Source organism: Rhinolophus sinicus, linkage group LG10 (genome assembly GCF_036562045.2).
Source record: "Rhinolophus sinicus isolate RSC01 linkage group LG10, ASM3656204v1, whole genome shotgun sequence".
Classification (NCBI taxonomy): domain Eukaryota; kingdom Metazoa; phylum Chordata; class Mammalia; order Chiroptera; family Rhinolophidae; genus Rhinolophus; species Rhinolophus sinicus.
Window position 1 is genome coordinate 69,886,751 of NC_133759.1, and position 144,179 is coordinate 70,030,929.

The 144,179-nt window shown below is 45.6% G+C and overlaps 2 protein-coding genes across 6 annotated transcripts; both read right to left on the bottom strand.

The window, feature by feature from the left end:
• Nucleotides 1-4,501: 4,501 nt before the first annotated feature.
• MAPK9 (mitogen-activated protein kinase 9) lies at nucleotides 4,502-54,098 on the bottom strand. 5 transcript variants are annotated; one of them, XM_074313350.1, is made up of 12 exons: nucleotides 53,871-54,098; nucleotides 39,686-39,854; nucleotides 29,705-29,834; nucleotides 27,083-27,141; nucleotides 24,873-25,011; nucleotides 18,759-18,924; nucleotides 17,213-17,284; nucleotides 13,142-13,324; nucleotides 11,434-11,558; nucleotides 10,368-10,431; nucleotides 9,040-9,111; nucleotides 4,502-7,661 (listed from the first exon to the last, which is right to left on the bottom strand). In XM_074313350.1, the coding sequence occupies exons 2-12, from the start codon at nucleotides 39,805-39,807 to the stop codon at nucleotides 7,519-7,521; spliced, it is 1,275 nt and encodes a 424-aa protein (XP_074169451.1). In that variant the 5' UTR covers nucleotides 39,808-39,854; nucleotides 53,871-54,098; the 3' UTR covers nucleotides 4,502-7,518. The 5 variants fall into 5 exon arrangements, with proteins under 5 accessions (XP_074169451.1, XP_074169454.1, XP_074169452.1 ...); XM_074313353.1 differs by having other exon boundaries at nucleotides 4,502-7,666; nucleotides 53,871-54,094; XM_074313351.1 differs by lacking the exon at nucleotides 17,213-17,284 and adding an exon at nucleotides 17,623-17,694 and having other exon boundaries at nucleotides 53,871-54,094.
• Nucleotides 54,099-62,377: 8,279 nt separating this feature from the next.
• On the bottom strand, nucleotides 62,378-90,066 carry GFPT2 (glutamine-fructose-6-phosphate transaminase 2). The gene is made up of 18 exons (XM_074313354.1): nucleotides 89,935-90,066; nucleotides 89,023-89,121; nucleotides 88,450-88,575; nucleotides 85,188-85,246; nucleotides 84,434-84,568; nucleotides 82,083-82,144; nucleotides 80,014-80,093; nucleotides 79,423-79,540; nucleotides 75,612-75,775; nucleotides 74,275-74,370; nucleotides 74,096-74,193; nucleotides 73,686-73,806; nucleotides 71,533-71,690; nucleotides 71,298-71,412; nucleotides 68,540-68,667; nucleotides 66,550-66,717; nucleotides 64,596-64,757; nucleotides 62,378-63,218 (listed from the first exon to the last, which is right to left on the bottom strand). Exons 1-18 carry the CDS (start codon nucleotides 90,026-90,028, stop codon nucleotides 63,174-63,176), a joined length of 2,028 nt encoding a protein of 675 aa, XP_074169455.1. The 5' UTR covers nucleotides 90,029-90,066; the 3' UTR covers nucleotides 62,378-63,173.
• Between the last annotated feature and the right edge of the window lie 54,113 nt (nucleotides 90,067-144,179).

Here is a 144,179-nt window from a genome sequence, read left to right on the forward strand (position 1 = left end):
AGCTGGATTAAGTACTTGATTGCAGCCTTAGAGGGAGGTCTCCAGAGGTAGGCATGTGTGTCTTAGTTATGGCACAGGGGCGGTTTGGCAGGCAGTTGTCGAAAATGAAAGGATGGCATGTGGTTGGGTGAGGGAACAAGGGGACAGGAGGGGCCCTACAAGTGGGGAGCCTGGGGAAGCATCACAGCCCAGCTGAGGGGTACTGACGTGCTACCTGGTATGGAAGGATGCATTTTGATTTGTGCAGAGGCGACCAGGTTTCCCCAGGCTGCTCGCCATTTCTAGAGCGGAAGGGGGCGGGGGGGGGGGCGGTTCGCAGGCCCAAGGGACATGCACCAGCTCCCATCCGTGCTGGCCGGCTGCACTCAGCAGGCTCAGACTTGGTCCACAGCCACTGTGTCCTCTCATTGCACGCAGCCCCACAGCCCTAGCTACCCCGGCTCTGCTGGGTACCAGGCGGTACCACACTGGTGTTATACCACGAATTTCTGTTGTACACACATTCACCTGCACACACACACACACACACACACACACACACATTCACCTGCACACACACACACATTCACCTGCACACACACACACACACACACACATGCACGCGTGCACATGGACAGTGCCCTTACCCTCCCCTCGGTTTCCATCAGGAGGTGGTTTTAGGACATTTGACATCTGTGGCCTTCTCTTGCTCTTCCCCGAATAAGTCCTGCCACTCCCCAAAGGCCAAAGAAAACTTTTTTTTTTTTTTTTTAAATGCTCAGAGTTTTCTGAGCATAAAAACCAAAAATAGGTTATTTATTGAAACAGTAGAGTCACCCTTGCATTTTGGAATAAACCATAAGATGATGGATTCAGTTAGCATCTGTGAAGAGACCATGGGATCTTGACCTGTCCTTATCCAATTTATCAAGATGATAGCAGCCTCCTAAACTGAGTTGGGTGGCTTGACAATCTTGGGTAAGACAGGGTTTGTCTGTGTCTTTAAAGTTGAGTAAAAACTGACCCGTAAGATTGATGTGTTCTGGAGAGTATTTCGGGGTGGGGGTTGACTTTGATGACCACTTCCCTTTCTCTGATAGTCACCGGTCCTTCCAGGTTTTCTGGACTCCCCCAGAACACTTAGCAGCCAAGAGCATGGGCCTAGTGCCATCCTCCGGCCTCAGGCCCCGCCTCTGCATACATGGCTGTGGGGACTCACCTCCTCTTCTGGCGTTTGGCTCCCCAACTTTACAATGGAGATAATAATACCGACCTCATAGGAACTGTGGAGAGGACTAAGTCCATACGGACGACGTGCTTTCTAGTCCCGGCCCTCTTCTTTATCCTTCCTCACTTCCGTCTTTGGGCTTGCTCTGTTGCTCTTTTGTTAAGCTCCCGAGTTGAACACTGAACTCACTTTCAAAACTCTGTCTTGCTTTTTGCTAAATATATTTAAGATGCCTTAGCATCTTTAGTATGATAATTTACTACTTACGAAAACCTAAGAAATCAACTTTGAAATGGAGAGCTGCCCAAACTTAATTAGTGAAAGTCTGAATAAAGCTTTAGCCCAGATTAAAATCAAATGAAAACCAAGAGCATAGCTGCTATTAGTTGAAAAGAAAAACAAAGACTCAACAAAGGCATGGTGACCAAGCACTGAGGTCAGACCCAGTGTGGGCCAGCCCTGCCCCACGGACGGGGCTGCTGGTGTCAGGCCGCAAGGCCCTTTGTGGGATCAGGCTACACAGACTTCAGGACATCACTTCCTTATTCACACCGAGACAAAATAAGGCCACCACATGCTTCTGTCCTGTCCCCTTCCCCACTCAGCAACCTGCACACACTGGGACAACTGGCCACAGGATAGCAAACGTGTGGCTATGGAAGGGAAAGCTGACACTCCCCACTGGCTCCCCCCAAGAGAAAATAAAGAAGGAACTCTGAGAACCAGTGCCTGGTGCCAAATTCATTTCTTTGCTTGAAATGTGACCGCGAGTAGATCAGAGAATGCTGCCGGAGCGCGTTCACCATGTCTGCGCGACATCCGGCCAGATCCTTCCTGCAGAGCTCACGGCAAAAGAGCACTGCACACGGCTGAACATGACGCTGTTCAGCTGAGGGGCCGCCTGAGGAGGTGACAAAGTGCTGGCCACCTGGGTCCTGGCACTGCGACTGCTGGGGTCTGCCTTAAGGCTGTCCTGCCACTCAAGACTGTCAGTTGTCACTTGGATGAATTTTCAGAAGGGATGTTCATGCTCATAAAGCTGACGGATATCACAAGCTGCCAAGAGAATGCGTATGAAGGATGACAGAGTCAGGATTAACTGCAACATCACAAAATCCAGTACTTCTGATGGGCTCCAGGCTCCCAGTGTGACATGGCTGTTAAAGTGAAGACCACCCGAGACTGCGTTAACTAGCGGGGGCCCTTGATTGGACGACGCACTGCTCAGGCTGTATCTGGAATATTATGTTGACTTCTGGGCCCATACTTTTAGGATGCACCGAGGAGGTGAGGCTCTGGGGCTTTTTCATATGAAAGGGCTGAAAGAACTTTGAGTTTCATGTAGAGAAGGGAAGACTTGGAGCTTACCTTTCCAACTAACGTATTAAAGCCTGTCTCATAAGATGGGTCCGACTCACTCTGTTTTACCCATGGTTGGAAGTTGTGGGAGCCAGGTTTCCGTTCAGTTTACAAAAGAACTTTCAAACAGTCAAAACTACTAAAAATTTAGTAGCAAAGGCATTTCCTTATTAAAACCATCTGAGCAGAGGCCAGGTGACCTCTTCAGGTCAATTCCTGCCCTGAATGGGGGTGTGAACCAGAGAATGGATGGTCTCCATCCATTCTCACTCTGTATGACATCTAAGCGTGTAAATAAAAGCATGCTTGTGAAAATTCAAAGCAAGTCTCAGGGAAGTCATGAGAGAAGTGGAGACAATATTATTGGAAAATCAACAATTTAAAATAGGGTTTTAGGTAAAGTCAAGGGTTTATTTCAAAGCTCCACACAGAATGACTTCTTTAAAAGGAAGAGATGCACTTAATTCTGTTTCCAGGAAGTCTATATTACAAGCCTCCAGCTCTTACATTTCAGCCATGCACCGTAGAAGGAAGGAATGATGGAAACAATCCATTTCATTGCAACTAAGCCCCTCTGTTCTCTTTTGGGCACCTACTAAGAATAGGGGCTAGTGCTGGGGTTCAGAGTAAAGATGTCCTGAGAACTGTGTGCAAAAATGTCAGAGCTAGAAAAGGCCCCCAGAACCCTTCCTGCAGGATCCACTTCCTGCTAAGAACACGAAGCATGTAGCAGCTGCTTCTAGAAAGGAGCTCTTACTGTGGCGTCCACCAGGGTCCAGGATTCTTTGGAAACTTTGGCAAAATTCTGTGCTCATGACATTTATCTAGGGAGAGGATCCGTTTTCACTAGCATCTCAACGGTGTTTATGACTAAAAGAAGAGTGAAATCAACACTCAGAGGGCAAATCTATGGCCCCCTTCCTGATTGGGCCAGGGGCTGCAGTCTCCTGGTTATCATGTGGGGTTGGGGGTAGGGGGTAGAGAAGTGATTCTGACTTTCCCCCAACTCTAAAGCACCAAGGCAGAGAAAGAATGGTGTCCAACATCCTTGCTCATAAGGACCCTGGGCCCCAAAACCTTCATTTAAAACTGTGGAGTGTGTGGCCCTGTGCCTTGAGGGCACAGAGAATGACAAGTTCCCAATGGCCATAACAGGTGCATCCTTCTTAAATCATGGTCATGTGACGGGGAGACGTCACTGGCCACTCTGTCACTATTATTACTGATTCAGTTACCAAGTTACCTGATTAAAAACAAAAAATATTAAAGAACTGCCTTATTGTAAAAGGTAACCTTATGCTCAAATTCACACAAGTAGCCACAGAATGAATCTTCAGGACGGTATCCAGCTATTTTGAAATATTACCCCTTCCCCCACCCACGCACATGTATCATTTCAGTCAATAAATAAGAAATATTTCAGGACGGTCTACAATGAAAATGGGAAGGGGGTGAGATAGACAAATGGAACCCAGATGAATATCAAGAGACATGTTTTCCCTCTTCAGAAACCTTTAAGAATAAGATTGATACTCATTGGTCAGGAATGACTCTCGCCCCTTTAGGTGGAGAAAAGAGAGTGAGCCACTAAGGGCCCTTCTACTCCTGAGGTTTAAGTAGTGAATGTCCCAAAGTGCCTCGAAACCCGAAGTGAAATCCAAGTGCCACCCCGTGCACAAACCACAAGCACCTGGGCACCCCGAGGGCCGTCGGCTGAGATCAGAGCACACCCCCAGTGGGGTCTCCTGGCTACACCTTGTGTGCAAACAATTACCCCAAGGCTCTGAATATGTAATTTTATACTGCGTGACTTTGAAGACGTAGATTCAGGAACTTGCAGAATATCTTCAGTAAGCGATCTAACTGAAAGGTTTTGCTTTTCAATTAAAAAACCTTTGCTAATATTGATTGAAATGATGACACTCCAACATCCACCTGTGTTCACGTTAAATCTGTAATCAGAGATGGTGATGTAGAAATATACAGTCAATTGTCACTTAAAAACACACAAAAACTGGACATGCTATACACTTCTCTTTTAAAACGTATCTGTATTATTTTCACCAATCAAAACACACATAATATATTTTATTATAAAACATCAGGCAATGTTATGTTTGAGATGTGATCTGAAAGGCCACACCTGTATTTAGGACCGACGTGAAACACCAGGGGGCGTCACATGAGCAATCAGCCGATGACCCGACGTCACCACCAAGACTCTCAGCATCACATCCTGGTGGAACCAGCATCGCATGCAGCCTTCTGACTAGGGACCCTGGCTGTTCTCTACCGGCCCTGCCGAGGGCTTCTCCTTTCAGCCCTGCGGCTCTGAGCTTCACATTCCAAAGATAAGAACCGAGTGATACTTGCATTTCCAGGACCACAGCTGATCAGCACTGAGCAGCATGTGCTTCTAGAATGCTTGCTTAGTCTGACAGACTCTGTCTGCTCTCTGCACCTGCGCTTGAAGTCAAGATCCAGCATAGAGGAGGCAGTCATTTCCAATTTGAGTGAAAACAAAACCAACGAACGAAACAAACCTAGTCCAAATTCCAGGCTAATAATAAATTACCTGGTTTATAAAAATATGTGTCCAAAATAGTTACTTCTAGGGTTGTGTACAATATAAATTACAAAAATAAAATAGAGAAGATGTAAATGGAGCACATTTTCAGTTCTTATCCACATCGGCATTCATCCATAGTGACCAGTTTGAACCTGTGCGTCCTGCACCAGGACCCGGCACAGCTTGCTCAGGAGGGAGGACCCAGGAGCTGTGAGGCATTGCCACGGAGCTCTGCGGTTTGCAGCCTGTGGCCTGTCCTAGGTGCACTCTCCGCTACCCAGTGGAAGGTGGCTTTGGCAGGAAACCTGCCCAGGCTGATGCGGGCTCCCTTAGAGACCACACAGAGCAATGAGAGCTGAGAGCCAATCTGTGGGGCACCCAGCTCCACCTACGAATAGCGCCTGGCAAGTGGGACCTCAATGCGCCCTCAGCACACTGCTGCATTTACATAAGCCCAGGGTAGACAATGCATTTTAAAAACAATCCCCTCTCTTTGTTTTCCTTTTTAAAGATAAATTTAGTAAAGTCTTTTTGAAGAATGTACATTAGGGAGAAGGCCACTTTACGATGCTTTTACATGTATAGTGATACCTTTCTTCATTATATCATCAGGCCTCCAAAACCAAAATTGTCCCAGTCCTGTAACAGATGCTTCTGCCTCAGTCCAAGTTAGTGTTTCCATCTTGTACTTGAATGTGTCTAAACCTCACAATATAAACAATATAAAATGATTTATTACTTCAATATTAATTTTGCTCATCAAAGGTTCCACTTTCCAGTGATAAGACCAATCGATAAGATACAACTGGTGCAGAGACTCATATATTGTAGATAATATTTATAATAAACTTTCTTATCAAAGTTCCTCCTAAGATCAATTCTATAGAATGTTGACCCAACAGCTTCTAAAATAATTAAACACAAGATATGAATCTGTAACAGAATAAGCTTAAGGAAAAAGCATTATGAGCACAGGCAGCCAAAGTGTGACCATCACAACTCCATTTCTGCAGTGACACTTCAGTACTCAGTATCTTAGTGAATTCTGAATAATTTCCACATCAAAAAGTCTGAAAGTATCAATTTCAGGTGAGCAGTTTTAAATTGGGAAATATTCACTAGTTAGTCACTACTTTTATGGGCATTTCCTCCATGTCCCTCTGAAGAGTTTTCCCAGAACGTTCATGATTCCCTGAGGAAAAGGCGATGCTGCCACCAAGTGGAGGATGACAAGCAGGCGTTCAGAATCAACCCTGCTGCCGACAACAGACCATGGGGGATTCAGGTGGTTTCTTTCAGTAAAGCGAGAAAAGCTTTCAGTAAAGCGCGAAAGTAAGAACGTTGTGTTACAAAAGGGAAACGCTGCCTTGCGAGGTCATGTGCACCGTGACTGACAGAAGGTCAGAACGGGCCGGTCCTATCTCAGGCAGAGCGAGCACTGAGTAGGCACCTGTGGTCACCTTCAGTGATCGTTTCCTAAAATTCTACTCTAACAGCAGGTAACGGATTCAGGATCCATCTGCCATCATCGAAATGGACTGTTAGGTGGCTAATAAAGAAGGTGAATGTCTAGGTAGCATTTTAAATTAATAAGTCAATAATAAGGATTTGAAAGGCATATGTAACTTAAGCAGCACAAAACTTAAAATTTTATCACACAGTAAAGCTGAATGTACAGCCACCCCAGACTAAGACGATCTGGAGAGGACAAAGAATGCATGTAAGTGTCTTGGTTTTAGCAGGGATAATTCTCAGCCCCAAACATGACAAATTTAAGAAAAGTTCTATTTTTCATTTATTAAATAGATTTAATTATATTCCTTCCAAAATACAAAAGATAGAATAAATCATACCATAAGAGAAGGTGAGATATGATAATATGATGGTGGCCAATTAACACACATAAATCTATTTTTTCTGGACAGACACCAAAGTACTTAGGAGGATTAAGAGATAATTCTAGAAGCAGCACTACCTGGAAGACTATTTGGCATTTAAATACTGATTTCCAAAGTGCTAGATGGCAAGTTGGAGCAAGCATTTGTGGTCACATGCATATAAGTCCCAACAGTTACCGAGGATGAGAAATTGTCACTACTATTACCGTACAACTTTGAAAAACTTCATCCATTCTAATTGCTCACCTGAAATGACCTTGAACAAAATCTCTAAAAGTGTGGCTTGCACTTTTTTTCTTCAGACACAACCTGCTTCATTTTATAATCTAGGCAGGCAACCCTATCGGACTGAGCAGGGGCAAGGCGTCGTGTTTCTTACATGCAGAACATGGGGTTTTTCTATGTGGCTCCATCAACTCCCGAGCATTTCAGGCCCAGGGAGGCGAGACTTCCTCACTGACGACAAGCTTGCTATTCCTAACTCATCATCGACAACCTTCAAGGGGTCCCGTCGAGGCATCGAGACTGCTGTCAGTGTCTGAGGCCAGCGTCTGCTCAGTGGACATGGATGAAATGTCATTGATGGATGACGACTGAGAAGGAGTGGCGTGGCTACTTACTGCTGCATCTGTGCTAAGAAAACCAAACATCATAAAACCTGAGGCACGACACTGCTACAAATCCAGGCAGTGAGACTTCGGGCCACTCCTCGCTGTCCTTTTGCACTTTCCTATCCTATTAGTACAGACAAGAAGTTAGTCGACTGTACATTTTGAACTTTTCCTTGCGTCTTTCTTTAGGCTCTGAGTCCCAAATACTCCTGTCCTCCCCTGTAACATTCTCTTTTTCTTCCCAGTGGCTAAGCATCATGTATGCATTCATGTATGATCATGTTAACTACATAAAAATGCCTGCTGGTTTAAAAAAGATATTAAAAGAAAACTGCTGAATTTATCCTAAAATTATCAGTATTACAAAAGGCTTAGGCCCAAATGGGACTCAGGCGTCATCAGACATTCCAATTATAATCATAAACACTTAGTCCAAGGAAAAAAAGCATCAACCTTTGAAGAATTCTTTTCAAATAAAAACACCTTTTAAAATAAGGACTGTATACAAACAAATAAACAAGAAAGGGGTAAAAATGCAGTAGACTTTTTTTTTTTTTTTTTTTTTTTTTTTTAGAAATCCCCCAAATGGATATTTGAAGGCAAATGAAGCTATACTGTTTCCTACTATCCATATTTCAGTCTGGTCTGAACAAAAATTAAACATCCAGGCTCTCAGAGGTCAGTGTTTGCAGCCTGAAATTTGTGCTTAGTTAACAAGAAGTACCTCAACTTGTGCTGAAGTCCTATAACCTCTGGATGCTAGACACATATGTCATGCTGAGTAGAAAATTCTAGAATAAGAAGCAGTGCAAACTACACCTCTGCGTGTGCGTGCACGCTTCCCACTGGAAGTGGAGGGAATAAATATATCTGAAGAGTTTCATGTAGGAAACAGGTAGCATCCTACAGATGTATGTTAAGACCACGTGTTACGTCTCTGGTGACCATATAGTTACCTTGTGGCTAGTCAGGCTTCTACCACTACGTAGGTCCAGGAGAAAAATGGGATAACTAGATGAACAATTTTCTCAAGAGACAGCCAAATTCCATTTTACCTAGATTCACCTTAGTTTTCTTTTTTAACTGGGTGGGGCCAGTACAAAGAGGGTCACGCACATCGAAAAGGCTTTAAATTCAGTTTCCTCATCTATAAGTGGAGCTGACAGCAGCTGTTGCAAGGATGAAACACAAATGTTTATAACAAGGTTAGTTTGCTGCCTGGCCTGCAGTATAATGTTAGCTGCCACCCTCAGGACAAACCAGAATGGGGGATACTAGTTCACGCAAGCACTTCTCAAATCCAGTGCCGGCCAAGCTGGCGTTAATGCATGCTGCCATTTGCAGAAGCCAAACAAGGAGAGAAAAGTGTGTCACACCAGGAAAGCGATGACTAACCTGAAGGCTGATCTTTTACGACACCATTCTTGCTTCTTTCTTCCCAATCCATTACTTCTTTGTAAATCAGCTCTGCAAACAGAAATGCAGGTTATAGGCTTGCCAGTTTCCTGCATCTGTAAACCCTGCTTCCAAACCAATTTGAGCCACCCCATGGGCACCACAATGTGTTATTTTAATTGTGATATTCAGTTAATTCAGAAATATTTAGTCGACCTAGGCCAAAACACCCAAGTTTTGATCCATTACATTTTTTCAACCCAACTATGATGGCAGCCCAAAATATAGATGGTTCTGGATCCACGAGGGGGTTTGAGAGAAGGGTTGGGGGGCGGGGAGAGAGACACCTAGCAAAGTGGTGTTCACGGAACATTTTAAAGTGTTTGGTATTCTCACACCCATTTGCACGTGCTTCTCTGTCATTACTGTGGTTCTCCAAACGTGACCAGTGTCCACATGTGGGCTAGAGCCCCTCCAGATTGCCCAGAAATGAATCCAGATACCTAACTTATCTCATGGCTTCAACCTCAGTTTTCCTCAATTTTCATTTGTGACAAAAACGAATTCCTATTAAGTAAACTATTATTTAAATTTTAGTATTCGTGAAATAAAATGAGCACATTGCAAGTATATCCTGAGGCCTATGAGCCAGCCTTTTCCATGGAGTGTGGCTGCATCCACACCCTGCAGGTCACTGTGTGCAACGCTCATGCAGGTGGCCACGTTGCATCACCAGGCTTGACCTGTGCTGACCATGGTTCTCAATTACTACTGATTCTGCTTTTTAATGAAAAATCGTTAGTTTAGTCTCTTTATTACTGGTTTAGTTTGTTGTGGGTTGTTTGGTTAATCTTATAGTGGCAATAAAAACTGCGTATTTTTGATGTGCAATTTTGCCCAAATTGTATTTTAAAACATATACACAACTACTCAGCTTATAAATACAGCTGACGTTCACACCACCCCAGGGAGCTTCCCCATGGCTGCTTTACAGGGACCTGTAAATTGGGGTTACTCAAGATTTTGCAACATGTAATCAAGGTAAGTGTGATACAATTACTGAGTTTTATTTACAAGCCAAGATTTGATGATGCAAGATCATGTGAAAAAGCCCTTCTTTTTTTCTTTTGAAGCAAATAATATACAATTCATAGATGTTTCTCTCTAATTCTGCTGTCTTCAAGTTCTTCTTCTCCTGAGACGTGGGAAGAAAATTGGGCTGCAGGGTTTCTCATCCCTGCCCCCAAAGGCTACTGTTGAACGTGAAAAGCTGTCCCTTTATAGGTCTTCAAGTAATAAGAAAGAATCAAAATCAGCTCTGTCCTTACCTTTCCATTCCTCAATGGCATGTTCTCTTTCTTCCAACTGGGCATCGTAAATTTGAGGTGGTGGCTAAAAATTAAATTACATGTAAAGTCAACAGTTAACAAAATAATGAGGCATGAAGAAAAAGGTAGAACCACTTGGAAAACTCCTAATGGATTTATGATATGCATGTAATTTTATTCAAATATGGCTTATGAAAGACTTCTTCACAAGTGTGGTATTATATCAGTTTCAAAATAATTAAGAAAAAAAGTAATGAAAACAAAAATAGAGCTAATATGGTTCTCTTTATAATCACATGACCTCAAAATACTCTAAAGATATCTGCTCAAATGTAATTATAAAATGAGTCATCACAGGCTGCTTCCTAGAGATCCACCTGACAAAGCAACACAGAGGTATTCAGGCTTGCAGTTCTTCCTGATAAAACTCCAAACCCAGCCCCCAACTCATCAATGCACTATTCCAAAACTCTGATTAAAAATCACATGTTTATATATTGGCTTCTTTTCATATAAAACAATGTTTAAAATGGCAGTCAATCCATAGGCCAAGACATAAAAGTGTATCCCACTGATGGCATGAACTAAGCATGCCACTACATGGTTCCCTCACTCACAGCTAAAGACCATCCAAACAGTGCTGCTACAGAGAAATGCACGTGAACCAGCTCCCAAGTGGAGCTCCCCAGCAGTGCCTCTGGGAAGGACAGACTTGTGATTTTCAGGGAGTGTCTTAGACTGACCGGGTGCCTAAAGGAGATGATGGAAGCAGAGCCTAAGGCACACTGCCAGGTACACAATGGAGGCTTAAAAATGGTGATATGATGACCACGCGTCAGCACCTGCATCCATAAAGGTGATTATGTTATTGCAGCACACACATATTCACCCCTAAGGTACTCTGAGCTACAGCCTCAGCAACAAGTGTGCCAAAGGAGTGGGGACCGCTGCCACATGGTCTCTAGGACTTGTTCTCCTTATGTAGCTATTCCAGACTGACAGACATAAGACCAAGGTAACTTAAGCCCTGCCTCTACACGCAAGTCTTCCCACCCGAGCTGCTTACCGCTTCTGCTTCGGCAGGGTCATACCAGACAGTAATGTAAGGGTGACGCAGAGCTTCGTCCACTGAGATCCGCTTGTCAGGGTCTATCACTAACATTTTTGATAACAAATCTCTGGCTTGACTTGCTAGAGTGAAAATAAGTATTAGGTTAATAGCTAATGCTGTTAATCTGAAAATTTCACAATAAAGAACTACTGTATTTTGCTATGTATAATGTGCTCCAGTATATAATGTGCACTTACGTTTTGGGCCCAAAATTTCAGGTAAAAAAATTTTTCCTTTTAATTTTTTAATTCAAATTTTTATTTGTTTACATTTAGGTACCTGTTTTTTGTATTATAAAGGAATTTTAGCATTTATTTTTAACATATTATGGTACAAGAAAATTTTACCATAATTACAAAACACAAGAACAGATACAAGGTACAAGAAATTTTATGTACCGGTAACAAATTTATGATATTTATGCATCATAGAAGGCCAAGAACTCTTCATTGTTGCAAGTTCATCGTAAGTTCAACAAAACTAATTATCATATTCCAGTGTATTATTCTGTATATGTACATCGTTATTGATTTCTAGAGTTATACTTTTTTTTTCTAGTTACACTTTTAACTCATAAGCATAAATAAAAGAATTGAAAACATTTATATAGATACGGAATTAGTACTACCCATGCATAATGTGCATCCTTATTTTTCCCTCACAAATTTGGGCAAAAAAAGTGTGCATTATCCATGGCAAAATATGTAAACGTGACAGCACAAATAGCACAAAGATGCATTAACTTTGAGATTTTTTTGATAGGTTCAAGATCATTAGAGCCTTTTTCTTTAAGAGGAAGTCCCTTTCCTAGAAACCAGGATTTCAAGTGTGGTTTCAGCCTCTAGGTCTGGGAGAGGAGGCTGGGCCCAGGCTCAGCAGCCCGGCCAGGGAGGGCGCAGGAGCTGAGCTAAGGGTGGCGTCGCCAACAGTGCAGGCATGAAGCATGGGCAAGCATCTTCCCTGATGTCACAGCAAAATAAAATGAGAAGAGAGCTTTTAAGCCACACAACAGTCTTACACTTGGCAGGTGCCTCTGCGTTGCCCACCTTTACAAAGTGTTGGCAACATACACGTTTCTTTTTTTTTTTTTTTTAATCTCGAGAATAGCAGTTAGAAAAAACCCAACAAGTTCAATCACTTGGTTAAATACAAGGCTCATCTAGGTTTCAGCAATTCAAATTCACATGTGTAGGCAAAGAGGAGAGGGGCTTTTCTGATTGAGGTGCAGCTTACCTTGATGTGGAGAGAAACAAATCTATTCTCCCTTAAACTGCATTTTCGTGACGGGCACAGGAGAAGGGGTGGGCCTTTTTTACTGAACTACTTTAATTTGGTTTCTGACCCTTCAACTGGGCTAGATCTTTATTCTAGTGTTCTTTAAACCTGACAACTTTTTGAATTCCAATTGCTATAATTAACAGAAGAGTCTTTCAGACTGATGGGAATATTTTTATTTTGGCCAAAGGCTTCGGTTAAGCTATTTTATTGAGGACAAAACTACATCTTTTGCTTTCTCTCTGCAATGCCTTCATTCTAGCCTGGAAATGGCTTTACTTGAGGATTTAACTATTTTATCTCCTAGTGTTCACAGATTTTTTAATGTAAACATGAAAAATGAAAGCTTCACCCAGATTATGAAAACAAGTACAAGAAGATATCTTACTTTTAATTTTGTCTCGTTCCGATTCTGATGGGAATATCCAATCTGGAAAGAGTTCTTCAAATTTGATTCCAGGATACTTTGGTCTGTTTTCTACATAATTCCTCACAGTTGGCTGAAGTTTCTTCATGAAATCTGCAGACGGTGTTCCTAGCTGCTCAATAACTTTATTCCACTGATCAATATCTAAGGGGTCTCTTGAGGAAAATACAACTGAAAATACCTTATATTCATATTACATGAAGTAGCACCATTCAAAGAAAAACTAAAATTATATTTAGACCTGCTGACAAATAATTAACTAGGCCACCCCACCGCATTGGCAGGAGCATTTTGAATAATATTCAAATAAGGTTTGGGTTTCCAAGTTTAGACCATTTAGAAAAACTCTTACACTCCGCCTCTTTATAAGCTATGATCACGGTTTATTACATCAACACAATGAGCTCTATATGCCTTTCCATTCTAGATCAAAATAAAGTTATCTTGTAACTGAAGAATATTGATGACAGAAATGCTTAAACATGGAATTAGACAGTAACTACATAGGCAAATTGAAATTAGTTTTGTACTAAAGCTATGCTAGGTCTAAAGCGCCCTCAAGTGGGGAGATGTGTGGGACCCCTCAGCTCACAGCTGATGAAGCGAAGCCCTGTGAGGCTGGCCTGGTGGCTGTGGCATGTGACAGAGGTACAGAAGCCAGGGCAGAAGCCAGGGCTCTGGGCTTCCTGAACCCTCTCCTTGTCCCTTCCTTGGAGGCCATAGGCCTTCCTGAAGCTGGGCTTACACTGAGCAGTAACTTTCAGAGGTCACTCTGTTTTACTTGGCATTGACCCCAGCCGGCACTGCTGTACCTAGGGGTGCATTTTATTTCCTTTCAAAGTGCATGACCTGGGTTTCAGATGCCACTGAGCACTAGACACTCTTCAGGTGTTGGGCAGTCAAGCTCCCTTGGTTCTCCACTTCCTTATTTGTGAAATGCAGACGATATCAGCTTTGTCTATTTCACAGAGGGCTTAATGAGTGTGGGAAGTGATTCTGACACTCTCAACAACTATACAAGGGAATGCAAGCCAGAAAAAATCACAAAACAGCAGCTTAAAAAAGTGACTAATTGAGGTATGTCTTAGAAAATGAAATTACATCATCATGAAAGAACCTAGGGAGCAGACACGTTCTTCCGAAGAACAGCATTCAGTTCTTCCAGAACGTCAGACTTCCACTGACGTGCTCGCTCAGGAAATGGGTTTTGGACATTCAAATCATTAGCCTATTCTTTCTTCACTCCTCTGTTCATACCTATGGACGAATCAGAGTTGTGCCTGTGTTGTATTTACCTATGTAGCCCAAATGTGAAACCCAGCCCACACCTACTGCTCCGTCTCGCTGGTGCACCGTCACCACTCAAACATCAGCTTTTTATGTTAAAACAACAGCTACTGTCTTTTGGCCCCACATTGGCCCATTAGCTACCATTCCCGCGTGCAGCGGAAAAGTTGTCTATGCTCGCATTTCTAATACCCAACCTCTGGTTCTCTCTGAAACTTCTTCTCTTCAGGCTTTCCTCCCATCACTCCACGAAAACTGGGCTCATCAAGGCTGCCACTGACCATCCCTCACTCAGTGCTCCATTCACAGCTCTCACCTTTTAGACTGGTCAACCAGCCTCCCTCAGTAACTCCCTTCCTGGCCTCCTGGCTTCCTCTCTGGGAGGGGGCCTCTTATTTTCCTTTTCTTGCACCTGTTTTTTCTGCCACCCCAGGGGGCTTAGTCCTCCTCCTTTGTTCTTCTCTCTCTGCACTCATACCAGTCTCCAGGCTTTACACAGTACTGGCAGATTCCACGTTTATTTCTCCATCCCCGACCTCTCTCCTGAGCTTCGTGCTCCGTATCTCCACTGCCTGACAGCGTCTCAAAACCCTACCAAGGCTCTCTGAGGGGTTGAGCTTCAAACCAGATGCAGCATTCCAGCCCTCTCCCCACCTCACTCCCTCCATTCTGGTCTTCCTGCTTCAGTCCTTGCCTTTTCAGGTCAACCCTCAGCTCAGCGGCAGGGTCACCCTTTTCCAACGTAAGTCAGATGGGAGCCTAGGAAAGGGTGGGCGCTCAGTATCTACTGGATTCATGGTAAAGGGTCATGTCAATAGACTACGGGGCGGGGGGGGGGCAGGGGGAGGACAGTCCCAACAAGCCTGGCTGACATCCTGGCATGTGAAGGCACCACTGTGCTCTCGTTGTACCAAAGAGGAACCAAGGCTCAGAAGGCCAGACTCCTCAAGGTCACACAGCCACCCCACGGGAGTCAGAACTTGGGTCCACGCTGGCTTGGCTAGAACTTTCTCTTTCTTACAGGCCATGTGGGGACAGGGGTTCCTTTTCTATCCCAGGCACAAATCTAACGCAAATTTAAGAGAACTGCAGTCTGTTTTCCAGAATCATTTTCTAGCCTAGTAATTTTTAAGCTAATGTTTGAAAAAGTTGGCAAAATGATCTTTGGAAAACAATGTTAATCTCTGTGTATGTTCTGAGAATGACATTAGGTGACCATATATGTATGTATGTGTATATATATATATATATACACATACATATGTATATATGTATGTATATATGTATATATATGTATATATGTATATAAACATGTATATATGTGTGTATATATATATAAAACTTAATCACTGACACTGCAAAATATTAATATGTAATGTAGGAATTTTTAAATTACTTAATAATCACCCAAAAGTACCCACATTTTTCACTTTTGTACTTTCTGAAGAAAACATTTCTTAATTAATAAAAAATGGAAAGGCAAAAAAATGAATAAGAACTGAATGATAAGTAGATATTTCTAAATTATCTTTAGAATATATCAACTTTTCCCTTTTTAATTGAGTTTACTTGCAAAATAAAGGCCCTCTTACTTACAATCTGAAACAAGTGAATCTAAGATAAGGCAAGGAAAAACTGCTAAATAATTTATTAGAAATAAAATAAAATCCTGCATTTAACTTCACGTAAAATCTGTGATGTGGAAAATGTAAAGGAGGGTAAATAAAATGACAGGAATAAAACCTTTTCATTCCAAGTTTGTGTTGTGAAGAATTTATATTACAAGAAAATCACCCTCATAAAATTATAAAAAACTAAAATTACTTTAATAAAATACATACAAACACTGACTACACAGCTTGAGTTCCTTTTAAAAAAACCATCAATCTGCTAGTGAACAGAGACCACTTTAAGCTTTCATAACAAAAAAAAAATCAAAGACTTATGAAAATACTAAGTGGTTAGAACACAAATGAAAAGGGCATATGTGAAGAACCAGGTTAGAGTAAAAAATATTAAAGATGGAAGAACATGAGGAAAGCAAGCTACTGTATCTATTATATATCTAGTCTCCTTTATGCTATATTCCATTAATATGACTTCCTAACCATAGGATAAGTTAATCTTTTGCATTTTATATTTATTCAGATTTCCCCGTGTGTCACAAATAACATTCTAGGTGGATCTTTTAAAATGTCTACAAATGTCGACAGAATAACAAACAAGAAAAGTTATCATATATTGTTCCTCAGAAACTTTCTTTTTAATCTTTTTCATTTAGGTCTTATGTACTGTGCATCAGTTCTTACTTTGGGGGAAAGTATTTTAATACATACTGTTAACTAACAAGCTAATACATTAATTAAATTATAAAAGAATACTGGCCTATTAAAGTTAGATAGCAACTTGCCTAGTTAAATTAATTGAATGAACTAAATAAACAGTATTTTCATTTAAATATCAGAATACATTCATCAAAGAGTAAATAAATTTCTTATAAGCTATTTTTGATAATATTAAGAGCTAATGTAATTGGTTTAACTTAACTCTAAACCTCAACAAAATCATAACAGGTAGTCAAGTAAAAAAGAAAATGTAAAATTGAACCACTTGGTTTGCGACACTAGTTTAACATGCATAATTAAGCCCCTTTAAAACACAATCTGGAATTATGACATTTTCCTTGAGCTCCTGCTGCCTTTGGTGTTTGTGGGAAGCATGCCGGGAAGGTCCCGGGAAGGATACGATCAGTGCCTTGGAATATCACACAACCTTTCACCAGCTCGCCCATGATGCAACCCACTGACCAGATATCAACTGAAAATAAAATGAAATGATAAAATTATAAAGTGCCATGAATAAAACAAAGGTGAGGAAAAGGAATTCTAACAGTGCACTAAACACACAAATATGGAAGAACAAATTGCTCGCTAAGGGTGAACTTTACACAATATGAATGATTGTTGACCTCCACTGTAGCCATGAGTTTGCAGCAATCTAGGTTTTAGTGCCAAAGATTTTAATACTTTACAGCTTAAAACACAAGCGAAACCCCAGAAACAAGAAGTGCCTGTCCACACAAAGCTGTTTCAGGCCACATGCCCACCGCCCACCCCGGCCCCACTGCCATGGCAGGGTCTCCCTGTGAAGGATACAGTCTCTTCCCGGGAACAGGACTTTATGGAGGACCATTTCTGCCATGATGCACCCGACAGACCAGATGTCCACTACCAAACACCAGGTGATTAAAACCAGCAGGAGACCCCACACATCTCTCCTCAAACCCCCTCCCACACAAAGACAAACCCAGCTTGTCAGTGGGAGCTGTTGTTAAAATACGGACCCCACACCTCCTGAGCGATCCTTTTCTAAACTGTCAAGTGAGCAGGGTCTCACAGGGCCTGGCTTACTCCTCTGGGCTCCAGGAGAGGCCCCGGCAGGTGCCCAGACTTCCAGCCAACTTCCAGCTGACTTCTGGCCTTCACCCTCTTCTGTGGGGCCAGCTGCAGCCCAGGCCTCAGATAGCCAAGTAGAGGGCTATTTAGTGCCCCTGCTGGTGGGGGTGGGGTGGAAGACCTAACCAGGAATCTACTTTTCTGTTCCTTCCACAGGGGACAACAAAAGCCCCCAGAGCTGTGTCTCTCAGAAGGGGGCACAGGTCACAGAATGTCTACAATAAACCTGACACAAAGCTCATTTCAGATGACTGGGGCAACTTTCAGGCCATTTTAAAAAAGTAAATGTGATTTCGCTCTTTCTGACAAATTTGTCAAAAGCTAAGTTTGAAAGAGCTCCGATATTGCTGGAATAAGTTTTGAATGTTTAAAAAACACCAATTTTACACAACAGAGAACATATTGTATTATTCCATTTATATGAAATTCAAAAACAGGTAAAAGCAATCTATGGTGCTAGATAGAAATCAGAACAACGGCTTCCCTTGGGGGCTGAGACTGGGCGGTACTGTGTGTGGGCGGTGCTGTGTGTGGGCGGTGCTGTGTGTGGGCAGTGCTGTGTGTGGGCACGCCCATCGAGTGTACACTCGAGGTGTGCATTCTCGTAAGTATGTTATACTTTGACAAACATTCAAAAGGATTAATTTCAAAAGTGAATGGTTTTAGGTAATGGAAACGTAAAGTTAATTATTTCTTATCTGTGGACTCTGATAATCTATGGATGATACAGTCCCCACGTTATATTTCATACAATTCACAGGAAGAGAGAAAACTAGTGATGACGAACAGCACTATTTTTGAGCGCCTCAGCCTCTTCCAGTTTCGTCTGCACTCACCGTTCTCCTTGTAGCCCATTCCGAGGATGACTTCGGGCGCCCGATAATACCGCGTCACCACGTACGGGGTCATCATAAAGTTGGTGCATGCTGTCCGGGCCAGGCCGAAGTCCAGGATCTTAAGGGTGCAGTCTGATTTTACTACGATGTTGCTAGGTTTCAAGTCCTAGGGCAGAATTTAAGTGAATAAAATGAACCAAAGCATGCTAAACAAATGATCTCACATTGGCAAGGATTTGTGAGGTCAGTGACTACTGAAGTAAGCATATGGGAGTGCCGGCAGGAGGAAAGTTAGACTCAAACACTGGCATTTTGGAATAATTCTGGAAAATCTTACTCTCAAACCAAAACTAATACAAATCAGCCTAAAGAGGTCAGATGGTTGCCCCTCCCCCCATGTGGAAACCTTCATGATCTTCCTTTGCTTAAAACCTTCTGAGAGCTTTAACTGTTCCCCTCTTCCCTCCCTCCCCACCTCCAACGCCTGGTCATCCTTCAGTTCCCAACACTCTGGCTCTTCCCCATTGTCCAATTGATGTAATTTATATTTTTTAGTAGCCACCTTAAAAAGAGTGGATAGAAACAGGTAAAATTCATTTTAACAATATACTTTATTTCATCCAATATATCCATAGCACTGAGGATAGAGTGAAGGTAGGGAATACTTTATCCCTACCTTATCCCTAGAGTGAAGGAGTCACTTTAACCAAGCTGCTAAAATGATTAACATTATGAACGTTGAGGCATAAAGACTCTATTCTTGTTCTAAGTAGCCTGGGAACTTAAACTTTTTGAACTTTCCAGGCCTGTGTCAACGCCTGGATATGCCTCTGGACATACACCAGACCCCCAGATAACCCTCTGATTATCCCCTGAAGGACTCACATAACCAGGCCACCTGACACCCATTATCGAGGCCACCAGATGTGACCAGAACTCCTGGCACCCATCCTCTAGACCACCTGGCATCCACCATCCAGACAGCCTGGCATCTGACTGATAACCATCCTGGAGCAGTCCTAGGGCTAAGAATGCAGGGCTGATTATTCTCAGGAATGCACTTTTTACTGTAAGAACTCTTTCTGTCTTCTTCAGAACACTTCTGGGTTTTGGCCTAGTTGTGTTCCCTGTGTGCAAACTCTAAGACCGTTGAATAAATCTATCATTTATTTCTAGCCAAAGCCTCCCAACTCTTGACTAACCGGCCAACCCCTAATACTCCCATCTTGCTGAGTTTGTTTGATAGTATTATAACTTCAAAATGTAAACAATATATAAAAATCATTAGTGAGCTATTTTGCACTCTTTTTTTGGTACTGTCACATCCACTTAGAGCCACATTCTGAGTGCTCAATAGCCTCATGTGACTGAGCAGCACAGGGCTGGAGGTCTCTGACCCTGGAATCGTCCCATGGCTCTTTCTTTCCTTGGAAGAAGAATCCATGATCACCAATCCCAACTCCCCCTCCCCTGGGACCCACCATTGCCAGCCACACGCCCCCTCCTTCACACCCAAGGCAGGTCTGTGACAGCTGGCCCTCTGTGCTCTCAGCTCTCAGAACTGGGCCGATAGGGCAAGTCAGTCAGAAACTGTTGACGCTCCACCACACTCAATGCCTGGACACGACTTCTGTAGTTTTTCCCTCTTAACTCCAGGGCCTTTCTTCCTGCTGACCTCCCATACCCCAGCCCCTTTCTCAGGCCACAGGAATCTGACTTTTGCCTGTGGACACCAGCCTGCAAACTCATCCTAGAATCTGTGACTTCTGAACAATCCACATGTATTCTATGCACAAAAGTTTTCCCATGTGTAGCTGCAAGGTCAAATTACAACGTCAGCACCCAGGACCGGGGAGTACTTTAAGTGTGACGTTCAGGCCCAGCACCTGCCTTACTATAATACTTTCCAACTGCTGTGTCACAAATGGGCACATGATGTTGCGAAGCACTGCTGACGTAAGCAGAGAACCATTTAAAAATTACAGCAGCTAAGGTTATGTTTCATTATTGCTAAATGCTCTTTCCAAACTTTCTGGATTCAGGAAAACAGGGAGGGAGTGGGTAAGAGGTCCCCTGAGGATGAGCTCTGCAGTGGGTCTGCGTTCTGCCATGAGAGGACCCCAGCCTGCCCCTTACAGCCTCTCACACCAGCAGCCAGGTTTGTCTCCCTCAGTCAAGAGACCAGTGGAGCCTTAGCTAGAGAAACTAAAGAGTGCCCAGAGAAAAGACCTATAAATAGGGACACCTGAGGCCACCTGTTGCCCTAGAAAAAAAAAAAAAATCCATCAGTCACCAACCCATGTATTTCCACTTGGCCTTCTAATGCTTCCGTCTTTTTTTTTTTTTTTTTTTTAAAGGAGGGTGCAGCTCACAGTGGCCCATGTGGGGATCAAACTGGCAACCTTGCTGTTATCAGCACCACGCTCTAACCAAATGAGCTAACCGGCCACCCCCTAATACTCCCATCTTAAATAGGATCAGATGACAAAAGGAGTACCAGACATTTGGGGAAGGGCTGTGCATGAGAGGAAGAGATCAAAATGCACTAAAAAAGGAACTTGGCAGAGAAAAACAATGCAGGGAGTGATAAAAAAAACAAACTTCAAAGAATCTCTCACTTTAGAGAGATGATAGTGCATCATGCAATAAGGACAAAATACTGGAAAAAGGAACTACTCAGGATAAAAAAGAGCTCCACCTAACCCATGCTTCAGAGAAAGAATACAGAGCACAATAAAGAGGGCGTTTGGAATGAAATGACCAATTTCCCAGGACTCCAAGGCATGGCCTTCCAGACTGAAGGGCCCACCAAATGCCCACCACAATTAATGAAAAAAATTCCCTCAGGTCATATCATCGTAACATTTCAGAATACAAGGAATAAAGAAGCAATTTAAAAAGTTTGCAGAGATAAAAAACAAAACCAGTGCACCTGCAAAGGATTAGTAATAAGAAAGGCATTAGACAGCTCAAAAGCCACATGAGCTACCATACTACAAAGTACTGCATTTACAACTCAGAGGGCAGCTGACTTGCAACTAAGAATTTTATACCCAGGCAAACTATTAATCATTAATCAGGGCATAGTACAGAGTTGCAGATATTTGGGGCCTCAAAAAGCTTAGCTCCCACGCACACTTTTGGGGGAGCTTTTGGAGGATGTTTTCCACCAAAACAAGGGAGTAATCTGAGAGGGAGACAGAGGTCACGAAACAGGGAGTCCAACACCAAGAGAAGAAAATACCAGGAAAATGCTAGGCGAGGTCCAGAATATCCCTGGTACAGGCAGCCCGTCCAGCGGGGAGCAGGGCTGAGGCTGCATGAGAGAGCTCATGCAGATGATGAAACTGGTGAAATGGCGAAGACATCTGGATGCACTGAGAGAAGCTTCAGATGCCTGGCAGAAAGCTTGGGGTCAAATCAGCAGTAAGAACATGGAAAACTGCTCCCTCCTTGAAAAACAAAACAAAACAACAGAGACCAAAACTCAAACAAAAAACACACACAAGTATTGTTAGCTCCGGGGCAAGACAGTGAAAGGACAAGAAATGTATCCATGGTATAAAAGACCACAAGCCTGTGAGGAGCATGGACGTGCCCTGACGACACACAGCACAGCGTGGATGCCGCTCCAAACCCGGTGACACTGTCAGCACTGGCGCATGGGGACAGCTGAGGTCGCGGCAGGTGACAGAAGGCGAACTCAGGACCTTAGGCCCCACATTGAAAGAAAAGGTCAACTGACAGAGACCTAATCATATTATTTCAAGATATGAAAATAAACACTGAAACAACAGCAAAAGAACTGAAAGTTTGCTGCTGGGGAGAGAGAAGAGGAAAAAAGCTGGGACTCTGTTTTTTGATCCTTGATTAAAATAAAAACCAACCAACCAACTCATTCAGCAAATTGCAGGACAATTATGTACAAGATGATCCCGTTTTTGAAAAAATGTAAGTTAGAAAGGACATACATATGAACAGCTATGCTGATACCAGTTTAAGTAGGAAGTCTGTGTCAGTGTAAAGTGAGGAAGGAAATGCCTGCCCCAGCTGCTCACTGGCCACCTCCAGGTGACAGTGGAGGGCCGGGGGACTCTCATTTCTTTTAAGTTTTGAATTATATAAAGTAAAAAGTGCTGGAATTATGGGTATTTATTTTTCAAATAATTAAAATTTTACGCTTAGTAGAAAACCATTTTAATAAGCAAAGTTGAAAGTGTGTATCGGTGTATGGTATTGTATACAGGCAAAAGGATGGGGAAGACTAAAGTTAACACACTAAAGGGTTAACCGCAGTTCATCACCTCCCTCCCTGGACCTGGTGGGGTGGGTGAGGTGCGCACACAGGCCTTTCACTATTTGCTTCATCTGCTTCTCCCCCAGTGAGCAGGTGGTGCTTTCCCAAGCAGAGAGCTTGACAGGCCCCATGAAGGTGTGAACAGGATGGACAGGTGGTCCATGGAATCATTTGCTCAGGTCTTCTCAGGTTTCTAAACACCATGCTGGGCAAACAAAACACGTCTTTGGTCTGTACCTGACCTCTGGACAGCAGGAGTGGGCCCAAGCTGCAGGGATCACACATCCCTAAACACAGGTACCTGTGGGCTGCAGCTCCTCCCAGGTCCCAGGATCAAAGGACACTGCTTTCCCACGTATCTCCAGGCCCAAGAGGAGACACACAAGTAGGGCAAACCGTTTCCCTTTACAAAGTTAGTAAGCTTTAACCAAGTAAGGCCTAATACTCTGGGCACTTACTTGAAAGCATGAATTTGATACAAAATGTATTTAAGAGATATTAAGAGTGCCTTAATTTATGTGAAGGTCTTTGAAATTTTTAGGAAGAGAAATAGAATGATATGTTGGGAAATCTTCATTTTCAGTTAAAAAACCTAGTGTTATTATTTTTTAAAGCAAATTTGTCAACAGAATTTGTATTATTTTAACTGAACACTTGGTGGCAGCAAAGGCTGTATTTTACATGACGGCACATTGGTCAGGAGCCCAGTGCTTTCCAGCCAGCATGCCAGGCTAGGCGACAGGCCCTGGGAGGACCCAGGATGCCTCCGGCATGCTGGCCTCGGGCTGCAGATCCATCCGAGGCTCAGGACAAGGGAATGGGCTGAGGTCCCTCTCCTCCACTTGGCAGCTGTGATGGTACCAACCTTTCCTGGCACCTACTAGATCTAGTACACCATCAGACATCTCTCTGTTCTTCTCTGTATAAACAGACTTCATTGTTCTTATCTCACTGTCTTCCTCCCCACACAGATTCTAGTTCCAAGAAATGACAAGTCCCTGATGTTGAAACATAGTATCTAAAGACAGAGTCGGTCAACAAAATTAGTATGATAATAATTTAGGGAATGCTATGAATTATTCCAAGAAAATTATATTATTTCTGCTTCTAATCTCACTTGTTTTTTTAAAAAAGGATTCTATCATGATGTTCTGCTTACTCAGCCATATAAGTAAAAAAAAAATAAAAACCAGCTTAGGGAATTACATTGTAGCTCCCTGGTTTTTAAATGTTACTTCCCAATAGTACAGGCAACTCTCAGTGGAACTCCAGCCTTAGGCCAATCAAGAGGCCCATTGGGGGCCACTAGTGGAGCTAGGAAGCTGGTGTGGCAGAATTTTACAAGAGAAGAAATGGATATCTGGACCATCGTTTATGGAAGATTTCTCAAGCAACTGTACCTACTTGGCCTCTAACTCTCTCCCACCCTAAATCTAATCCCTTGATTCATGAAAAATGGGATTTCAAATATGGCAAAAATATTAACAAAAGGTGAATATGGGTAAATAGTATTTGGGAGTTCTTCGTCCTATTCTTGTAATTTTTCTCTACGTTTTAACTATTCTTCTGCATATCAAGCTGAGGACCTGGCTCCTGCCTGCATCCAGGGTGGCTTGCAGGCCCTGGCCAGCCAGGCATTGAAATGTCTTCTCATCTCAACAATGTCTAGAAACTCAACACTATCCCGTATTTTATTTCGATTTTCAACACTGACTATTTTTTTAAAAAAAATATGAAGCTCTTTTGTTTCTGGAGGATTATGACAACAAAATGATTGTGATTTTAAAAAATAAAATTAATATGGCATCACTACTTACTCTATGAATGATACCGGCTGAATGCAAATGTTTAATACCACAGAGCATCTGGTAAAGAAGGTAGGACATTCTTTCATGATCCAACTCCATGTGAATAACTTGACATAAGTTAGCGTCCATTAATTCCATAACCAAATACCTGAGGGAAAAGAAGGCCAGCCATGTACACATGAAAACTATCCCCAATTTCTTCATGGCTATTAAACTAGAACTTTTATTTAACAGTACTAACTTATTACGTAGTCGTAGTCAACACACTGGCAAAAGTGAAACAATTATTTTTTTCTCTCAACATTTTATGAGGTATCTTGAAAAGAGGTAAATGTATAATGAAACTTTGTAAAAGTTTTTCAAAAGAAAAAACAACTAACAACACATTGTCTTTCAAGTTAAAAAAACACAATTTTTATATAATTGTAAACAGAATCTCAAACATCCAAATTCCCCTACATCTTAAACCTTTTACGATTGGATCATTCTTACAAGTATAGAAACCATTCTGTTATTTCTCTCATCTTAAGAAATTGACCCCCAAAGATGTAAAGTACAGCACAGGGAATACAGTCAATAATATCATAATAACTACGTATGGTGTCAAATGGGTACTAGATTTATCCAGGTCATCCCTTTGTAAGGTATATAAATGTGTAACCACTATGTTGTCCACCTGAAATTAATATGTCATCTGTAATTGGAAAATAATTTTCAAAAAGTAAAAAAATGTGACTCTACGTCTCCCACCAGCTACCACCCTCTATTTTTATTACCTTTGTAAGCCAAACTCCCCAAAGGGGTGTCATACTTGCCATGTCCAATTCTTTCCCCATTTTTTCTCAGTCTCACCCTGCTCAGGCTTTTGCCTCCCCCCCACCTCCCCACCCCCCCACTCTGCCCCCGCGCTCTGCTGAAGCTGTCCGCAAGGCTCCAGTGACTTCCGTGTTGCTAAGTCCTGGCTGATCCTGTCCCCAACTTCTTACAGTTGGACTGACAGCATTTGCTCCTTGGTCTTCTTCTCGTCTCTGTCACAATCTGGACGATTTCCTCTGGTCTCAAGGCTTTAAACACCAGATGTAGACCATCGACTCCCAAATTCATAGCTTCAGCCCACACCGCTCTCCAGGACCATTTATCTAACAGCCCCATTAACAGTGCCACTTGGGCGTCCCACAGACATCTTGAAGTCATGTCCCAAACTGCGCTCCGGATCCCACCCCGCCCTCTGACCGTTCTTCCTGCAGCCTTCCTCATCTCAGCTGAGAGCACTTCCATCCTTCAGGTGCTCGGCCAAAAATCCAGGCATCATCCTCAGCCCCTCTCGTTCTGACACCACACATCCTAAGAGCAAACACTGTGGTCCGACTTTCCAGTCTTGGCACCTACTCTCTTCCCTTTCCCCTCATCACTACCCTCTCGTCTAAATGCAACCACCCAAACTTCACCTGAATCACTGCAATAGCCTCCCAACTGGTCCTCTGTGTCACCCCACACTTTATGATGGGTTCTCAAACCAGAAATCAAAGTTACTCTTCTAAAATGAAAGTCAGGTAAGCTCCCTCCTTGTTGAAAGTCTTCCTGACTTGCCTTAGAGTAAACTGAAATCCTGACAGTGGCCTGGAGCCTACAGTGTCTGGCCTTGTCACTTCTGAGCCCACATCATCTTCTCTCCTTGCTCCCTCAGCTCTGGCCACGCTGGCCTCTTGCTGTTCTGAGAGCACACCAGGCACACTCCCACTTCCATTCCTTGGCATTGACTGTTCCTTCCTACCTCAACCCCCTCTCCGCCCAAATAGCTGTAGGACCAACCCCCTCACCTCCTTCAAGGCTTTCTTCAAATGTCACTGATCCAGTGAGGTCTTTCCATGTCAAATAATGATTGTGAACAGCCAAACCCTACAATGCTGGCTTCCAGGGGACTGGAGAAAAACGTTTGCTATTTCAGTAAAGCCAATCAGTGGCATTAATAGTCGCTCTCTGCTCTGAAGAATTATCTCCAGTCATCCTTTATCTGTTACGGAGATGATAACCATTTAGGCACAAACAACTGAATATTATTATCCATTTCCTTACTGCTTCTCTTCACAGAGAAAAATAGCTAAGACGTCATTAAAAATGTATTGCTACCTACATTTCCTAATAAAATAAGTTACTTTCTTTTATAAATTTTCAGTCTTTGCTGCATAGTGCATTATTGAATAAAAAATGATACTTACACATCTTGAAATTCTTCTAGCGTTTTTTGTGGTGTAAACACATTTAACAAACTAATGATCTGAAAAGAGAAAATTGGTTAAACCTCACCATATCAAATAACCCTACTTGATTATAAAAATTAAGTTTAATATTAACATGTTAAAACGAGATAAAAATTACAGCAGAGAGCATTGTTTTTATTACTGTTATTGCTTTTACCAAAAACATTCTATTACATGGCTGAAAAAAGTTAAATGATTAGGATTCTCACCTTGGAAATAAGATACACTTTTAATCAAATTACTTTCATGTGTCCCTAGTAACTTATTATTACAGAATTTTACCACTTATTGTCTTTGTGATTCTGAACATGAAAAAGTAGAAATTATGGGTAGAAAAACATGAAATAAAGCAATATGTTAAATCTGAAAAGTTAAATACTAGGTGCAAATTTCTACAAAGTTTTGAAACACAGAGCCTGTATTTTTGGCATGATGAAGATGAAACGCCTCATAGCATTATATATTTATTTAAAGAAGGTTCTAGAATGGATCCTCCTGCAGGCCTCTGTCCTGGCACTCCAATGGTTAAAGAATAAGTCCTACTGTTTGAGCATCAAACACACATCCTCAATCATTTCAAATGATGGAGAGAAAGAGGAATATTCAGTATATAGGACTGGGGTAGCCGGCTAACCAAGGAAAAAGCAAAACTGGATCTATAATTCAATCTCTATACCAAGATAAACTTGGACTGGAACAAAGATTTAAATCTAAGATATGAAACCATAAAACATTAAAGTGTAGGCAAACATTTATATAATCCTGGTGTAGAAAAGCTTTTTCTAAGTATGACAGATCAACCAACCAACCAAAAACAAAGAAAAAAAAATCAGTATGGCAAAATCAACCTAAATAAGGTTAAATGGAAAAAGAAGTGAGGGTTGATGGCTTTAATATACAAAGATGTTCTATAAAAGCATAAGAAAGAGACCAATAGTACAAGAGAAAAGTGCCAATGCCCTTGGAAAAACAAATTCTCAAGAATTAAAAATAAATGGCTAATAGAGATATGGAAAGAAATTCAGCCTCACAAATAAAAATATTTCATTTGTTATGTCAGATTGGCAAAGTAAAACAAAAGATCAACAAGGTGTAGTGCTGGGGAATTTTGAAATAAAAGACATTCTCAGATATTCTTAACGAAAGTGTGAAACTGACCGTCTTCCTTGAGGTCAATTTGTCAGCATATACAGAAGATGCCAAAAAAAATGTATACACATTTTAAGAAAGGAAAAAACTGTATTAAAGTGGTAATACTCAATACATACTGATAACAAAAGATGAATACAAGTTATGTGTATACATTTTTTTGGTACCCTCCAGTATTACAGCCAGAAGTGTGCATACTCTTTGACCCAGCAATGTTGGCCAAGAAATTCACCTGGAGTGCGCAAAGATGAACGTAGAAGGATATTCATTGCAGACTGTTTTTAATAGGGAAAAACTGGAGACAACCTAAATATCCAGTAATAGGTGATTGGTTAAATAAATGACCCTGTATCTATACTATGTAGCTATTTAAAAAATTGCTTCTATCTATATTCATTAACGTATATGAGACCCAGCAACATTCCATGAGGGCAAAAGCAGGATGCATGACAACGTGGCTTATCTTATTTATGCACATGTGTATGTTCCCATATGCATGAGAACGTTCACCAAAATGTTCATGATAGTGGCCTGTGGGTGGTGGGATTCAAGGATTTTTGCCTTCTTGTTTATATTGTTTGAATTTTAAAAAATAATAACCGTATTTTTTGTAACCTGAAAACAATTTTTTAAAATAAATAAGTAAAATAAAGTATGTGTTGGAGAAATGAAAAACAAACTTGAAGCACAGACTCAAAAGGAAGAACCTATCTTAGTTTTGTATTTAATGTCCCTACACTAGGAAGTCCCAGCATAAAACAACGGGAACCATATAGAGTAGAGGGTCATCTTAAATTCTCAACCCCCCAACAAAAAGGGGTCCTGTCGGGGAGCTCTTCAAAGGCCCTTCCAGACTTAACATTCTATGATTTTATCACATGGTGAGGTTATCAAAATCATACTCAAAATAATACTCAGAGACCCGTAAGAGAACACAAAATGTGCCTGAGGACCTCATTTCCTAGCAACATGCCTTTTTTCCTTAAAATTGACAGTGCTTTGATGTCTGTGGAGATGCCATGTACAGCTATCTTGAATACAACATCATCTAACAACATTTATTTAAAACTGAAATGTCTGTATTACAAGCTTAGAACAATGTTTTTCTAAAAAATATTTAGTTGTTTCTCAATTTGTTAGGTCAATAAATGCTGTTGCCATTTTGCAGAAACAGAAATAGTGAAAATCAAATGGCTACAGGGTAAACTGACATTCCTATGCATGCTGAGTGACCTAAATTCCTACAGACTGTGATGCCTCTGCTGACTTCAATCTCCCCAATGTTGATAAGAATTTTATCAATAAAATATAACCATTTAAATTGTTATGTTTATCACTAGTTTACCCTAGGTCCAAACTCAGTGTGACCAAGAAGACTACCACATCACAGACAACATTCAAGTACAGAGAGGTAGCAGAGACAGAACTTACATTTTTATGATTGACACATTTTAGGAGGACGAGTTCACGATAAGCTCTCTTTGCATGAGTTTGATTCTGAAAAGGCCGGCTTAGTTTCTTGACTGCAACGTTTATCCCAAGAACTGTATCAAAAGCAGCACTATAATTAGGAAATATAATAAGCAATCCATTAGAATGGTTTTGGAAAATACAGCAATGCAGAATGTACAGTCAATGTACTATCTTAATGAGTAACAAACAAGGAAAACTCTTTCTGCTGGTTTCCATGTGAGGTACTTGTACATGCGAAGGCCCAGGTGAGCTGGCTAAGAGTGCAGGACGGACTGACTGCTTTGAGGAGCAGCTGCAGTTAGAATGGGTGCAGCAACCCTTTGCACGTGGACTTCTCTTGTATTCGTTGAGATTATTATGTTCAGAACCAAGTAATTTAACATGGAGTACTTCAGGCAGGTTAGGAAATGAAATCTTCAGTTTAGATATGTCAGTCAGTTGAATAAAAGCCACTGCTTATCACAGAATAAAATATAAGTATATTTTGGAGTATCTCAGTGGAAGAAACAGTTGAACTCATGGAAGAAAATAATAAATCTAAGTACTGATTGTGTTTTTCCCAGAAGGAAAAAATCTAAAAAGAAAACAGAAGCCAAAATCTCAGCTCATGGTAAATTCCCCAAGAAACACAAACCCTAATGTAAGCAATTGTTATACGAGTATATAAAATTCTACTAGAAACAGCACCTCACACTATCATAGTAAGAATAGAATCTTCTACAGCCTATGCTTCCAGCATCTCAAGCTCCCAGTCAAAATTTACGGTTCATTTTCCTCCGGAAAATAGACAGGAATAACTGAGTAGCCTGATTGTACATTTTGTACTAATTTCAAACTAGCACTAATAGTAGCATTCATGTTATTATCTTCTTTTGGCTACGCATCAGGGGTTAAACACGTAAAACCTAAAAACCTAAGCGCCATTTAAAATATGGTTTCTATTTCTTTATCTTATTCAGTTTAAAACATGGCTTACACTTATTCACTTCTATGAATAATGTTTTTTGCCAAACAACCCTAATTTAATTCAACCTGCTTTTAAATTGAACACTGCCTGCTATAGCATTTGGTTAAGAATGGTTAGAAACTTCATGTCACTTTGGAATTATTTTTTTCTCAAATTCAGTTCACATTATGTGTACATGTTTACACATATGTAAACTCACACGCCCATATGTAAATGCACCATTCATATAAATTGTAAAATGTTAAAGAGAAAGCTATTTGTGAAATCATTAATTAATGAATTTGTACACACGTATGTCTTTGTACCTATATTCTATTTCTCGGTTTCAGGAATTTGAAAAGAGACACAACTTTTTTGGTCTCAACAGTCTGTGTCCAAAATGAGCCAAATGGACCAATTCTGAGCGTCTGAGCACCCACATGCTTCCCACTCCTCGTTCCCACTCCAGGAGCAACTACCTTCAATTACCCCTGGTTTTACTTCTTGCGATCGCTTCTGAACTGCAAAGAATATACTTTTATCACTATTTCCTCATTTATCAATTTTAGGAATTATCTACTATGCCCCATTACGAAAACTAAGGATTTAGTCACTCAAAACTCCAACTCCTCCCACTTTTTTGTTCTCATGTTATTTTTAACTTTTCTCTTGGTTACCTGTGTAACTTTAAATAAAACGCCTGCCTAAATTTCTGTTCCGTCATTCTCCAAAGATCCTCTCGACTCTTCAGTATGTAAAATGAGACTATTGTATTCCATATCCTTTCTTTTCCAGCTCTCTATTCTCTTTCCTCCAAACTTCTGTCTTAAACTGTCAAGCCTGATAACACATCTAATTGTTCTCTATAGTTAAGTTTTCTGTGTTTCTTATTTAGGATGTGACTAAAAGTTGAAAGCTAAGACAGAGTATACATGTGTGAGCATGTAAACACTGCTGATTGCAGAGCTGGGATTATATTTAATTTTCTAAAGATCACGACTCTCGCTGCCTCTCCTAGGGGAGTGAGACCAGTGCCAGCATCAAGGTCAAATGGATTCTTTTGTTAGATTCCAACAACTGCTTAAACATCATGTCCTTTTACATTAGTTTTATACTTGGATCATGCCTTTTTCCAGCTTTTCCAATGAACATTTTTTTTTCTTTATTAAGAGAAGGAAAACATACCTGTTTTAAGCTATTACCAGTACTTCCTCCCTTCTTACATTATCTGTTGTTTGGAATGAATTCCATTCTTTTTGAAATTTCTTTCAAGGCCTGCTGCACAGTTATTGCCCTGGGACTTCTCACCGGCCTCCACTGTTCCATGTGTCATATGCGCTTGTATTGTCTTTGTTGGAGTACATCCTCAAGGAATTTTCTTCAAATGCATAGGAGATAAATGATCTTACTCTGCTCTCTCCTTTGACTGATAGTTTGTCTTCTAAGTCCAGAATCAGGTTTTTCTCGCAACTCCACTGATTCCCTATGTTGAATGTTGTTGGTGATAAGGCTTATGCCTAATGATTTATCACAAAGGGCATGTTTTGTCAGCACCCCCAAAGTGCCCCACACCTCCTACTAATCACTGTCTCTCCTGTCCTCCTAACTGCTTCTGACTTTTATGATAATAATTCCTTGCTTTTACCAGCTAAACATGTATCTTTAAGCTCACCTGCCAGTTTATTTTTGCCTAGTTTTTGAAATCATCTGTGTCAGACTTCTTTCACTCAACATCATATTTGTGAGATTTATCCGGTGTTGCTTCATTCTGTCATTGCTATAATGTTCCTATGAATGACTCTATGACATAGCCTCAATAGATTCTTCAGTTGTTTTCAGTTTGCAAACAATTATAAAAAACATGGTCATAAACAATCTCATACATGCATGCATTTCTGATGAGTAGATGGCTAAGAGTAGGATTGCATATATTTTATTTTATTTTAGTAGATTATGCAAAACTATTCTCCAAAGTGGTTTGTTCTACTAATATGTAGGCACTGGAAGTTTTTTTGTTTTGTTTTTTTGTTTTTGAATATTGATCTTGTGTCTTGCATGGGGGCTAAACATAGTCATTTTAACAAAAGGCGGGTGGGGGCTAATCTAATCACAACAGCCCTTTAGAAGCAGAGTTTGATCTGGTCAGTGGGAAGACGGGAAAGTCAGAGAGCTGAATCCTGAGATGGGCTAGACAGGACATTGCTGTGTTTAAGATGGAGGGTCACGTCAGGAGCAATGGGGGAGTCTCTAGGAGCAGAGTGGCTGACAGAGAGCAAGGGAATGGGGACCTCAGACCTACAGTTTAAGAAACTGGGTTCTGTCAACAGCTTGAAAGCACCTGGAAGCAGCTCCTTCCCCAGAGCCTCCAGATGAGGGCCCAGTGAGCCAGCATCTTCATCTTAGCCTGTGAGGCAGAGCAGAGAACCTGGGCAAGCCCACCCAGATTTCTGACCTATTAACTATGAGATTATAAATGGGTGTTGTTTTAAACCACTTAGTTTGTGGTAATCTGTGATGCAGCAATAGAGAACAAATCCTCTCCTTTGTAGTTTTCTACCTTTTAGTCTTGCCAGGCTTCATTCTGGATATTTTATTCTAACTTATCTTTCAGATCACTATTTCTCTCTTCAGTTAAACCCAACCATTAACTCCATAATTTTATTACTTATACATTGCAGTTCTAGAATTTCTATTTAGGTTTAAGTTTTCATTTTTCCACCCCAAAAATTTTCATCTTGCCTTTTACCTTCCTGAACATAACATCAGAATTATTTCAAAGTTTGGATCCAAAATAATGCCAATATCCCCTGTGCATTATTTCTTTTCTCTGTTGTTTTGCTGATTTTGTGCATGTTGTCTAATTCCCTTGTGTGACTAGTCATTTTTGGTTGTGTGCTGGTGCTTGCACTTACAAAACTGTTTGCCATCTAGAAATAATTTGATATCCAGTATGATATCATCTCCCTCCAGAGAGCATTTACCGGTACATTTACTTCTGCTGGGTACCTGGGGGCACTAGCAGTTTGGATTTACCTCAAGTTCAAGTTCAGCAAACTAGATGATTTGAAGCTGAGTGGTAGTGCCTACAAGGGCCTCTTTCTCTCTGGTTCATTCTTTCTTCTAGGATGCAATCCTTTACTGGTGCTAATTCAAAGCAAAGGAAGTTCACTAGGCCCCTTTGGGGGCCCTGGACTCAAATCCTGTCTCCTAGCCCCACCAGGCAGTCCAAAGCACTATTCAATCTCTCAGCCGCCCACTCCAGAATTTTCAAAAGCCCTCATGGGAAAGACAGCCCCAAATCCTGGGCTCCCCTCATTAGACTTCCATCCTGCCATGGATCCTGGCCTAGTAGTTCTTCACTCACCTACTCACTCTCTAGAGGCAAATGTTGAACGTGGAGGTGGGGGTGGGAATGTTGGGAACCAACTGGCCCAACTCCTTCATAGACACACTTTTGATGAACACCCACATTTCTAGCCACCCATTTCATCTTCATTTTCCGTATCTGTCAATTCTATACCCACAGTCTCTCTGGGGTTGTACTATAGGTAGGTTCTCTTCCTTGTTGCAAGTGTCTCATCCACTTATGCTCACTTCCTCTGCTCTCTTTTACCTGCATGAAGTTTCCAGTTACTTTTTATAATTTCAGAAACTTGTTAAAAGCTTGCAACCACTGACTACTGGCCCTCCCCCTGTTCTCTTGGCTTAGGTGTGTGATCCACCATCTTAAATCAGAAGTTCCAAAGCACTCATTGTAGAGGTGAAACTACTAAGGCCAACAATGACACATGATTTGGCCAATCACAAAGAACTACTGCTGTGAGGATCAGAGCTGGATTTAGACTCAAGTCTCCTGAATCACAGCCTTGCTATGCCTTTTACCTCACAACTTCTTTATCATAGAAATTTTATTGTGGACATTTTATGTTTTCATTTATTTACATTAACACAGAGAAAATAAAACAGTGTAGGAACAAGCCAACGTTCCTGCTTATACAGAACTAGAAGAAGTAAAAAGGAATGAGCAAACCAAACATTTCATGCTAAGGTTGTAACTGTCACTTCTAAGTGCTGCCAGATCTAAGATTAAACACCTTTTTTAAAGTTCAACACTTCATAGAACTGCTTCCTAAAATATATAGTCTTTACTATTTTGGCTGAACAACTTGAGATTTTAAAAGGAGAAAGAAAAGTTAAATATATGTAAAAGAAATGTACACACATTTTCCCCACTAGAGCTTCAAAATCTTGCAATTACTTAATTTTACTGTATGATTTGCTGATGTCTACGAATACTTCAAAATGATAAACATTTGAAAAATTATTTCCTAATTAATTTTACTAACATTTTTAATAAACAACAAAAACATAGGAAAAAATAAAACAAAGACAAGTATAAAAGAGTTCAAAATTCGGAGTCAAAATACTGTATTCTGATCCCAGCTCTTCCATCTAATCCTGCACCAGTCCTTGCACTTTGGTTTACCTGCTCACCTGTCCCTTTGTCTTTGTAAAATTCAAATAGATGATTCACAAGTTTTGTAAATCTGGTACTATAGCTACTTGTTACATTTTATTTTTCAAAAATGTAAAAACACACGTCCCCTGCATTACTTTCCTATTGCTGCTGTTAACAGATTACCACAAATTTACTGATTTAAAACACACATTTATTATCTTATAGTTCTGGGGGGAGAGAAGGAGGGAGAGGAAGAGAGGGAAAGAAAGAGAGGGAGAGGGAGAGAGGGAGAAAGAGAGAGGGAGAGAGAACCAAGCATTTTGATCAATCCGAGAGGAGACTCTTCGCAGAGTGAGCTGAGATTATCTGGGGGACATGTCACAGGTAAGTCTTGAAAGACCAGGGATGGTATCTCAATTGACTTGGGGGGTGGGGTTCAGAAGAGAATCCAAGGAGATACAGTAGAGACACAAGTGATGGGCGTCAGGAAGAACCTATCGTATCTGCCGGGAAGGGATCACTGGAAAGAATAGGTTATTTGGAAGTTAGGGCTTGATGGTGGGGACATTCAAGCCCTTACATCACTGATGTAAAAAAGGGGTGTGACTGGCAGAGTCACATCTGCTATTGCTCTATCCCAACAGCAGGACTAGGTCATAGACCCTCACATTGCACCATGCACAGAACACTTTTCTTTTAAGGACCTTACAGCGTAATGAGAATATCCAAGACGCTATGCAAAATAGAGCCAGAAAGAATCCTCAGAAGACATGTGGAGGACCAGGGGCAGGTTTCTCTCCCGGCAACCCAAGCACTGCCACTCCCAGCACCACCACTGCTATAGCTCAGTGGGCCCACGAAGCCTCAGCCTGGAGGGCAGGCAAGGGACAGCCAGTCAGCTCCCCGGGTGGCACAGGCTCTGGGAGAAAGTAGCAATAAAGTAATCATGGAGACCAGGTCTCCATCTAGGACCAACTCCTGTGGTGCTACTTTATCTAAAGGTCAAAAGATGAAACATTCAAGGAGTCTGAGAATAATGCTCATAATTGTACAAACATTTCTAAAAGGAAATGTCAATCTGAATCAAGTTAGGTAACTAACCCCTTTTCTATGCATCCAGTAAAGTTAACTAAATAAAAAGGCTTGCATTTGGTAATGAATAGCTGGCTTAGGTTACAAAGTTAAGTGAATTAAGGACATCAGAGATCACCACCATGAGTTGTGCGTGGGCTCAGGAAGAGCTGCCTGAATCAATTCAAAGTAATGACTTCTTCCTTGAGAAGAATAGAGCAAACCCCAGTTTTTAACCTCTCTTTAGAATCAAAGCTCAGGCTATGGAAACTGGGGTTTGTAAGAGAGGAGATTTAGGATGGTGTTAAAATTTTAGCCTCTACCTACTTCTTCCTACCATTCTGTATGTGAGATGAAAGCTGTTCCCATAAATATTAATAAAATTGTCATAAAACCAGATAAATGAAAATATTAAGAGCTAAGTGAGGTTACTGTTAAGATTCTGTCAATACATAACTTAAGCTACAAGAAAATTACAACATATTTTATGCATAACATGAAAATATCATTATGTATAATACTATAGTATTAGGAGTTACATAGCCATTAAAAATGACAAATATCCTTAGTGTAAGGCACCTTCCAGTTTATTTTTTTCAAAACACTTTTTATTGAGGTGAGATTCACACAAACATAAAAATAACCATTTTAAAGTGAACAATTCAGTGGCACTCAGTGCATTTATAGCGTTGTGCAGTCACCGTATCTATGTAATTCCCAAAGATTTTCATCACCCCCAAAAGAAACCCCAGACCCATTAGGCAGCTGACCCTGTCCCCCTCCCCCCTGGCCCGTTAGCCACCAATCTGCCTCTCTGGATTTGTCTTCTTTGGGTATTTCACATAAATGGACTCATAGATTACCTTTCATGTCTGGCTTCTCTCACTCAGCATAATGTATAAGCATTCTCATTTCTTCACATTCTTGTCTATATTTGTTATTTTTGGTTTTGATTATGGTCATTCTAGTGGGTGGGAAGTGGTATCTCATTGTGGTTTCGGCTTACATTCCCAAAGGACTAATGATGAGAATCTTTTCATGTGTTTTTTGGCCATTTGTGTATCTTCTTTGGGGAAATGTCTCTACAAATCCTTTGCCTGTTTTTAAAAAATTTTTCTTTTTGTTGTTGAGCTATACAAGTTCTTTATATATTCTGGATACTTGTCAGATATATTTGCAAATATTCTCCCATTTTGTAGGTTTTTTCACTCTCTTGATAGTGTCCTTCAATGCACAGTTTGGTGAAGTCCAATTTTTTTCTTTTGTTGCTCATGCTTTTGGTGTCATTTCTAAGGATCCAAAGTCATGAAGCTTTCCTCCTAAGTTTTTTTCTGTTAGGTTATTGACCCATTTTGAGTTTACTTCTTACACGATAGGAGTCCAACTTCATTCTTTTGCATGTGGATCTTCAGTCATTCCAGCACCATTTCTCTCTTTTTTTTTATTAAATATATTGGGGTTACATTAGTTAATAAAATTATATAGGTTTCAAGTATACAATTCTATAATGCATCATCTATATATTGCACTGATATAAATGATATATATATCATCTATATATCACCTCCCAAAGTCTAGTCTCCTTCCGTCACCATATATTTGACCCCCTTCACCCTCTTCTACCATTCCCCTCCCCCTTACTCTCTGGTAACCATTAAACTGTTGTCTGTGTCTATGAGTTTTTACTTGTTCAGCACCATTTCTTGAAAAGACTGCTCTTTCCCCATTGAATAATCACGGCACCTTTTTTTGAAAATCAACTGGCCATATATGTATGGGTTTATTTCTGGACTCTCAGTTTTTAAATTTTTCTTTTTGTTAAACTTCAGTATTTTCCTTCTTATAATTCTACCACTGCTTTTACCAGAGGAGGTTTAGTTTATAATGGCATATTAGAAACTTTTATTTCAAAAGTAGAATTTTAAAATGAGAAATACACATCCATAATGAACAATTTCATCATTAAACATTTAAAAAAAATAAAGATGAGAAGTAGCATATGCAAACCAGAAATCAAAACAAATCTCTGCAAAATAGTATTTCATAAAGTATTATAGCACGTGATTTTATTTGCCATGCTATAATGAAGTCATTAGTTTTAACTGCTTATCCTTTATGCAGTCTTCTGTTTTACAATTAATTATGAACTTCCAGTCATCCTCTTAACAGGGGTATTACATTAAATGTCCTTGACATCAGTCTTACTGAATTACCTGTGTCAAATTACCATCCAATTCCAAATAAGAGATGGATTTTAAATCAAAAGAATATTTTATTGTCTAGAACTTTTTATTAACATCAAAGTGCCCTAACATGAACCATCCATTGACTTTATGACTTTAAGTGTGTTATTATTTGGAAGTTAAGATCACCACTATTTTAGACACAAGCTGTGCAGTCCTTACAAACTGCCCTTCTCCCACATTAGTTTGCCCAGGAAGCTCTAAACCGCCACCTCCTCTTTGCTCCCAGGGCCTCCAGCCACCTGGGCCAAAGAAAACAACTGACTTCCCCAGTCACATGCCTCTACAACAGAGGAGCTGTTACAAACCGCTGGTGAAGAGTCTCTAAACCCAACGTCTCTAAGGAACACAAACTCCCCTCCTAAAATATCCATCCAAGAGTTCTCTTTCATTTTGAACCCCCTTCGCCTACCAGCTGTAAACGCTGGGTATTTAGTTTCATCACAGTGTCTTTTAGATGCAAAGACAATCTTGTTTTTAATTGACCAAAAGAAGAAAAAAGTTTTGCCTGGAAAACTAAGGGATAAGACGTTTGGGAAGTGCTGATAACTGTATTCTAGAAAACATGTGGAAAACTTTACCTTTCGCTGGCCAGTGATGTCGCAGCAGCTGACTGTCTTACCATGCAAGACACTAAGGTTCAGGGTCAGACCAACGGTTCTGACGTCCTGGGCTGGACACATAGTTGAAGTGAGACACCAAGGAAGAGATGGCTAGCCCAACCCCTCACACAGCATCCCTTCCTGGTTAATCCATGGGTGATAATGACACTGACTGGCCTCATCCTGCCAATAAAGGGTAAGGCACAGCAGTGATGGCGCCTAGAAATGAATAGGAGTGATTGGGAATAAAAGGGGGAGGGGGAGAGGTGGCCAGGATGAAGAAATGAATAAAACTCCAAATTTCTATGACAACTCACTGTCATACCTATTCCTCTACTATCATAATGGCAGGGGGAATGGAAAAGAAAAGAAAAAAAAAGAAGAAATGAAAAATTGCTACCTATTTAAGTTTATGCAGTATTCTAAGGATTTGGGGTTGTATCCTACAATCTGACTACATATAACGAGAGCAAGAGGTTGACTCAGTTTTGCTCATAAACCTATATGAAAGAAAAGAGTATTTTCATCATCAGTGCTTCTAAACTCTGGTGATTTAGTTTTGTTTTTAATATGAAAACAACTCAATCCACACACGCTATTGAAACAGATCATACTTACCAAACAATTCCTTGGGCTCCAGAGCCAATCGGTTTCAACTGCTGGTAGCGTTTTAGGACAGTGAAAGTTGAGTCTGCCACTTGCACACTGTAAAACTGACTATCACATTTACTGTCACTCATGATGTAGTGTCATGTAATATTCCAAAGGCTGGTCAGTCGTCAGATTCCTTAAAAGAAAAACAGAATGAATATGCATTCTTACTGAAACTACACACACATAGCTAGCTTAACAGTGTTTCAAATTTACTGGTATGTAAGACAATGTGGCTGTAAGTTGATAAACTCAGCTTGACCAAGTTCTGAACTTAAGCAGCCTGAGAAAAATGCAAAGACATTTCAGTGGTACAAGACCATTATAAAAGGAAGGAAGGAAATTTGAAACCATGCATGACCACATTTTACGTGATTGGGTTAGAAAATAACCACTTTTGGAGAAAAGAAATTGCACATTTTTACTAGTGACAAGACCATGTTACTACATGATTCTCATCAGCTTGCTTCCTGTGGGATCAACCAGAGAGGAGGCACTGTTTCACATAATCACATCTACAATTCCTGCAGAAAAACAAATGGACTAAGTCCATAAATGCAGGTTAAAGTAATGAACCAGAAAGGAACTCCTCTGCCAAAGAGATGGAAAATGGGGAAATTAAAGAACAAGGGGGCCTGGTGTCACTGGTGCGCCGCGCATGCTCGCGGGTGTGCCCCTGCTGCCTGCGGTGGAGCCGGCTGATGGTGCCGCACCCACATCACTAGTGGGCTTCAATATAGACATCAAAGACGGAGAACTGTCCGCAACCTAGTCGACAACATGGACGCCACGCCATTTGTTCGTGAGGTCTGAGTGTAACCCGCAGCCCGGGGCGGCCTGTCCAGGTTTTGGCTGGAAGGCTGATGCCCCCTCTGCAGAAGCGTGGGTGACTGTGTAGAGAAAACAAGCACACAGAACATGGGCCGCCAGCTACACTTGCTTACCTGGTTCCCTGGCTCTTGTGTGACAATGTTTATTGAAAAGTCAGAGAACTATTTATATTGGGGCTTTAAAAAAATTTTTTTAAAGCTAACAATAAAGTCATGTAGGGAAACATTCTTTACTATTTTTTAGAATTTAAAATTTATTCTATACCACCAGCAAATTCCTGCCTGTTTGTTCTACCATCCAATATTTAATGTTTACCCACTGAGTTTTTTGAGTGATGATTTGTATTTCAACACAATGATGTCTAGCATTTCCATTAAACATGGAAGTAAACTGATTCATAACAAGCCTAAACAGAGACTTAAAGTCAAATAGCTTCTCGAAGTGACCATTGCTTCCTGTTTTTCATTGTTCTCAGGGCAGTGGCTGCGACACAGCTGTTGGTACCAGCAGCCATTGCAACTGAGCCACGCACCCCAGCCAGGGTGCCTCCACGAGGACCCGACAGGAAGGGCCTGGCCTCTGGGACAGCAGGCGCATTCAGTAGACCTTTGCTGATCTCACCTATAATACAGCATCTAAAGATTTCTTCACAATGCTGCTCCATTTTACTGACATCTGAAAGAATATCCTTTTCTAAAGATTAATTTACTTATAGACAACTCCACTCTATACTTATGGGGTGCCTTTATACTAGAAAGTGACAAGTAATGTAGGAGATACAGCAGTATGAGCTAGGAACCAGTCTTGAAGCAGCATGTAGTTCACTATTTGGGGGAGAACTGTGAGGAATGTGACTGTTATCCATATTGTAATACAAATTAGAATGAGGTCAGGGCCAGGAGCAAAATGTAAACAATGTCAAAGGGCAAAGAGGTCTTACCCATTGGCAAGAGTGTAGAAGACCAGGAAAGCTTCCTGGAAGAGGTGGATCTGCCCTGGACTGTTTTGCCAGAGACAGACAGCAGGGGCACAGAACTCAAGCTGACTGTGCTCAGACATGGTATATTGCTCCTCTGGGCTAGTGGGGTACAAACGCAAAGGATCAGAGACAGACTCAGCAAACAGGTACGTAGCCACTACCACCTGCTGTTCCTTTGCCATATTGTGGAACACCGGCAATGCTGGTCATCATAGAGCATGTCCTCGCAGCCCTGCAGATGAGCTCCTGAAAGCACACACTATGGGAACAGGAAGAGACCTGAGGCCAGGAGAGCTCTAAACCCAGAGGATGCAGATTTGGGGTACAGGGAAGAGTACATGTGCCAAGAGCTGGAGGTGCCTCTGAGCATGACAAGTCATCTGAGATTTAGTTTTCTGGGTAGTGGGGGAAAGAAGCCGGAGAAAGAAAATGAGGTCAGATCACCACAGGCCCAGAAGCTGCTGGGAGCTGCCTGGGCCTGGGCCTGAGGGCTGTGGAGCCATCAAAACTCGCACAAGGCGTGTGCTCTGACCTGCTTTTCAAGAGCTCATTCGGGAAGCCGAGAAAGGGATGGATTTGAGTGGGCAGGACTAAAGACAGGGAGACCTGGCAAAAAAGACTGGATCATGGCAGGTGGGGAAAGGAGACGCATGGTCAGAGGAAGAACATATGTGAATTATTGCCCCCAGATGAGACGAGGAGAAATGAGGGGGAAGCAGGTAATCCATGCTGAGTCAGGGAGTTCAGCTTTGGACACGTGAGTCTGGAGTGCCTAAGGGACAAGCAGCAAGACAGGCACAGGCTCCTGATGTATTCCAGGATCCATTCCTCCCTTCTTTGTTTTGGTAATGGAAGCCTCCCTGTTCCAGCTGGACAAATGGCTGCCCAACGAGACGACATCTGGCTGTCTTCCTGGTAGCCAGGTGCGGCCAGATGCCCAGTTTTTGGCTAATGAGATGTGAGCAGAATTAATGTATGCTACTTCCAGGTATTATTGTGATTATTATTATTATTATTAAAGAGAAAGCTGTCTTTCTCCCTTGCTGCTGGCTGGAGGGTTAGCTGTCACAGACCTGGAGTTGGAGGTCACCTGCTGAAGATGGTAGAGCCGCCCACTAGTCGGAGCCCGAACAACTAGGTGGCACAGAGACGCCCCCCACTCTGGTCCACCTGCCCACACTGAGACTGGCACAAATTAATTTTAAACTTGCTGAGCAAGTCTAGAACTCTCTCTGCGACAGCTGCTGTGACCTATATATACTCTGACTGGTACACTACCCGGTTAGCTTTTATGAATTTGGGGAATACATGACATCACCAGGTTTAAGAAGTATTAATACAGTTTCATCTCAAGATTTAAAACAATCTTAAAATTAAGTTGCCCTTATTAGGCAGGAAAAAAAAAACAACACCTAAGAGAGAACCTGTCAAAGCCACCTTCTCTGTCAGGCTTAGGCCTCATGAGAGCAAGAGAAAGACCCTCAAGGCAACTCGAGAAAGCATGTAACTTTGTTATTAATGAAATCAACTCTGCTGTGATTGTATTTCAACCAAATGGATTTCAACTGGGTTTCCGAAAACAGTTTACAAATCAGGAAGTATGAGAATTCCTCATGCAACTACGTTAGGACACACTGAAGATGCAGTCACTGCCTGCACCCCTTACGGGAGAGTGTTGCTTCCTTACTTTGCTTCCAAGGGCAGGCCCAGTGCCCACAGGCCAGGGGCTCCTCAGAAGTGGGGCAGCCTGTCTTCCCTCTCCTCCACCATTACTTGGTGATCTTAAATGTCCAAGGCCCTCCCACCTCCCCCCAGAAGCCACTGAAAAAGCCGGGGCACACACTGTTCCTGGGGCTGTTAGGACCTGAGTGAGGAGGACACCTGGTGGGGAGGAATCAGCATGGCCCCCGCGCACGGGCCATGCTGTTTCGTGAATGCTGCCGAATGAAATGCTCTCATCTGAAATCTGTTTCTCTAAGACTGGACACTGCTGTAGAACGCCCCCAGATACTGGAGTAAACTACTCACTTGATGAATAGATAAATACTGGTGGGAAGGAACATTCCTACCTGTTTAGAGCCTAGAGTAAGAAGTGCTTTAAAAAAAAGTCTCTCCAACTCTAGTATTCTTCTAAATGTAAAGAATTTTACATTAGAATTAAAATGTAAAGAATTTTACATTTAATTAGGGATTATAAATATAATATTAAATCTCTGGTTATTTTTTCTAAATTAAAAATGAATTGCTCTATCTACAGCTTTACATAGTTCTCAAATTTTAAAGTAGAAAAGGCAATGGAGAGCATACAGCCCCAGTACTGCGGGGACGTCAGTAAATATTCACGAAGTTCTCATAACAAACATTTCCGGGGCCGGCCCGGTGGCTCAGGTGGTTAGAGCTCAGTGCTCCTAACTCCGAAGGCTGCTGGTTTGATTCCCACATGGGCCAGTGGGCTCTCAACCACAAGGTTGCCAGTTCAATTCCTCGAGTCCCGCAAGGGATGGTGGGCTCTGCCCCCTGCAACTAAGATTGAACACGGTACCTTGAGCTGAGCTGCCTCCCGGATGGCTCAGTTGTTGGTTGGAGCGCGGGCTCTTAACCACAAGGTTGCCAGTTCAATTCCTCGAGTCCTGCAAGGGATGGTGGGCAGCGCCCCCTGCAACTAAAATTGAACATGGCACCTTGAGCTGAGCTGCCGCTGAGCTCCTGGATGGCTCAGTTGGTTGGAGTATGTCCTCTCAACCACAAGGTTGCCGGTTCGACTCCCGCAAGGGATGGTGGGCTGTGCCCCCTGCAACTAGCAATGGCAACTGGACCTGGAGCTGAGCTGCGCCCTCCACAACTAAGACTGAAAGGACAACAACTTGACTTGGAGAAAAGTCCTGAAAGTGCACACTGTTCCCCTTCCCCAATAAAATCTAAACAAAACAAACAAACAAACAAAAAGATTGTAAATTGTAGTATATTCTATGTTCTACAGTCCATAATCTACATGTATCAACAAGGACAGATTTCGGAAAAAAACCCCACAAAAAAACAAAACAAAAAAAACATTTCCTGAGGGCCTCCTGTGTGCCAAGCAGAGGTCACAAGACAGCCCCTTCCCTCAAACCACCAACAGCATAATTACATCACATCGGAAGTGTCCTAGGGGTATGCACAGATCACAGAGCGGGGATTGGGATGGACTAGTGTCCCAGACTCATGTTCCGGGAGGAGCAAGGGAACAAGTGGCGGGAGTGTAGGAGTGAGAGGTGGCTATATAGGAAGGCTTCCTGGAGGAGGCAAGATCTGAACGCAAGTCTATTCACAGTATCAACCCAGGTGTGAGGAAACAGGTACTTTCATACTTGCCAGTGAGAATTATAAATTAGTAAAACATGTTTTGGAAGGAAGATAGGTAATATCTAATGAAAATTTCAAATGCACATGACTCCTAACCTGGCAACTACAATTCTACAAATGTACCTGACAAATACGTGTGTACAAATATTCAAAGATGTTTGTGCAAGGATGTTCACAGCATTTCTCATAACAGGCAAACAATTAGAAATAACCTAATATGTACTCTTGGAATGACTAAACAAATTATGGCATAAAAGTACAGTAAAGCCATTAAAAACAATGCAGGGACTTTACTGATATGGAAAGATGTCTAAAACATAAATGGAATAAAGTAAATTAAAGAACAGTGCACATGGCAAACGTCAATCTGTGGAGAAACACACACACACACACACACACACACACACACACACACTACGCTAAAGCACACAGAAATAGTGGGAAGTGAGACTTTCACTCTTCCCATTATAACTTTTTAGTCTGTTTTTTTTTTGTAGCCATGCACATATTTCACATTAAAAAACAAACAAACAAACATTTGCAAATGAAAAGCTGCAGACACCAGGGAGGGTGGGTCTGAGATGAGATGGAGGCAGGAGACGCCAGGCTCTGAGCTCCGCAGGTGCTCCCGTCCTGACAGGCTCCGGGTGTAGCGCCATCCCACCCTGCGAGCAGGCAAACAGCTCTGAGAGCTGGGAAGAGGCCGGGACTTGAATTGAGGTGTGTTTGATTACAATATTCACGTTCTTCCCAATACTCTGCTCTAATACCTCTAACTTTATTTAGAAATAAAGTGATATATTCAAGGACTGGCCGGGGCCGGGCCAGGAAACACTGGGCCGTCACATTCTGCCCTGGTGACGTCGCCCCACCCAGGCACTTTTCCTTTTGATGATGAAGATTCACAGACTCAAGTAAACCTCTGATCACACTAACGCTTCAGGAGGCCCAGGACGTGCAATATTTAAAGTAACTTTTCATAGTCACCCTCTGTTTCAATACTTGCTGCTGAAATTGTAATCAAATTGTCCTTTTTTCCTACTTTAAGTCTTATTAAAAATACCATAGCCCAACAACTTCATCTTTGTTTGATAATCGAGAACCCAAAGTAGCTCAGGGCCGCCCTTCTGAAGACCCGTTCTTAAGTCACTGCACACACTATGATAAAGAACAACTAGTATTTGGGTATGACATCCCCTACGGCTGGATCCCGAGGATCAGCGAGAATCCTGAAGGTCCCCCTTGTAGGCCTCTGGACCCGTCCGTTCTCACCCTCTCACCCGACTCCCAGTGTTCTCCGCAAGGCCTCCTCAGCGTCCCCGGGACATGGCAACAGCTAACGGCTCTCCTAGCCTCCTTTCCTACTACCTCCAAACCACCTGCACACACCATTTAGAAAGAGATCCACCCACGTGAAAACCTGTACACAAATGCTCATTGCGGCAACATGTGTAATAGCTCAGAACTAGAAACCATCCAGATGTCCGTCAGTGGGTACACGGTTAACCAAGTGCTACCATCCACACCACGGTACGCCACTCGACAATAAAAGTGAGCAAACTACTGAAAAATGCAACAACTTGGGTGGAATTTAAGGGCTATACTTAGTGAAAAAGCCAATCGCAAAACGTCTATACTGTATAATTCCATTTATACACCATTCTTGAAATGACAAAATTAAAGCTCTAGAACAGATTAGTGGCTGCCAGAGATTACGGATGGTGTGGGGTAAGGGGGGCAGGTGCGGTTATAAATGGATGGTACAAGGGGGATCTTTGGAATGATGAAATAGTTATCTGGATTGTGGTGGTGGTTATACAAATCTCCACTCGTGGTAAAATGACAGAACTATAAGCACACATTGTACCAATGCCACTTTCCTGGTTCTGCTATATGCATATACAACCATAGGGGAAACTGGGTGGACACTCTCTGCACTTCTTTTGCAATTTCTTGAGACTCTATATTTCAAAATAAGAAATTAAAAGACAGACATTTGTTTAAAATATGTAGTTATCATACTGCTCTCCTGTTTAAATTCTTTCAATAATGACTGACTGCCTTGAGAGGAAAATTTGGATCCTTAGCACAGCAGAAGAGCCCGCAGGCCCTCTGGCCCACCAACAGGCAATATGGAACCACCTGGGACCAGCGAATACACTGCTACAGCACACAGTCAGGCCTCTACCTGAGCTGCCCAGTCTGCCTGAAATGACTTCCTGTCCCCTTTGTTCTCCTGGCCAACCTTCACCCTCCTTCAAAATCTAGTGCAAGCACCTGCTACTCCTACAAGCTTTCCTCTCCAGCTTTTCTCTTCAAACCACGCCGGGCATGCTTTGTTTTTAGCCAGCACCACCTGTGTTCATTTTATATTGCATTGCATATATATCTCTACTTCTACTCTGTGAGCTCCTGAAGAGCAGAAAATGTGTCTGATTCATTTTTCAATCCCCTGCTAATTATGTAGTGGGTGCTCAGGAGACGTCTGTTAAAGGCAAACCTAAGCAGTAGAATAAATGTGGTAGGTGTGGGGACAGAGTCCCAGAGAGCAGTTTCCAGGCTCTTGGCCTCATGTGGAAAGATGCTGGCTTGGGTTGTAGGTAGCCATCAGCTGTGACTAGTTGGCCATCAGCTGTAACCAGTTAGCCATTTAGACACTGATATAACTGCCAGGACTGCGTGGGTTGGTTGGTTGGTTAGCAGGCAGAGAAGTGGACGGCGGGTTGCAGATCGTGTGGATACTACTGCTTGTATGTGTCTCGCCCAGCCGCCAGCAAGACTAGGGGTGTAGGAAGATCCCTTGTTGGGGTATTGGCGGATGCTAGCTTCCGGTGTCTCCAACCCATCCACCAATGAGAATATAGTCATATGACTCCCCTATCTCTGGCTCCGTGGGTGTTCCTTTTTGGCCTCACCCTATTCTGTGTTCTTATGTGGAGAGCGGGAGCTGAGACCCCGCATGACACCCTGCATGACAATAGGGCAGTGTGATGCATGGTTAAGATCAGGACTCTGGAGTCAGAGGGCAGACTCTATGCAAAAAAACTGTTACAAGTAATACATAAATTCAGTGCAGTTGCAGGATACAAAATCAATACATAAAAATCTGTTGTGTTCATATACACTAATCATGAACTATCAAAAAGAGAAATTAAGAAAACAATCCCATTCGCAATTGCATCAAAAAAGAATAAAATACCTAGGAATAAATGTAACCAAGGAGGTGAAATATTTCTAGTGTACTGAAAACTACAATACATTACATCAGTGAAAGAAAACTGAAGAAGACACAAATAAATGAAAAGCTATTCCGTGCTCACGAATTGGAAGAATCAATATTGTTAAGTAACATCCATACCACTCAAAGCAAACCACAGAGTCAATGCGACCCCTATAAGAATTCCAATGGCATTTTTCACAGAAATAGAATAATCCTAAATTTGTAAGGAACCACAAAAGACCCCGAATAGTCAAAGTAGTCTTGAGAAAGAAGAACGAAGATGGAAGCATCATGTTCTCTGATATCGGACTGTTACTAACCTATAGTAATTAAGGTAGTATGATATTGGTATACAAACAGAAATATAGATCAATGAAACAAAATAGAGAACCCAGAAATAAACCCAAACATATATGGTCAATTAATTTGCAACAAAGGAGCCAGGAATATACAGTGGGGAAGTCTCTTTAACAAATGGTGTTGGGCAAACTGGGCAGCCCACTGCAAAAGAATGAAACTCAACCACTGTCTCATAGCATACACAAAAATTAACTCAAAATGGATTAAAGACTTGAACCATACAACTGCTGGAAGAAAACATAAGCAGTAAGCTCCTTGACATAGGTCTTCACGATGATTTTTGAATCTGACACCAAAAGCAAAAGCAACAAAGCAAAAATAAACAAGTGGGACTACATCAAACTAAAAAGCTTCTCAGAGCAAAGGAAACCATCAGCAAAATGAAGAGGCAACTTACTAAATGGGAGATACTTGCAAATCATGTATCTGATAAGTGGCTAATATCCAAAATATATAAAGAACTCATACAATTAAACAGCAAAAAACCGAACAACCCAATTAAAAATGGGCAGAAGATTTGAACAGACATTTTTCCAAAGAGGACATCCAGATGGCCAACAGGTACAAGAAAAGATGCTCAACATCATTAATTATCAGAGAAATGCAAATCAAAACCTCACACCTGTTAGAAAGGTGATTATCAAAAAGACAAGAAATAACAAGTGTTGGCGAGGAAATGGAGAAAAGGGAACCCTTGTGCATTGTTGGTGGGAATATAAAGGATGCAACTAGTATGGAAAACAGTGTGGAGATTCCTTAAAAAATTAAAAGCAGAACTACCATATGACCCAGCAGTTCCACTTCTGGGTATCTATGTGAAGAAAATGAAAATACTAATTCAAGAAGATATCTGCACCCCCATGTTCACTGTATTATTTGCAATAACCAAGATATGGAAGCAACCTAAGTATCCATCGATAGAATGGATAAAGAAATTGTGGTATGTATACACAATGGAATATTACTCAGCCATTAAAAAGAATAAAATCCTGCTATTTTCAACAACATGGACGGACCTAGATGGCATTATGCTAAGTGAGTAGTCAGACACAGAAAGACAAATACTGTATGTAAAATACTTATATGTAAAATATAAAAACAAAACAAATTAACAAATAAAAAAACAAGTTTACAGATACATAGAACAGATTGGTGGTTGCCAAAGGTGGGGTTTAGGGGGTAGGAGAAATGGGTGAAGGGGGTCAAAAAGTAAAAAGAAATAAAATACACTATTCTCTACTAAATTATACTATACAGACTTAAGATTTATAGTGTATATTTCTTACAACAACTGTCAAGATAGCTGTCTAGATTAGGATTTATATCTTTTCTATTCAAATTTTTAATTGTGATACATAATACAATAGAAGATATCTATGTAAAAAGAAAAGATTAGGACTTTGGAGTCGAAGAGCAGTGGGTCTGCTACTTACCTGGGTGACTTGGGCAAGTAATTACACTCATCTGTAAAATGGGGATAAGCACAGAATCAATCTCAGAGGACAGCTGGCACATTGCCCTGCAAAGGTCAATGTCTCAATGTCAGCTGACATTAGGACAGATATTACTACACTCATTCTACTTATTACTCAATTGTTTGAATTCTGAAAATGTGAACTAAAATCTGTTAAGTGCAAAAGCTGATGACATGACTAAAACTAGGTGAGGACCTCCGGGAAAGACACAACAAGACAGAGGCAATGCACAGAATTGTGGATGATGCTTTGGGAACTTTTTTGAAGACATCTTCTTCATAACATGTAACAGTAGCTGTTTCTGAGAGTACAGTTAGGAGTTGGTGAAACAGATTTTGATTCCAGAATCAGAGCTGGTGGATTTACTACCTGGGCTGCATCCTCATGCCTAAATATGCTAAAATCAGCTGGTAGCAGCCAAATATACAATATTTAAATAGTCTAACAAATTAAATCACTTGAAGTTCTATAGAAATATACATGTATATACATACACTTTTTTAAAGAAATTATTTCAAAGGCAATTTCAGAACAGGCAAGAGACTATCTAACATAAAGGGAAGTTAATATAAATGCCTCATTTTAAAGAAAAAAATAAGAACTATCTTATTTGTAATCCATATATCCTTAGAATCTAGTTTAACTCTTCCTGAAATGCTTTAGAGTATGTAGTCTTTGCTTAAGAAAGATACTAAAGTGAAATCAGCCTGGAAATGGGGGGAGTATTTTATAGGATCAAACAAGAAACAAAAAAACCAAATGAGTTAAATAAAATAAAATTTGCTGGATTTCACTTTCAAATGATTGGTAAATTTCCTTAGTTGTAAGGAATTCATTACTGTATTATAATCACGCTCATTATTTTTGTATCTATTAATTTATCACCAATATTTTCCAAAAGGATTTGAGGCATATTGAAAACATGTTAAATGACAATTCAAAGGCCAATATAAAATCAGAGAAGATCCAGAGTTCTTTTTTCAAAAATGAGTTCTTATTGGGCAGAAGATATACAAACTTGCCTCCCAAATAATACACCCTCCTAACGGGTCTAGGACTGAGTGTCAACTGCTGCTAACACCCCAGCGAGAGCCCAGCAGGGTTACCTGCCATGGGAGAGTGCACCCTACTAGGAAGGCACCTTGAGTTTGACCAAGCTTTGTCTAGATCCAACTATGAATTTTCAGGAAACACAGAGAAACACATTAAATGACATCGCATAGATGTAATCAGTAAAACCCAACAACAGAAATGCTACAGAACAACCCAATCGCTTCAACAAATAAACTACAAGGAAAACAAAAACAGAAAAAGAGGGGGAATCTACAGATTAAAAGACACTTAGGAGACCTATCAACCAATCACAATGTATGGACCTTATTTTGGATCCTGATTCTAATAAACAAACTATTACAGAAACTCTAAAATGTATGGGACAATGGGAAATTTGAATATTGACTGGTTATTTGTTTATATTAATTTTTGCTTTTCCAAGTTTAAAAGAGTCCCTATCTTTTACAGACATATACTGAAAAATTCACAGATGAAATGACCTCTATAGAATTTGCTTGAAAATAATATAGAGGGTGAGGGTATAAGTAGATGAGGTTAGCGATGAAATAAGATTGACCAGGAGTTGATAATTTTTGACACTATTGTGTTTTTTGGGTTTTTTTGTGGTTTTTTTTTTTAGTATATATGTTTGAAGGTCCTCATAATAGATTGCTGAAAGAAAGGCTCGTGTTGAAATTAATTCACACAATCACAAAAGGCCAAGTACACATTGTAATCTACCAACAAATTATTTAAAGTCCTGGTATCCTGAAAATTAAATCCTCAGGAAAATCAAAGTTCTCCATAGAAGACTATGCCAAAACAGGATTATTGTTAACCAGGAAGGATCCCTATGAAGGAAAAAATAAAGAGTTAAATGAAGGAAAACACCTAGATTGGATGTTGTTCTTCCAGAACAACTTAAAAGCCAAAGAATACTCACAGCTGAGGGACCCAGGAAAGAATGATGATCTGGGGGAGACCTGGGTTCAAATTTCACTTCCCAGTGACCTGCAGTGAAGCAGACTACTGAGATTCTGTGAGTCCCCATTTCCTCTGTAGAAATGGGTTTCATAGTTGCCACTTACAGGGCTCCAGTGACAATTAAATGAGAGTACCTGGATAAACTAGCTCCCTTGGCCTCAGGCTACCTTTCTAGCTCATTACAGCTCTTCCCGCCTATGTAACTTGCCCTAGAAGTTGACAATCCTGCAACCAAGCTTAATGAATTTGTTTTTTGCTTGGCTCACAGCATTTAAAAAATAAAAGTTAAATTAGCTACTGCTAACAGTTAAAAAACTGGGGAGTAGAGTTACAAATTTAGAGTTCAGGCTTCTGTTTAAAAATTACTGGGTGAGGTCTGGTTCTCGAGCCCCCCCCCCCCCCTTACACCTGGCCCTACAGGCTGATTCTCGACCCCACACTGGCTAAGCTCCCTCCTTCTCCCTGCCCTTCTCCATTTCTTTGCCTCTCCTTGCCTGGCAAATTTCTCATCACCCTTCAAGGCCCAACGCCAGCACCACCCGTCACATTCCCTACATTTCCGTGGCACAATCCCTCCACTACAGTGGGCATCACACCGTCCTGGCATTGTCTGCGTGTCTGCCTTCGTGGCTGCATTCTCCGGCTCTCTAGAGGAAGGGACCTTGTCGCTATTGCCTTTGTGTCCCCAAGGCCAAGCAGAAAGCCTGACCTAAATAATGTAGAATTCAGTAAATGTCTCCTGAATATGTGGAAGGAAATTAGAGCTAAAACATTATAAAAATGTATGATTTTATATCATAGCGTGTTCTGAGTGTTACCAAATAAAGGGGTCAAGAACATTAAAATGTTTCACAAAATGAGAACAAGCTTCTATCTGCTTCCATGTTTCACAAGTTAGTCAGAAGTCACCAAGTGAACAGATAAAGCAGAGGGAACAGGCAGGCAGGGTCATTCATTCATCCACTAAACTGATACTACTGAGTATTTACTGTGTGCTTTCTAAGCACTGCGGATAAACCAGTGCGTAAATCAGACAACTACCTGTTCGCACAGACCTACTGAACAAAATGATAGATAAAATGACTAAGGGATGAAAGAGGGTGGTTAAGGAAGGCCTCCTGTTAAATGAGACATCTGACCAGAGGAAGAACCAGGAGCCAGCTGTGCAGATCCTGGAGACAACTGCAAGCACTGTAAACGCCAAGTGCAAAGGTCCTAAGGTAATGGGGCTGCATGTTTAGGGAAGGTGAGTGGATGGCTGGGATAGGAAAGCAGTGTTCTGGTCGGGGTTGGAAGGGGAGGTGGGCGGGACCCGCTCTGGTCTTGCTGGGTACCGAGTGAGCAATGACGAGGCACAGGAGGACGGCGATGGGGGACTCCGGGAGGTCGATGAGGGGTTCCTGCAACACTCACACCGGCACGAGGCAGTGCCCCGCCCAGTTTTCCACGTTTGTGCACTGAGCTCCAGCCCAGGCGCTTTCCCACACATTCATAGAGCCTGACAACAACCCTGTCCCAAAGGGCTGGCGCTTCCCCACTTTCCCGAGGGGAAAACCGAGAACAGCGAGCGTCAGTGCCATGGCCAAGGTCGCAGGAACCAGACCCGGCTCCTGAGCATCCCGGCATGGGTGTGCAGCTGCGTGCCGCACATTCGGGAGAGGTGGCGCCCACAGACCCCACCGGGGGCCGCTAGGAGCCATGCCAGCAAGAGCCCGCAGCCCCGGGCTGCTGACAGCCGGAGGGCGGGGGAGACTGCGGTAGCCCGAGGGACAGGGGCAGCAGACGCGCCTCCAGCGGCCGACCCCGGCCACACCGCCCACGCCCCCCGCAAACCCTCCCGCCGCCCTTCCCGGCGGGGCGCGGCCCGAGCAGCCCCCGCCAGGCCTAGCCCGCCGCCGGGCTTACCTCGCCTCCCGCCGCCGCGCCGGGGGAGGGAGCGAGCGGGCAGACTGCCGGCGCTGGCGGCTCTCGCCCCGGGCTCAGCCGGCCACCCCGCCCGCTCCACCCCGCCGCCGCCGCCGCCGCCGCCGCTACCGCCGCAGTGGGTGTGAGGGGCGTCGGGGCGATTCGACCCTTCCGGTCCGGCTCCCTTCGCCACCGCCACCGCCGCTGCCGCCGCCGCCGCCGGAGCCCCGCCTGAGCGACCCGCACGCTGACCAATCATCGCGCCGAGAGGCGGGCCGGCGTGGCCAATGGCACCGGGGGGCGGGCCGCTGCCGAGGGGCGGGTTGCTGCGGGGCGTCGGGTGGAGCCCGGCGGGCGGAGACCAGGGCTCGGTGCAGGTTCCCGCGGTCCGCGCAGTCCGCGCGGGGTGTAGAATTGCAGACACGATCCGGCGTTCCCACTGAGTGTGCTGTCCCCCACGGGGTCCGCAACGCGGTGGCTGGATGCGGAGCCGGGAGGCGGCGGACCGGCGGGATCGAGAGCCGGGCCTCGCGGCTGCAGGTGCAAGCTAGCAATGACTAGGCGGCCTGGAGGGGGACGGAACGGCCTGGACGGGGAGAGCCTGGGGCCTCGGCGCTCAGGACCAGGGCGTGTGATGGCTCCCGGGAAGCGGAGGCGGGGCGGTGAGGGAGTGGGGAGGAGAGGTGGGTCCTTGGACTCGCTGTGAACCGGATTGTAGGGGTGCGGCCAGAAGCGGGGGTTGGCGGGTGGGCTGCCGAGGAGATGGCCGTGTGCAGACGAGTGTCCCCTGCCGGTCATTGGCAGAGGGAAGGAGAGAACAGGCCGGTGCACTTGGTCAGAGGTCAAGCCTGTTTCAGAGGAGGGCAGGGTCGTAAATGGGGGGGAAGTGAGTGCAGTGCTGAGGGCCCCCTAGGGCCTAGGGTCGGTTGACATTGATATTTTGAGGCACCTCCCGCAGCCTTGCATCCCCTGGGTCGAGTTCCAGCCGGCCTGGCATCCTCTGAAATGATGTGAGAGGCCGGGGTACTGGGTGTTGCCCGGTCATTTGACAAATGATGCTAGGAGGCCATACACATTGGGGGTGGGGTGGGGCGCAGAGGTCCTTGGATGGGGTGAGAGGACTGTGGGAGAGTAGCTGTCACAGGATGCCTGGGCGTACAGGGTGGCCAGTGTGGTGGACAAAATGGGGAAAGAAGCAGCACCCTGCGTATGGGGAGGTCAGGAGACAGGAGGGTATGGAAGATGGTGGCAGAATTTGGGGAGCGCGGCAAGCCTGTGACCCAGAGCAGGCTGGGGGCACCAGAGTCTCAGAGGAGGGGTGGGGTAGAGGAGGGGATCCAGCCATGCTATCTCTCTTAGGCCCCCCACCTTGGCCACCAGAGGGAGTTTTCTGAAATTGCGTATGGCCTGATCAACTTCAAATTGGAGCTCCTGAGTGTGACCTGTATTGAGGGTCCACAGATGTCTTCCCACCCCTCAGCCTCACCTGCCACCTGCCCCAGGTGCACAACAGAAAACAGGGAAGCAAAATGTTCACCATGAAGGCTTATGGGAAACTAATGCAGCCTGGCCATCAGCTGTGATTTTACTTGGGAGCATCTCTGGGAGCTTCCCCTCAGATTAGGTGGGACACCTTTCCTAGACACTCTGGCCCTGAGCTTACAGCACTCACCCCACGCAAAGTGAATACCAAAAGCCATTGTGCATACGTAGACACATGTACGCATTTAACACTGAGTTTTCTGAAAGGGTTCTGTTTTTTTCTGGTTTATGAAATACAGTGAACAGCAGTGACGGGGGTTGGTCCATGCTTGAAAGAGTACACAGAATTTTGTTTGAGGCCAAGAAGAGAGAAGATTCTGTCGCAAGTGTGATGAGAATTTTAGGACATGTGAGCTTTACTGAGGGCTGATGGAGCCTGCCAAGTGGGAGAGGCAGTTGAGGAAGGCCTCCTGCACAGGAGGAAGCCCCAGCTGAAGCTGGGAAGGCCGCAGGAATGTGCTGGGCCAGGGGTTCAGGTCGAAAGGGCATTCAGACCCAAAGGTTCAGAAGTGAGGATCTGCATGCTGTATTCAGGGAACCACATCACCTTGTCTTGCTGGAAATAGGGGAGTGGGGGCTGGAGAGTTATGAGGGCCTTGAGGTGGAAGGCACTGCTGACTAGAGGCCCCTGAGCTGGCTTCAGCTCAATTATGCCTCGTTTAGCCCAGACAGGTTTTTTTGTTTGGTTGGTTGGTTTTTTGTTGTTGTTGATTTAGTTGCCAACATTAAAAAATTAGGAGCTTTCACTTGAAAAATCTCAATTATTGGTTTTGCTTAAAAAGTTAGAAGTTCTGGCAACATGGGCCCTGCATTCCCAGAGGGCAGTTATCAGCTGGAACTGAGTGGCACCTACTACCTTTTAGGCGAGGCCCCTAGTTTACCACAGTCCCCACCACTCCCTGTTACCCACCCCGGCTGCGACTTCACTCATCCCTTCCCTGCTGTCCCTTGGGGCATCACAGGGTGGGAGCCCTGGCTGCGGAGGTAAAGAGCAGCTGTTGAAGGGTGTTAAGAAAGGAAGTGAATAATGTGATTAGATATTTATTTTGGAAAGATCACTAGGGCACATGACATTTCAGGATGAGGGGCTCAAGGCTGTGGCTCAAGAACTCTTAGGGAGTTCTTACAAAGGCCCTTGAAAGAGAGAAGATGAGGCCTATCCTGGGGCCATGGCAGTAGGTGTCAAGAGGAAGGAACTAATCTTAAAACTATTTCAAGACTTTGTAAATTAAAATCAATGCAAATTAAAATCACAAAAAGCTACCACCACACACCTGCTAGGATGGCTATAATAAAAAAAGACAATTATCAACTGAATGCTCATACACTGCTGGTGGGAAAGCAAAATTGCATATCCACTTTGGAAAATAGTTTGGCAGTATCTGATAACATTAAACATATACCTACATATACTGATAACATTAAACATATACCTACATAAACATATACATACGCCCCAGCTACCCTTTTCCTAGGTGTGTATCTGAGAGAAATAAAAACGTCCACGCTAAGAGCTGTACGTGAATGTTTATAGCAACTTTATTCAAAATAGTCAAAAACTGGAAACAACACATATGTCCATAATCCAGTGAGAGGTTGAACTGTGGTACAGCCATTAGTGGCTTCTCGAAACCTGGCCACAGGAAGGACTGGCCTGCTGACAAGAGCACAATATGGATAAGTAACAAAAACAACATGCTAAGTGAAAGCAGCCAAACATAAGTGTATTGTCTATGAGTCTATTTATATGACATTCTGGAAAAAGCAAAATCAGATCAGGGGTTGTCAGAGGTAAAGTTGGGGGAGGGGAATGACTATCAGGGACCAAGGGAGTTTTCTGGGATGATGGGTATGTCTACATTTTAATTATGGTGGTGGTCACATGACTATTATTTGTCAAAACTCAGAACTGTACACCTGCAAAATGGTGACTTAATGTATGTAAATTAAATAAACTTGATGTAAAGAAAATGTTTAAGAGGTGGAATTGTCAAGTGTTAGCGGTGGGATGTGAGGGTGAGGGGGGTTAGGGCTCAGGGAGGACGCCACGGTTCCTGGCTTGGTTTTCCGAGTGAGGACCTCTGGGCGTGGCCTGCTCATCCTGCCTAGAGGAAGGCCTTTTGAGCCTACATCCCAGCTGCCCACTCCCCTCCCCTCCCACTTCCTGTCGCCTTCAGCTCGGTGGCTCTGGCTGGGTGCCCTCTGGGATGAAGGCCACTGCCTCTTCCCTCCTCCTGAGACCTCACTGCCCCTCCCTTCCCTGCCTTTGACTTGGCTCCTTGGTGGCACAGCTGGCAGACATTGCCCACCTCCCCACCCACACGTGGCCTCTTCACCAGGGAGAACACAGGAGGAAGGAAGAGCTCTGCTGCCACTTCTGGGTGGGGGTGCTGGGGGTTGCAGTGCTGGCCTGGGGGCCACAGTGCTGACAGGTGTCCATGGCTCTGATCTCATCATCTGCCCTTGACTGGCCTAGGTTCCAACAGGGCTCTTGACTTAGTTGTGCTTTTCTGAGCATGGCGTTCTCTTCTCTGAGCTTCAGCTCCGTGGGGAGTGGGCATGGGTGGTGGTCACAGCCCGATGGGGATGCTGCAAGGACTCAAGGGGAGAAGTGCCAAGTGTGGGGCACAGACCAGCAAACCATGCACACAGTGGGGTGAGTATTCTCATGCTGGCATCCTCCAGCCCCTCCCCCCACGCCTTACCAGGACCACAGGTGTGCAGGGGATGTAATTCATGACCTTTTCAGTTGTGTGTTTTAGAAGGCCATGCCACACTTAGGCTGATGGGGACAATTACTGAGAAATTCCTGCATTGTTGCATGGGTGATGGCGTGGTGGTGGGGGAGGCAGAGGTAGAGCTGGCCTCAGGACTATAGGCTGTAGAGCCAGGCTGGGGCCTTGGAAGTGATGGGCAAACTGTCCATCACATCCCATTATTCTCTGTGTCAGCTTCCTTCTCCCGTGTCTCCTTCTGCTCTTCCACCACCCAACGGGGGCAGGCCCTCTGTCCCAAATGGAATTTGAAAACCCCCGGAGGAGTACTCTGATGGCCCCTCTGCACAGGGCTTCCACTCCTGGGCCAGGCAGTCAGACTCAGGTGAGGACACGGTAGGAAAAAGGGCAGAAACAGTTGGGAAAAGCAGAAATCGGGGAGTTTATTCTCTGGTAATAAGAAAGGGCATCTGAGCCTGGGGCACAGCTGAGGGCCTAGGAGCTGTATGAAAAGAGGGCTGTTGGGTGACTCTGTAACTAAATGCTGACCTCAGTGGTCCTCAGCCCTCCTTCTCCAGGCAGCTACCAGATCACCAGCCCCTGGACTCCTGCTCTTCTCTGGAAGTCTGAGGAGGCCTAAAGCTAAAGGAAAGGCCTGCCCCACCCACTCCGTCCTCCCTGACACACACACCCCAAAATCTCCCAGATTGCCTGGCAGTGAGTCTCAACACCAACAGGACCTTCACACCATGTGCTCAGAACTCTATTCTCACCTTGAATCTGAGCAGACTGCCCAAGGTCACATGGCAAAGAAAATTAAGACAATCAAACAGAAAACTGCATCTGGAAAGAAACAGACTATATGGAGAAGGAAATTCCAAAAGAAAAGATATCATTGCCGGCTTCAGACAGAATAAAGAAATACCACATCCTTGAAATGAGAACCAGCCATCAAAAAAGAATTCAGCACACAGATTATGTCCTTGCTTTGTCAGCTGAGATGTCCTAGAAGCAATGACATCACAATAGCAAAAGCGCACCCAGAGTCCAGCTCTTGTCTCCAATAAAGGAATCAGGGCTGATTCCAGGACCGGGGCAGGGGACGTACAAGATAAACCTGGAGCATCTTGTAGTGCAGGAAAATAAGGAGGTGTTTACAAAGAACACACGCACACACAATGTGGGGGCACGTCTTAAGGGACACAAGAGTAACTGAAAGAGCTGGAACAATCTGAGCAACAAAATAAATGACATAGTATTGGGTTATGACTCAAAGTATAAAATAAATATCCATGAATCCATAGTAATAGGATTAAATGATTTAATAAGTAAAAAATAAATGGGTGAGAGCAAATAAATCTGTACTGAATTCCAAATAATTAATGTAGATACTCTCCTCTCAAGGAGGTGAAGCACACGTCTCTCCTTTTAAGTGAGGGATGGGCATAGTGACTTCCAAAGAGTTCAGTATGGAAAGGGGGAGAAAATAGAATACCCGACAAATACTACCTCCGACAGGTGACCACTTAACCTAGCAGTGATAAGACACGTCCATTGTGTATGTACCTTTATATGAAGTGATGAGGGCACTTTACTTCTGGGTTCTTCCTCCCAAAAACACGTAACCCCAGTCTAACCACCAGAAAAGCATCAAACAAATCCCAGTGTGGGACATTCTACAAAATACCCGATAGTACTAGAAACTGTCAAGGTCATAAAAACAAAAACAAGTAAAGTCTGAGAAACTCACAGCCAAGAAGTAATCCAAGGTGACGTATAATCGGTGTCCTGGTATAGGAAGGGGCATTCGATAGAAACTAAGCAAATATGAGTGAAGTCTGGACTTTAGTTAATTAAAAATATATGTGTTATAAAAATATATATTTATATATTTAGAGCACAAAAAAGAGCTCTTGGAAATTAAATTGTGTTGGCACAAATGAAAACATCTTTGTAGTAGGCAGATTGTGAGAGAAAATTGAAGAAACCTCCCATTTGGTAGAGTGAAAAGACAGTAACACGTGCAACAGAAAAGATAAGAAATTAAAGCCATCCAGCAGCTTCAACCTCTGAATAACAGGCCAGAGAAACAAAAGGAAATCCACAAAAAAGTAATTCAAGAAAATTTCCCAGGTCTAAAGGGCCTGACTTACCAGACTGAAATCAACACTAAATGAAGAAACCAAGGCACCTCACTGATATTTCAGAACACAGGGAACAAAAAGAAGAAAATAAAAAGGTCACCTGAAAGGCTCTTCAGAGTGACCTTGGAACCCTTAACTTCAACATTGCAAACAAGATAATGGAGCATTACCTTCACAATTCTGAAGTAAACAATTCTTTATGACCTAGAATTCTGTATTTAGCTAAGCCTTCAATCAGCTATGAGGAATAAAATCATTTCTAGACATGCAAGCTCTCAAAAAACTTACCTCGCAACAACCTTTACTCTAGAAAGATGTGCTCCACCAAAACAAACACGGAAACTCAAGAGAAGGAAGACATGAGAGACAGGAAGCAGGACACCCAACACGAGATGACAAGGGATCCCTTGGAGGAACGTGAAAGGTGATCCCAGGATGACAGCCCAGCACCAGACTGGAGGCATCTGAGCCCTACTGCAACAGTGTCAACACCAAGACCGCCACTTCCATCAGGCCATCCTCTTAACCCGAGGACAGAACGCCCAGGAGAACTTGGCCCAGATTCTCCCGAGGACACACATGTCACTGATGAAAGCTCTCAGTTTTCCCTGAGAGCTGAGGGGTCCACGGTGGGCTTAGGAGCAGGGGGTGCAGGGCAGCCCACTCCCTCTGCCCACCCACCTGCTGCAGTCCCACACCTGGTCCACCCCACAGTCCTGCCAGGTGCCCAACTGTGGGGAACCCTGTTTCCCAGGACTTGCTCCTGACCTCACTCATTACTTCCCCAAAAGGGGTCTCATCACCTCCCAGAGAAGCGGAAGTCAGACCCTGACCCGAGTCTGTCCCGCTCACCTCCTCCTGGGGCCTCCGCCCAGCAGGGCAGTGCTGCCCTGTCCTTGCCTGGCTGCTGTGCGCTTGCGCTCCGTCTTCAAGACCAGGTGGTTTATTGTGGGGGTAGGTTACATGAGGGTGGTGGAGCTACAAATCACAGCTGTTAACACAAAGTCAGGGTGGTCGTCACTTCTCGGGCATAAGGATGAAGTTCATTTTTCTGATTCTTGTTCAGATAAAAATATTCTAGCTAGTTTGTAAGGAGTTTCCTAATCACAGAAGTAGTATTGGCCACGGTTTGGTCAGAAAGACAGAAACCAGGGCAGGCATTTCTGGCAGGACTTATACCCTGATCGATTTGTGGGAAGGGCAAGATAATGGAGGTGAGAGAGTGCCACCACAGCCCCTAGGTTCCTGCCAGCTGGCCAGAGCTGGGGTTTTGGAGGAGCCTCAGGAAACCTCTGGTTGTGGCCCAGGTGCCTGGAGCACTGAGTGGCATGTGAGTTTGGGGGAGCGCCACCATACTGGGACCTCCAATCTGCTGAAGTCATGCTTCTGCCTACCTCTGCCGAGGAAAAACAAATGATATGATTTCTCAATGAATAATATGATTTCTAAAATTCTTCCAAATCTCCAGGACTGCCTCTCACTGGTGATATTTAACCTGGAAATGTAGTTCCCAGGGTTTCACTCCGTGATCCAGGGAACAGCATAGAGGGAATGGCAGAGTTGCTGCTGTGAGGCCCACAGGAAATCCAGAACAAAGGTCAGATGAGATACTAGAGCACACACCTATTAGCTGTCAGATCTCCCGCATGCAAGCCATCCGGGACAGCATCGCACAGGGAGTCTAAATTCCGAGCCACAAGCCTTCAGAAGTGTCTTTCTAGCTTCCTGCCTGATTGTATTAATAGAGTCAGTAAGTAAAATAGGGTCATTGGGGAAAAAGTACAAATTTGACCCTCTCACCCCTGTCTGCTGCCTTTAGGCTCTGGGCAACCATCTCAAGCAGCATCATGTGACCCATCCCCCTCCGATGGCTGTTCAGTGGACTCTCAGCTGAGTCCCAAATCTCCTGCATTCTGTTCCATTCTGTAAAATAGTCCCCATTTGGGTACTGGAAGCACGCAAGTCATGGATATGGGGACAATGCCAGTGAGTACCAGCACATAGGGCTGCCCCCACCAGATTCTGCCAAATCCTGTTTTGAGGAGCCCACAAAATTCAAGTACACAAAAAGAATGAGATTAACAAAAAACAAATGCAGAAGACAAAAAAAAATTATATTGTCTTTATTGTCTTAAAATTGCATAGTACTTTGATTGTGCACGCTTTTAAATAGAGGACCAGGGAGCCCATGGGAAGCTACTGTCCTGCAGGGGATGTTTCAGGCTGTTTTACTACGGGCCGGAGCAGGGATCAAAATGCTGCCTGGGCTTAAAAAGAACCATGATCAGACGAAACAGAAGTTGGAGAGTTGGAGGGATTTAGATGAGAGGAAACTGGTAAAGGAAGCTGAGATTTCAACAGGACCTATTATAGCAGGCACAGGAAGATGGGGTTGGGATTCAGGAGCACAGAGAGAGGAAGGGGAAAGAGAAAGGAGTCAGAGGCAATGCCTTGTGCTCAAATCTGAGATGAATGCCCCCTGCCAGGAAACTGGGGGCACGGGGTGGGTCGGGGCACGGGGGAACATCCTGGGCATGCCCTGGCTACAGAAAGCCACATATTAGAAAAATAACTTAAAAGCTATACAATTGTCATTATAAATATTTTGTCTTTTAAAACTAACTAGTGTTGGTTAAAAAAGGTTCACAGTTACTTGGAAGAGAGCTGTTATCTCTATTGCACGGTAGTGGAAAAGTCTGCTCTGATCCGTGTGTAAACAATGAGTCCCTTCTCCTCTGGTGACTTCAGGACACAGAAACAGGATCTGCTGAAAGCAAAGCACTTGGGTATAAGGCACGTGGAAGCTGTCAAGCTCTACTGGGATCTAGGAGATAAGAATGGTGTCACTGGGACGGATCTTGAACCAGGTTAAACGTGGTGACGGTCTCCTCATGTTCTTGTTTTCATTCCACGGTTACAGACTTGGCCAGATTTCTGGGGAAGTCAACCTAAAATGATAGAAAGTAAATGCTCAGGACTGCACAGATCTCGGCAACATGCTATATTGTAGAAGCTAGTATCAGAGACGGTGTTCCTGGTCACCTCCCACCACGAGCTCCCTTGAGACTGCATCTTGGAAGTGGTTCTTTACTCCAGAAATTTCAGTTAACTGCATAATGTTTAGTTCATTCGATAAATATTTATTGCGCACCTGATACGCATCATGCAGTAACACTATTAAAAGGATACAATTCATGCTATTAAAGACAGCTAGCTCAATTTGTACTGTTAAATATTCACTTTTCTTGAAAGGATGGATATGCACTAAACCCACGAGACTTGTTAGTGTAGGGTGGGGGTTTGGAAAGAAATGTGACTCTGGATGGCTGATAAAGTGGGCTTCGACTTTCATCTGCAATATCTAATCTTGTTTAAAATAATGTTTTGAAAAACAGGAAACATGACAAAACGTTAGTATATGTCACTTCTGGATGACATGTACACTATCAGGTGTTTTTTGTATTTGTGTGTGTGTGTTGTCATGTACTTTTAAAAGTTTCTCAAGATAAAATTATAATAAACTTCCATTTCTTTGCACAATGAATTGTGTGTTCTTACACACTGCTGGTGAGATTACCATGTTTCTCCGAAAATAAGACTGGGTCTTATATAAATTTTTGCTCCAAAAGATGCATTAGGGCTTATGTTCAGGGGATGTCATCCTGAAAAATCATGCTAGGGCTTATTTTCTGGTTAGGTCTTATTTTTTGGGAAACACGGTAATTGGTTCTTTTGTGGAACATAAGTTGACAATATATGTTAGGAGTCTCCAAATGTTGAATCATTTGTTAGGCTAAGGACAAATCTTAAATATGGGATGAAGATGTATGTACAAAGATGTTCACTGCAGATGTTCCAAAAATTAGAAACCGTTTAAATAATAGAAGACTGGCTAAGTAATTGTTAAGATGCATGTTATAAGATTGTGGTGGAATATTATGGAGTGATTAAATGTTGCTTACAAGTTCAAGATGTGAGAAAATACTTGCAATATATCAAAATGGAAAATAGAAATTTTCATCCTTGATGTAAGCTTGAAAAATGTTAAAAAATTCACATGCACAAGGAAAAGACTGTAATAAGATATTAAATCTGCTTATTAGCACAGCCTCGGGATGATGAGCTTGTGGTTTAATGATATGGTTTTTATACACCTTGCAGTTCCCAACTTGTTTTCAGGGGGTATGAGTTACTTTAAAAAGAGAATTTTTTTCAAATGAAAATATTTCTCCTATGAATAATTACGCCAAATAATTATTTTAAAAAAAGGAGCTCTGGGGTTACGTTCTGCCCTTTGCTGGATTCGGGGTGGTTTCCAGACGTACATCATATCCTCGGAGAACAGCCAGGTGGAAGGAAAGGAGCTGCAGGGGAATCACACTGAGGATACCCTGGAGGCAGTCCACGGTGCGGGGCAGCTCGATCATTTTATATGCAAACTTGGAACTCTCGGTGTCGTCCCTGGAGCACAGTATAATCGGGCGACCCTGAAACAGAGAAATGTGATCACGAAATGCACATGGTCTCCGAGAGAAGCAATCCCTCACACACATCCGAGTTTCTGAGATCAGCATTATTGCAACGGTAACAGTGATCTTTCACTTTTCCTGGAATTATGGGTAAGGTGAATGACCCACGTAAAGGACAAAGTGTTTGATGATTTGCACGAGTTTCTTTCCCGTCACTGGCAGAGTGATGGTCCTCCTGCTACAACCATTCAGCCCATTTCTGAGTGGTTTCCTTCCATGCGACTTCGCAGGGCAAGGTGCACCCACTCCTTGCTCTAATGGGGCTCATAGTTGAGTGGTAGAAAACAAAAACGTAAACCAGAAAACCAGTAAGTAATGACTAATTTCAGGAAAATGCCACAAAGGCAATAAAATAGGGTAATATAGTTGGGGGACATTGGTAAGGTCTGGGATGGACTCTTCAAAATGTAGACATTTGGATTGAGACCTGGATGACAAGAGGCCAACTCTTTGAAGGTGCATGGGAAGAACATGTGGGGCAGAGGGAACAGCTAAGGTGCAGAGGCAGGCAGGAGCTGGCCCGAGTGGGAAACAGGAGGAAGGGGCTGGTAATGCAGGCTTGTGTTATTGTCATTTGTCCGAAACCACTGGAAGGTCTTAAGCAAAGAAGTGTAGTGACTGTGTCCTCTGACTTCTCTGTGACCACCACGCTGAGCCAGGTGTGGCAGCAGCCGGCTCAAGCTCATTGTTGGATTTCACCTGTAACTTCGTGGGCACCCCGCATGGATCTGTGGGGGCTCCCCACTCCCATAGGATAATACAGAATTGGGCCAATCTTTGTCCCTGGTTCCTGGGAGTGGGCCTCTAAACTCTTGGGCTTTCTGAGTATTAGAAGTGTCTTTGTTTTTGTGGTGGTCCCTTGGACCACACCTGAGTTTATGTTAATGAGGTCACTCATGGTGGGCTCAAGATAGTCTCAGGACGGGGGCTGACCATGCCTGAAAGACCCACCATGTGGTTAGAGGGTTAGGGCTTTGAGCCACGTGATGTCATCCTGACCTCCTGACCTTCAGGGACAGAAAGGGGCTAGTAATTGAGTTCTATCACGTGGCCAATGACTCAATCCATCGTGCTTCCATAATGAAATCTCAGTAAAAACTCTGGCCCCTAGAAGCTCAGGTGGGCTCCCTGGCTGGTGATGCACTGGGGTGCAGGGAGGATCCTAAGGACACAGAAGCTTCCTGTTTGGGGACCCTTGCCCTGACCTGAGTCTCTTCTTTCGGCTGGCCCTGATTAGTATCCTGTATAATAAAACTGTAATAGTCATATAGTGCTTTCCTGAGTTTTATGAGTCATTCTAGGGAATTAGTGTACCTGAGGGATTAGTGGGAACTCCAGAAGTGTGGGTGGCCTGGGAACCCCGAACTTGCAGCTGGTGTCTGCAGTGAAGGCAGTCTCGTGGTGGGTAGTGCCCTTCACCTGTGAAACCTGACCTAACTGCAGGTGGGTAGCGTCAGGACTGTCCCCAGGGCTCCCCACTAGTAGCACCTCTTCTAGCCTCCTTGCCTGGGATCCAGCACAGCCCTGGATACTGTGGGTCACTGGGCCTCACTGAGGAGCTATTGTGGGCATGGCTGAAAGCTGGCCAGTCCCCTTCTGAGTGTGTGCCCCATTCATGAGAGGGCCGAGGAGTGTGCAGTCACACCGCTCACTGGCCTGCCATAAATGGTGCTGGCAGACAGTGGGTGAGGTGGGCATGTGTGGAAGAGAGAAGGAGAGAGGTGGCCCCAGCTCGGCTGAGCGTCCCTACCTGGCGGGCCGTGATCTGCTGCAGGGCATTCTGGCATTTGGCAAAGCAAGGGTCCTTCATGATGACCATGATGATGGGCATCTGCTTGTCGATCAGCGCCAGGGGCCCGTGCTTCAGCTCCCCAGCCAGGATGCCTTCTGAGTGCATGTAGGTTATCTCTTTAATTTTCTAGGGAAACATAAGGCGGGCTCAGTGTATGCTGGGCAGACAGGAGGCTGCAGTAGATCAGCCAGAGGGGAGAAACAGGAGCTGGGGGAGAGGTGACTCTGGAAGGCGGGAGCTGAGGGCCACAAGGCAGGTGGATGCACGCAGCACACTGAGGGCAGTTGGTAAGGCCAGGTCCAGGGGAGATCAGCAGGCAGCCTGCATCCCCACACCAGCCCCTGGGCACAGCCACCCTACTTGGATGGACAAGTCCATGTCAATCAAGCTGTTCCCAGGCCCCATGGCCTCCCCACGATTGGGGTTTGTAATGACGGCACTGCATTCTGTCTAGATATGCTTCCATTCAGTTATCTGATTAATCATATCCCCAATTCTAGACCATTAATAACTTAGGGTTGCCTTGACTTACCTATCAAGCAAAATCACACAGTGGGCTGTTCCTGGAATTTCCCCTATGTTTAGGGTCATTCCATTCTATTCTGTTACCACTAAACCCCCATCATTGGACTGGTGGGAGTGACGAAGAATACGTTTCTCCCCTTGAACTATTTATTTGGGTCTGGGAAACACTGTTAGGAGCACAGACCCACCCTGGATGCCCGAGCCATCTGGAGTGCCGGCCCCCAAGTGACCATAGAGGGGCCATTGACTTGGGCCATCAGCAGCGTGAAAGCTTCTTTCTTTCCCCAAAGACTAACTCGGAGAGGCAGTTGAATACCCATCTTTCACCAGTGCACTCAGGCGCTGCAGCTGAGCCCCCCAGGTGGCAGAGGCGGGGGCGGGGGGTTTAGGAGCTGGGTGCTCACTCCTCACTGCCCTGGGCAGGGGTCAGAGCCCCCACAGAAGGATGTGGAAGTTGGAGCTCACTGCGGGCAGGCACGTCATGGCTTGTACACTCTACCCCACTCCCCACCACATGTAATATTCTAATGTTTCTTGTGGACCGACTACGAACAGCATTGTCTTTCAACTGGGGGAGGCAGTGGGGTGGAAAGAGGGGCCACTTGCTCCCACAGGGAGAGAAGGGGAGCTGAACTGGGTCATAGGTGACACCCTTGTCTGGGTAGCAAGTGCTGCCTCACCAGGGACAGTCTTCTGTTTGCTTCGGGTGAGCGTGAAGAGCAAGCAGAGAGAGTAAAGGGCAAGCACTAGACCCAGGCCCCGGACAGCAGGCCCACCCTCTCGGAAGGCCCGTGGCCTGGCACCGGACCCTGATCCATCAGCTCTCTTACACCAGCCAGCAGGGGTCTTTATTGCCGCAGGGGGCAAAACAGCCAGTCACGGATTTAGAAAAAGGCAGGGACTGGGACGCTCATTCCCACAGGATCTCCAGGTCCTCTTACAAGTAACAGGGGAACTACCCCACGGTTCTGCTCTACTCAAATCCTCCCACGCAGGCTGCTTAGAGTAGTGGAAAAAAGTAAAGTCCACATGAACCTGAGTCCGAATTTCAGGCCGATCACTTCTGCTATGTGATCTTGAGCAAGATGAATTTTTCCTCCTGGGTGAAATGTGGACAATAACTGCCAAGCTTTCAGAAGATGCCCATGAGGTATAAATGGGCTAATCCAGATGGAGCCTGGCACAGGCTGACACCTCCGGGGCTCACCCAAGCGTGCCCTGCCCCTTTACCTGGGAGAACAAAGGTTGGGAGCCCCTACCTCCACGTCCCCAGGGCTAGAACACCTGGTCACGTGCTGGTGTGCAATGCAGCCTCACCTGGCGGACAATGGGTCCTCAAGCGCTCCCCTACCCTAACCCAATGCCCTGCCCTTCTTCTTGCTGGTTTCTTGGGTTGGGTGGGGATTGGGCAGAAGGGGCTCACCAGGGCTCCTTCCAGGCACGTGGCGTAGTTATAGCCCCGGCCCATGACCAGGAGTGACCGCTGCGTGTAGAGCTCCAGGGCCAGCTCGTGGATCTTCTCGTCCAGTGACAGCACTTCCTTGATCAGCTCTAAGTCACACACACGGGAGAAGGGAGAGCCAGTCACACCAGTTTTAAACCAAGATTCACCAAGAATCCTGGTGTAAAAGACAAGGTTTAGGAACTCACTTCACTTAGTACACTTGGTGTCCTAGTATTCATTTAAAATGGTTTTACACTTAAATTATGGAAAATAACTTGGGTTACGGGCAGGTCAGGATTTTGCTGGGAGAGTGATTCATATTTGTGTTCATACTTTCCTGAGCATGTAAGATAAGTAGGGAAGCGTTATTCCTAGCTCCATTTTACAGGAAAGGCAACTGAGGCTCAGACAGGCTAAATCCCCAGTTGGTCAGTTACAGAGCTGACATTCCAAATCAATGCCCTTTGTTCAGGCCCCATGCCACGCCTCAAGACAAAGCCAGTGTAGATTGGATCAATGGTTCTCAAACTTTTTGGTCTCAGGACTCCTGCAAACTCTTCAAAAATTATTGCGAATCCCTAAAAGCCCTTATTTTTTATTGATCTTGATTGATATAGCTATCAATATTTACCAGATTAGAAACTGGAAAAATTAAAGATATTTATTTATTCATTTATATAAAAATAACAAGAAACCCATTATATTTTTAAAAAATCGAAGAGTTGCATTGTTTTTTGCAAATCTTTTTAATGTCTGACTTTTAAATAAAAGACAGATTCTCATATCTGCTTCCTCATTCAATTTGTTGTTTGATCTTTTAGCTGAAGTATAGGAAGAACATCCAAGCTCACAGAAATCTGTGATTAAACAAGGGACGTATATTTAAATAGCTTTTTCGAATCATTGTGGATGTGCTTCTTCGATACTACTCAAAATTCAAGAAATCATGATTTTTTAAAAGGGTAGTTGCAAATGTAGAATCTAAAATTATATCAATAAACTTTTCCTACCTCATTCACATTAAAATGTGTTGGTGTATCTTACATTTAATTGAACAGGTCTTTTATACGTGCAGAATTGTGCAGCATCATGCATTGGCCAATTGGAAAATATTGGTTCACAGAGTTATGCACATCTTCTAAACATGGACACATTCATTATAAAACATTTTTAAAAAAATCACATTTGTTAAAATCCCCATCTCATCAGAGATGTCTTTAAGTTTTGCGAAAGTGGTCAAGCTCATGCTAACAGCCGTCAGTTTTCCAAAATCCTAAGTTTAGGTTGAATGCTCAAAGTTTATCACTGGTCAATAACTGATCAACAAATAGTGTCAGTTGTTTTTCTCCAAGTGTTGGGTTAACTTTGTTCATTTTTGAGAAAATGCCTGCCAGATACCCAAGTCAGCTTGCTACCCGGACAATCAGAGGTCAATTTTCTTTGAAACAACTCTCATGCTTCAGGGTCCAGCAGATGCTTCCCCACGGACATCCTTAGGTGAAGCTGGGGCATGGTGGTTTGAGAAGCGCTTGGTGCCTCTGCCTTGAAGTGTGAAGTGTCAGCGGGGCCACCATTGCCTTTGCAAGTGACCACATAGTGAAAAAGGCAAAAACATCTTCTTGATTATAAATAATCCATTACTATGAAAATAGTTTTGACAGCAAGGGCCTTGCAGACCCCCCAGGACCTGTGGACCACATCTTGAGAACTGCTGACTCAGACTCAGGATAGAGTTACTTTTGCAGTTCTTACCTGACTTAAGGTTAAGAATGCTTTCCTTCCCAATAAATTCCCAGCAGGTTGTCTTGGCCAGATTCACATCCCTAGGCTTGTGGTCAAATGATGGCTCTCCCTCTGCTTTCTCAGGGGTTGGCCTCAGAGCTGGGCAGCTGGCCCTGAATACGTGTGTGTGGTGAGTAAGTGAATGAATGAATGATGGGAACCATGGTCCCCCAAAGAGCTTGCAATTTTGTGCGACAGACACTGTATCTCACCGACAGCAAAAGATGGGACCCAGCAAAAGAGGAGTTTGGTGAGATTGTGAAGGAGCCGTGTGGGACAGGAAGAGGCTCAGGGCCACATGCTGCTTCTCGGGTATTTCCTGAGCACCTACTGTATGCCTGCCTTGGCCAGGACCCAGTGTCCAGCAGTGAATCTGACAGGGTTGTGTGTTCTCTGAGCTGACATGTTAGTTGGGGGAGACAAGGCAGTACGCAGGTAAACAGGTAATTTTGGATCACAGCATGTGCTATAAAGAGAAGAAACTGGCTAACATTTAATAGAGAGTTGGGGCAGGAAGGTAGAACCCCTGTTAGTTCTGGTGGCCAGGGAGGGTCCCAGGAGGTGACATTTGAGCTGACACCTGTGATGAGAAGCCATCAGCTGTTTGAAGAGCTGGAGGAAGAGGGTTTCAGTACAGGAAAGAGTCAGTGCAAAGGCCCTGTGGTTGAAAGAGCTTAGAATTGCTGAGGATCAAAGGTCAGTGAAGCCTTCTGGGAAGGGGAGGGAGTATGATGAGGTCGGAGGCGGCAGGGGCCCAGTGCGTAGGGTTGCTGGGCCTGGGAGGAGTGCAGACTTCAATCTTGGCCCAGTGGGAGCGCCTGCAGGCATGTAGTGGTGAGGAGGACGTTTTGAGGAAGAGGGTGTAATTAACAGCATTGTTGACAGTCAGAGTCAGGAAGACAGCAGCCCAGAACAATCTACTGGATTTGGAAGTAAGTTTTGTTTTGGGACATACCAGGTAACGACTGCAGGCCCTGGATGATCTCTCGCCGTCTGTCCTGTAGTGAAATGCGGTCTTCGGACATCATCAGGCCAAACATCACGAGGGAGATGAACTGACTGGTATAAGCCTGTGGACAGACAATGGCGCTGGCAGAGGGCTCCTATGCGGGAGGGGCAGATCACTGGGCCCCCTCTCGGCCTCCCGTCCACCCTCACACTCCCACAGAGGCGCACGTGGCTCCTTCTACCTTGGTGCTGGCCACTCCGATCTCTGGGCCTGCATTGATGTGGATGCCGCAGTCGGTCTCTCGGGAGATGGAGCTGCCCACAGTGTTGGTGACACCCACAGTCAGGGCCCGGCGGTCCTTACAGTAGCGTAGCGCCAGGAAAGTGTCTGCAGTCTCGCCTGCCACACAGACCCTTCCTTTCAGTTGCATGTACACAGGTGCATGGCACTGCCAGCCCGAACGCCCAGCACCCCCCACACACTCATTTACTTCCCTCTCTGCCACCCAAATCGGTGCCCAGATACAGGTAACTTGCACTCAGAAAGACTGAAAATGCATGCTCAACAATTTTGCTGGTGGATCCTTAGATTCGAGATTTCACTACTATTTATGTGGCAAGCACTCTCTCATTCACTGTTTCCCTGACTCTCATGGTAATCCCATGGTGGGCTGTCGTCCCCATTTCCCCTGGAGAATGAGGGGCTCAAAGACGAGGAAATCAATGCCTCACTCGCTCAAGGGCACGTGCTGCAGGTGATGGAGTCAGCACCACTCGGGTGGGCTTGGCCCCCAGTGCCCTTTCTACAGCTCTAGGCTCCCTTATTCAGAATGTGGCGAGATTTAACATTTAAAAAGCAAGAATGCCCCCAAATGGCATTTCTCAAGTAAATCTTGTTTTAAAGAGAAACACTTCTTTATAGCCTCCCAGTACGGACAAAAATTATTTTTTTAATACTAAAGCTACTTAAATAGGTTCACGCATAAGCCAGCACAAACTTCCTATGTTGATAAGTCCTAAGGAACTCAAACTAAATTAAATAGGTTCCAGACCATAAAATCAAACTCATTCGATGTCCAGTGCTCTTGACTGTGACTCTCCCAGCTCTCCTGCAGTGCAGGCTGGTGCTACTGTGTGGTCCGATTCCTCTCCTTTTTCTCTTCAGACTAGAGTCTAGCACACAGTACCAAGGTGTCACACAGCCTTTTCTCAGCAGCAGTGGGGCTCGGGCCTGGGAGGCGGGGAGCAGGACAGCTCTATCTGCATCAGTCCTGCTCACACGTTTTTGGTACAGGATTTTTTAACTTAATGGAAAGGGCTGACCAAACTGAAACTTTAAACCCCTTCTGTGTAGACACTCAGGAACTGCTACTGTGTTGTTTTCACATTAATTCCACCTCTGTTCTCTGGTTAGTGGCTCCCACCAACTCATGAAACATTTTTAGGCTCTGACGGGATCATAGGCCAAAGGCTACATGGCAGCACCTGGGTACGAGGAGCTCAGCCAGACGGTGGATGTGTCTGTATTAGTGTTTCTTAGCTTGTCCTTGAAATGGGAATTGTATTAAAAATCCCAAACAGAAGCAACATTCAAAGTCCCAATAGACATCAGGGCGTTGCTGTGAATGTTTTAATCACAATTACCACACTGTCCTTGTCTTTTTCTTTTATCGTACGCGATACAGTCTGAAATATCTATGGATAGAAATGCATGATGTGTGGGATTGATTTCAAAATAGTGCAGTGGAGGGGTGGGGCTCATGTGGACATGGGTGACACCAGGTCTGCTGGGTTGATCGTTGCTGAGGCGAGGCGATTCCTTATGGGAAGCTCTACTTTTATAAAGGTTTGGAATTTTCCATAATTAAAATGTTTTACAAATCTTCCTAGAGCTCATAGGGACTCCAAGCATACGGCCAAGGTCACCTTCTCAACCCTCTGCCCAGCCCGACTGGAGCAAATGCCCAAACCTGGTGTTAGGATGGTACCCAGCAGGGTTTGCTGAGCTGGAGGAGTCCTGGACCCTACCCTGGAGCAGCTGTCTCTCCACACGTCCCCTGCTGGGCAGTGTGGGCACTGCAAGCACCCTCACAGCCCTTGAACCAGTAGAATTTGGAAGATCTTTCTCAATTAAACCCAGTGCACATTTATGGCACTGTAGTGAGTGGTCCCTTAAGGCCTGGACTTGAGACTCCAGGAGGAGGGGATGCCCTGGCTGTAGGGCCTCCTCAGAATATGCGACAGTAACTGACAGCGCTGACGGCTAAATGGCCAGATGCATGAGAGAGTGGCCCATGGTCAGTGCCCAGAGAACTTCACTGGATGAAGGAGGGTGGAGGTGCATGGCGGGATAATGAGAGCCCTGAGGTGAGCCCGTGCAAACCTGTACCCTTACCTGACTGGCTGATGAAGAAGCAAACGTCATCCCTGAACACGGGCGTGTTCCTGTCCAGAAAGTCACTGGCAAGTTCAACCATCACAGGGAGCTCGGTCAGTTCCTCCAAGACTTGCCGTGTCTGAAGCCAACAAGAATGGGGACTAAAGTCATGACCCTACAGGGACACCGGCAGGTGGGCTTCTAGGGACAGTTTGTGAAATGGAGCCTCCATGTTGGGGTGGTGGGGGAACTTCAGGCACTCACGAGCCGCACTGCAGGAGAAAGGGCTCGAGGCCAGCTCTCACTCTGGCTCAGGGGCACCACATGTGGAAGGCCCACACATGAGTGTGACAGCATGTAAGACACGCCCTGTCCTAAGTGGCCACGACCATCCCAGCACCATCCAGGGCCTGGCGCACTGCACTTACGGCCAAGGCGGCGTGGTAGCTGGTTCCACAGCCAATCACGATGAGCCGTCGACACCGTCGAATCTCCTTCAAGTGGGCCTTCAGGCCGCCCAGGAGCACTGCAGGGGACATGGAAGGCATCAGCACGGGTGCCACTACCCAGGGGCTCGCAGGGGCCCGAGGAGCGGCCCAGGGATTACCTGTGCTGGTCTCAAAGTTCACCCGGCCTCTCATGGTATTAAACACTGATTCTGGCTGTTCGAAGATCTCTTTCTGCATAAATGCACTGAAGTTACCTGCGCAAGTAAACAACAGTCAGGTCAGTTTTCATTATCTTTCCACTGCTTAACTTTTAATCAAGACAAAAAGTCGTTATGCAGTTAGTCAGAGTGACACATGTAAAGGCTACTGCAGATTACAGTCCCCAGGGCTTGTCCTGCCTGATGCTCATGGTGACAAATGAAAGGCGAGCAGGTCAGGTAAGCAAGTACACATCTGACGCTCCCACTGAGTGCAGGTGGAAGGCAAGGCTGGTCTTCCTGGGCCGTGTTCCTCTTAGCAAGGCAAGAAGAAAGGAAAACGCTTTACTTCCCCAAACCCACCTACTTAGGGAAGTACAAATTATGGAGGCTCGAAGAAACAGGCCATTTTCTTTTGAACAGATACGCTCAGCTTCTGTACTGAAGAAACACCTTTTCATTCGCACATGCATTTCTAGGGCTCTCGTTTGAATGAGGTTGAATGAGGTGAAAGGGACGATCTGGCCGCAGCATGTGAAGGCCCCTGACAGGGGCTGTCTCATGCTCTGGAGGTGTCCACAGGCAGGTGGGGATGTCCTCTGGGACACCCACTCACGATGCCAAGCATCACAGTGTCCCTGTCTGCTGCCTTCAGCAGAGGACTTGTGCACAGGGTGCCACAGAGCAAATAAGACAAGCGGGGGGGGGGGGGGGCATTGCAGACACAGGATCAGGGAAGGACTCTCTGAGGTGGTCACATTTCAGGGGGACGTGATCAAAAAGAGCCAGTCTTGTGAGAACAGCAAGTACAATGACTCCTGGTGGGCAAGCACAGGGCCTGTCTGTAACAGTGAGATGGCCAGAGTGGGCAGGGCCAGGTTACATGTGGGGGGCTGTGGATTTTATTTTAAGAACAGCAGGAAGCTATTGGACGGCTTTATGTAGCAGGACAAAGGGTCTGGTTCATATTCTTAAAAGTTCACCCAGGTGCCCTGTGAAGAACAGGGTGCAGGGAGATAAATGTGGGTGTGGGGAGAGAGTCTCTCTTTGAAAGGAGGAAGTGGTTCACAGTTGCCCCATTACTTCAGGTCTCCCACCTAGGGAAGAAATGATGCCTGGGGTATAGAAATGTTTCCCAGAATTGTAGAAGGGGGGGCAGTTCATGGACTGGTCAGATCCAGCAGGGGAACCCAGCGCCTGAATATAGTCAGAAACTCCCTTAGAGACGGCAGTCCAGGCTCCCCCCAGAACACCTGCCCCCTGAGACTGCTGCACACAGACCTGCAGAGGACACCTGCCTTTCATGATTTGCTGCAATTCCATCTGCAAGGTCTGGATGGCTCGAGACGGATCATCACTAGCCGAACGCTTGACCCGGTGAATAGAGAGTTTCCCATCAGCCACTGCGGCGATGTCGTCGTCCTCAAGGAAGATGACCCGGTTGGTATGTTCTATGATAGCACTGGGGCGAGGAAAACATGGGCATCACAGGAGGGGACTGTGCCCAACAGCTGCAAGATGGCAGTCACTCACTGATTCCCAAGTGTGGGTCCATATCAGTGCACTGAAGGCATTTCAGAAGGGACAAGGACACCACACTATAAACATCGATTCACACCTCCCTACTGTCCCACCCAGAATTATTTTGAAACCAGTCCCAGATATCATATCATTTCATCTATAAACATTTTAGCTTATATCTCCAGAAGATAAGGATTATTTTTAACCTACTACAATACCATCACCATATCTAAAATTAATGGTTATCCCTTCGTATCATCAAATATCCAGTATGTTCAAATTTCCCCAATAGTCTCAGATGCCCTTTCCCCTTCTGTAATTGCTTTTTTCAAATCAGGATCCAAACGATGTCACCTTTGGAGAATGTTCAGGAACATTCACCTTTGGAGAATGTTCAGGAACCAACACGTTATCCTAAATTCTAAAGGGAAGGAATGCAACACTGCCTTTCCAACGATCTATCTTCCAGAATAACCACATCATTTATGAAGGCAAGTGTCTTTTTATAGGAGGAATAGAGCTAATAAGGAAAGAATGACAGAATTAGAATAATTAACTTACAAATTCCTAATTATCACTAGCTCTAATCAAGGACCATTAATGGCTACTGAAACCAAATAGTGAAAGGCTGAAAGCAGCTTTATAATGGAAGGCTAAGGCTGGCAACACTTGAACCCCTGATCAATCTTAATAGCACAGAAAGGCAATAAAGCAGATGTGCCTCCTGATGGAAGGACACACCACCATCTGCGAAGTAGTCTGGAACCCCTGATCAGACAGTCAGACCTGAAGGAGATTAAGCTCCTAAACATCTGTAAACTGCAGCTTGCAGGAAATAGAGTGGACAGAGGACCATGCTAAATGACACTATGGGGGATCTACTCAGCAAAATCCAGACAGTGGGAAACTCATCAGGACAAACGACTCTTGTTTCTTAACACACACACACACACACACACACACACACACACACACACACACAACAAGGGGCTTAAAAGCAAATATAAAATATGTCCACCAATGAAATGTAGGGTTTTTGTGTTTATTTTTATAACTTTCTCTGTATGGAAGGTAATAACGGTAAATGCTGCTTATATTGTATTGCCCTTCAGACAAGGCTTAATAATATATTTACATGTGAATTTTTTTCTTGAATTGGCAATAGACAGTTTCTTTTAAAAATAAATTTAAGTTAGAGAAGTTGGTAAATGAAAAAGAAAGGTAGTCAACAGCACAGGGGGTATATAAGGTGGTATTGGAATGGAAGGACGAGGGAGGAAAAAAACCCTCATTCTACCAAGTGCCACACCCATACATGTCCTGTGCAGAAAAATGAACATTTAAAACTCCTACTGCAAAGTTAAAGAGAAAAAAATCTACCAAATTCTATGGCCCTAAGAGAGGGGTCTCCAGACAGATCCTAGGGAAGAGAGTTGAAGAATGATGGAAAACCACCACATTGAGAAAAAAATACTTCAAACAATATACACCCATTGTTTAGAAAGTAAAGAACACAGACTAACAAGAGGAAGCCGTTTCTGGCCTGATCCCAGGTCCCAGAGACAAATGCTGCTTATATTACATTGCCCTCCAGACAGGGCTTAATACACATACTTATGTGTGCATGCACATCTGTATGTTTAGATATAACTATTATTTTTATTTACAAAATGGATGATAGTATTATCTAGTCATCAGACCCAAGGTGAAATCCTCATCTCTCTTGCCAGTCCTGTGCCCTCGGGCAACACAGACACAACCCCTTGGATAACAGGACATAATCGCTGTGCCTGCACCAGAGGTCTAAATGGGACCATCCTGGCGAAGCCCTCAGCACACTGTCCGGCAGTAAGGCTACAGCACAGGCTGGCTGCTGTCATCACGAGAGCGCTGCAGGATGCCTTCATATCTGGGAGGGTCACCCTTGTCATTCTCACTTTTCAATACTTGAGGGCTTTCTCATCTATACTCATACACCATACATTGTAGAATCACTTTATTAACTTCCCCAAAACCTATACAAACAAAAGAATCTTGAGGATTTTATTTATAACATTGAATTTATGTATTAAGGAGAACAGTATCTTTAAGAATTAGTTTTTAATTATTAAATTAATTTTAAACCAATTAATTAAAAAAACAATATCCTTCCTGCCAAGGAATGTGAACTCTCTTCCTTGATTGAAACCTCTGTTTCTCATGGTAAACTTTTCTAGTCTTCTCCAATCAGGTTCTGGACTATTTTTACCAAAATTTATTTTAAGGGATGAAAACATTTTATCAGCTGCGGTAAATAGATTATGGTTTTTTTGTGTGTTTTTTTTGGTTCAACAAAGGTTTCCAGAGCCAACTGTGCTAGTCAGGAGAAGTGACACAACAGGCCAGGTGGATGTGTTCCTCACCCCCACCCCCTTTCAGCTGACAGCTTAGTGGCTATTGTTGGGATGTTGGATTTCAAAACCTTTATTCTCTGACCAGCCACTAGTATTAGCTCTAATAGTCTTTCAGTTGGCTTTTGAAAGTATATAATCATATCGGCTACAAATAATTACTTCATCTCCTTTTAGGTAAGTCATGCTTTTTTTTGTTTCTTTCTTTTTGAGAAACATCTACCATGTTTCATTCACTATAAGGTAACACTGATCTTAAGATCACGATTACTTCATATACTTTTAAGAAAGTGCAGCAGATTATAACTGCAAGACGCCACTTATAAATGCTGAAATCTATAACATAATTGTGTCTTAGAATAAATGAAATAATATTAGCTTCTCATCGAAACGGTGCTGTAAGGAACAGAGTTTGGCAAGCCCTGCCCCCTCCTATCTGCAGTAAGCACCATGCTGGCTGTGGGCTGAGAGCTTCCTGGTACGTGTGTCCCAGGAGACTTCACCTGGTCACAGAAAGGCCCCATGAGCTGATGGGAAAGAGGCTTAACAAAGGTTTGGATGAAGGAGGTACTGGTGGTGTTTATGGTGGTTTTCTCTTTCAACTAGCAGGAAAGTGTTAGGGCCTTTTCTGAGTATGTATGTGTGCGTATACATTTTTTGTACTAAAATGGCTATGAAGCCGACATTCTCAAATTTCAGAATTATTGTTTCTGAGTATTGATGACGAAGAGCATGGACTTTGGAATCAATTGGACCAAAACCCTAAATCTTGGCTCTGTCTTTTACGAACTGTCAGACTCAGGCAAAGTGCGGGAGGGAAGGCCCGCAGACATCTGCCCCACCTAAAGGGAGCAGCCTTGGTGCAGCCCCAGACAACCTGGGCCAGAGGGAGCACTGCCCAGTGTGCTCAGATCTGCTAGTTTTTCAGAAAATCCAGATTTTTATGTGAAATTTCCCAGTTTAAAAATGTTGGCAACTAATCCAATTATTCTGGGTGGGCCCCAAACATTGTGAGTGGACCTGGCCTTTGGCCACCAGGGCTGCTGTTGACAGCCACGCAGGTGCTCACTGTGCCACCACAAGTTGAAATCTGCCATCATCCCTGCCCCTGCTGGGCAGGGAGAAAACAGCTCACATGGGGGCAGGGTCATTCTTGATAACACAGTCCTAGGAAAGAAAGCAGACAAGGCTTGGCTACCTTGCATCGGAAGCGAAAAAGAATTCCACGGCTTTATTGCCCACGGCGTGAAGGCAGGTGGAGCTGTCCAGCCTCTTCACCCTCGAGTTACAGATGTTCTTCATGTTCTCAATACTGCCTAGCAAATGAAGAAGAGGATCACAAGTTCTGTTAAACTCTTTTGTTTGAATAACACAAAGCATGCAGCCCATTTCCCCCTTTGGAAATGCGTGGGAGAAATTTGCAATTTTTAGCTTTGGCTGCATCAGCCAAATCATGTGAAAGATCCCCATATAGCACAGTGCTGCTGTAAGGGCATTTAAAGGGCCAAAAACAAACCAAACCAAATCAGCACTGGAATCTGGGCATGAGTGCCTGCATATAACAGAGCTGCATGCCGTTCCCTCGACTTGGGTATATGTTCAAAAATATCCATACTAAAGAAGCTTTTGACAAAATAGAGCCAAGTCTCCATTGCCTGAGAGAACCTTTTGGACTTGGCAGCACCCCATGCAGGCCACTCTGCACGGTGAGGGGCGGCATGCCTTCAGGGGGCAGGGCTGCCTTCACTGGGGCACCAGCAGCCAGCCTTCCTGAAGGGAAGGGACTTACGCGTCCTGTACAAGATGGGGATCTGCTCCGTGGAGAGCTTGTGCTTGCTCCGCACTCCAATGAGCAGGGGGCTGCCTCTCCTGCAGGGATAAGAGCAGGTCGAGTTAGCCGTCATACTGACAGCCGGGCTGGGCTGGGTGTCCTCTGAGCACTGAGGATGGGGCAAAGCACCCTGTTGAGGTCCCACACGATGGACTCCTAGGCCACAGGAAGATGCTCCCAAGGCTTGGGGCAGGGACCAACAGGCTTTCGCTTCCATGGTGCCACCCTCCTGCCCAGTGAGTCCCCGCACAGGCTGTTACCACAGAAGCCGAGTCCCTGTCAGGCCCTGGCAGCACGCAGGAGCTCGGGTCTCCACCTGCCTCCGTTCGCATCGCTCACGCGGGAGCCCTTGAGGCCCAGGATCTGCACAAAGGCTGTCTTTGCCCCCTTTCCACCTGTCTCAGGTATTCTCCAGCTTTGAGGGGCATTCAGCTGACTGGCTTTGGGTCTGCTTGACTTTGTGGGCCACTGAAGGCACTTTCAAGGGTGGTTTTATCTCTGTCTGAAGGACACCGCACAGGCAAAGTTTCAACTCTCTGATCTGCAGAAGGCAGATGCCATCACAAAGGAGACAGTGATTTTTCAGTCTCCTTGGGCAATTCCTGCAGCTGACCTGCCTTCTGCATTCATTTGAAAGAGTAGTATCATGATTAATATCAGATTTTAAAAGGGGTGTCTAAATTTAATAAGGACCAACATGTATATAATTCTATCATTTGAAGGAATTAAATTCCGAATGATAAATTCATTCCTGTCCTAGAAACAATTAAAATCATAACATATTCGCACTATTTTCTGCCTAAATACTTTGACAGTCTGCAAGGGAAAGCCTCACCCTGTCTGTCCCGGTCTCCCAGCACCACAGGTACATTCTCAGTGACTCCCCAATGCCTTCAGAATGAAGTCTGCAGCCCACGGGCATCCCAGGCCCTGCCGAGGTGGACCTCTGCCCACGTTCCCACTCCCCACCAACCCTCGAAGTTCATGGGGCAGTGTCCACATGACCTTGTTCACTGCTGTCCCCCAAGCCTGGCACACATCTGGTGTCAATAAGCACACACTGAGACTGGACGAACCTCAAGTCCCACCAGTGCCCCACCCCCCATCCTGGCCTAACTGTAGACCCCTGAGGTGCCTTTGCTCATGTTGGTCCCTTTGCCTGCCCCCCCAGGCTGACACCTGCACCCTGCCCCCATCACAGAGCATCACCATTATCTGCCCTGACAGTCTTCCTGTACAAATGTCCAGTCCTTAAGGGCAGGACCAAGTCTGATGTCACTAGGTCCCCAGAGCCCAACACATAGTAAGTGCTGAACAAATATTAGTTGGATGGAGAGAGGGATGGACAGATGTATGGAAGGACGTGGACAGCTGGACTGATGGATGGCTAGATGGTTAGATGAATGGATGGATGTAGGGCCAGATGGATAGACAAACGGGCAGATGACCAAACAACCCATTTGAATATAAAATGAGAGGATGGCACAAGCAGGTGAGTGACTCCACAGCGCTGGGGACCCTGGCGACTCTAACAGAGGGACATGTAGGCTGAATCCACCCTCTTGGCTGATTCCTGGGACACCCCTGCTTTGAAGGTAATGAAGCTTGAGCTCTGAGCTTTGAGGCCTCTTCTTTACTGGATTCAAATCAATGTTCATTTTTGTTCCTAGTTTCACAGTCATAATTTTGCATGCCCTTTCTAAAGAGAGTTTGAAATTATATAGGCTTCAAGCCCCATGAAAACTGGATCTGCCCTCGATGTATAATTGTATTTTAAATTTGAATTTGTTCTCAACTTCTGAAAATCCGGAGATTTCAAATAAAAATCCAACTGGTTTCTCTTTAAAAAATCAGAAGCTCTGGCCAAAGAGATGATGGGTTACATTCTCTGTGGCTAAGCCACAGTTGTCCCTTAGATAGAGCAAGTACCTTCCAGTTTTCCAGAGGCCTGATGGCCCCTTGTACCTCAACCTTAGTGACTGTATCTTAGTTATTTGCTGTTGGAAATGTCAACGCGTTCGCCTCACCTTGTGGCAACAGCTTCTCCCGGGTAGTGGATGCTCTTGAAAACCAATGCGAATGCACCTTCCTGAAAACATAGGGGACAAGAGTGAAGAACAACTCACTTCAGCTAAGCCAGGCCACTGCAGCCCAGGCTGCTGTCCCAGACAGGTCTCCCAGAGTCCCTGTTCACTGTGAGAGGTCAGGCTCTGAAGGCAGGACAGCCCATGCAGGGGGCCATCAGGAGGGGATAGCAAAATAGACAGGACCACGCAAGTACCAAAGACCAGACCCTGTGGATTTCAGCGTGAGCAACCACCCCTGCCGAGGACCACAAAGAGGGATTCCCAGTTCTGCGGTGAACTGGGCGGACTGGTGCATTAGAACCAGGGGTCAGGTGAGAAGCAGGGCCAGGGCCCCTGTCCCTGGCGACAGTACCTCCTCAGAGAGCAACTGTGAGGATTAAAGGGGCTGATCCATAACCTGTGCTTAGCTCAACACACACTAGAGCCTGGCTTCAAATCCTGGCTCCACCCTTTAACTGGGCAACACTGCAGCCTCTTTGCACCTCATTTCCTCATGGTGAATGGAAATGAGACTAGTAGTCCCACCTTGTACGGCTTCTGTGAGCCAGTGCATTTTAAGTGCTTAGAAGAGTGCCTGCCATATAGAGAACCCAAGAGAAGCATGAGTTGTTATTATTGTAATTATTATTATTTCTATGGTGATGACTGTCAATTATCTCCTGCCTCAGCTTGTTGGTTTGTGCAAACCAGAAGTGGAACCCAGTTCTCCTAACTCAAGACTCCAAATGCTCTTTCTACTTAAATCCTTAATGCATGATTCTCTCCTACACTCTGACCATGCAGTACTGATTTGTCACGACCCAAGTAGACTTTAGTTATGTACAACCAGCTGTAAATCTGGATTTCCACGTGAAGTCCCCCATGGCTAGGAGCCCTGAGCAGACATAAGGCCCCGTACATCCAGTGTGCTACGGCCTATTTGCCAACTCTGTCACACAGCCAGAGGGACCCAAAGTCAGCGTCGCCAGGCTTCTAAGGGCCTTTCAAACTGCCCTAAGAGAGAGGGTTTCAGGCAGACCCTGAGCAGCCTGACATTCACCCTGCTGGTTTTGTCAACAACGAAGTAGGACTGGATAGAATACGCTTTTCGTTCTCTGCCAGAAAGAACTGTGTTGCTTCAGATAAGGGAAGTCACTGAAGTTTCAAAGTGCCATCACCGGGGAGGTAGTTTCGGAATTTTAAATTATGAAAAGAGGAAGTAGTGCTGTGCTGCGAATCCAAGTCGGTTCATTGCACATCTCAGAGACATTAGACTGTACGTTCCTTAGGGGCCAGATTCTTAACTAGAAATATGTACTCTAAATTAGGATCCCCGAAATGGGAGTCGCAGAGCAAAGGGTTCAACAGTAGACTTACTTTTTATAAAAGATCCTGAAAACACCAAAGGGTGATATATTTTGAATGACAGCAGCCTCTGATCACAGATGTTCTGGATTGTCGGCTCTGAACACTGTCCCCGTCTTGGAGGAGCTATTGGACTCCCAATGCCCTGGAGCCTAATTCACAGGCTCTGGGAAGTCTGGAGGCCTCTCCTGTGTCCCCCATCATCCCCTGCAGAGCCTGTATCTGCTTCACCTCTTTCTCCAACGAGGGAGACATCCCTAGCATGTGCCCCTTTCCGGGGACTTGGTTTGCTGGGTCCAGCCCTCTGGGAAATCATGAATTACTCTCTCTCATGGATCATTCCCTTCAGCACAAAGAACTGATCTGATGTGTCCTAATCCAAAATGCAATTCTGCCTCGGAACTGCAACCCTTTCCCACCACTGGGCTGTATTTTTGTGCCCTTCCTCTCCAATCAAACTTCTTGACAATCTGCACCTGCTCTCTTTACTTCCTCTGCATTCCTTCCATCCACTCAGGAAGGACGTGGGAACATTTGTCCCCAGGGACGAATAATTGCTTTACCGAAACAGGGCAAAAGACTACAATCCTGTCTCCAACATCAGTTAAATGCATCTCGGGTACATAACCGATGGCGCACACAACTCAATTGAAAAGATGGCACTGTGAACAGCCATGACCAAGGTCCTGTGTGCAACCCACGATCGTAAGAAGCCACAGCTCAGCAGGCCAGCTGCAATTTCAGACATGCTAAAATGAGGCAAGGCACTTCTATTTGATTCACTACCTGAATCACAGAACTTCTCCCAATTTTACAAGGTTGAAACGTCTTAAGACCAGATGCTGTAAATGAACCAACTTGAGTCCTCAGATCCTTTGCACAAATGTGCCTGGTAAATGCTTATGAAAAACGAGGGGTGGTTTAGACAGGTAGGACCTGTAACTCACCAACTGCTGAATGACTCTCTCGACCAGTGTTGAAAATGTGACGTCCTCAACTTCTCTGTTGTCAAACACATATTTGATCAGCTTGGCGATGGTCTCCGTGTCTGTTTCTGACTCAAACTCATAGCCTTTGCTTTCCTGGAATATTTGGTTGGAATGGTCATTGCACAACAATGGCCTGTCCAGCTCCCTCTCCCCCTCATGACTCGCTCTCAGAGTGACTTAAGGCGAGAACAGGAAAATGAGAAAGGGAAGAGAAATGGTTGCCAGAATCACACAGCGCAACACGGCTGAGTCATTCCCACCTCAGAAGCTTGTCGTTGCCACAAATCTGGACATTGCAAAATAATAGCAGTCAAAGTGATCAAATAAGTTGAGTCAAATCCACCCACATCCCAGCCAACGTGGCAACTTTCATCCTTTAGACACTTGCCATGTGTCTCCCCACCCCACATTCCATTTGGTGTGTGAGTTGATAATTTAGTGCAGATGCTTTAATAAAAGGAAGTTGGTGTTCTTTTGATTCTGCCAATCTGTAGCAGCCCTAGTGAACACAAGTGCCCTGCTACCTCCTCCAGCAAGAGCCGGGAGGCAGCTGGGCTGGGGCTGAGGTTCACGTCTCAGGTAGTGACGTGGCCAAAAGTGGCTCTCACTCAGCTCTTGCCTTTGTTTCCAGAGGGAAATGAGCTGGTTGGAAAATTTCTGGGGGAAGACCAAGACCACTTGGCTTAGCTGTTACCCAAGAGAAGTATCTTACCAGAAATTTCCTCAGGTCTTTGTAATTTGTGATGATCCCATTGTGGATGACAACGAATTCTGAAAGAAAGGTGTAGTTAAAAGACAAATGCTCTTAGGAAAGAAGTGAAGTTGAAGAAGTGAAGTTCGAGTCAAACGTAAAGGGAAATGATTTGACAGCTGGGAGCTCTGCAACGTCTGCTCCTGCAGGGATGTCTGCTAAGCAAACTTCATTTACAGGCACTGGAACTGACGTCTGCTATGACTACGATTGCAACCTGAGGAAATACACATTTTTTTCAATAAAAAGCATCCACCAATCTGACCATGCAAAGAGCTCTGACTTGTGGTCTACAGTGTCACCAAATAAGCTCAGCTATTTACGTCAAATGGGGACGATTAACCCTTCATTACCCAGAAATGATTCCAGCCTTCCCAATTGACTCAAAGAAGTCACAAACTAGTGGTCCACACATGTGCTTCTGTTTGACCCCACTGCATCATAAAAAGATTTGAACTGAAAATTTTGAGTTTTCTCTTAAAAATCCTGGTTTTCTTAGGGGAAAAACCCCAGAAGTCCTGCCATCCCCGGGCTTCCCACTCCACCCCACTCCTACGTGGCACAGGTGGGACAGTGGGAGGGTGAGGGCGGTCCCCTCAGTTGCCACTGTACATGCTCAATAAATACCTGAGGAAAAAGTCTAAGGCCAGCCTGAGAGTTTTCCTAGGATAGTAACCCTCTCCTCAGCCTGGATAACGGAAAGACTATTATCCTTGAGAGTCAATAATTCTACCAGAATGTGTCTGGGTATTGGGTATTCTTCATAAATATTGACTATTAGTCAGCAACCTTTGGATCTCTAACTCAAGTTTTATTTCACTGCAGGACAGATTTTACCTATTACATCTTTTAAAACCTTTTCTTTTATTCTTTTTCTTTATTTTTACCACAATTTCCTCTGTATATTTTTACAATATACTGTTTACTTTTGTGAGGTCACAGGAAATATGAGGGCTTGCATAAAGAAAGCCATTTTCAGCAAGTGTGCTAGCCCTGCTCACCTCTGCCATAGCCTTACATGTATTTCCTGCTCCATTTGTTCTGATCTCTCTTGGGGACACCAGTTATCCACCTTTTAGACACCTGTTAACTGCCCCCATATCCATCACCTCCTCCAACTGTTGTCATATCTACTGCAACATTATTTCTTACATTATTTTCTTAACCCTGTCACATTTTCTTTCATCTCAGTCTACTGTCTTCTCAATATTAACTGGTAACTGGAATCCATGTTTTCTTTGAGAAATCTCCTTTGTGTAATTTCCCTGTGCAATGTTGTTTGTGGGTGTAAGTCTTCCTTAAGAGTCTGCTCTCCAGCTATCACTGATGAGCTGCTAAAGACATATTATGAATCTTTTCTTACGTCCCATGTTGTTTTGCTTTCAATTACTCATTCTGAGTCAGGGCAGGCATTTCCAAGTTTGGGTGTGGGGGCATCTCCTCAGATCCTCCCGGCTTTGGGGACACAGAATCATAGTCTGCACTGAAGCAGGGGTTCACCTTTTCACCTGGGTGGGCAGGGGGCTGTGGCTGGGGTGGCAATATCTTGGGGCACATGGTCTTGGCACAACGTTTCCTCAGCCAACACAACTGCTGCTGAGACCAGCCCTGCATCTGCCTTGGGGTTTGGCTGAATGCATGTTCTAGCTTCTCAGCACCATGGGGTCTGCTGTCTCCCTCCTGGGCGTAGGGTGCCTGTCCTACTAGTGGGACATCCTATGGTCCAGGGGACAGTCCCCATTAAAACCCTCACTGCCTGAGACTGACCATGCGGATGCACACGCGGCCCGGCCCCTGAGCTACCTGAGGCTGCTCTGCTGACAGGGGTGCACGGGTCTCCCCTCTGTTCTCCAGAAGAGGCAGGTGAGCCTTTTTGGGGAACCACAGTGTCCACAGGGGCAAAGGACCCTGAGCTCTGTCCTGTGGCCCAACTCCCAGGGGGATTAACAGGAGAATTAACCACAGAGAGGCATGTTGTATTTAGCTAAGGCTCTGCTAAGGAGCACCCCATGGCTCGTCCGATGTATCTGATCCTTACTCTATCGTGAGGCTTCGCAAGAACCTGAACTCTGCCAGGGGACATTTCAGAGTAGGGCTCCCAGCTGACTCCAGAGACCATTCTCTCCATGGACACCCTCCCCATCGTGCCCAGGTGTAATTTGGGGCTCCTGACGTGACCAGGCCCAGCCCAGGGTGGGTGCTCAGTAGAGGGCCCAGATGATGTTCTCAGGCCTTCGCCTGCCTTGGAGCTCTGGGAGAAGTCAAGGATTATGCCCTCTTCCACCTCACATGCCTACTGTGTCCTGTTATAGGAAGGCCCCGACATCCCTGAGCCCCCAAGAGCTGCCAATGAGAGCCCCAGACCTACAAGTCCTCCCCCCACAAGAGTGGGTGGGGCATCATTCAGGAAAACCACGGCATGGAGAACTGTCCTGGGGGCCCAAGCAAGTGCTGTGGACCCGTGAGCTGAGGCTGACATGAGGGGGCAGTTGGGAGAATTGGGAGCGCGAAGCCCACCAGAGGGCCTGGTGCCCCTGTGACTGCTGTGAGCGGTGGCCGGGGCCCTGCTCTGTGACCTTGGCCCACTGTTTGTCAGTGGAACTCTGAGGTACTGTGAGCCCAGTCACTGTACCTTCCAGTTTATCAAGGGATGCCAGAAGTTAACGTACAACCATTCTCACTTTTTACAAATGGAAAGCAAGCCAAGTGGAGAGTTCTGCAGCTGGGAGGCATTCCTGGGCTGTCAGCTGCAGCCTCTGCTTCTCCAGATCCCAAGCCCTTGGCTCTGAGGCCTCACTGCAGGGGCCAGATTGCAGCAGGCACCTCAGACTCAGTGAACCAAGGTCAGCTCTGCACCCCCTTTCCCAGGACCACTGTCTCAGGGGCAGGGTGGGTTCAGCTGGAGGAGGACCTTCCCTTAAGCACCAAGCCCTCCGGAACACTTCAGTCCTTGTTTTGGAACAGTGCCCAGGTCCTTCACACAGCCGTGCAGCCAAGTCCCAGCAGCACTTTTAGGAAGTGCTATCGATTTCCGGCAGATACTTGGGGGTCAGCACCGTCCAGGGGCTAGGCTGTTTATCCCTTGTCTGGGCTGGTGCCACCAGTTTGGATCCCCAGAGAAGACAGGGTGGCTGAGAAGCCCAGTGCGGTGGGTGTGGATCAACCTGGCTTGGTCAGGGCCAGGCAGAACCTTCGGGATAGGGAGCATGGCCACACTACGTACCGTTGCCTTTGTCTGAGCGCTGCGGATGGCTGTTGACAGCACTGGGGGCACCATGGGTGGCCCAGCGTGTGTGGGCAATGCCAAAGTGGGTCTCAAACTCCACCTCTAAGTCCATGCTGTCTTGTTCTAGATGAAAGAAAAATCCATTTGCTGCACTTTCAAAATAAGCATCGACACCGTACTGATCCAGCAAGGTGGCATGCTACACAGACACAGCCATGCCAGCAGCACGTCCCGCCAACAGGACATCCCACCAGCGACCGCAGAGGCCCCCACCCCCTCCTGGGGCTTCTGCCAGACCCCTGCTGCTGTCTCCTTAGTACTTATCACCAGAAAAATTGAAAACATAAATACATAAGTACTAAATATTTTTAAAAACAATTCTTCATGCACCACCTAAAATAAACCATCCCACAGTCTGGGAAACACAGTTTTACAATGTGGGCTTAACCTCCTTCTATTTATCCACTCTCAGACAAGTTAGTGTTTCTAGTCTCGAATACTGTTGGAATAAAAGATTTGCAAGTGACCCACACTACCTTTATTGCTTTGACTCGCGTGCTTCGCACTTACTGTAAAGTTCTTCATCAAGAGCCTTGACCTTCCCCCTTTTCTTGACCAGCTGGATATGTCTTTCTTTGACTTCATTATTATTTCCATCAATTGCCACACCTGCAGATAAACACAATTTTCTGTATTGGAATTTAAGATTGGCCTCACACACTTGGTTGCAGGGCACCGCCCAGGGTGAGGGCTGCAGGAGCTGTTGATTTCTTAGCTCTTGTTCCCCAGGCTTGTCACCTAGTCGACTGTGGCAACGCTTACCAGCTAGCAGGGAATGTGTGCCTGGACCCTGGGCAGTCACTGGCGAGCCCTGGGGAGCTGCAGGGAGAGACGCCACTGCTGGCCACGGAGGCAGTGGGCACATTTAAGGGCATTCATCTTGCTATGTGCTTGTATCCTGCTACCTTAGCTGGTACCTGCACGGCCTCAGCGTTCCTGCAATCTGCCACCTGAGTTGCTTTCTGCTAAGCACTGATACGGATGTGAAATGATCTGGCTCTCCCTTTCTCCTAAGGTGGCTTAAATAAAAATGGAAAACAGACTAAATGTCCACCAGTCAGACGCGTGGAGGAGTAAACTCTGGGACAGCCACCCAGTGGGGGACTATGCAGACATTTAGGTCATTAGGAAGAGTTCAAGATAATGGAAAAGGCTGAGACAGTGAAAAAAGCATATAAAAGTACAAAACTGTATCATTACAATTAGGTGAAAAAAAATATCGCTGCACGACACCTCTACCCGTCCACCGCCTACCCCCAGACCACCCCAACCATGACCAGAGGAGGGACACAAAGATACCGACGGGGGCACTTTGGTACAGATTTCTTTTACCCTTGTTTCTTCTTTCGACTTTTCTAGAGTTTTCAAATGTAACCAACAAACAAGTGTTCTGTTTCTATGGCAGAAGCCTGCAGGGCCTACCTGCCGAGTCATAGCCTCTGTACTCCAGCCGCTGCAAGCCCTTGATGAGGGTTTCAAAAATCTCCTTCCTGGTCCGGGGGACTCTGTAGTTCATGTAGGCAAAGATTCCTGTTAAAAGAGGGGACACCGTACTTTATAAAACCCTGGGTTCACGTTTCGATGAACACAGTCTGGGCACCCAGACACAGGCAATCCTCCAGGGAGGGTCCAAGCTGCGGACAGAGGAAGAGCCGTGCTCCCCTCCTGCTTCCGGAAGGGCATCAGAGGCAGCCCTTCCCCTGTGTCAAAAAGACCCACACAGCACGCAAAGAACACCCACACACCCTTGGCCTTACAATTATACCACAGACAAGTTCTCCACAGGAGACAAGGCTTTCAGCAAGATTTACAACAGCAAAGATCAACAAAACAACCCAGCCACCCACAGAAATCTGGAAGTCCCCACCTACAATGGTCACCTTGACTGGCACAGAACTCGGCTGGGAAGAGTCACACAGAAGTCACAGCAGGTGGAATGGGCATCGTGGCCTTCGCTGCACTTCCTGCTCAGGCCTGCTGCTTGGGTCAGTAAACACCACTTTACAACAGCGAGAGCAAAACCATCTCTTGGCCCCTAGAGAATCCTTACCTTCAAGGGAGGTCCATGAGCCAAGAAGGTTTTGTTTGGCTTTATTCTCGTATTCACATTCCAAAATAATATTTTCCCAAATAGGAAGTAACAGCTGTCATGTTGGATCTTTCCAAACTCCTCCACACCCCTGCTTGAGACCATGGACCACTGGCCTGTCTCCATCTTGCCCTGCGAGTGCCCCATCCAGTCATCCCTCTTTCATCTCCTCTTCCTGGCCCTCCTCACAGCTCAGCTCCAACCCCACCTCCCAGCAGGCTAGTCCAGGCCCCAGCCCTTGGTTCACAGAGTTACCCCAGCGCTCTTGTGTCCTGAGACATGTCTGTCACCTGACAGGGACACAGGCTGGTGCTCCTATCTCCATATTTCTCACTGTACCTCAGCACACTGTCCTTGTTCAATAAATGTTTGTGGAATCGAGTGATCCTGAATCTGTATTAATCAGAGAAGCAATAGTATGGATCATGAAATCTTCCTGAGAACGCACCATGTGCCAGGCACTGGGCTAAGCATTCCCACACAGGAGTCAATCAAAGGTCGCAGCAGCCTTAGAGGTCAGACCTGCCATCGCCTCCCTTACCTTCTGGAATGGAAGCCTGGCAGGCTGTGACTGAACCAGAGTTGGGAGCAGAACCAAGGACACTTGATTTCAGGACTTAAACGCTCCTACCACTGGGCAGCGCTGCCTCAGGTATAGATAGGTTCAAAGAAGATTTATTTTCCCAGTTTTAATTTTTAATTTTGTTATTTTCCCAACACTTTTCTAGGATGACAGGAAAGTCTGACCAGGATTAAAAATTTGCCAGATATCTGCACCCCCATGTTGTTTACAGCATTATTCACAACAACCAAGCCATGGAAACACTGATAGATGAATGGATAAATAAAATATGGTACACATACGTGGTCAGACAATTAAGTTCGTGAACTCATCCTAGAAAAAGTGCTACATACCTCATTGCTAGTATCACTATGGTCACCTTCAAAGTACTCCCCTTGGGAAGCTATGCACTGATGCCAGCGCCTAGTCCACCCTTCAAAGCAATTCTGGAACTCTTTTTGTGGGATGGCCATCAGAGCTGTCATCATATTACCCTTGATGTCCTGAATGTCATCAAAATGTCTTCCTTTCAATATTTCCTTTATCTTAGCGTAAAGAAAGAAGTCACTGGGGGCCAGATCAGGTGAGTAGGGAGGGTGTTCCAATACAGTTATTTATTACTGGCTAAAAACTTCCTCACAGACAGTGCCAGTGTCGTGATGCAAGAGCCATAAATTGTTGGCGAAAAGTTCAGGTCTTTTTCGTCTAACTTTTTCAAGAAGTCTTTTTAGCACTTCCAAATAGTAAACTTGGTTAACTGTTTGTCCAATTGGTACAAATTCATAATGAATAATCCCTCTGATATAAAAAAAGTTTAGCAATATCGTTGCAACAAGTTCACGAACTTAATTGTCAGACCTCGTACATTTGAAAGTTGCTAAGAGAGTAGCTCTTAAAAGTTCTCATAAGTAAAAAATTTAAATATGTGAGGTGATGAATGTCAACTAATCTTACTGTGGTGATCATTTTGATATATATATATATATATATATATATATATATATATATAGTGCCAAAACAACGTATACAAGTGGACACTTTGGTCAGCGTTGCTCAAGCAGTACTTCGCCGTAATCCTAAGTGTCTGGACACTGATGGTAACCACTTTGAGCACCTCTCGTAATTGCAGACATCACATGTGACTTATATTCATCTTTTGTTATCGGTATATATGGAGTATTACAATGTACAGTTTTCCTTTCTTTAAAGGCATATACATTTTTTTTTGGCAACACACACACACAAGGTCTGACAGTTAAGTTCTCGAACTATTGCAATGATGTTGCTAAACTTTTTTGTTATCAGAGGGATTATTCATTATGAATTTATACCAACTGGACAAACAGTTAACCAAGTTTACTATTTGGAAGTGCTGAAAATGTTGCGTGAAAAAGTTAGACAAAAAAGACCTGAACTTTTTGCCAACAATTAATGGCTCTTGCATCACGACAATGCACCAGCTCACATGGCACTGTCTGTGAGGGAGTTTTTAGCCAGTAAACACATAACTGTATTGCAACACCCTCCCCACTCACCTGATCTGGTTCCCAATGACTTCTTTCTGTACCTGAAGATAAAGGAAATATTGAAAGGAAGACATTTTGATGACATTCAAGGGTAATACGACGACAGCTCTGATGGCCATTCCAGAAAGAGTTCCAAAATTGCTTTGAAGTGTAGACTAGGTGCTGGTGTCAGTGCATAGCTTCCCAAGGGGAGTACTTCGAAGGTGACTATAGTCATATTCTGCAATGAGGTATGTAGCACTTTTTCTAGGGTGAGTTTGTGAACTTAATTGTCAGACCTCGTGTGTGTGTGTGTGCATGTGTGCATGTGTGTATACCATATCATTATATTGTACACCTTAAACTTATACAATGTTATGCCAATTATATCTCAGTAAAACTGGAAAAAATTTTGCCAAGGATGAAACTCAGAGAAGATAACCTGAAGATATCTGAAAATTGAGCATGATTATACACAAAATCTGTAATCTCTCCGGTCCTTAAGTAGATTTCAGTCAGTATGGTACACCTGAATGAATGACTAAATTTCAGTTAAATGAACGTTATGTTCCTAAGCAATAAGTAGGGTCACATCACACAAACATCTATCTTGCTAAAATTCATCTAGACACACTCAGTAAAAAATAGGTGATACAACTCCACAGTGCCAAAATATTTTGCATTCTTGTGTACAGTATATTACTGTACACAGGATCTATTTCCAACACATCTTAAAATACAGAGTTTATATTTAAAGACATGCACACTGTGCTTTCTGAGCGGTTACAGATGTTTTCTGTTAAAAACAGCCACGGGTAATTTTTGACAGTCGGCTCTTTCTGCCTCCCTGGCTGATGAGTTCAGGTGAGGTGTGGCATGTAAGGGCGCCTCCAGCAAAAGCGCCAGTGAGCTTCTTGGGCTCACTGTTTCCCTACACTTCAAACTTGAACACAGATGGCCATGGGATGTATGGTCAGCTTACCATTATTTAAAAAATGGTAGCTATCTTCCCATGTAAATATTTAAAAAATTTTAACAGCTTTATTGGGATATAGATCATTACCATACCAGTCTCCCATTTAGAGTGCACAATGCGGTGGTTTTTAGTATATTCACAGAGCTGTGCAACCATCACCTCCATCCATGTTTCTGTGAAACTCTTCGTGACACTTTTCTGCAAAAATTCAGAAAGTTCCCTGCAGGGGACATAAGCAAACTGCAGTTACTTGTACAGACCACTGAGCTCTGGGAGCTGGTTATTTGAAGGAGTGAGCAATGCAAATCATTTGTGGAGTCTTTTAAGCTATGAAACTTTGCTGGCCTCATGGAAATCGTTCTAGAATTATACCTGCACCTCACAAAGGGGAGCTGACAGGCACTGCAGATGGCACGAAGGCCCATATACCAACTCTGGAAAGGCTTAAATCCAAATGCTTATCATTGATTATATTCCCTATGCTTTACACACCATGACTATTTTGTTACCACCAATTTGGACTTCTTAATCCCTTCACCTTTTTCAACCTGCCACATTGCCAGGTGGTACTAGTTGGGGGGATCACTTCCTAAATTACATAAATGTCTAACCACTATGCTGTACACTTGAAACTAATATAAAATAATATTGAATGTCAACTCTAATTGAAAAATTTTAAAAGGAGAGAAAAGATCAGTAATATTGTGATAGCATGTTACAGTGTCAGATGGTTGCTGGACTTATCATGGTGATCACTTCTTTAGCATAGGGTAATGTGGTAATAACTGTATAGTGCTAGGTGCGTACTGTTGAATAACTATGATGTACATCTGAAACTAATACAATTTTATACGTTAGCTATATTTTAATAAAAATCTTTTTTAAAAATCCAAAAAAAAAAAAAAATCAAATGCTTTTACAAGAGGGCTCTATGGGGCTCTGTGGTGCTGCTCCCAGTCCTCCCCTGCACCCCTCCCCCTAGGCCAGACTTCACTCTGCGCTCACATCAGGCACGTATGTTCTTTGAGGGGGTTCTGGCTCTGGGGTCCACAACAGTCTCCTGGAGGGGGAAAGGGGCTGCCGCCGGAGCATCACACAACCCCCATCGGCCATGGGCCAGGACGTTAAACGGTCCTTGTCTCCTTGTCCCCAGGATCACCAGCTGTGTCCACACCCAGCCAGGAGGCTCAGCAGCCAGCTGGCTGCAAGAGCACAGTTTGGGACACTACTGTGGTGATGGCGGCTGCCGAGGACTGGTTTTCAAGGTCTTTGCACAAGAAGACATAAACTTAACTTGCAACGTAAACTCTCTCACATGCTGGCATCTCTTCAGTAAGTCCTTTCATTACCTAAGCACCGTCTCTCTCCACTCGCAGCTCACCCTCTTGGCTGGACAGACTGTCCCTGCACTGAGATGAAGTGAATAAACCAGCCTTTACACCATGCTCTTGCTGTTGTTAAAAAGTAATGAACTAGAATAAAGCTGCTTTCCTGGGAATTTCTCGTACTGTTCACATCAGAATTCCCTGCTGGAATCCCTTTCCTCCATAATAAAAGCTACAATGAGAATCCATTTTTTACCTATGAGATCAGTAAAGATCTGTTTGACAGTAAGTGAGAGTTTAAATTTGTGCACCCTCTTTGGGAGGCAATTTGGCAGTGTCTCGGAGTTAAGAGGTACACATCTGGTGACCAGAGCTGTTGTACTTCTAGGACCGTGTCCAGCAGATACCTCTGCAGAGATGCATGTGTGTTCACTGGAGGATAGCTGCTGCTCAGAACTGTTTGTGGTAGCTGGGGACAGCCTGATGCCTGACGGGGACCAGGTAAGTGACAGCACAGCCACACGCAGAGCCACCACAGAGACACGGGTCGGTGGACCTCCACAGGAATGAGGTGAAGTTGTCAGCCCTCTTGGAAAACAAGCTATCTCTCCAAGATGTGTCAAGGGGAAAATGCAGCTTGCAGAACATGAGTGAATTATGTAGGGGGTGGGGGGTAGGGAAATGCATATAGTATTTCTGGAAGGATACCCAAGACGCAGGGCCAGTTGCCTCCGAGCAGGGGACTGGGTGTAGGGCAGAAACTTCCTCTCTAGTGTGTGTGCTCTTTGTGTGGTCAAGACATTTGAGCTTGTACAGGTGTATATTGGTTAAGCACGGGCTGCCGTCTGAATTAGAGAGTAGTGGGCACAGAATTGTCATCGAGCCCAAGGCAAGTAGACTTCTCTGACTTCACCGTGGCTGACCAGCCCTGCTCACCTGGAAGGACAGTCACACGAAGGGAGAAAGCACAATCTGAGCATATCTTCTGGTGCCTAAAAGGACTGGTTCAGGGTCACCCTGCCTGAGCCTCCTCCCTGGGGCTCACCAGTGTGCAACAGCCAAAAGCACAGAGGGTGGTGGCTGACACCTGCAGCCTGGGCCAAATACCGCTTGCAAATGCCAGCTTGCCCTTGCTTTCTGTGTGGCATGGAGCAAGTCACTGAATCCCCTGTGGAGCAGGGCCATCAGCTTCCCGTACTGGGGAGTGTGAGACACAGTGCAGGTCTGCGCAGCACACTGTAAACCCTGGAGAAATGATCACACACTAAAACCCAGGGCCAAGTAGAACCACTTACCATTATTTCTTCTTGGCTCTCTTCTTGGGGTAATGATGGTTAAACCAAATGAGTGATTGGGCTGCAGCTTAAGATTTAATTCATCCCCAAAATATTTATCTGGCCCCTGAGGACCTCATAACCCTGATTGGTATTGCAAGAAGGTGCTGAGATGACCATCAGTGGGCCTCACAGGGTGGATGGGTCAAGAGTGGACAGGATGCCCAGGGACCTCCCGACCCCTCAGGATTTGCAAGCAGAGGGGCTGCGGGCTGAGAGATGAGAGATGGGAGAGGCGCAGAGCTCCTGGGTTGGCTCTGTGCAAAGGTGGCTCCACTTCATTCTGTGGTGTCAGCTGATAGGTTACCCACCCCCTCGGTTTAATGCAGACCTTCCCAGTTGCCCCTTTTGTAAAAGCCACATGACTCTTTATTTCCTGCACAGCACTCACTTTCTTGACTTTTATCTGACTCCCCACTGGAGTGTAACCTTCATTAGCATGGAACCATACCTGTCTGTTTATCTGTCTTCTTCATCGCTGAATCCCCAGCCTCTAGCCCAGAGTCCAGCACATTTCAGGTGCTCAGTAACTATGTGTTGAAGAAATGAATGCATGAATTAATGAATGGATGGGGTGATCAGAGAAGGTGGCCTCATAGTTGGTCCTGAGCCAGCCATGTCCAGCCATGCACAGCAGATCTGCTCTCTGGAACCTGAGTGAGTATGACAGACAGGAAGGTGGGGAGTGCTGAGCCTCCACCCTGACGGTCAGGCCCTTTCACAAGGGCAGAGTGGCACTGCCAGTGTCCACGGTCATCCCAAGACCCTCAAGCACAAAGTTTATGTCCTGACACTATCCCTTCACCTGCCCTCATGCACTGTGATGATCCCAGGACTGGAGTGAGGAGATCCTTCTAGATCAATCCCTAGAGAACCCCAGAAATCTGCTTGGGGGGGGGAGGCACAGAGTAAACTATCACCACCACCATTTATGGGGGCTCCCATGTGCCGATACTTCTAGAATCTTACCACGTCTGATCCTCACAATGCCCTGTGCCCAGGCTGTGGCTCTCAGTGACAGACAGGGTATCTATGGCTCTGAGGCCAAAGATTTGAATCATTCAGTCAGGCCTGTCTGACTACAGGGTACTCATCACTGCTGCCCCCAAATCAGTATAAGACCTATCTTAGACTCCAACCCCAAGGGGTGAGGAACAGCTGGCGCATGGGGGATCTGGCCTGTGTGAAGGTGCTCACCTGGCTCCTGGGACAGACCTCCGAACGCTCCTGGTCAGGTTCAGGCCATGCTGACATACCCTCCCTTGACCCCTGGGAGTCCCCAGCACAGGACACCGCTGTTTCTGACTCCCCCTTTCTCTTCCCATCCAGCCCCCTGCCTATAGGGCCAGCAACCACAGCAAGGTTGGTTCCCATTACATCCCTCTAAGGGCTCCCCAACCTCCAAGTGACAGATAATGACATTGACCACATTGGAGTTTGCCTGGCCAGAACCAGGAACGCTGCACTTCTGGAATCTTCTCTACAACCCCTGGAGTGCTCATGGTGCTGGATGGGGGAGGGGTTGTTTGGGGCCTGGAAGATGAGGGACAAGATCAGGTTCACAGTGGGCAGGCTGGCGTCCACTTCTAATTCTGTGGCTGTAGTATTGGGGGGAAAAAACTCTCCATCTCTCTGAGCAAAGGCCCGCTCCCTCTGTGAGTCAGGGTGGACAGTCCCCGGTTCCACACACAGGAACTCCCACTCCATTGTGGGAGTTACGTCACTGCCCATTCAGGAGGGGACCCTTCCCAGGCTAAAGTGGTTCTTCTAACCACCATCCAATGCTTCTTAGAATTGAAGTTTCTGAGCCTTTTAGTCCATGTACCGAGTCTAATTAAATACTATTTTAAGTCCCAAATTGGATTAGTCTTTGCCCAGACAGAGGACATGACCAGTTGGATTTCTGCCTCATAAAATTCCTGAGAGTCTGTGTGGTGCTCAGTGGGAGGTGGGGCAGTCTACTCTTCTGGGTGAGACCCCCAGGAAGGGGAGGGCCAAGAGCCAAGGGCAAGGGCTGCAGAGGAGGCTATGGGCTCTCTGGAGGTCCAGTCCTTACTCGTGTAAACTAGGGAATGCCACTTTCTTCATGAAGTGGAGAGGACAACTCCTGGTGCCTTCTCTCAAAGGGAGGGCAAAGGTGGAGGTGCCCAGGAAGCAGGAAGCACTATGGTCCCACAGCAGGGGTCTCACAAACAGGCAGAGGGAAAGCAGGCCAAGCTCAGGATCAGGAGGGGGTAAGACCCTCTGGGGATAGCCTTACCCTGCCTCGAGCCTCCAGGGGTTAAAGTTACCACCCCACCAGAATCCCTGAGATAACAGGAGACTGCTTCTAGCAGTAAGCGTGGGCCAGGTATTTCTATTTTTAATAGAAAAGTTCCTGGTGTCCTTGTCAAGTTAGGATTTCACCAACAGCAAAGGGGAAGCAGCATATACTCTAAATTGTAGTAAAAAATTTTTTAAGAAAAAAATAGGAGTCTTGTTTAAACCGTCAAAATTTGGCTATTACGAAAGCCAGACTTTTTTTTTCAATGTGAGAACTATTTCCTTTGAAAATGAAGAAGCAGATGATCAGATTAAATTGCTTAAGTGTTTCTGCACTGAATTAATCTTCAGTATTTTCTCCCAAGAGTGTCTGTAACCTCAAGCTAATCTCCCTTTATAAGTGAATTTTCCTAAATATGAAAGTAATCCCGCAATTTAAAAGCACTGTTTACTAATGTTATATATCACAAAATTTCCAGAAGATTTCTCAGAACTTGAGAAACTCCTAATGAATTAGACTGACCATGGGGGAATGGCACGATGATGATGAGGAGGAGGGTGGCAGCGGGACTGAGCCCCACCTCACCCCCCGTGCCCCTAGGACAGCTGGCCTGCAAAGGCCTCGCTCACTCCAAGAGTGCCCACATGGGACCCATCATCTGGGTGATGTGAGGGAGCTGCTAGGACTGGCTCCTGGGAGCCAAGTGTGCGGCTCTCTTCCCAACTCCACGCTCGAGGACCTAACACTAATGACCTGAAATGAGACAGGGCTCCACAGAAACTGGCAAACCAGAGAGCTGGGTGACAGGCATTTAACCGCACATCACTGAGTAGTGGCTCTGTTTCTCGAGGCTTCTGTGGCTTAAAGAGGTAACAAACCCAGCGGCCTGACCCAAGTATGTACCCCATCAACCCCAGTCCAGTCCCTTCTGAGAAATCCGTCACAAGCTGAGCTGTTACAAGGAGGAAAGGAGTGTCAAATATGACACGGCCCTGAGAATTGGAGAAAGTTTGGGACAAAAGGGTGAGCTATCGCCGGAGTCACGTCATCTCCCTGGACTGCTATGTCCTCAGCTGAGCCCAGGTACAAGACCTATGAGCGCCCGACGAGCTCTCCTGAAGACCGCCATGCAAGCAAACAGACTGTATGTATGTCTTGGTCCCTCTTCATTCTGGGCAACAAAACCACACCTGCTTCTGCAGGGAAGAGATGGATGGGAAGGGCATGTACATATATGAAGGTCAGGATGCAGGGAGTGCCATATTTATATGACACAGGAACCGACTTTTAGAGAAACCAAAATCTACTTGGTCCAGCTGAGTGTGTGGGACCATGCCAGTGAAGGACAGAGTGTTTGGGGTGAGTCCAGTCTGAGCATGCTGGGCCCAGGGGACTTGGGTGTGTGTATAGGGGTGAGAGGATGCTGGTAGCCCTCTGGTCAACATCCCTGTGGCCATGGCTTGAGCATCTGGGTTTGGCAGCATTGGCTACTCTTGGGGAGGGCACCTGAAATCAAGAACCCAACTGTAATAGGATAATTAATGACCTCCAAAGATAGCAAGTCCTAATCGCTAGAGTGTCTATATGGAGTCTTTATATGAAAAAAAGGTATTTATAAGTGTAATTAAGTTAAGGATCTTGAGATGGGAGATAATCTTGACTTGTCTGGGTGGGCTCTAAATGCAATCACAAGTGTCCTTATCAGAGGGAGTCAGAGGGTAATCCAACATGGCCGAGGAGGCGGAGATGTGACCACAGAGGCAGAAACTGGAGTAAGTAGCCACAGGCCAAGGAAAGCTCGCAGGCACCAGAAGCTGGAAGAGGCGAGGAACAGATTCTCCCCTAGGGCCTCCAGAGGAAGTGGGACCCTGACGACAACTTGACTTTGGCCCAGTAAAACTGATTTCTGGACTTACTGATCTCCAGATCTGTGAGAGAATAAATTTATGTTGTTTTAAACCAGCAAGTTTGTGATAATTTGCCAGAGGAAACTAATACACTAACCAAGACAAAAGACGACAAATTCAAGGCAAAGGCTTTAACTTCTAGCAAAAATAAGAATTTTCCAATTCTCCATAACCAAGTCTTTTTCTTCCTCAACACTGAAGGATAGGGAAGATTTAAGAATTCATGGATAGGAAGTACAATCCTTTTAGTCAATTCCGCATGCCTGCATGCTCCATGCTGCCATGCTCTTGCATATGCCATGCCCTCAGCCTGGCATGCCTGGCACGGTGGAGCCATACTTGACTCCAGGCCCTTGTGGCACTGTCCCAGGTACCCCCTCTTTGCCTGGGTAAGTCAATACTCCCTGCCTCCACTGAGGTAGGGTCCCAAGCTCACACACATGGGGCCAACAGGTAACATCAGTGAGTGAGGCAGCTGGGCAGGAGCTGGGAGAACTGGGGAGTCTGCACCCATCATCCCACAGGCCACAGTGCACTATTCAGAAATATGGACTCAGGGTTGCTCCTCTCCGAATTTTTTCAAGAGAAATAGAAAATCCCACGTACATATACGAAATCTCCTCAATTTTGTAATTTGGTAACTAATTTAAAGAATAAAGTTTAAGAGGTGGCCCGGTTAGCTCAGTTGGTCCGAGCGCAGAACTCTTAACAACAAGGTTGCTGGTTCAATCCCCACATGGGCCACTGTGAACTGTGCCCTCCACAACTAGATTGAAACAACTACTTGACTTGGAGCTGATGGGTCCTGGAAAAACACACTTAAAATAAATAAAAGTTAAAAAAAAGAAAAGAAGAAAGTTTAAACCCTATTCACCAGGCAGAGGGATGTCTGCCTGCTGGTTTGGCACGGGGCTGCCAGTCGCAGCTTGTGCCCAAGGTCTGCCCTCTGTAATGGCATTTCCCTCCAGAGTCATCCCGTCCCTGGTCAGCAACCTGCCTCTGGACTGCCCCTCCAACTCCCTGACCATTCTGCGAGGGGAGGATCATGCCGACGCGGCCTCGGGGCCTGGAAAACACAAGCTCTCTGCGAGCAGCCATTCACCAGTGGCTGAGTGAAGAAGGAAGGGGGGAGGCAATATAGTAACTTGTCTTGGCATAAAGTCAGCAAAATGCCAGCAACTCTCAGATGTCAACAAAACCACCATGAGGTCCTACGTGTCACTTCAGCCAATCTCTCAGTGCACTGAAACTTTGAGGATCATGTTTCGTGTGTGGGGACCAACAAGTACTGGGTCCAGCTTTCTGTGGGAGAAGCAGTGAACACAAGGGAGAGCCAGGGCCACTCTGGGCATGGTCATCAGCACCCGACAAGGAAAGGCCATCAGTGTGACCCCTGCATAAACCGTCCAAAGATGGCAGATCTCAGCGGGGCCACAACTAGCCCAGAGAGAAAAGCTGTCCAAAAACGCTCTCTCACACACAGGTGTGCAGAGATTCCTCTGGGCCTCAATTTCCCCAAGTGGATATTGAAGAGGGGTGGTCTGCCGCAAGGCTGGACTCCTGTATTCTTTTATGATCCTAAGTTAATTTTTTAAATACACAGGTAATTATTGAATCTATAACTTTTTATTTTTTACAGAAGAAATATGCATTCATTTTAGGAAATACAGAATAAACAAAATTTTAAGGGTTAACCACTGTCAATTTTTCTGCCACCGAAACGTTATTTTTTGCATATATAACCATTATTTCAACAACAATGTGCTCGCACTGCAAATACTTGTAGCTGGAGTTTGACTTCTGATTAGAAAGAATTTCAAATTGTTCTGCAAAGCCTGCATCTGGCCCAGCAACACGAGCGCTGTCCCCACTGAGCCTCTGGTGCCATGGCACCCGGAAAAACTGGGGCTCTGCTTTGCTGGGCCAGGAGAGGGTGGGGGTCTGTGCGAGACAAACAGAAATCAGAGATTGCACTGAGCGTCAGCTGTGGGACAGCCATGAGGGAGAGCGCCCTGCAAGCCCTGGGGGCTCTGGCGAGGATGCAGGGGCTAGTGATGGCCGCACTTGCCTTGGCATTCCTGCAAAGCACCACTGAAGCTCACCCACTCGGAGCAGCATAATATTTCAGGCAAATATCTCCTCAAGGGCAAAAAGGCAGGTACTGGGGTTCCTGCCAGAGCAGGGAAGAGGCCTCACATTCACAACAATGAGGTGAAATAAAGCATGGTTGTGCATTTATCCCATAAATGTTCTCGACACTTCCAAATGCCTGCCCTGTGCTAGGCCAGGGGGTGTAGAGAGGAAACCTACCCAGTGTCCAACCTGGAGGACCTCATAGTCTCCTCAGGCAGACACATACCAACACACATACATAGAAACTAGTGGCTGGGTTCAAATTCTAGCTGAATGTTGCAAGTTCAGAAGGAAGTCATCTGGCAACAAATGCAGAAGAACATTCCAGGCAGAAGGAACAGCATATGCAAAGGCCCGGGGGTGAGAAAAAGCATGTCAGGCATAGGAAGTAAGAATTACATCATTGTTAATACTCTACACCCTGTCTAGACTGGTGTCCACAGGGTCCAAGCAGCTAATAGGAGCAAGGAAGATGAGTGTGGAAAAGGAGGTGATCCGACGAGAGGGAGCAGTGGGGACTCTGGGCGCTGGGATCATGTGTCCTATTTAAGCCTCTTCCTGGAGCCCAGAAAGGGCATGAGGCTGGCCACAGAGCACAGATCAACTAAGTGAAGGAGGACCCAAGAGCTTATGAGGCTCTTTTTAAAATGAATTCAAGGTAGGTGTTTCAAGTTTCATTTATGAACAGGCCTTTCCTGGAAGGCCAAGCAGGGTGCCCCTGGAGCAGCGATCTGGTGGCAAGCGCTGGCCCAGAGATCAGCAGGAAAGCCCTGCAGCCCACTCAGGGAGCTGGAGTGGTGAGAGCCGCTTCCTTTATTGGGGGCATTTCCCTGTGGAACCCCAGAGGAAAGGCTGCCCGCCAGCCTGGGAGATGGCTGTGGCCAGACCCAGCTGGGAAGCTTGGCCTGGGGTTTGGAGCTGGGCGGAGACCCAGAGGAGAAGACAGCAAGGAATTCATTAGGTAAATATTTCAGGCTTTGTGGGCCACAGAAGATCTCTCTGTGTTGCATATTCTTTCTGCTTTTTATAACCCTTTATAAATATGAAAGTCATTCTTAGCTCACTGGACATATGAAAACAGGCCAGGGGCAGGGTTTGGCTTGCAGGGCGATAGCTGCCCCTTGCTCTGATAGCAGTGCCCAATAGAGGGTGGCTACACTGGTCCACTCTGTGGTTGTATACAGCCACCCCAACTCCAGCTGATCTTGACGGGAGTGAGGGGCTCCCACACCCAATGGGACGTGCAGAGAAGCAGACTCAGGAAACCAGCAAAATCCATGGGGGACCAGACTGCCAGAGCCATCCCCAACCTGCCAGGGGTCCCCCGGGTTGCACGGGACTACCGTGGTCCACAGAGGTCCCGGTCTGTGTGCTTTCCCAGGAAAGGTACATGCGTGCCACTGGGCCCACTTTGCACTCAATTCCTAGGGGTCAGAGCAGCTCTGTCCAGGAACCCCTGGGGAAGGAGTCCCACGTGTGGGGAACCCAAAGCTTCCCAGAGAACATCCTCTGGGAAGAGTGCTATGCTGCAGGCAAGGGGAGTTCAGAGTTGCTTGGGTCACTCACTTGAGGTACCATGTGATCAGGAGTCGGACCTTGCTTGGGCAGTTTTGTCCTTCTAAGGGAGCCTGTGTCCAGTCCTGTCCTCTCCGGTGATTTTGTGTCTGGCCAGGTATTTATCCCATGTTCCCGCAGGGCCACTTTTCATCCCCTCCCCCTGCTCTGTGGCCCAGGAAGCTGGCCTTTACCAGAGACCCAGGCCCTCTGGCTTCTAGTTGGCTCCAGCCATGGGAGCCGTCCAACAGGAGGTCTGGGGAAGGCAGGGGTGCTGTCTCCCCAGGGACTTGGGTTCTGCCTGGCAGCCTCCCCCACAGCTGTGGGAGCCCCCTATCTGGGTCCTGGTTTGCTCTGCCTCAGCAAGCCTGCTGGTTGCCAGCCCACTGGTCTCTCCTAACCCTGCCTACTCCCTTCAGGAAACACTCTCAGTCACCCTGCCTGAGGGCGCAGCCAGGGTGACAACCGAGTTTGCCCAGGACTGTCCTGGTTTTAGCACTGAAGTTCCCATCAATGTGTCAGTCCTGGGTAAACTGGGATGGATGGTACTCTAGCTGTCACCAATCCCTACGAGACTTTGGTCCTGCATTCTAATTTCCTTCCTTCTTGTCTGCTAAACTGAGATTAAGAAGGTTCCAGGCTGTGCCGGACTTCCAGGTTCTTAGGACCAATTAGAAGAACAGGCCCAGCCTAAGGGGTAACAGTTGCCTGGAGCTGAGTGTGTCTGTGTCCTCAGAGGGGCTTGCCCCCACCTTCTCCCGTCCCCCCTCCTAGGCTGGTGCTGGCTCTCCTACCAGCCTGGTTTTCCTGCCTGGCCCCAGAGGAAACTGAGTGGCTACTCCATATACTGCCATTGTCTTCCAGATTCCCCAGGGGCGAGTGGAGGAGGGGGTTCTCTGAGGGTGGTGGTGAATGTACCCTCCAAGTGGTCTGTGATTCTCTGAACACAGGGCAAGGACAGAGGGTGAAGGTTTGGGGTCCAGGACTCTTCTAGTGTCCTCTCCATCAGACAGTGGAGAGGGGTAGTTTCTGGGTGGGTCACACAGACAGGGCGGGTGGAGCGGATCCTGCACAAGAGTCGGTCCAGACCCATGGGACAGGGTACTGGGCCCCAGGGCATGCCTGGAGCTACTCTCCCCTCACGCGTGGCCTCCTTTCCATGTTTGTTGAAGCAGTAGGGACATGAGACCCTCCCAGGCCCTGCTGGTGCAGGAAGGAGGCTTCAGGGAGGCCCACCTGGGTGTTTAGTAGGCATGCAGGCACCAGTGCCCTCTGGAGTGACCAATGGGCAGAGGGGCCATCTGAGCCTGTTTCCTGCCCCTTGGGGACAATCCCCTGGACTCTACATGGAATCACCCTGCTCTACTCTCAGCCTGGTGTATCACATGGGGCCAGCTTGCCTCCTGGCTGCTGTGATGGGCACATGACACAGGCCTGGACAATCATACTGTGAACAGAGACATTGAGTCTGTGCTGGGCCCTAAATCCGACCACTGAGAACCAGTGAGTGTCATCCTGGAGGAGCTTTGCTGGACTCATCATAAAAGAGGGGCTTTCTTTCCAGAGAAGTTGCTAAAGTATTAGCGTGTAAGACTGGGGTGTCACTTGTGGCTAGCTTGCCCCCAGTGGGGAGAACCCAGGAGTGGAGAGAAAACAGAGGAAAGCCGCTCTGTGCACCTGGATCCAGCCCTCCTGAAGGCATGATGCCTGAAGGTCGCAGGCATTTTGTCCTTGCTTGGGTAGGGGCCCTGGCTTACCTGGTGAGGTAGACCCTTGCCCCCAGGGTCTACTACTGCACTGTCTGCGCTCTCCCTGGCCCCTGCTGCTCTGTGGTTGGCCATGTTTGGGGACCTGCAGGCAGCCTGCCCAGTCATGGAATTGGCATGCATTACCGTCATGTGCCATGCACTGTGGCGGTGGGTCCCCCAAGCACTGATCTTTGTGAAAAGCCTTGAGGTTTTCATAGGATAGAACATTACCTGTTTGCATCACCTGTGAGCACACTGTTACCATAACTTGGACTTTCTGTGGAGTGCGGGGAGGGGGGTTTCACAGCTCATGGCGCTCCAGGAAACCTGCCAAGGAGAATGCAGGGGTGCTTGCTGGGTGTGCCATCTTTGCACCAGTGAGCTGGCTCTGTTGCCAGGGACAGACATGTGCTCTACCCAGCCCAAGCCAAAGTGAGGGGGCACCCCTAGGAGATAGACGCCTCCTTCAGAGACAAGAAGGTGGGACAATAAGAGGTCTTCCCTATTCTGCTGGCTTGACAATGTCTTGCACATGTTCTAAAATAACTACACAAACCATCTTCCTTTTCTTGTAAATGGAAATCAGGGTGTGCAGTTTCTAACTTCCTTTCCTTAACAGTATTATCTTTAGAAAATCTTTTTGATCTTAGCAGATATGTCACACACACACATGGACTCACATTTTTTTTCCTTAGGAAACATTTCTAAAATGGTCTAATGAACCCCCACATGCTCATCACCAAAGTCAACAATTATTGACGTCTAACACACCTTGCCCCACCTGCCCCTCCAGACTTGTTTTGTTTTGTTTTGCTGGAACAAGTCCTGATATGATTTGATTCGTTAATAATTTTTATGTGTATTTACAACTTCAAAACCAGTATTGCACCAAACGAAATTAATAGTAATAACTTGATATTACCTAACACTCACTTTTTTTTAAGAAAGCTTTTTTTCTTAAAATAAATTTTATTGGAGAATGTTGGGGAACAGGGTGCTTCTCCAGGGCCCATCAGCTCCAAGTCATTGTCCTTCAATCTAGGTGGGGAGGGTGCAGCTCAGCTCCAAGTCCAGTCACTGTTTTCAATCTTTAGTTGCAGTGGGTGCAGCCCACCATCCCATGTGGGAATTGAACCGGCAACCTTGTTGCTGAGAGCTCACACTCTAACCAACTGAGCCATCTGGCCCCCTCTCTGGAAGCTCAGCAGCAGCTCGTTGTCTTCAATCTAGTTGTGGAGCGCACAGCTGACTGGCCCATGTGGGATTCGAACTGACAATCCTGTTGTTCAGAGCCCGTGCTCTAACCAACTGAGCCATGTGGCCACCCTACCTAACACTCACTTATATTCAATATTGGATTATCTTCAATATTTCTGGATTGTCTCAAAAATCTCTTTTTACAGCTTGCTGGTTCAAATCAGGATAACAACAGCGTCTACACATTGCCTTTGTCTGCCTCTGAGACTTTTACATTTATAATCCATAAAACATACACCACCTCCCCCATGCCACTGCCCTCCTCCACTTGGGAGGGTCTGATGTTAGTGCCCATTTTTAACCCTGCGAGGTCCTGTGTAACTGTGCTGCCTCAGATGTCTATCGTCTGCCTGGCTCAGAGCAGACACGAGGCTGTGCAGGGACCACATACTGCTGGAAAAGCAGCAGCCCCACAGTCCTAACCAGCAGGAGCTGTGCAGGGCAGGGAGGGGTGGCGATGCCAGCGCAAGGCAGAGGCAGCTGAGAGCCTGCTGGCTCGGGAGTTGGACCGGCCATGTGTGAGCCCTGGCTGTCTGCAGCCTCAGGAGGTGGACTTCCATAAAATGGAGAGAGCAGGCACTCTCATACACGGCCCATGAAAGTGTCAATGGGTACAACCTTCTAGAGAGAAACTCGGCAATATATATCAAGAGAGGATGGTTACAGAAGAGTGGACCACACTTGAGATGCTGTGCAGCCCTGAGAATCAGATGATGGCACAGGTGTGTACAGGCTGTGCTGTTTAATAGGAAAAGAGGGCTACAAAGATGCAATATGGTGTAAAATTCTCATTGTGTTTTGCTTTATATAGCTTTATATAGTTTTACAGCTTTATTGAGCTATAATTCACAGATCATTCAATTCCAAGCCTATGATTCAATGGTTTTAGTGCATTCAGAGTTATGGGACCATCAGCATAACCAATCTGAGAACATTTTCATCAGCCTCCCACAAAAAAAAAATCAAGAGCCTCCACGCCTGTCAGGAAAGGCTTACAGTGCAAAGGGCCTGGGGCTCCTGGGAAGCAGAGGGCCAACCCCTCGCCCTGGAGGAGCAATGTGGCCTTTGGTCCTGCTGGCAAAGTGGCCATACAGGCCGATGACTCAGACCCTGGGCTGTGGAGCACATCAGGGTCTTCCAGGACCATATCCCTGAGTTCTGGGGCCCTCACAAGCTCACTGGGGGCCAGTACCCAGGGAGGTATGCTGGGGCCCTGCCCCCCTCCCACACCTGCCCCTACCTGTTGAGCTGAGGTCCTGAGCCTCTTGGCACAGAGAATCCAAAGCAGTTAGAACAAGGGATTCCATGTCCTTTAGGGTTGAAAATTGTCCCATGTCATGAAGCTGATCCATCTCAATCTGTGGAGTGAAATGCTTAGGATCTTCTTGGGGGTCTGCAGATGTTGGTGAACAAAAAGTGAAAATAGGCTGACCTCCAGACTCCTAGCCTTCTAGCCTCGCAAGTCCACATGCTCAGATGGGACCGGGACAGAGATGTGATACCCAGTGACCACAGAAGCCTTTCCTAGAAGGGACATGCTAACCTTGTTTTAGTTCTCTCAACCCCAAACACACAGGAAGGTCATGGTGACTGTCCATGGGGATCCTGGTTTTTATGTGACTTTATCCCAGGTGCCTTCCATACCTGGCTGACTGAAGATAATTTGGAATGTGACATTGTATTCTGTCATTTGCTGTCAAGGAAATCCCTGTACTCCAGTGACCTCAATGAATCATTGTGATGGGATCCCAGTGTCCCTGCTGAACACAGGACTCTGGCTGGGTCCACCTCCTGTTTCTGTCCTAACCTCCACCTCAGCCAAGGGGCCAGCCTGGAGTCTCACACAGTGCTGAACTCAGGCTTCTGCTCAGTTCACGGAGCAGGAATGCACCTCAAACTGGCTGTTGGACCAAATGTTTGTATCCCCCAAATTAATATGTTAAAACCATAATCCCCACTGTGATGGTATTTGGAGGGGGGCCTTTGGGAGGTGATGAGGGTTGGATGAGGTCATGAGGGTAGAGCTCCCATGATGGAATTAGTGCCCTTATAAGAAGAGGAAGAGCTCTCTCTCTCTCTCCATGTGCATGTACCGAGGGAAGACCACGTGAGGACACAGTGAAAAGGTGGCCGTCTATATGCCAGGCATCACGCCCTCACCAAGAACCAAAAGAATCACATCTGCTGGCACTCTGATCTTGACTTTCCAGATTCCAGAACTGTGAGAAATAAATGTCTGTTGTTTGAACCACCTGGCCTATGGTTATTTTGTTATAGCAGCCCGAGCTGTGACATCAGCTTGAGTAAAAAAGAAAGGAGATTTACTATTCCTGAGAAAATAGATCCACGGGCTCACACAGTGTCTTCATGGTGCTATCTCCCACTTGGCATGACTCTGGATGGTCTTGGGGATTAGGCAGGAGCCCCCGCCTGGCAGCTGGGGTTTCTACAATGAGCCCCTGGTGATGGGTGAGAAGTGAGCTTACTTCCCCAGTCATGGAGCAGTCCTGGGAGGCATGGGTTCACCCTAGAACCACCTGGAATGAGAGGTGAAGTGGAGGGTGCCCCAATGGGAAATGGGGAATATACTGCGTGGTCCAGGACCTCATCCATCCATCACACTCACTGAGTGTCTGGTGGTCACAGGTGGGCTCAGACTGGGAGAGTCTGCAGAGGCAGCAAGAAACTTCCTTCCCCATTTCTCCTCTTCCCAAGAGAGGAATGACCTTGCTTCTTTCCTGAGGGCAGAGAAGGTACAGAACACCAAAGGCAAGGATGAGGGTATCTCATTGCTTTCTTTCCCACCCTTCCTGAGCTGACTGTGCACCAGCTTATGCTGGCACTGAGGGACAGTGATGAGTCAGGCTCCATCCTAGCACTTGACAGCTCATGGTCAAGCTGAGAGGCAGAGGGAAATCCTGCAAAGAACTGTGCTGCAAAGAACAGCAGATAATGGGGAACAAGTGGAGCCAGCCACCCACTCTCCCTAGAAGTAAAGAGTCACCTGAACTGATCTTAATGGTGTGCAACTGGGGAAAAAAAACCTCAAACTGGTGCAAGTCAAGAAGGGACTACATTGGCTCACATAGCTCAAAAATGCAGGGTCAAAAATGTAGGTGCAGGTACAGCTGGATCCAGGTGCTCAGAATACGTGTCCTTCTCTTTCAGTCTCTGCTCTGCATTTCTCTGTATTGCTTCAGGTCAGCTTCCCTCCCCTTGTAACTCCTAGTAGCCTCTGGCAGCTCAGTGTGCTATAGCAGTCTTCTCCAGAGAGTCCAGCAGAAGTCCTGGGATTTCCTCCGATTGTCCAGGGAGCCCTGCCTCTCTGAGCCAATCCCTGTACATGTCATCACAGGTCTGGGTTACAGATCCACAGTGGTGCTGTGTGTATAAAATCTGAGGTGTGTGTGTAAAATCTGAGGTGCTGTTACCAGACTAGGGGCATAGCTAATGGTTGTAAAAACTTTTTGTCCATCACAAACATGTAGGACAGGGCAGGTCAGGCATAGAGAAAGGCATGAGGGGAGACCACCTGGCTGAAACCAGGCCTCAGATTGGGTGAGCAGATGCAGCACAGAGAGCTGGGGCAGGGCCTCCCTGTCCCTTCTGGGGGTGCTCAGTGGGGCATCCCTCCTCCCTGCTCTCTCTGTGGTTGGAGGCTCAGTGGAAGTTCTTAGCAGAAGTGACCTGGTGGGCTTCGCACTTTAGAAAGGTCTCGGGGGCAGTGGGAGGTAGGTGGGTAGATGGGCTTTGGTGCAGGTCTAGGGTGGGAGGAGGGGCAGCAGTAGGGAGCTCTGGGAGGTTGTGCAGGCAGTAGGCGTTGGTGGGGAGGTAGACAGCCACAGCTTAGCCCCCAGATCCAGCTCTGGCTTCGGATACAAGATGGCAGCAATCTGAAGGGGTGGGGGCGACTGCCAGGGACTTGTTGAATTTGACGTGCCTGTGGACATCTGTCCCCGAGAGGAAGGTCTACAGGTTGTTGGATATGAGTGTGGAGTTCAGAGAGAGAACTGTACTGGAGACAGGGTTCGGAGTCAGAGACAAGTGGAGACAATGCTGGGGAAGCCAGGGGCTTGCTCAGAGTTCTGGTGCCCTCTTGCTGACCTATGACCTTACAAGCCCCTTCAACTCCCGGAGCCTCAGTTTTGTCATCTGTAAAATGGGGCTGAGAAAGCCTAGTTCCCAGGCAGTTATGAGGATAGGCTCTGCCAGCCATGAAGCACAGTGTAGGTGTTCAGACGGCAGTGGGGAAGCGGGCAGGCAAGGGTAAGGCCAGAGAGGGTCTGAGAACTGCAACCCAGGTGGGGCTGGGGCCAGCTACGGAGAGGGGACTGCTGCTTCTGGTGCCCCATGAGCCGAGCTAAAGTGACCCCCCTAAGAACCAATGGCTGGGGCTCCACCCAGAGCAAGGGAGCCTAACCAGAGAGGTTCTGCCACAGGGTCACTTCCAAGGATGGCCTCAGAGCCACCCTTTGGCAACATATGGAGCCTTAATTATTTTCTCCTAAAAACACAGCTTGGAAATAAATAATCACTGACCATAGAGATGGGTGTTGGCCAGATGGCCTTTCTGTCACCCTTCCCAGCTCAGTGGGGTTTTTGGAGATTGTCTCATCATCAACGGACAAGAAAATAAGCTACATGTTGCTTGTCTGCACAGTGCAAGTGCGTCAGACCATGGCAGGATGCGTGGCCTCCCGGACCTTCTGGGCCAGTCTGTCCATTGAACAGATGTGGGGAGGGGCCAGAGAGACTGGGCACATCATGCAGTCATCTGGCCAGTTGGGGGCCCTCAAGTGGCCACCCCTGGTGCTGACACTGGTCTTTCAAGTGTGGCACGCTCTTGGGTTTGGCACATGCTCCAGGGCCCTCCAAACCTACCCAGGCTTATGTTGGTTCAAAATGTCTTCAGAGGGACCTAGCATGTTCTGGGCAGGTGTGTGTGTGTGTGTGTGTGTGTGTGTGTGTGTGTGCATGTGTGTACGCGTGCATGTGCGTGTGTGTGTGCATGCATGCGTGTGTGCATGTGTGTGCACGCGCGCGTGTGTGAGAGTGTGTGTGTGTCTGTGTGTACAAAGAGTAAGAGGGAAGCTAGCACATGGCATGAAAGACCTCGAGGGCTGTGCTCAGAAGTGTGAGCTCTATTCTCTAGTGACAAGGAGTCGATGGCATAAGAAGTCACTTGTTTCTTCTTCAAGGCCCTGGTCCTTGCTGTTCCCTCAGCCTGGAAGTCCACCTGCTTCAATCGCCACGCAGGACTGGCTCATGCCACCCCTCAGGGAAGCCTCCCCTGACCACTCCTATTGAAAGTGGCTACTTGCCTTACTTCTACCACCTGCCCAGTGCTCCTGGGGGCACCTTTGTGCACCAACCCTGGCTTTTGTAGCCCATTGCCTCTGGGAGGATGGGACTGAGTGGGTGAGGCCATGGGCAGTCTCCCAGCCAGCCCCTTGCTCCCTCTGCTGCATTGGAGAAAGGTCCACGTGGACCCTGGGCTGGGATCTCAGACCTGAGAGGGTGACTGCACAGCCCTGACTAGACAGCCTCATTTCTTTGCTGTCACTCACTGAAAAGATGCAAAGCTCAGGCCAGGGTTAAGAAGCAACTGTGCAACAGGCTCTTCCTACAGAGATGCCTCTCCCCCTGCACTGGACTCCTCTCATAGCAGGGAAGCAGTGTGGCCTTTCAGCTTGCTGGGTTAGGGTTGAATTCCCACTCTGCCTGTGAGATCCTTAACTGCTGGCCCTTTCTGAACTTCCGTTTTCTCATGTGTGGAATGGGAATGATACTCTCTAGCTTGATGAGTTGTGAGGATTAAATGAGAAGAGACAGGAACATTCATAAATTTTATAAGAAATTTAAAAATTTTTCAAAAGCAGAAGCCAAACAAAATACTTTTCTTAGTACAATAAAAGGATAGTAAAATTTTTTCCTTGAAGAAAAAATTCTTCTAAATAGCCTTAGGGCACAAAAGGAATTAGAATAAAAATTGTGTAAGAACATGTATATTAAAACCTGTGAGATGCATACAAAGTGGTATTCAGAGGAAAATTCATAGCCTTAAAACATCTTTTAGAAAATCAGAAAGAAGAAAAACCTTGTAAGTAGGGCTTTCTTTTTTCTTCCTGTTTTATTTACTGAGAAGCAGAAGAAGCTTAGTGAAAGACAGAAGGCTCTGTGGTCAGGAGAGAGGAGGAGGAGGATCCTGCTGGAAACTTCAAGGATTGAAAGCTCAGGTCAGACTGGATAAGGGTGCACGTGAGTGATGCCAGCCAAATAGTCTGGACATAGAATAAGGTTGTCTCCTAAACTGACCAGCACCTTCTATGTAGGGTCATCACATCATTTACTGTCAAAACTAGGGACTCTGAGAGTGAAGGGGGGTACCATTAATAAGAAAGCCGAGACAACAGGTATCAACTGGGCCTATCCCTCATAAATCACTCTATTTACACACAACCCCAGAGAAGTCAGGGCTAGGTGTGTGTAAAAGCTTGGATTAACGGGGATTATCAGAAATCTACTAAAATTGAACACAATCCTGGTGGATTCTAGTTAAGTTTAGTTATCAAAAAAAAAAAAAAAAAAAAAAGCAAAGTTATGCTTTGTTGTAGGAGCCTGACTCAGAGAAACCATGCTATCCGGCAGCACATGACCTAATTCCTGGAACCGTCAGTTTGCCCTTAAAAGGTCACGTCTCTGATAAGTAAAGCTCCTTCCTCATTCCGCTCTCTCCTTCCTCATTCACTCCCCGCCCAGTTTACCCTAACCCATATAAGCTTGTAGCTACAATAAAAATTTTGAGGCTTGATCAGAACTTTGTCTTGCCTCCATTTCTTCGCGCCTCCTATTTTCTCTTTTCAAGGTGTCTCCCTTCGGTCCCTGTTGAATGCCCCGCTGGTCGGGGCACTTTGTACCAGTCAGGGTTCCTGCAGAATAAGATGGTACATTCAAACTAGGTAGCATGAGAAAATTTTCATAAAAGAACCCTTTGTGAGAGTATGGAGAAGGAGTCGGGAAAATGCAGATGGCACTCTGATGCTCATAACAGCAGGGAATCGTTACTGTTCCTGGGCCTGAATGAGCAAGAAGAGGGAGAAGCTTCTGGAACTCCAAGACTGGAAGGGCTGTGGGGAAAAGTTCGTTCGATAGAAGCTGTGACCTTGTAGGATGCAGGTGACTGAAGAAGGATCTCTCTCTTCTCTCACTCTCCAATCTCCTGCTAAATGCTTCCTATTGTTGAACCCAAATGAAAGTCAAAGGAAAGGAGAGCCTTTCGAGGGGCCCATCAGACTGGTCTCCTGGGATCTAGAAGAGGATGGAGAAGGTGGAGAGGGGCAAACGGAAGATACCCCAGATAGTCTGTCCTTTTTGCCCTCAGCATCCATTCACTCAGGGAAAAGTTTGTGTCCCCACAGGGAGCCCAATAATTCCCAGTAGTGATAGCAGGGATTAGCCAACTTTTTCTTCTTTTTTATTGAGATATAATTGGCATATAACATTATATTACTTTCAGGTGTACAACATGATTCAATATTTGTACATATTGTGAAATAATCACCACAGTAAGTCTAGTTAACATCCATCACCACATAGTTACAATATTTTTTTCTTATGATGAGAACTTTTAAGATTTATTCTCTTAGCACCTTTCAAATATGCAAGAGTATTACTAACTATGGTTCCCAAGCTGTACAGTACATCTCCAGGAGTTATTTATTTTATAAGTGGAAGTTTGTACCTTTAGACCACTTTCATCCGTTTCACCTACACCTTACCCCCTGCTTCGGGCAATCACCAATCTATTCTCTTTTATCTATGAATTCAGTTTTTTGTTTGTTTGTCTCTTTGTGTAGATATCACATATAAGATTATACAGTATTTATCTTTCTCTGACTTATTTTGCTTAGCATAATGCCCTCCAGTTCCATCCATGTTGTCATATATGGCAAGATATTCTTTTTATGGCTGAAAATATCTATCTATCTATAAAATTTTCTTTATCTATTCATCCACTGATGGACACTTATGCTGCTTCCATGTCTTGGGTGTTGTAAATAATGCTGCGATGAAAATGGGATGCAAATATAATTAGAGTTAGTGTTTCTGTTTTCTTTGGATGAATACCCAGAAGTTGGATTGCTGGATCATATGGTAGTTCTATTTTTAATTTTTTGAGAAACCTTCATATTGTTTTCCATAGTGACTACACCATTTTATATTTTCACCAACAGCGCACAAGGATTCCCTTTTTTCCACATCCTTGTCAACATAACATTTTCTGTCAAGGACCAGATAGTAAATATTTAGGCTTTGTGAGTCAGACCATCTTTGTTGCAACTCGATTCTGCTGCAGCAGTCATAAACGATACATGAACAGTGCGTATGGCTGTGTCCCAATAAGACTTTATTTACAAAAACAGGTGACAGAGTGGATTTGGTCCATAGGCCATAGTTTGTCAACTCTTCAGCTATAATATTATTATGAAGTGGGTTGAGTCTTTAATTTGGCCCCTTGGAAACCTAAAATACTCACCACTATCAGTGTTTTTCAGGTGTGATAGCAGCAAAAACATGGGTGGTGGGTCAGTGGAGAAACAGTTGATTAAAACACAGCTGCCCAAGTCCTTGCTTTGTAGCTGCCAGGAGACCCAAGTTGGCAATCAGAGCTCCCTCTTCCACTGCCCGTTCTGCGTTCCCCTCACACTCTGCCAGAACCTTGGCCAGGTGAGCTTCTTTATCTGGTGATTCTTTTCTGAGCCTCCACTCCTGCAGTGTCTGCGTCCTTCCTTTGTGGGCCTGTCTTCACCAGGCAGTACCTTTCCCATTGGCCAGCACTACTGAGCCAGGGGTACTGGGAAGCACTCAGGGGACCCCCCAGGTTTACATGGAGTCCTCCTTGCTCTCATTGTGTAGCAACAACAAAATTTCTTCTTGGTGATTTGGTCCGTCCCCTGCCCAGTGCAGTGTCCCCTCCCATCTGCTTTTCGATGCAGTGAATAGAGAACCCAAGTGGCAGTGGGACACTCACAGCTTCCAGTAGGAGGCACCACAACTGTGAAATATTCCTCCCCTGGTCGCCAGGACCGGTAAGCTCCCACAGAGCCTAAGGCCACTGGGAGGAAAAGCAAAACTTCATTAAGTGGGTGCCAATGAAGTAGTGAGAGGGACCCCTCCAACTTCCACTGCTGGTTCCCAGGACTGTGAATTCTGCAGAAGAGGGAGACCGTCGCCATTTGAGGCCTATCACATACTTTGTAGGCCAACACTCCAGTCTTAAAAAGTATCATCCTTCAGATGGTGCCCCAATAGGGCCCTCGGCAGATGCTCCCACCACCCCCACAGGCCAGCTGTTGCTCAGTGGTGGGGATGTGAGAGCCACTGACACACTCTTCGTCATAAAATGTACCCCTTGGTGGGAAGCAACGTTGCACGGGATACAGTGCTTGCAGTGGGTAAGGTCGTCTCTGAGTCTGTGAACGATGCTGCTGCAGAAAGAGGCTCTGAGGTAGTGGAGGCAGAGTGCATTTAGAATATGCATCATTCTGGAAGCACAAAGCACTTCTTCCATGATGGGGCAACCAACAAAATAACCTGCCAGAAAATGGCAAACTGATCGCCCACAGAGTGGTGCTGTGCTGGGGGCTTGGCACTGGCCCCTGCTATTGGCAGCTTAATAGTCAGCAGTGGCAGTAGCCAAATCAGCACTGGTACAGCAACGTCTGATATTGAGCCCACACATGGCCTCCACCCCTGTCACCATGGCCACGTTATACCCAACCTCCATCCCTGTCACCACTGCCATGTTATACCTGGCCTCCACGAGGACTTCTCTTCACCACATTCTTTCTGGGTCAGCTGTGGGAGGGTGTTGTAGGGGCTGCCATTCACTTCACTCTGGTGCTGGCTTACTGTAGAAACTGTGCCTGAGACAGGACATTTAATCCCCTGTTAGCCAGTCCTGGGGCAGCTCCCCGTGGAGCCCAGAGGGGTTGGTGCAGCACCTGGCAGCAGTGGGGGTTGGTGTAATGGGGACCCCAGCCTCCTGCTCCAATAGCACACTGTGCCTTCCAGACATGCCTGCATTTACTCTTTCTGTTTTAAGATGGAAGACTGTTTTGTAAATATGATTTTGTGGTTCGTGGGTTCAGATAACACCCAGTTCTTGACAGGCATTTTGGGTCATTCGGAACACTTGCTAACCCAAGGTCAGGCATGCATGCTCTCCCAGGGTCGAGCAGTAAGTCCGGAACTTGTTTTTAAGTAGAGAATTGTGTTGGCAGAAGAGGGCATTTACTCCAGGACACTGGCATCCATGCTTGGGGCGCGGCTCTTTCCTGCTCTGGACCCTACCCACAACCACAGGTCACCCAGGAAATGTGTTGAAACAGGTACTTACAGGTGGTTTATGTTGCTTCCAAAATCCAAAGATCTTTTACCTCTTTTTTTCCTGGTGGTTGAAGCAAGGTATAGTAATTTTGTCTCACCTCAGAGGGGAGATCCAAGGTCACTCGTCCCTTGGGAACTGCCCATGTGGAGACTCCTGACCCTTCCCAGGGTTACCTCCTTCCTTCTGGCAGGAAGGAATCTGTCATCTAGGATGGTTGCTGCTCTCTGCCCTTCAGAGCCTCTTAGTATGATGTGATTAGTACAATGGACCAGCACTGTGTTTCTTCAGATTTCAAGATGAAAGTGACATAGCCCCAAGGCCTGTGAGGACAAACTGCTTCAGATTTCCTTTAGCGACAAAAATAGGACAAACAAGTTTCTGGTCACTAGCTGGATAATGGTGTCAGGAGCTGAGTTATTTACCCCAGTAAAGATTCCACACATGGAACTGCAGACTTCTCCGTGTCATCGCTTGGTGGAGTTTGAAATCATCTATTGTCTTTCTCCACCCGCCACGTTTGCACTGAACATACAGGTGAATTAAGTGAGGCTGTGGTGGGAGTCACCACCCTGCATTTCTCTGAGGGTGGGCCAATCCCTGCATGCCCTCCCCCCGCCCATGACACAGCACTGCTTTCAGTTTACTGCCCTGATGGGAGTGTGCCAAGGCGCCACACTTACAAGCCTTGACTCAGTTCATCAATGTGGGGATTCGTCTGGGTATGAAGCGTGTCACTCTCCCTACACATACTGGGATTGAGGAAATAAGGGTTAGACCTACTGTAAGATGGACCTCACCAAGACGGCCCCGGTCACATCTCCATAAGCCACCCCGACCTGTGCACAATTTCAGGTCTCTGATGATTGGCATCAACTCAGAGCAGGTATCTAATTCCTGGAAGCTCTAGGTATTTCCCCGTGGTGCATAGTGACTCCGGAAAACAGCAGCGTGTCTGTCCCATTGGGGAAAGCAGAAGGGGAGATTTGCTGTATAATGCTGGTATTTCAGGGTCTTCCTCAGAGAACATGCCCTCCCCTTCCACCAGGTGCTCTTGGTCTAGGAACTTGGAAAAGGCCATGGATCCCTGCTATGCCAGCTCGACTTACATTTCCCCTCAAGAGCTCTGTGGTTATTTATCCACCACAGGTCCTCACGGTCAGACCACTCTGCTACCACTCTGTGCCTGCGGTCATTGTACCACCTGAACATAGTTTGGGCTGATTATGTGCTGCCATCTGGCCTCTCCTTCTCCAGGATCCCATTATTCCCACTGAGACTGGGAAACCTCGTTCCATTGCGGCGTCCCCACTGTATGTCTAGCCCGCAGAGACAGCCACCATTGAGTTTTCCAAGGATGTGGGTGGCCCTTCACCAAAGCCTCTCTTAGTGCCTTGGTGAAGGGCTCCATTCCAGGCCTTTCTAGGGGTGGTGACTGAGGAGTGCTGGAGCAGGTCGTACCTATCAGGTGACTCCAGATGCCCACCTTCCAAGGCCTCCAGACTCCTGGCTCAGTGTGCCTGGAGGCTCCAACGTTTCAGCCATGTTCCTTCAAGCCTTCTATTGGCCAACTGACAGGATCACTCCCTTGTCCCAAGCCAGCACATTCCATCCCACAGGACTATATGGTGTATCCAGGAATGAATGGGGGGTGGCTAAGTCTTACATTCATCCTCTTAGTCAAATGCATTAGAACCTGTGCCTATCCTGCTCCCAATATTCCCTGGGCTTCTGGCCATCTGGATTGATAGGCAAGGCCATGTAACTTTTGGGGCTCGGGCTTCCTCATTCGAAATCACACCCTGGACCTATCTGGGTATGTAGATTGTGACTCACTGTTGGCCGGCTACAGGCCATTGGCTACACTCAGGCTGGCTACCTGAGGCTACAGGTCTGCTCAGGTATGGTCACTGAGAGACCTCATGCAGGAGAGGGTCCTTCCTGGGCAGGAAGGTTCCTCTGCTGTCAAGGGAGGCTGGGGGCATCCGAGTTCAGTCGCATTTGTGTATATCCGACTGCCTATGCCATGTCTCAGGGTCCCCTTCTCCCCCATACTCTTACCATGTATAACTTATACCAGCAGAGTTTAGCATTCGATTGTCACTGCAACTCAGGAGCCCTCACAATCAGGTCCTCCACCACATCTTCCCTGCTTCTCAGGTGATGAAAAGCCCTCTGTGACCCTCCTGATGCCCCACCTGCATCCTCAGATGGATCTCTCGGCTCTGAACTTCCCCTTGTCTCCAGCACCCTCTCTAACACAGTGCTTCTCAAGCTGTCTGTGGGGAATGGCCATTTAAAAATAGTTCCAATCCATCGCAGACTGATAGTTATATAAAACACAACAAAAAGATTTACTAAAAGAAAATGTAAAAACAAGGCATACAAAATACAAGACCTACAAAACAGTTTTGACATATATAAAATTACTTTTCAATAAATATAAGAGCAAACAACCTAACAAAAATTATTAAAATCACAAAAACTGTATATTTTACCAAAAGTGTGCATATTGATGATTAATATAAAGGATCGTAATGACATCAATAACTTTTTGTCATTCTGCAACTGTAATAACCAAAGAGGACTCCAATAATGTTTCTATCTTTGACGGTTTTAGTGGATTTGGTTCTGGCTCATTAGTGTATCTAATCTACATTGAATTGACATAATGCTACTCGCAGGAAATAATGCACATCTAAGTTTTTCTAGTTTTTGTGTTAGTGATTTTAATACCAGAGAAACCATACAGAGGTATATTAACAGAAATAAACACAGAAATTTTAAAGTGACTTCAGCAAGCTCAGGATTTCCACTTTAAACTTTTGTCTCAAATGGAGCAAGTGACGCCCTATTTTAAAACTTCATTTCCCATTCTTCATTAGTAGCAGCCCCACATGTTCTTCTCTGTTATAGTTAAACAAATTATCTTTTGAAGAAAGAAATGATTCCATATTTTAAGTTTGTTGGGTTGCAGTAAAGACTAACTTGAAAACTCCACACGTGGTGACACTGTCCTGCCGCACATGTCAAGGACACACCTGCACCACTGGCCACTCACCATGACTTTGATGATGCCCGAACGTGTCTCTGCCCTGTGCAGTAGGGGTGTGGGTCATGCTCCTCCAAAATGCTACAGAGGTTTCCAAACCCGCTCAATTTCTGAACTTATCTCCTTTCTGACCAGCAGCAAGCAGTCAGTCTATGGCACGGGTCGGGGCCACATTTTTTTTTCATTAGTTTCAGGTCTATAAAACAATGTACCGCAAAGTGATGACCCCCCCCCCCAGTCTACTACCCCTCTGACATTGTATACAGCTGTTACAATTCCACTGACTGTTCCCTATACTGTACTCCACAGCATGTGACTATATATTAAAGTATAGTTGACATTCATTATTATTCAGTTTCAGCTTCAGGTGTACAGTGCAGTGCACAGGCATCTACACCATCCATGTAGTCCGGTCTCCCTAATAAGACAAGTTCCCATCTGACACCCTACAAAATCTTTATGACATTATTGATTACATTCCCCAAACTGTCTCATATCCGCAAGGCAATCTTGTAGTTACTGATTGTGCTTCAGGGCCACATTTTGACAATTGTTGCTCTAGGGTCGTTACTATTCCTAGGTCATGGTTGCTATAGCAACTGAGTGTCACAGCCACCTGATGCTCCAGTGCCTTTCCCTCCATCCACACTCATTCCATGCCACCACCAGCCATCCTTCGGAGAAGCGGGATGCCACTGCATGCTATGTCCCCTCCCCCATCAAGGAGGAGTGATCTGTCTGTTCCTCAAATGCATGAACAATCAGGTCCCAGTGACCATTTGGAGGATGTGTTTCCTGAGGCACATTCAAATGAGGTAAGTTGAAAATGATTTAATAAAAGGACTCTGTCAAAGTGCGGGGAGGGTGCAGGAAAGCCACAAGGGAGAGTGAGGGAGGTGCTGGTACACTGGCTGCTGCAAGTACAGCTCTTATCAGAGACCTGAGGAGGAGGCTGAGTGGAGGGGGGCAGCCAGGAACCAGACCTGTGGCAAAGGCACACAGCCAGCCCGAAGGACCCTGCCGGCAGGGACCTGGGGAAAAGCACTCTTCCTCTGCTCTCCACTAGGGAAGGCCTGTTGGTTTGTGATTGAGCCTAGATGTTAGGCACCTGGATGGGACAAACTGAAGTCACCAGCCCTCATTGCTTACACTCCTGAGTTTGTGACTGGAGACTTGGGTCTCCAACGACTTGTTTCTGAACCTGGCAAGTATTTCAATGGAGGCTGGGGTGTCATTCGTTCACATACTCCCTGTATGTTGACCCAAGTCAGAGTCATGCGAGCACATGGTTTAAATCTCGTGCAGAGCACCATCAGTCTGTACCTGCATATTCGTGCACTTCTCTCCATACTGCAACATGTAAAATACCAGTAATACTGGGCTCATCCCAGGACTTCTGTTGTCGAAGGGAGAAGCTCACACCAATTTAAACCATTCATTTCCAGGGGTCCCCTTGGTGGGCAGACCCAGGTCCTAGCCTGGCTCCTGTGACCCTCCCCATTTTCCCCTCTGAGATGCCTTCTCTGACAACCTCCCTGGGGAGCAAGTCCCTGCCCCCCCCCACCCCATCACCGAAGCCCTTTCCCCCACCTACCAGGTCTGAAGCAGAGACCAACACCATCCAAGTGGCTGGGCGACCAGGGCTGGGGGACATGAGCTTGCCCGTGTGTGGCCATTGCTGACCTGAGGAGCAGAGACAAGGAATGGTGCTGCGGGAGAAGATCTCTCTGATGCCAACCACCGTTGCCACCTCTCTGACACTAGCACTATTCTATGTGTTTAGACACAAAGAGGAGTCACAGACTCATAGCTCAGCGGGCTGTGGGGCATGTTATTAGAAGGTAGTAACGGTTTGGTTTTCCTTGAATTTATTTTCACGGTTACTTTCTATTTATGGAAAGTTAATCTATATCTATATCTATCTATCTATATCTATATCTATCTATCTATCTATCTATCTATCTATCTATCTATCTATCTAGATATATTTTTTTAAGATTTTATTGGGAAGGGGAACAGGACTTTATTGGGGAACAGTGTGTACTTCCAGGATTTTTTTCCAAGTCAAGTTGTTTTCCTTTCAATCTTGGTTATGGAGAGCACAGCTCAGCTCCAGGTCCAGTTGCTGTTGCTAGTTGCAGGGGCAGCCCATCATCCCTTGCGGGACTCGAGGAATTGACCTGGCAACCTTGTGGTTGAGAGCCCACTGGCCCATGTGGGAATCGAACCGGCAGCCCTCGGAGTTAGGAGCATGGAGCTCCAACCGCCTGAGCCACTGGGCCGGCCTCTAGTTTTATATTTAACTTAGTGATCTAACATTGCATTTTTAAATAAATTTATTTAAATTGAAACAAGGAGAGACATTAAAACAAGCAAACAAACAAAAACCTAGGAGGTGAGTAAACATGGCAAAACCTGGATATGGGCCAGCCCAATGGACTTGGGAGTCACTTGGGTGGTTGGGTCTTGGAAGAATCCCCATGCTGGTCTCCCCACTTTCACCTCAGCCCCTCGCAGTGGTGTATTCATTGCCTGTGGCTGTCGTAACAAATCACTACAAAATGGGTGACCTAAAACAACACACATTTATTCTTACTCAGTTCTGGAGGCCAGAGGTCTGCAATCAGTTTTACTGGGTTGAAATCAAGGTGTGGTCAGGGCCACACTCTCTCTGAAGGTTCTTGGGGAGGATCCTGCCTGGCCTCTTCCAGCTCCGGTGGCTCCAGTGTTCCTTGGCTTGTGGCTACATCACTCCCATCTCTGCCTCTGTCTTCATATGGCCTCTGCTCTCCCTGTGTCTCTCTTCTGTGTGTCCCTTATAAGGACACTTGTCATTGGATTTAGGCCCACTTGGGTAACCCAGGATGATCTCATCTTGAGAGCCTAAATTAATTACATCTGCAAAGATCTGTTTCCAAAGACACATTCTGGAACGTGATTCTGGAACGTGGACGTATTGTTTTGGGGGGAATCCACTACAAGTGGGTTCTGTCCCTCTGCTCAGAGCCACTCAGTCCCCTCCCTCCACTTCCTGCCCCTCTCCCACCGTCACTTCACTGCAGCCACACAGAATGGTCGGTCCCCTGGATGTTTCTGGAACATGCTGGCCTTGTTTCTTCACACACTGTTCCTTCTGCCTGCAGTTCTCCTCCCTCCGAAACTGCTGGCTCCTCTCTCACTTCCTCAGGTCTTTACTATCCTGTCACTTTCTTGATGAAATTTGACCCTGAACATCACACTTAATAACATGGTGGCCTGGCCCCATGTCCTGACATCTCCCTCCCTGCCTCCCAGCTCTAACTCTCTTCAGAGTTCCCATCAGCAGGCAATACAGTGGATATGTGTCTGTTGTGCATCTCCCTAACGGGAACTTTGGCTCCACAAGGGGAAGAATCTTAGTCTGTTTTGTCCACTGCCCCAGATTCTAGAATAGTGCCTGACTGGTAGTAGTTGCTCGATAAACATGGTGACTGAACCACTGTGTGGGGTGAAATGGAGGGTAGAGTGAGGTCAGGGGACCCTAGGACCCACCCAAGCTTAAAGAAGAGGGGTGGAGACCCAAACCCAGGACCTGTGGCATCTGGTTGGCCACCAAGTCTAACTGTCCCTGTCCCCCTGTCGGGATATAGCAGGCTCTCTGTTTACCTGTTTCTTGAGACTCAAGTCTTGCTTCTTTTATTTTTCTTAGAATGGAAGACGGAGGCAATTCTGTCTGTTTATATATTAGGAAACTTCCTAATGATTTCTCATGCTCCATTTTAGGGGGGAAAAATCAGGGATTTACCTTTTAAAATAACTTTTTTTGTAATGCATTTGCTTGTTATGAAAGCATGATTCACTACAATCAATTAAAGCCATGCAAAAACAATAAAGAAGAAATTCACCTAGCAATTTTCAAAAGTTGTTTTCAGAGGAAAGGCCAGTTTGCGGTTCTGCTTCCTTTGTTTCTGTCCTCAGGGCAATAATGTGAGCCAGGGAGGCAGCTCAGAAAATCCTGGAGCCATCTTGGTGACACGTGTGATGGCCCCTGTCCTGGAAACCCCAAGCCAGCCCTTGCCAAAAATTCAAAGATGAACACAGAGACTAGTTTGAAACTTGGGACTCTGAGTCCTGGCAGTAGAACAGCCATGTCTGAGGACGCTGTGCTCCTCTTTCCGGTGGAGCTGGTGGAGCTGTTAGCTGGGCCAAACCCTTCCCCTTATTGGTGCAGAGCCCGAGGTCCGGCCTTCACTCTCTTAGTGGAGGAAGAAAAGAAACTTTGTTCAGCCAAATTCACCCACCTGGGCCTTTCAACTGTGAGTCTGCATCCCATGCCTGGGAGCTTGAACAGAAGGCACTGGGAAAGGTCCACCTCTAGTGGGAAGAGAACAAGATGCTGCCAAGACTGTGCTGGAAAATTCGTCCAGCAACCTGGGGGCAGGGAAGTCAGTGGGACTGAGGCTGCTATCCCCCTGCAGGCATCTGTTTTGCAGGCTGGCCTCCCTATCCCTCCTGGGTTCTCAGAGGAGCCTCTGCAGGAGCACACCTGGATGCCTGCACCCTTCCCCTCCTTCCCAGGACTGGGGAGCCTGAGGTAAGAGCCCTGGCCCTTGGAGTCCCCAGCTTGTAGCCTTCACAGTTGACCTCATTTCTGAGCCACAGCTTTCCATCTATAAAATGGGCTACTAGTACTCCAGGTAGGTATGAAACACCTGCCTCAGGCTGGCACTCCAGCCCTGCTTATTCCCATAAACATGAGCTGTTTGGCAACCAGAATCTTTAGGTTTCTAGTGCAATGAGAAAGTCCAAGCGACGTTATTTCTCTGGGCAGTAAGAGGGTCAGAGCAGCGACCCTGCCACTGCACTCCATGGGCCAGGCCTCAGCATTTCTCCCTAGGGCCCATATCAGACTGGCCCTATGGGTCCCACCCTTGCACCTTTTCTCCACTCCATCCTCTCAATGGATCACGGCCCCCAGTGCCTCAGTATCCAAAGGCTCACAGGAGGGTCTCAGGAAGGCTGCAGAGCTCTGCTCCATCCCAGGAATGATGATTTTCCTCAGTTCTTGTCTTCTTGAAAGCAAGAATTCAGTCAAGAGACAGGAGTCAAGAAAGCAGCAGACAGCAGAGTTTATTTGCAAAGTGAGTACACTCCGAGGTGGGTAGCAGCCCAACGTCTCTGGGACCCTCGCCTTATATTCTATAGATTGGGCTATCCTCCTCCTCCTCATTCTGCACGTTTCCTTCATCCTAGTGTGTCTGCACTAGCCCAGGTCTTTGTTCTGGCTACTCGCTTCAGTGGGTCTGTAACAGAATGCTGCTGACACCACTGGGTTACCTGTGGTGGCCTCCTAGCTCCTCGTCCTCCGGTGTCACCATTCTCAACATGTAGCATTCATCCTCAAGGTCACAATATATTTGCTGGGCCACCAGCCTTCATGCCCAGTGTCTAGATAGAAAGAAGTGGGAGGAATTATAAGGAACAGAAATATGAAAGGCCAGGCTTTATCAAAAGGCCCACACAGACTTCCACTGTAACTCATTGACCACCTCCATCTGCAAGTGAGGCTAGGAAACGTAGCTTCTTACCTGGTAGAGCTGGTGTTTAAACTCAGCAAGCCTGGTTCTTGAGTCTGTGCTCTAACTACTACACTCTACAGCCTTCCAAAGGCAATGGCATATAATTAGAATTTAATACTTTCATTTGTTTTTACTTTATTTTTATAATTACACTTGGTTCATGAAAAGTAAATAGAAAATTGAAATTATATATATAATATATACAATATTATTTCACCATTATTTGGTATATATATATAATTTTATTTTTATTTGTTACTTTATTTTTAAATTTTTGAATTTTTATTTTATTATTGTTAGAAATATCTTTGTAAGAAGTGTCCTTACACACATCAATGTATGTATTAAAGAATATGTATGAGAAAGAGAGAGAGAGAGAAAGACAACAAATAGGACCAAAAATGTAGTTATTCAAGATCAGAGAACATTTACACAAGGGAGAAAAATCAAAACATGCTGTATCAAAACATGCACCAAGGCATTTAGTACAATTTAGTAATCATTCTTAATAAAAATTCCAATTTAAATAAGAGTAGAAGAAAACAATGGTAACTAAGACAAACAGATTTATCAAATCTAACAGCAAACATCATACTAGTTACTGACAGAGTTAAATCATCTTTATTAAAATTATCAGCAAAAAGTGGATGTCTGCTATCACCATGAAATTCAAGACCATTTTATTTTATAAATTTTATATATTTTTAAATATTTGGAAAAAGACAAAATGATCTTTATTTGCAAAGGAAATTATTGTACATCCAGAAAGCCAAGACTTTTTTTTTTAATTAAAGTTTATTGGGGTGACAATTGTTAGTAAAGTTACATAGATTTCAGGTGTACAATTCTGAAAGTCTATATCTCACATTATGTGTTCACCACCCAGAGTCACTTCTCCTTGCATCACCATATATTGACCCCATTTACCCTCTTCTAGAACCCCTTTCCCCCCTTACCCTCTGGTAACCCCTAAACTATTGTTTGTGTCTATGAGCTTTTGTTTCTTCATTTGTTTGACCAAGACATTTTTAGAAACAGACTTCTAGGGCTAACAAGAGAATTTAAAGTGGCTGAAAATATGATATACATATACCCATGTTTTACTCTAAAACAGCTAGAAATGAAAACAGAAAAAAATGCATTCACAATAAAATCTTATGAATAATTTTAAAAAGAAAGATACAAAAACCTATGTAAGAAAAGCTATGAAATTTAATAGAAAGCCCCAAAATAAAAGTTTTAGCAATTAAAGAAAAATTAAATTATTGGATGGGAAAACATAATATCCCCAAAAAATGTCATTTTCCCCAAGTCAGAATATTAATTCAATGTGTTTTGGCCTTTTGAGGGTGAAGGGAAAGAGATGGGAAGGGAGATACAGAGCTGGAAAAAATGATTTAAAAGTTTATAGCAAAGGGTTCAGTGTACAAGGAAATTATTAATATAAAATGGATAGGGAGAATTGACCTACCAGATGTTAAATCTTATTTTCAAGTCACTGTAATTAAAACGGCATGTTGGGAATGGCCTGTATTTACAGTCTCGCACAGCCAAATGAGTGGGCTTCCCATGGTCACTGGATCTCTGGACAGTGGCTGGCCTTGAGTTGCCTGACTCAAGAGAATGTCTGCAGGGAGAACTTGCAGATCAGGGCACAGGGAGGGTCTTTTGCAGCCAACCCCAGAGGAATTGCCAGTGTAAAGAAAACACAGCTGAGAGAGAACCTTAGAAGCACTCAGCCAGGGAAAGACTTAGTACTGGGACATCTGCCACATCCAGAAGGCACTGACACCAAATCAAAACAGTGCCTCTCCTCCCTCCCTTGTACCCTTCCAGCCCTGGAGCAGCACGAACAACAGAGCAAACAGTGAAGGAACTGGCCAGGCCTCCCATATTCCACTGCAGGAATTCCAGCACGAGGCGAGCCCTATTGAAGTTCAGGGGCTGTCTCCACAGTGTGGAGGGAAAGGTGTGAAAGAGGGAGGTCTCCTGCCTGTACCCTCTGGAGTGCAGCTCTTCACTCAGTCAGGTGCACTAGTAGTAATCCCCATCAGTTCAGGGTGTTGTCACATATCAGTCATTAGTCTACATATGTAGTCATTTCCTGGGACTGCCAGAACAAATTACCACAATGTGAATGACGTAAAACAACAGAAATTTGTTCTCTCACAGTTCTGGAGGCCAGGAGTCTGAAATCAAGGTGCCAGCAGAGTTGGCTCCTTCTGGCGAGTATGAGGGAAAATCCATCCTGTGTCTCTTCCGGCTTCTGGTGGCTGTGGGCAGTCCTTAGTGTTCCTTGGCTTGTAGAGCACTCTAGTCTCTGCCTCTGTCTTCACACGTGTCTTCTCCCATCTCTGTCTCTCTGTGTGTATTCTCCTTTCTGTCTTTTGTAGGAACACCTGTCATTGTATGTAGGGCCCACCATAATCTAGGATGGTCTCATCTCAAGAGCTTTACCTTAATTACATATGCAAAAATTTTTATTTCAATTAAGGTCATATTCTGAGGTTCCAGGTAGACATAACTTTTTGGGGGGACACCATTCAACCCACTACAGAACTATAGCAGGTGTGTCAGTCACACATAAGTCACACCGCCTGCCACACATAAGTCCTTCTTCCTGTGAAAAAATATTGTGTCTGAAGCCTTCTGCTCAGGGAAGGAGTGTGTTGTGCTAGGTAATGGGATCAGGTTTCAAAGGCAACCATCTGATTAGGGAGATTGTGGTGTTGAATAGGTCAATTGACTGGCTCCTTTCAAAATTTGGGTTGAGAATATGTACAAGATGGTTGAGAGAGAGAGAGAGAGAGAGAGAGAGAGAGAGAGAGAGAGAGAGGTAAAGAGAGAGAGAGAACAGATGAGAATTGCCATTAGAAAAGAGACCAAAGTGATATAAGAATACTATGTACAATAACATCAAAATTTTTAATGAGAGAAGTATAAGATCTCTACTAAAAACTACAAAACTTTGCTGAAGGAAATTAATAAAGATCTAAATAATGAAAAGGTATACCATGTTCATGGACTCAATATCATTAAGACTTAATATTGTTAAGATGTCAAGTCTCCCTAAATTGATTTATAGGTTCAATGCTATTCATATGAAAATTCCATTGAGCTCTTTTTGTAGAAATCAGTAAGCTGCTTCTAAATTTGTGTGGAAATATAATGAGCCAAGACAAACTTGAAGGACAAAGATGGAGGATTTAGACTATGTGATAGCAAGATTACTACAAAGTTACAGTAATCAAGACACTGAGCTGTTGGTGTAAAGGCAGACACACAGACCAATGGAAAGCATACAGAGCCCAGAAATAGACTCACACATACAGGGGGCACTCTGTATCAATGGGTCCCACGTCTGCAGATTCAACAAATGATGGATCAAAAATATTTGAAAAAAATATTTGAAAACAAAGTTACATTGTTGCTGATGTGTACTATGTAGTTAGGCCTAGGATGGTCGCATCTGTACTAAACATGTACAGAATTTTTATGCTTGTTATTGTTCCCTAAACAATGTAGTATGACAATTTATATAGTATTTACATTGTATTAGGTATTATAAGTAATCTAGAGATGATTTAAAATACATAAGTGTGTGCATATGTTATATGCAAACATTACACCATTTTATATAAGGGACTTGAGCATCGTGGATTTTAGTATTTGTGTGGGTCCCAGAACCAGTCTTCTGTGGCTATCAAGGCAGACTGTATATAGTCACGTCATTTTCAAAAAAGGCTCCATTGTGATTCAATGGGGAAAGGAAGATATTTTCAATAAATGGATCTGGGTCACTGGAAATCCATATAAAACAATTAACTTTGATCTCTTACCTTACACTATACAGAAAAATTATTTTGAAATGAATCGTATGATGATGTGTCATAAAAAACTACAGTGAATGTTTAAATTAAAAAAATTATTACAGTAAAAGACACATTGCCATTAATCCCCCTCAAAATACTCCCCCACACATTGAACACACTTATCACATTGTTCTTGTCATTTCCTGAAGCAGTTCTAGAAGTCCTGTTTTGTGAGTGTAGTTGTGCTGTCTCACAATTGTGTGGCTGCCTCAATTCAAATGTGTACCTTTCATGGTCATTTTGATTTTGGGGAAGAGCCAAAAGTTGCACAGTGCCAGATCCAGTGAATAAGATGGATGAGGACACACTGTAATGTTTTTATCTGACGGAAATTTTCAGAAGTGATGTGTGACACAGAGCCTTTCCGTTGTGATCACAAAATATGGTGAATACTGCTGCCGAGTGCCATTCAACGGAAAGGCAGGGATCTTCAATATGGGAAGCAGTGCATTGAACCTTTGTAACAGTGTGTGACAAGTTTCAACTTGTTTGGTGCAGCCAGTCAGATGTGAGCTATGGTTGAGAGAAGGTGTGTTTTGAAGTGTGCTGTAAATCATCCTCCATCATGAAAACGCTCCGTGTCACACATCGCTTCTAGTATACAGCAATTTCTGTCAAATAAAAACATTACGGTGCGTCCTCACCCACTGTATTCATGGATCTGGCACCATGTGATTTCTGGCTCTTTCCCAAAGTCAAAACGATTCAGGACATTGAGGCAGCTACTACAGTGCAACTAAAGACACTCACGAAAGAGGACTTCCAGAACTGCTTCAGACAGTGGCAAGAACAATGCGATAAGTGTGTTTGAAGTGAGGGGGAGTATTTTTGAGGGGGATTAATGGCAATATGTCTTTTACTGGAATGAATTTTTTAAATTTAAACAGTCACTGTATATTTGATCACACCTCGTAGACCTAAACATGAAAGATAAAATAATAAAGCTTCCAGAAGAAAACAAGAAAATATCTTCATGATCTAAGCAAAGACAAAGGTTTCTTTAACTGGATATAAAAAGCACTAATCATAAGTGGAAAAGGATGACAAATTTGACTTCAATAAAATGGAAAACTTTTGCTTACCCACAAATACCATTAAGAAAGTGAAAAGACAGGGAGAGAAAACATTCATAGTACATATATCTGACAAAGGACTAGAATATATATAATATCTTGAATATACAAAGAGCATTTACTCTTCAAAAAATGATAAAACCCAATAAAAAAATGAAAAGAAATATTCAAATAGGCATTTTACAGAAAAGGGTATCCAAATGACCAATAAGTACATGAATAGGTGCTTAGCTTAATTAGTCATCAGGAAAATACATATTAAAATCATAATGAAGTACCACTGCACCCCCAGCTCAATGACTAAGTGTAGAAGACGGACAACATCAAGTGTTGAGAAGACATGGAGCGCGTGGACCTCGCATGCGTTGCTGGTGGGAGTGAGCAGTGCCCGACTGCTTTGGAAAAGTGTGTGGCCATCTCTGATAAAGTAAACCTGCTGCTCTGTGACCCAGCAATCTCATTCTAGGCATTCCCCTAAGAGAAACAAAACCCTAAGTTCTATACGAGAATGTTTATACAGTATGCTTCAATTTATATGAAGTTCAAGAACAGGTGAAAGAAAATGTGATGATAAAAAATAGAACTGCGGTTGCCTCTGGGGGTGGGATGGGTATGGGTTGGCTGGGGATGAGCATGAGGAGATTTTCTGGGGTGATGGAAATGTTCTTTATGTTGACCTGGGGGAGGTCACATGGGTGGGGTAGACATAAAAATTTACCACCTGTGTACTTAAGATTTGTGCATTTTGCTGTATGTGAACGATATCTCAAAAAGACAATAAGAAAGTAAGAGCCAGACAATAGCTGGACCCCCATGCTATCTTTACAATAATTCCTGTTTTTTTCAGCATGCATTGACCTAATCTCTGACCATTGCACTCAAAAAAACTTGCTCTCAAGCTGTAAGGACCTGTCAGGATTTTTGCCCGCCCACAAAGTAACTACCCATGTGTGTGCGCGCTCGCAAGCATGTGTTGCCCAGTTCCATGGTGAGCAGCAAAGCAGTTTAACCTCTATGAATGTCAATGCCCTCAGGTAGGGCAGGCATGCTCTAGTCTGTGAAGTTTAGGTCTCTCTCCATTGTCTGGTCGCCAAGGTTATTTTGCCTCAGGAGCCAGCACTCAGGGAATGAAATGGAATTAGGGTTCTCACCTATTCTCAACAGGGAAACTCCAGGGCCTGCTTGCCCACCTCATCCCTGGTGCTGACCCCCACCAACCCTTCGCCCCACCAGAGCTGTGTGAGCTCATGCCCTAGTTTCCTCCCTCTCTCTGAGGCCTTCTGGCTGCCCTCTGGCCCTCTTACTTGGGACCCGTCTCTGGGCAGTCCATGAGCAGGAAGGCAGGATAGGGATGGCCATCTCCCTCTCCATCCCTGAGGTCAGGGACCCTGGCTGCCCCCCTTTCCTACCCTCGCCTGCCCCATGTTCCCCACAGAGAGGCACCTCCCAGCCACAATAGGCCAGGCCAGGCCCGAGTGGACAGCTGCTGGGAGGGTCTCTCCTTCCGAGGCCAAAGTGATTCCCTAAGCTCATTATCTTAAAGTGCAGACAGACAGCTCTGACCCCATCATCCCTGCTGAACCAGGTGGCAAGAGTGACAGTGTGTGATGCCAGAGAATAAGTCAGAGGCCTGCTGAGCTGGGAAAGTGCTGTGTGGCCTGGCAGGGAGGAAATGACAGGCGCTGTGTCAGAGCCTCATAAACAAGCATGACTTCACGATCGTCTCGCGCGCACACCCCTCTGAGGTCATGCAGACCCCTCCCGTCCCCTGGGCCTGCTGCACACAGGCCCTGACGCCACGGGCCCATGTGCTCCTGGGGGTGGGCCTGTGGCTTGCGCAAGGCCCACAGGCATGTGGCCACCCAGAGAGGACATGCTGGCCCTACCCCATGAACATGGAAGTACTGGCCATTTCTCTGTGCCAGGCCTTGGCTTGGATACCAAGGACACAGGGGGTGGCCCTTGCCCCCGGCTCTTAGGGCCTGCTGGGGAACATGGCCATGTGACTATTCCATCACAATACAGGATAGCCTGGCTATGTCCAAGCCCTGGGGGACCCTCTGCCTAAGGGTCCAAGAAAGCTTCTGGGAGAAGGAAACTTTTCAACTATGTTTGAAGGAGCTTGCCAAAAAAGCTAAAGGAAAAGCCTTCAGGAAGGGAGGTCTGAGGCCACTGCCTAGAGGGAGAAGGCCAAGTGCAGACTGCTGACCTTCCTGCCTCTGGGTCCCTGCATTCTACCTTCCAGCAGGACCCCAGGAGCTGCACAGATTCAGTGCAGCTGAGCACTCCTGGCTTCCTGCCCCCTAATCCCGAGAGCAAGGAGGACACGTGGGGATGACAGGAGACTGCCCTCCGTCCCAGGCAGGCCTCTGAGGCCCAACAGTCTTGACAGTTAGAAAAGCCTGTCTCCCCCAGTGTCCCCATCTGTGTGAGCTCTGGCCCAGACCACCCAGACCCCCAAACCCACAGAGCTCCTGCAGCTACCCATGTCCCACATCTACAATTTCCAAGTGCTTTCACCTTGACTAAACCCCGGCCAGGAGGCAGGCACCCAACATCTCTCAGTCGCCTGGGGTCAGGCCCTGACGTGACTTCAGCTTCCCCACCTGAGTGTGAAGGAGGGGGTGAGTGTCTGGCAGCCGCCCCCACTCTGTGCCTCTGCCGTCACCTCACTCCAGTCATCCCGCTAATGTCCACAGCTGGTTGCCCAGGAGAATGACTCCCCTATTCAGGACTAGGCACAACACCTGCTTGGAGCCACAGCTGGGACCCAGAGGAGCTGAGGCTGGAGGCCTTGGTCTGGCTGGGCCTGCATGGCACTCTCGGGGAGCACTGCCCCACATCTTGCGCTGTGAAGTCAGCAGGTCCAAACACAGCTGCCTGCCAGAGGAGCAAATAGCTGGGCCTATGGCCGGCTGGGGAGGGCAGGGGGCGAGCTAGGGAGGCCCTTGTCTGAAGGGGTGGCTGCTGCCCGGCTCCAGCTTGTGTCTTTTTGGAGCCGCAGTTCGCATGTGGCCAAAGGGTAGCTGCCTCCCATCTCTAAAGAGAAGCTAGAAATTCAGATTTTAGGCAAACATCTTCTGATGTTAAAAGGCTGGCAACCAGTTTGAAATGTTCAGATGCTCTGTGAAGACCAGATAACACAAATGTGTGGGCCAGCATGGCCCCCAGTGGCCTTCACACCCTCTGAATCATGAGGCCTTTCACTAAAACGTTGCACCCAATTTACAAAGGAGGCTACTGAAGCCCAGAGACCTGCAGTGACTGCCCACAGGGGCCAAGCCAGGCTGGGGTCAGTGCATTCTCCACCTTCTGGCCCCGCCCCTGGCTGGCTGCCTCCCTGAAGGTTGGATGGTAGCCGTGACCATGATGGTCAGCACTGTTGCTGCCCCTGCTTGGTTCATGGTGCAGAGGACCTCACCAGAGACACGTGGGAGGGGCTTCCATATCCCAAGCCTGGGCCTCAGAACAGTCTACAGGTCTGGGGACTGACTCCTGCACAGAGAACACACTACCGGGGGCCGGGCCTCCATGCGTGCAGACACCACACATGTCCAGACTGAGTCCCAGGGACACATCAGAGGCTGGCATGCCACCCACAGGACCCACAGCTGGGACCTGTCTCTAGGAAGCTGCCACGAATGTCTTTCCAGGACCTTCCCATCTGCTGCTCCCAATGCAGTGGAGAGGGTCCTGGGGGTTGAAGGCAAGGGTGGCCCAAGCTGAGCTATGGCAGTCTCCTTAGAATGAAGGTACACCTCTTGTCACTTCCCCCAGAGCGATTTCCGTGCTACTGTTGGAATCAGGTGAGCCATTCCACCTCCTCATCATCACATCATCACCGAAATCCCCAGAGCCCATATTTATGCACCATTCATGGCGCCGTGAACCGTGCTAAGCACCTCCGCTGTGCTATTTCACGCATTCTTAGCAACAGTTTTCTGAGAGAGATATTATTTTTATTTTTGTTAACAGATTGGGCTGAAATTGCTTGTGGCAATACTGGCGAAATCGACACTGTGACCCAGATCTATCTAGCCTCAGAGTCCTTGCTTTTAATTATTATGCGCCTTCCCTCCCCCACTGTCCTGGGTTCAAGTCCATGCCCCACTGTCACTTTGTATCCCTGAGCCTTGGTTTCCTTTTCTGTCAATATGCTAGCAACCCCCATGTGCACACTTTTTATGAGGCTGTGAGGAAAGAATTAACATAGCAGGTTTGGTTGCTCAATCTTTGTATGTCTCTAGAGGAGCCTGGAACCAAGATTGACCCTTTGCCCACCCCTGGGAATGCGGCCCTCTGAATCTTCTTTTTGCTACTGATCGATGATGTTGTGTATGTCCCGATCGATGGGACATTGCTGAGAAGTACCACCCAGGACTGTTTTGTGTAGACATCAAGATTGCTGATGTATCTTCTTTCCCCTTTGGGATCCTGAGTTTCGGTTGCCACAATGGGATGTGCTGATGTGACCAGCCCTCTAGGAAAGCCTGAGATCCTGAGACTTGTGTGGGCTGCCCCGGACAGAGACATTTCACACGTGTCCCAGTAGTTCTCTGCTATAGAGAACAGTATATCTTGTGTGACCTCAAAGAGGAAAGGACTTTGTGCCCAACCTTCCTGGACCTCACCCAATGTATATCTTTTTCTTGTTGCTTTTATTTTGTCTTCTTTTCTTAGCCACAGACATAACCTGGTATTGAGTCTTGTGAGTTCTGGCGAATCATCAAATTCAAGGGTCTCGAGACCCCCAAAACCAAACTTAAAGTGGTGTAAAGCATCTGCCTGTGGCTGGCACATGGAGAGGACCTCAGTAGTAATGGCCAGAATGTCCGCCTCTAAGACATCAGCCTGTTCCTGGTTTTCTCCACTGACCTCATCCTCTCCTCTGACCAGTGGTGGGATTTGACATTGACCCTGGGTTCTGCTCTTTGCTTCCCTAACTGGGTTTAGCACTCATTTCCCCCATGGCTTCTTCAGAGCTGATGTTCTGCCAGAGCATCCCCGGCTGAGGACACAAAGCAAAGAGGCTGTTCCACGACCTGAACTCAATCCCAGCCCCTCTGAGAGGTGATTAGGTATGTTTCTCAGGCAGGAGAGCAGACCTGCAAGGGAAGGGAAGGGCTCGGAAGGCTGCCAGGTTTGCGTGAAGCCCCTCCCCTCGGCTGTGCTGAGGCCATGTCTTCACATGGTCTTCTCTGGCCAATGCTAAGATGGTGCTTCCCTGTAACTGGTCAGAGTGCTGGAAATGGAGTCAGGCCCTCGGAGTCTGGGGCAGGTCTGAAACCTCAGGGAGAAAAGAAGAAACGTAGGGGCAGACAGTAAATATTGTTGAATGATGAATGAATGAATGAATGAATGAATGAGTGAGTGAATAGTGTCAAAGCCCAACAACCAAAGGCCACAAGGAATATACAGTCAAAATAGGTCTGTAGCAAGGGAGGCCACACATTCCAGGACTGTGGGAGTTGGGTGGGGCTCGTAGAGGGGCTTGTGCTGGGTGGTGCCAACGAGCATGTGGGGGGCCCCGGTCAATTTTGGACTGGCTGCTGTCAGGAAGCAGGGGCAGTTTAGCGATTCTTGATAATGTTTACCTAGGAGCTGAGAGGGACAGAGGGGGTCAGAGTTTTCACTGGTGAAGAAGCAGTAGTCACTCGGGGCCCCAGCACAGGGGCTGCTTAGTATTTGTGTGCTTGTGTACTATCTTTGTCTAGTTCCAGCGTGCTCAGGGGTGGCCTTGCCTGGTGATTGTTGTATTCGGCGGACATTGTTCACATTCAGCTAGGTACATTATAGCTGCTGAGGCAGCTACCAGGCCATTTTTCATGTTCTTGATGTGTAATCCAAGTGGTTCCATGTTTTCCAGTCTCTGGGGTCACCTTTCCCCACCTCCTTTAATTTCTAAGTGAAATACCCAGGATGGCCCTTGCTGCCATATTTCTGAGAACTCTTGGGAAGTATGGACATGACTTGAAACATTGGTGGCCCCCTGTGAATCACACCTCCCCAGTATGCGTACCCTGGGCAGTCCCTTCCCTCCGAGTGTGAGCTGAGCCTGTGACTTATTTTAACCAATAGAATGAGTCAGCAGTGACCCTGGGCCAGTTACAGTCCTGAGCCTAAGAAGGCCCGGCAGTTTCTGAGTTTGTACTCTTGAGAGTTGTCATGGAGAAGTTCGGCTTCCCTGCTGGGAAGTCTGTTTGGAGAGACCATACGGAGAGAGAGAGGCCCTGAGATGACAAGGAGGAAGAAAAGAACTGAGCCAACAGTGAGAATGGAGGCTCCAGAAGTCTGACTGCAGCCAAGCCAGACCAGTCAGTCCCTGGCAGGCAGAGTGATCGTAACTGAAGCACCATCAGATGAAGGAAGAAGCCACCCTGGACATCCAGCCTCAGCAGACATCACGTGAAACAGACATGAGACATGCACTGTGCTCTGTCTGAACCCCTGACCCTCTTGGCCTTTCCTTTCCTTTCTTTTCCTTTCCTTTCCTTTCCTTTCCTTTCCTTTCCTTTCCTTTCCTTTCCTTTCCTTTCCTTTCCTTTCCTTTCCTTTCCTTTCCTTTCCTTTCCTTTCCTTTCCTTTCCTTTCCTTTCCTTTCCTTTCCTTTCCTTTCCTTTCCTTTCCTTTCCTTTCCTTTCCTTTCCTTTCATGAAGATGTAGGAATATTTTGCTGTATCTTTCCATTCTCTTAAGTTTATCTTATTCTACCACAAGAAATTGTAGAAACACAGCGATAAATTGCAGCCAAGAGTTGGCCTCAGAAATGGGGACAGTAAGGAGTATGACATAGAATATGCATTCTATGACAAACAGGCGAACACACGCCCCCACTCAGCACAGCGCTGCTTGGCCTCAGCTCTCAGTTGCCAGGTGGGAATGAGCACTCAGGCTGCCCAGCTCCCATTTTCTCAGAGAGCTCAGTGAGCTCAACGTGTCTGTGAAATCTCCCAAGTCTTAAATGCTGACTCAAAATGTTTTTTAAACTCTGTGTAGATGGCCCCCTCCAAAGGAAAAATAAAGACAAACCTATCTGTAGGCTGATTTTGGCTTGCGGTTTATCATTTTGTAACCTCTGATCTAGAGCAGTGCTTTGCATCACTTTTACTATGAGAAAGTATTTGCATTAAAAAAAAAAAAATCAAGCATTTCATCCTCTTCTTAGTTGCTATGTAACAAGTGAGCCCAAAGCTTAGTGGCTTAAAAATCACACACATATCTTATCTCACAGTTACTGTGGGTCAGGAACCAGGTGTGGCTTAGTGGGTGTGTCTGGCTCAGGGTTACCTACAAAGCTGCAAGGTATCTGAAAGCCTGACTGGGGAAGGATGCACTTCCAAGCTCACACACAGGGTTGTTGGCAGAATGTGTGGACTGTTGGCCTGAGGGCCTTGGTTCCTCGCTGGCAGTTGGCCTGAGACTACCCTCAAGTCCTTACCACATCAGCCTGTGCACAGGGCAGCTCACTACATGGCAGCTGTCTTCACCAAGTGATCAGGCGAGAGTGTGCCAGCAGGAGTGTGCGGGCAACACGGAGTCCTGTCTTTTGCAGCCACCTCAGAAGTGACATCCATCACTTTTGTTTTGTTCTGTTGGGAGCAAATCACTATGTCCAGCCCTCCCATGGGGTGAGCTGCAGGGCTGTGCTCACACCCCGATTCACCAGGAAGACTCAAGAATCAAAGGTGGCAGCAACCAGTAACTGCATGTCCAGGGAAGGGAGGCTGGGCTAGAGCTGGTTCCCACAGCAGCATAGCGGGGTACAGGCTGATGCGGTGCCAAAATACCCTGCCGCCGGGGGGCTAGTCTGCCATCTAGACACAACGTCTACTTGGGATGTCAATGGTATCAAGCCAAAGTCTCTTCTGGGAAGACAGAAGAAAGTGACAATCACCACACAATGACTACAGTGGGGTGGGGACACACTCACGCACTGCTAGAGGAGGTCACATTAACACGACATTTTGAGACCACATATCGAGAGGCTTAAACAGTCATACCCATTGTCCTATTAATTCCCCCTCTATGAGTCTCAAGCATAAGGACACATCAGAAAAATCACACAATATACATTTTTAAATGATCCCACTTTTGTTTATAAGTAAATGTATATATTTAAATATATCCATACGATTATCTCTAGGAGGTAGAATTACAGGCAAATTTAATTTTTTCCTTATCTGCATATTCCATGATGAAAGTGAGTTACTTTTATATTAAGAAATTATTTTACAAACACATATGTAGATTGGAGCAGTTATTATTTAAAAACCACAAATTAGAAGCATTTAAAATGCTCAAGACTTTGGTTAAGTAATTATAATATAGCCATACAATAAAGCATTATGTGGTCATTGAAATTATGCTTGTAAAGTTTTTAGCGAAACAGAAAAATCCTTATAAAATAAGTTTAAAATAAAAATTGGATATCACTTAGAAAAAACGTACACTTACATATAAAGTCAGATGTTGGACTCAATTTATATAATCAGATCAACACAATTATGTCAACAAATAGCAATGTCTGGCATACAGTAGGCACTCCACCAGTGTCATGCCAATTAATCTGTTTCACCAGCCAAATCAAGGAATGGGTCTGAACAATTGGGATTGGCCGGAGGAGACTGACTGGATCATCTGACTGGGGTTTGACAGGTCACTTGGTTTGATTACCCGGACTTGACTGCCTTCGTTTGAGTATTTTGCGTGACTCTTACCAATTGTGATTAGACAACAATGTTAGCTCGTACATCCCTGGGAATGCACTGAAAGGGACCCACCAAGAGGGTAATGGTGGTGACCTCGGGATGATGGCTTGGTGATAATTATATTTTATTTGTTATACTTGTCGTAGATGCTATTTGACTTTTTTTGCTGCCGCCTTCCCTGTGAGAGGTCCTCACGCAGTGCTGTGACCCTGCAGTGGCCCCTCTGGGAAGAGCATACAGGGTACTGTCCCACTGACTTTGGACCTGACCATTCACTTTCTCAGCCAATGGAACGTGGGCAGAGTGACCTGTACGATGTCAGAGCAGAAGCTGTGAAGCTGTTGTGTGGCTCGGCCGGTTCTGTTTTTCTTGCTATGAGAACAGCCCATCCCGATGGGACTGCACCTTCAGCCTGCGTCCTGGAGTGAGATACATGAAGCAGGGCCTGGCTGACTACTGCCAACATAAAACAGGGTGGGAGATAAAACTTTGTTGCTGTAAGCCTCAGAGACAGGGGACAGCATCTGTTACTGTAGCATGTCTCAGTGCAAGCTAACACTTCCCTGTATTTTCCAAGTTTTCTACAAATCATATGAAAGAATTTCATAATTAGCATCTAAAGGTTATTAAAACACATAATGCTATATACATATTTAACATGTTACTCCAAATATTTTTATCTGTCCAGGGTCTGTGTTATAAAAACAAGCCTGGAATATTCTCACTGAATTAGATTTTGATGGACCACAGGGGTCTGAAAGTTAGTTGAACATAATTTAAATACAGTCGCGTTGTTCTGGGCCTTTTGCCAGCATGACCCTGCTGGCCCTGTGTGGGGCTGTGTGGGGCTGAGGAGGGTCCCGAAGCAACACAATGGAGAGGAGGTCGGTGTTACTTCTGCTGGCTCAGTGCCTGTCCCACTTCTGGTCATGGCGTGCTGGTTTCTCACAGCCCTCCTCCACAGCCAGCCCAGGAGGTTTGATGGGTTGACCCATTCCCCAGCTTCACGGGTGAGTGTGGAACCCAGGGCTGGCCAGTAAGAGCAGTGAGACCTTCTAGCCTCCATTATTGGCTCAGGGAGCAGATGGCTGCAGTAAACTATGATACTACAGGTTTACAAACCATTTCATCCTCCTCCTGCACCAGCTCTGGCCATTGGAATATAGGCAGCGTGATGAATGCCACTTTCAAGCCTGCCCCTTAACATGTCCCCCACGTGAGGCATTCTCTCTTGTGGTCACATGATAACCTTGAAGCTTTGCACTGAAGATGGTAGGGACTTAAACTGGGAGGAGCCCGGACACCTTAGTGACTGCTTAGAGCAAAGCCCTCGTCCCTCAAACATATTGGACTGTGATGTGAGTAAGTAGTAAGAGATTTCAAGATTTACATGTTACCATGGCAAATACATGTTACTATGGCAAAGTCTAGCCTACTCTGACAAATATATGACCCAAACCCACGGCAGACTAATTAGAGTCAACCCTGAGGACTTTGGTTTGGAAAGAGTTACTCTCGTTTTCTTGGAATTGCTAAGTTGATAGGATGTAAACCTGGAGTGCTAAGCCCATCATTCATTCATTCCACAAGTATTTATTTATTTATTTATTTATTTATTTATTTATATTATTTTTTAATTTTATTGGAGAATACTGGGGAACAGTGTGTTTCTCCAGGGCCCATCACCTCTGGATTGTTGTCCTTCAATCTAGTTGTGGAGGGTGTAGCTCAGCTGTAAGTCCAGTCACCGTTTTCAATCTTAGTTGCAGAGGGCGCAGCCCACCATCCCATGCGGGAATTGAACTGGCAACCTTGTGTTGAGAGCTCGCACTCTAAGCAACTGAGCCATCTGGCCACCCTCCACAAGTATTTATTGAACCCCTGATACACTTCTGGCACTGGCCTACGGTCACAGCCCAGGACTGCACAGTAGGGAAGAGCCAGTCTGAGAAGGAGGCTAACAAAGAGGAATGTCAAGCTGAGAAGCAGAGCATGGGTTTAGAGCTGGATCCAAACATACCTGAAACATTGTACTCCATTTTGTAAACCATTCTGACACTTGCACATAAGTCATAACTAATTCAAAGTTAAGACTGAAATGAAAGCAAGTTCACAGGTCTGAGTTGTCATCTAGATGGACTGATTAGAGGCAGGGTGTGGAAAACAGCCTAGAGAGAGCTTGCCAGAGTGGAGCAAATGCGCACAAACGATACGGTGTGCAGGACCGGGCATGCCCTGGGTCATCGGAACGCAGCCCCAAGGACAGCAGAGGGAAGAGCAGCACTGGCACTGAACCGAGCCCTGAGGTTTGCTCCGACACCCAGCCTGTGTTCTAACAGCTCAGGCCAGCCTGTCCCGGGCTATGCCTAGCTGTAGGCTTGGATTTGGCAAAAGGCTGTAAGTCAAAAGTAGAAGGGACAAAAATGAAAAGCAATTCAGCTGCATGCAGCACATGTTTATAGTGCTCTTATCATGGTTCCTTTTCAGCGATGGTTTGGAGAAACCAGTCCTGAGCACGTTCTACACGCCAGGAGCTTTCTCCTCCCTCCCTCCCTCACTCCCTCCCTTCCTTCCTTTACAGTGTCCCAGGGCTGCTGCAATAAATTGCCACAAACTTGGCGTTTAAAAAAGCAGACATTTATTCTCTCTCAGTTCTGGAGGCCAGAAGTCCCAGATCAAGGAATCAGCAGGGCCACACTCCCCCTGAGTTCTAGAGGAGAACCCATTCTTTGCCTCTTCTAATTTATGGTGATTGCTGTTGGAAATGACCAAAAAGTGAATAAGAAACCTCCCCAAGTCCTACCACTCAGAAATAACTGGTAAGATTTTGTTAAATATCCTCTTGGTATCCTCTGCAACCATATATTAATTGCATTTTATTGCAAAAAACACACTGAGGACATAGGTTCTGGTGAAGATGGAATGATCACACTACCCTATCTCCCACTAAATGCCATCCAAACTCTTGGGCAGAATGTGTGAAGCAGCTATCTGAGGACTCTGAAAAATAAATGAGACATCCAGTTTCCAGTCTGGCAAGTAAGAAGCTTAGAAGTCATGACTCCATCCTAATAACAAGTTAAAAGGTGAACAAACTGAAAAATCAACAACTCTTCTTAGATCTGTCAGGGAAGTGAGGTCGTAGGGCAAAATACTGTTCTCGAAATTGGACAGAGAAGTGGATACAGACGATCACAACTCCCCCAACTAGAAGCTCTAGAGCAGAAACCAGAGCAGGAACACGTGATACAACTGATGAATTGAAAGCTCGGTGTGGACAATCTGAGTTAAAACTCCAGAGGGACCCAGTCTTCGGGGGAGGCCCATGTTTTTGTAAGTTTTACATGCAGAGCTCTACCAGGTTCTCCCAGTGAATATCAGGAAAATCCCCTTGTGCTTCCTGCAGGGAGAAGAAAAAGTCACCACTCTGAAATATGCCAGAGCACCCAGTACTTCTTTTTTTAAAAAGATTTTATTTTGGAATTAGAGTTCAATTTGTTTGGTTTTGGGTTCAGATGTATAATAGGTAGTACCCTTTATTTGTTAATTTCTCTCTCTATTTTTAAAAATTTTGGGGGATTATTGGGGGACAGTGTGTTTCTCCAGAGCCCATCAGCTCCTCGTAGTTGTCCTTCACTCTAGTTGTGGAGGGCACAGCTCACTGGCCCATTGGGAATCGAACTGACAACCCTGTTGTTCAGAGCTCGCGCTCCAACCAACTGAGCCATCCAGCCACCCCACACACAGTTCTTCTTAACAAAGGCCTGTCCTCAAGAAGAATTGTTTTACCAGAGCTAAACCTTTAACATTTTAGCAGAGTCTGACTGACCTAGGGGAAGGAGAATACCTATTACCAGCTCCCACTAGCCTTCTACAAGGGGGGAAGAAATACCCAAACACAGCCCTGCTATCCATCCTGTCCCAACTAAAGGGATAAAAAATGAGAAGCACTTACGAATTTCACAGTTGAGGGCCTCAGGGTCGCTAAAAGACTGGGACCTAATCTTAGGGCTACAGAGTGCTTCTTCCCCTCCCCTCACCCCTTACTACAAGATCACCAAAGACCTATTTACTGGAGGTCCTTTTACACAATGCATGTCTGCTTTCAACAAAAAATTACATGGCATACAAAAAGGCAAAAAGAACACAATTTGGAAAGACAGAGCAAGCATCAGACCCAGACTTAGATATGGCAGGGATGCTGGAATTTTCAAATTGGGAATTCAAAACAACCATGATTAGTATGCTAAGGACTGTAACAGAAAAAGTACACAACATGCAAGAACAGAGGGGCAATGTAAGCAGAGAGAGGGAAATTCTAAGAAAGAATTTAAAAAATTGCTACAGGTGAAAATCACTGTAAC

Bases quoted from the DNA above. Each gene is read 5' to 3' on its own strand.
- MAPK9 (XM_074313350.1), bottom strand. From the start codon at position 39,807: ATGAGTGACAGTAAATGTGATAGTCAGTTTTACAGTGTGCAAGTGGCA. The intron at 27,142-29,704 runs GTAAGTTCTGTC...TTCTCTTTTCAG, and splicing joins AATGTGTCAATCATAAAAAT to ATCATTAGTTTGTTAAATGT. The intron at 11,559-13,141 runs GTAAGATATCTT...TTTTCACTCTAG, and splicing joins GGAACGAGACAAAATTAAAA to CAAGTCAAGCCAGAGATTTG.
- GFPT2 (XM_074313354.1), bottom strand. From the start codon at position 90,028: ATGAACTACAGAGTCCCCCGGACCAGGAAGGAGATTTTTGAAACCCTC. The intron at 73,807-74,095 runs GTAAGTGCAGTG...TGTTGGCTTCAG, and splicing joins GCTACCACGCCGCCTTGGCC to ACACGGCAAGTCTTGGAGGA. The intron at 63,219-64,595 runs GTACGTCTGGAA...CTATCATTTTAG, and splicing joins CTGTTCTCCGAGGATATGAT to GTTGACTTCCCCAGAAATCT.